At 43.6% G+C, this 138892-nt stretch overlaps 9 protein-coding genes and 2 non-coding genes across 14 annotated transcripts; 8 read left to right on the forward strand and 3 right to left on the reverse strand.

Moving 5' to 3' along the window:
* Window positions 1-27998: 27998 nt before the first annotated feature.
* TRIR (telomerase RNA component interacting RNase) lies at window positions 27999-31531 on the forward strand. The gene is made up of 3 exons (XM_001362238.4): window positions 27999-28423; window positions 29331-29408; window positions 29684-31531. Exons 1-3 carry the CDS (start codon window positions 28028-28030, stop codon window positions 29789-29791), a joined length of 582 nt encoding a protein of 193 aa, XP_001362275.1. The 5' UTR covers window positions 27999-28027; the 3' UTR covers window positions 29792-31531.
* An 807-nt stretch (window positions 31532-32338) lies between these two features.
* LOC100010121 (RING finger protein 11-like) lies at window positions 32339-35868 on the reverse strand. The gene is made up of 4 exons (XM_001362888.4): window positions 35489-35868; window positions 34275-34444; window positions 33472-33685; window positions 32339-32654 (listed from the first exon to the last, which is right to left on the reverse strand). Exons 1-3 carry the CDS (start codon window positions 35636-35638, stop codon window positions 33514-33516), a joined length of 492 nt encoding a protein of 163 aa, XP_001362925.1. The 5' UTR covers window positions 35639-35868; the 3' UTR covers window positions 32339-32654; window positions 33472-33513.
* A 2367-nt stretch (window positions 35869-38235) lies between these two features.
* Window positions 38236-51127, forward strand: TNPO2 (transportin 2). 3 transcript variants are annotated; one of them, XM_001362325.4, is made up of 25 exons: window positions 38236-38445; window positions 39020-39144; window positions 40281-40356; window positions 41047-41196; window positions 41361-41467; window positions 41700-41833; window positions 42080-42161; window positions 42336-42458; window positions 42552-42670; window positions 43474-43534; window positions 43756-43927; window positions 44145-44297; window positions 44431-44656; window positions 44936-45107; window positions 45195-45281; window positions 45517-45624; window positions 45708-45866; window positions 46384-46471; window positions 46739-46837; window positions 46952-47047; window positions 47479-47584; window positions 47776-47875; window positions 48033-48107; window positions 48197-48329; window positions 48490-51127. In XM_001362325.4, the coding sequence occupies exons 2-24, from the start codon at window positions 39046-39048 to the stop codon at window positions 48302-48304; spliced, it is 2700 nt and encodes an 899-aa protein (XP_001362362.1). In that variant the 5' UTR covers window positions 38236-38445; window positions 39020-39045; the 3' UTR covers window positions 48305-48329; window positions 48490-51127. The 3 variants fall into 3 exon arrangements, with proteins under 3 accessions (XP_001362362.1, XP_001362441.1, XP_056678672.1); XM_001362404.4 differs by having other exon boundaries at window positions 38248-38445; window positions 47509-47584; XM_056822694.1 differs by lacking the exons at window positions 38236-38445; window positions 39020-39144 and adding an exon at window positions 39225-39820.
* Window positions 43575-43645, forward strand: LOC130458666 (small nucleolar RNA SNORD41). Its single transcript, XR_008918072.1, has one exon. It is a non-coding gene; the product is annotated as a small nucleolar RNA SNORD41 (small nucleolar RNA).
* On the forward strand, window positions 44787-44856 carry LOC130458665 (small nucleolar RNA SNORD41). Its single transcript, XR_008918071.1, has one exon. It is a non-coding gene; the product is annotated as a small nucleolar RNA SNORD41 (small nucleolar RNA).
* A 133-nt stretch (window positions 51128-51260) lies between the features above and the next one.
* On the forward strand, window positions 51261-56017 carry FBXW9 (F-box and WD repeat domain containing 9). The gene is made up of 10 exons (XM_001363139.4): window positions 51261-52158; window positions 52388-52527; window positions 53629-53757; window positions 53866-53978; window positions 54094-54185; window positions 54464-54612; window positions 54794-54907; window positions 55258-55347; window positions 55429-55494; window positions 55582-56017. Exons 1-10 carry the CDS (start codon window positions 51750-51752, stop codon window positions 55654-55656), a joined length of 1377 nt encoding a protein of 458 aa, XP_001363176.1. The 5' UTR covers window positions 51261-51749; the 3' UTR covers window positions 55657-56017.
* A 295-nt stretch (window positions 56018-56312) lies between these two features.
* On the reverse strand, window positions 56313-57475 carry GNG14 (G protein subunit gamma 14). The gene is made up of 3 exons (XM_007488484.3): window positions 57425-57475; window positions 56838-56983; window positions 56313-56742 (listed from the first exon to the last, which is right to left on the reverse strand). The coding sequence occupies exons 2-3, from the start codon at window positions 56928-56930 to the stop codon at window positions 56617-56619; spliced, it is 219 nt and encodes a 72-aa protein (XP_007488546.1). The 5' UTR covers window positions 56931-56983; window positions 57425-57475; the 3' UTR covers window positions 56313-56616.
* Window positions 57476-60370: 2895 nt separating this feature from the next.
* On the forward strand, window positions 60371-63715 carry DHPS (deoxyhypusine synthase). 2 transcript variants are annotated; one of them, XM_001363224.5, is made up of 9 exons: window positions 60371-60802; window positions 61422-61586; window positions 61737-61858; window positions 61937-62033; window positions 62187-62273; window positions 62480-62585; window positions 62717-62820; window positions 63198-63323; window positions 63418-63715. In XM_001363224.5, exons 1-9 carry the CDS (start codon window positions 60572-60574, stop codon window positions 63511-63513), a joined length of 1134 nt encoding a protein of 377 aa, XP_001363261.1. In that variant the 5' UTR covers window positions 60371-60571; the 3' UTR covers window positions 63514-63715. The 2 variants fall into 2 exon arrangements, with proteins under 2 accessions (XP_001363261.1, XP_056678673.1); XM_056822695.1 differs by having other exon boundaries at window positions 60393-60802; window positions 63262-63323.
* On the reverse strand, window positions 63522-66156 carry WDR83 (WD repeat domain 83). Its single transcript, XM_001363306.4, has 9 exons — window positions 66023-66156; window positions 65795-65915; window positions 65450-65555; window positions 65033-65081; window positions 64814-64940; window positions 64651-64718; window positions 64470-64578; window positions 63984-64098; window positions 63522-63887 (listed from the first exon to the last, which is right to left on the reverse strand). The coding sequence occupies exons 1-9, from the start codon at window positions 66123-66125 to the stop codon at window positions 63735-63737; spliced, it is 951 nt and encodes a 316-aa protein (XP_001363343.1). The 5' UTR covers window positions 66126-66156; the 3' UTR covers window positions 63522-63734.
* A 69-nt stretch (window positions 66157-66225) lies between these two features.
* WDR83OS (WD repeat domain 83 opposite strand) lies at window positions 66226-67870 on the forward strand. Its single transcript, XM_001362575.4, has 4 exons — window positions 66226-66363; window positions 66791-66896; window positions 67063-67160; window positions 67333-67870. The coding sequence occupies exons 1-4, from the start codon at window positions 66314-66316 to the stop codon at window positions 67397-67399; spliced, it is 321 nt and encodes a 106-aa protein (XP_001362612.1). The 5' UTR covers window positions 66226-66313; the 3' UTR covers window positions 67400-67870.
* Window positions 67871-67964: 94 nt separating this feature from the next.
* Window positions 67965-89493, forward strand: MAN2B1 (mannosidase alpha class 2B member 1). Its single transcript, XM_007488486.3, has 24 exons — window positions 67965-68207; window positions 68687-68789; window positions 79472-79645; window positions 79836-80029; window positions 80167-80299; window positions 80458-80603; window positions 80952-81068; window positions 81176-81258; window positions 81348-81468; window positions 81722-81800; window positions 81937-82046; window positions 82129-82236; window positions 82395-82511; window positions 83274-83459; window positions 84165-84262; window positions 84374-84491; window positions 86514-86632; window positions 86721-86822; window positions 87804-87891; window positions 88238-88318; window positions 88401-88643; window positions 88743-88898; window positions 88980-89085; window positions 89239-89493. The coding sequence occupies exons 1-24, from the start codon at window positions 68106-68108 to the stop codon at window positions 89352-89354; spliced, it is 3000 nt and encodes a 999-aa protein (XP_007488548.1). The 5' UTR covers window positions 67965-68105; the 3' UTR covers window positions 89355-89493.
* Window positions 89494-138892: the final 49399 nt, after the last annotated feature.

Raw genomic sequence — 138892 nt, forward strand, 5'->3', positions numbered from 1 at the left:
TGCACTAGGGCGATCATTTAGAGTCTACATTTCCAGTCATATCCCCATCAACCCATGTGATTAAGCAGTTGTTTTTGTTGTTGTTGTTTTTTTCTGTGCTCCCACAGTTCTTCCTCTGGACGTGGATATTGTTCTTTCTCATAAGCCCCTCAGAATTGTCCTGGATCATTGCATTGCTACTAGTGGAGAAGTCTATTACATTCCATTGTGCCACAGTGTATCAGTCTCTGTATACAATGTTCTCCTAGTTCTGCTCCTTTCACTTTACATCAATTCCTGGAGGTTGTTCCAGTTCACATGGAATTCCTCCAGTTCATTATTCCTTTGAGCACAATAGTATCCCATCACTAACAGATACCACAATTTGTTCAGTCATTTCCCAATTGGAGGGCATCCCCTCATTTTCTAATTTTTTTGCCACCACAAAGAGTGAGGCGCTATATATATATATATATTTATATTTGAAAAGGGCTTTAAAAGCTAATTGGAGTTTATATATGATTCTAGAGGAAATAGGAGCTTCGAGGTTTATTGAGTAGGGGAATGATGATGTCAGATCTTCACTTAAGGAAAATCACTTAGTCGATAGTGGGATATTTGAGGTGGAGAGATACCTAAGGAAGAGAGACCAATTTAGAGACCACTGAAATAATCAAGTGAGAAGTGATGTGGACCTGAAGTAGGCTGGTAACTGGGTGTAAACAGAGAGAAGGGGATAGGTGCAAGAGATGTTGTGGAGCTAGAAATGGTGAATCTTAGCAACTAACTAAATATGTGGGGTGAAGGAGAGAGATGTTGAGGATGACTCACTGCACAGTGGCAGGGTTGTCAAAATTGGGTAACAGGAAGATGGTGATGTCTTACAAATAGGGAAATGAAGAAGAGTGGGTTTGGGGAGAAAGAATAAGTTCTCTTTTTGATGGGTTCAGTTTGAGATGCCTAAAGGACATTTGATTTGAAATGTTCAGTACACAGCTGAGAATCAGATTGTATATCTGGAGAAGATACCAGGGCTAGAGATACAGGCCTAGAAGTCATCTGTATAGAGATGATAATTAACCTCCTGGAAGCTGATGAGGTCACCAAGTGAAAGAATAAAGAAAGGAGGATCTAGGATAGCCTTGGCAAATACTCACAGGGAACATGCTATGGATAATTATCTAGTAAAGGAGACCAGGAGCTGGTAGTCAGCCAGGTAGGAGAACCAAGAAATAGCAGTGTCACAAAAGCTGAAAGATGAAGAGAGTATCAAGGAAAAAAGGATGGTCAACAGTGTCAAATGCAGCAGAAAGGTGGGAAAGGGTGAGGACTGAAAATAGACCATTAGACATGACAAAAAGAGATCTTTGGTAACTTAGAAGAGAGAGGTTTCAGTAAAGTGATGGGGTAGGAAGCCAGATTACAAAGGGTTAAATGGAAAGGGAGCCGAGAGCAAATGAAATCGGTGAACAAAGACAGTTTCTCGACACTCCCCCACCCACCACCAGGAGTCTGGCTGAGAAAGGGAGGTGAGGATAATATATCTTGACAGAATAATAAGATTTCTTGAAGGTTTTTTAAGAGTAGAAGAGAATTAGGCTTGTTTGAAGGCAGTAGGAGAGTTTGAATATTTTTTAAAATGGGGAGTGATGATTGAGGTTCAATCTTCTGGAACTGATGGGAAAGGATGGGATCAAGGACTTGGCCTTGGCAAGGAGAACTGCCACCTTGATGTCACAGACTAAGGGAAAGGAGGAGAGAATGAAGGATGATGTCAGGTAGTTGTGAAATGAGAAGGGGAGAAGAAAGAGCTTAGTCAGTGATTTTCTGAGTGAAGTATGAAACTTCTCATATCTAATCAGTTGGTAAATCTTGTTGATTTTGCTAGCAGTCACCCCCTTTTTTCTACTCACAGGGCCACCACCCTAGTTTGGACCCTAATTCTCTCTTTGCTGTGCCATTATAATAGCCTCCTAGAAGCTATGTATTTATCTCCCTGCCTTAAACCCCACCCCCTCCCATCTCTCCTCTAAATGGCTGCCATTTATCAAGTGGGGGGGCTGTCCATGCCATTCAATATCCAGTAAATTCAAGATGTTTCTTATTACTTGTTGGATCAAATATAAACTCCCCGGTTTGGAATGGAAAGCTGTTTACAACCCGGCTCCACATTATCTTTCTAGCCTTACTAATCATTAGTCCTTTCACACTTAGACCCTTTGTACTAGCTATCTCCCATATCTGGAAAGGGTTTGGTCTCCAAAGAAAAGAGCCAACTCATTGTCAAAAGTTAAGGGAAATAAGATGAAAATGGAAAACGAAAGGATTGTGAGATGAGTAGGGAATTTTGAGGAGAGAATTCATAGTGAATGGCTATAATTTTCTCAGCAAGATGCAAAATTCTTTCCCCAAAGGGAAAGAAGCTGGGAAAGTATGGGAAATTTATTGAGAAAAGCTTTGGAAAAGCTTTTTGTGCGGAGTGAGTCTGGGAATGCCACTCTCTGCATAAAGAAGTTCTCTTGACTCCTCCAGATGCTACTGTTCCCCCACCAAAAAAAAAAGACTTCAAACTGATTTTGCATTTGTTTATCTTACCTTTATATGAACATGTTTTGATATCTTACTGAGTACAGGCTTGAGGGCAAGGACCCTTTCCCTTTTATCTTTGTATCTCCATTATTTAGCCTGAACTCTTACATTTTGGTTCCCTATTGAGGGAGAATGAAGAATGTTGGATGACTCAGATTTTGAACCTGTGTAATTGGCAGAAAGCCTGTGCCTCAAAAGAAAAAAGATAATTGTAAAGAGTAGTTTTAGGGAGAAAGAAAATGAGTTTTGTACTTTTCAAGTTTGAGACATGTTAATTTGAATTAATGAAACAGTTTATAGAACACCAGAAACTGGAAGTGAGCTTCCCAGTTCATCTAGGAGGAAGACCACCTAGGGAGGAAAGAGATAATTTGGCTTGGCTTCTGGCAGGTTCCTTCACATACTTCTCACTGGAGGACGATTTCCCAGCTTGCAAAGGGTCTGTAGGACATTGGACTTCCTATCTTCCAGTCAGTGACCTAAATGGTATTCTCAGATCAGCTGGTGGTTTCATCATGGGGAGTCGAGGACTTCTTGAACCCCACCCACCCAAAGGAAACTAATTTCTAGCTCTACTAGAGACCAAGAAGCTCAAGGAAAACCAAAATGCCAGCATTGGACTTGGAGATACTCCAGGAGCAGCATAACAAAGAGAATTCAGGAAAGCTGTTCCAGTCCCCATTCCCCCCCAGGAGAGAAAGCTAGGAATTTACCTTTTAGTTCAATAAAACCTCCTTTATCTTCCTACCAACATTCGATTGGACAGATTCTATATGGAACAGCAGCAGCCATTCTGGACCCTTCCAGTTCTGCTCTAAATCCCACTGTCAAGGGTATGTAGAAGGTTTGCTTTCTGCTGTTCAACAAGGCAAGTATAAGAGGCTAATAAAATATATATTTTTTACAAGGTCAGTTAATAGTTTCAGTAAGGAACAACTTATGAAATAAATTTGTAAAAATCAATAGCATTTCTACTTAACAAAACAAAATTCAGGAGAAAATAATAGAAAGGAAACCTCATTCAAATAAGCACAAATTGGATTTTATATTTCAGAGTTTTTGGTTTTATAAGATTATTCATTTACAAAAATGAGCAATAAGGGAAAATATTTTGCATGATAATACATGGATAACCCAGATCAGTTGCCTGCCAGCACCAAGATGGGAAAGGGAAGGAAGGAAGGGAGGGAGATAAGTTCAATAATATAACTTGGGAAAACTTGTGTGGAAATGTATTACATGTAATTGGTAAATAAATAATAAAAAGAAATATAACTTAAATTAGCATTATAAATATTTTAACTCTGCATTTAAACAATGTATACTCAATTCAATAATCTCTCTCTTTTTTTCTTAAAACCCTTACTTTCTGCCTTAGAATCAATACTATGTATTGGTTCCAAAGCAGAAGAATGGTAAAGGCTAGGCAATGGGAGAGACAGAAGCCTCTGAGGCCATTTTAACCCTGGACCTCCTGTCTCTAGGCCTGGCTCTCAATCCACTGAACTACCCAGCTGCCCCCAGTAATATCTCTTGTGTTTGTAACTACTAAAAGCAAAATAATTTCAAAACACCAAGGTACTAAGTAGTAACATGTTAACTAAATTAAATTTATTGATCCCTAAAAATCCCAAACAAATAAGCACATAGTGAAGACAATATCTCAGAGTCAGACTACCAAAGCATACTGAATACCCATATAGATAAAATTATTAAATTATATGCTTAAATAAAGAATAATTTAAATAACAACAGAAATTCAGTGCTCCTGGATGGACCAAGCTTATATATAAGAAATGACAGTACTACTGAAATTAATGATTTTGATTTGATTAATGAAATTAAGTGCCATAATAATCAAACCTCAAAGGTACACTTTAAAGAGCAACTCAAAATAACAACAAAATTCATCTGGAGTAACAAAAGATCTAGAATATTGAGGGGGGAAAATTTAGAGGTAGGAGTGACAGAGGTAGGAGAATAGTACTTCCAGATCTCATATTATAAATCAATAATTATTAACTAAAAGTCTCTATGAAAATCCAATTCCATCGTCTCATTGTGGCATGGAAATGACCTTAGGTTCTCAGCAGAATACAAGCTCTAGCAGTGAATTTTGTTTTCTGGGGATTTGTATAACAAGGAAAGGCACATCATCAATAGCTAACCCCCCTCCCCTAAAATCTTTCTGGCCATGGCAACCCATATAACTGGGAAAAATAAAAAAATGGACCTCAATCCTGTTGAGTTCCTTTCTACTTCTGGGAAATGGGGCAGAAGGAACTAAGAATTACACTGTTTTTAGACCATTAGTAAACTTTAATTAGATTGCTGGCACTGTAAGATCCTATTCAGAGATCATTAAGTAGACATCGCTAGAGGAGCTTAATCATATCATCTTAACAGTACTGCTATAAATTAAACCTGAAGAAAATTGTAGCTAAATGGAAGATGGCTCATAGGTATTCCTTGGATAAGGCAAAGAAAGGAATGGGGAGAGTAGTTGCTGAGTACTAATTAGTAATAGAAATTACTAGAGTAGAAGAAAAACTACTTAAGACTCTCCAAATCAAACAACATATACTCTGATGCTTGTTGACTTTAATGCAAAGGTAGGGAGAAATACATGGCAAAGGATGGTTCAATAAAAAGTAATAAGAGAGACCAAGAATTTGTACGTCATATAGACTCTTCATGGCTATATCATTAACATTTTATTTCAAAAATAGAATTGGTAAGTGCTGGACATGGTAAACACCAAATAATATCACATAGAATAAAACTGAGTACTTTTTAACAGACAGGAAAAGATTTATGCACATGCAAGTAATCCCTGAGTCAGCCCTCTGTGACTCAAACCCTGACCAGAATTTATAATAACTAGAAAGAATAATAATGAGGAAAATGTATAGAGTACAACTTAAAAGTCTTATTGTTGATTTATTTTTTTTCCTTTTTAAAACCCTTACCTTCTGTCTTGGAGTCAATACTGTGTATTGGCTCCAAGGTAGAAGTGTGGTAAGGGCTAGGCAATGGGGGTCAAGTGACTTGCCCAGGGTTATACAGCTGGGAAGTGTCTGAGGCCAGATTTGAACCTAGGACCTCCCATCTCTAAGCCTGGCTCTCAATCCACTGAGCCACCCAGCTGCCCCCAATGTTGATTTATTTTAATGAGCTATTGAAAATAGAAAGTGGGAAATGGACAACAGAAATTATATTGATACTGTGAACTTTAGATTACTCCACCCTACTTAGTCTAACAAAATCAGGAATGTCTACACCCATACTTAAGGATTAAGTATCTAGGAGGATGGCCTATAATAGACATGTGCTAGCAAATGACAAATCAGAAACAGCTGACAGACCCCTGGGCTGTCCTAAGTCAAGCTTAAGCTACCATTGGTACAGGTGAGATGCAGGAAAGTGATGTAAAACCCTCTATATATTTCGCGTCACTTCCTTTCTCTGGTCTCTTTCCATGGAGAGGTGGCTTTGGCAGCAGCTTGCTGAGTGTTTTGGCATCTTGGTGTGGTGGAAGCTATTGTCTGGTTTGGTGGTGAGTTTTCCTTGATACTATACTGGGAGAAGCTGAGTAGCCTAGTTCAGGTGAGGCATCTTACTGAGCTCAATCAGAGTTTAGGCTGATTCTTTCTCCTTTACCTTCCAAACACTACCCTCTTAGAAAGCCATTAATCTTCAGAGACCTCTTGGCGGAGGACTTTGAACTTCCCCTGGCACAGGCCAGGTGGGTTAAATCCTACACCCTTTCCCTCTCCCTTCTCCTTAATTCCTTTCTTCTATATTAATTAAACCACCATAAATTTACTAACTGACTTGGGTATTTTATTTGGGATATTCCCTGGCAACCAAAATTAATTTAGATTAGGTCACAACCCTAAAAATTATCATTACAATACCAATTATAATTTCATGTAGAAGTTAAGTCAATGTAAGTTAATTGCTATAGCAAGGAGATAAAAATTGTCCAGTAAGTGCCTTACTCAGCAAACATATGAATTACCTGCCAAATGGAGAGAGAAGGCTGCCAAAGGCAAAACTAGTTTAGAACATAAGAAGGTACATAGGGGACAGCTGGGTGGCTCAGTAGATTGAGAACCAGGCCTAGAGATGGGAGGTCCTGGGTTCAAATCTGGCCTCAGATACTTCCTAGCTATGTGACCCTGGGCAAGTCACTTAACCCTCATTGTCTAGCCCTTAGATCTTTTCTGCCTTAAAACCAATATATAGTATTGATTCTAAGACAGAAGGTAAGGGTTTAAAAAAAAAAAGAAGGTACGCAGCTCTGTGGATTGAGAGATGGATTTGGAATCAGGAAGACCAAAATTCATATCCTGCCTAAGACAGTTACTAGCTATGCAACTCTAGGTTAATCATTCTTGAGTTTTCTCTTCTGCAAAAAAAGTGAACAAATGCCTTAAAGGGTTATTGCAAGGATCAAATGGGAGAATATATTTTACCTACTATCACATCTTACAAAGAAACATAATAGACAATTATAAGTAATATTGTATGACAAAGTTGAGAGAAGTAGTGGAGGGTAAAAATCTGTCTAAAGAAACCTTGGCAAAATATTCAACTAAGCATAGTCATCACAGGAACATTCAAGGATGAAGAAGAAAAAGGACCACAAATAAGAAAAACAGGAGAGATGAGCAAAAATGATTATAATAAACTTCTCTATCAAGGATATTGGAACCACTATACTCAGACGCTATTACAATCATATTCCTTGAGGCACTTTCAGAGGAAGGAGGAATGGCACCAAAGAGAGTAAAAATAGGCAAAGCAGCCAGCCTGGGTCAAGTATATATAAGAGAGCCATACTGGATGCAATACTATTGAGAGGGCACTGAGGGAACAATTTACAAGATATCTAAAAGAAGGAAGGAAGGAGACAAGCATTTATATTATATTAAGCAGTTACTTTGTGCTAGTGTTTGTGCTAAGAACCTTTTTTGGGGAAGAGGGGGACAATGCCAAGCACTTTTCAAATATTTTATCCTTCCAACTACCCTGTGAGCTCAATGCTATTATTATCCCCATTTTACAGATGAGGAAACTAAGGCAAGAGTTAGGGTCATACTGATAATAAGTGTCTGAAGCTGGATTTGAATTTGTCTTCATGAATTTAGGCCCGATGTTCTACTTGCTGTGCTTGCTATTTAGTGTGAAGATGGTAAGTGCTGGACATGGTAAACACTAAATAATATCACATAGAATAAACTGGGTACTGCCCATCTTTATTTTATTGCTTGGTTTTAAAGTCTTTCCCCTCCCAAAGGTCTGACATGTATACTATTCTGTGTTTACCCAATTTACCTATAGTTTCCTTCTTTATGTTTAAGTCATTCACCCATTTTGAATTTATCTTGGTGTAGGGTGTGAGGTGTTGATCAATTCCTAATCTCTCCCACACTGTCTTCCAGTTTTCCCAGCAGTTTTTATCGAATAGTGGATTTTTGTCCCAAAAGCTGGGATCTTTGGGTTTATCGTATAATGTCTTGCTGAGGTTGCTTTCCCCCAGTCTATTCCATTGATCCTCCTTTCTGTCTCTGAGCCAGTACCAAATTTGTTTTGATGACTGCTGCTTTGTAATATAGTTTGAGGTCTGTGACTGCAAGGCCCACCTCCTTTGTGTTTTTTTTTTCATTATTTCCCTGGATATCCTTGATCTTTTGTTATTCCAGATGAATTTTGTTATGTTTTTTTCTAAATCAGTAAAGAAATATTTTGGGAGTTCAACGGGTATGGCACTAAATAGATAAATAAGTTTGGGTAGGATGGTCATTTTTATTATATTGGCTCGTCCTATCCATGAGCAGTTAATGTTTTTCCAATTGCTCAAGTCTAGTTTTAGTTGTGTGGAGAGTGTTTTGTAGTTGTGTTCATATAGTTCCTGTGTTTGTCTCAGGAGATAGATTCCTAGGTATTTTATTTTGTCTAAGGTGATTTTGAATGGGATTTCTCCATCTAGTTTTTGCTGCTGAGCTGTGTTGGAGATATATAGAAAAGCTGATGACTTATATGGGTTTATTTTGTATCCTGCAACTTTGCTAAAGTTGTTCATTATTTCAATTAGCTTTTTGGTTGAATCTCTAGGATTCTTTAAGTAGACCATCATGTCATCTGCAAAGAGTGATAACTTGGTCTCCTCCTTGCCTATTTTGATGCCTTCAATTTCTTTTTCTTCTCTAATTGCTACTGCTAGTGTTTCTAGTACAATGTCAAATAGTAGAGGTGATAATGGGCATCCTTGTTTCACTCCTGATCTTATTGGGAATGCATCTAGTTTATCCCCATTGCAGATGATATTAGCTGATGGTTTTAGATATATACTGTTTATTATTTTTAGGAACAATCCTTCTATTCCTATGCTTTCTAGTGTTTTTAATAGGAATGGGTGTTGTATTTTATCAAAGGCTTTTTCTGTGTCTATTGAGATAATCATGTGATTCTTGTTGGTTTGCTTGTTGATGTGGTCAATTATGTGGATGGTTTTCCTAATATTGAACCAGCCCTGCATCCCTGGTATAAATCCTACTTGATCATGTTGGATGACCCTTCTGATCACTTGCTGGAGTCTTTTTGCTAGTATCCTATTTAAGATTTTTGCATCTATATTCATTAGGGAGATTGGTCTATAGTTTTCTTTCTCTGTTTTTGACCTGCCTGGTTTTGGAATCAGTACCATGTTTGTGTCATAAAAGGAGTTTGGTAGAACTCCCTCTTTGCTTATTATGTCAAATAGTTTGTATAGTATTGGGATTAACTGTTCTCTGAATGTTTGATAGAATTCACTGGTGAATCCATCGGGCCCTGGGGATTTTTTCTTAGGAAGTTTTTTGATGGCCTATTGGATTTCATTTTCTGATATGGGATTATTTAAGAATTCTATTTCTTCTTCTGTTAGTCTAGGCAGTTTGTATTTTTGTATATATTCATCCATATCACCTAAATTGGTGTATTTATTGCCATATAATTGGGCAAAGTAATTTTTAATGATTGCCTTAATTTCCTCTTCATTGGAGGTGATGTCCCCCTTTTCGTCTTTGATGCTGTTAATTTGCTTTTCTTCTTTCCTTTTTTTAATTAGATTGACCAGTACTTTGTCTATTTTGTTTGTTTTTTCAAAGTACCAGCTTCTTGTCTTATTTATTAAATCAATAGTTCTATCACTTTCGATTTTATTAATTTCTCCCTTAATTTTTAGGATTTCTAGTTTGGTTTTCTGCTAGGGGTTTTTAATTTGATCGCTTTTGAGTTTTTTTATTTGCATTTCCAATTGATTGATCTCTGCTCTCCCTAGTTTGTTAATATATGCACTCAGGGATATGAATTTACCTCTGATTACCGCTTTGGCTGCATCCCAAAAGGTTTGAAAGGATGTCTCACCATTGTCATTTTCTTTGGTGAAATTATTAATTGTTTCTATGATTTCTTCTCTAACTAAATGATTTTGGAGTATCATATTGTTTAATTTCCAATTAGTTTTTGATTTGGTTTTCCATGTACCATTACTGATCATTATTTTTATTTCCTTGTGATCTGAAAAGGCTGCATTTATTATTTCTGCTTTTCTGCATTTGTGTGCCATGTTTCTGTGACCTAATGTATGGTCAATCTTTGTGAATGTGCCATGTGGTGCTGAGAAGAAGGTGTATTCCTTTTTATCCCTATTTATTTTTCTCCATATGTCTATTAATTCTAATTTTTCTAAGATTTCATTCACTTCTTTTACCTCTTTCTTATGTATTTTTTATTTGATTTATCTAAATTTGATAATGGTTGGTTTAAGTCTCCCACTAATATGGTTTTACTGTCTATTTCTTCCTTCAATTCTCCTAGTTTCTCCATTAAAAATTTGGTGCTATATTATTTGGTGCATACATGTTGATTAGTGATATTTCCTCATTATCTAAAGTCCCTTTTAACAAAATATAATTACCTTCCCTATCCCTTTTGATCAGGTCTATTTTTGCTTTGGCTTTATCAGATATGATTGCAACTCCTGCCTTCTTTCTGTCAGTTGAGGCCCAGAAGGTCTTACTCCATCCTTTAATTCTGACCTTGTGGGTGTCTACCCGCCTCATGTGTGTTTCTTGAAGACAACATATGGTAGGGTTTTGGATTCTAATCCATTCTGCTATTCGTCTACATTTTATGGGTGAGTTTATCCCATTCACGTTCAAAGTTATGACTGTCACTGGTGGACTCCCTGGCATTTTGATATCCTTCCCTAATTCTAACCTTTCTTTTTCAGCTCTACCTTTTAGTCCAGTGATTTACTTTAAATCAGTCCCCCTTGTCCCCTCCCTTGATATCTTTCCCTTTCTAGTCCCTCCCTTTTTGTTCCCTCCCCCTCCCCCCTCTTCTTCCTTCCCTTTTTTGTGTTCCCTCCCCCCCTCCCCCCTTGGTTTTCCCTTCTCCCTTCCCTTGTTGAGTAAGATAGAATTCACGATCCCAATGGATCTGAATGTTCTTCCCTCTCAGAGTTGATTTCCCTGAGAGTAAGGTTTAAGTAAAAAAACTCTTCCTCTCCTTCTTATAGGAGTTTTCTTCCCCTCCCCTTCCCGTGTGAATCTTTGTGTGAGAAAGATTATTCTATTTGGTCTTTCTTTTCCCCCTATTTACACATTACATTTTCCCTACATGTTAGTATACATAGATTGATATAAATGTAGTCCTTATAGAAGAGAGTTTGGGTAAAAGAAAAAAATAACATTTTTCTCCTTTTCCCTTTCCTTCATATTTACCTTTTCAGGTATTCCATGCTCTTTGATTTTTGATATCAAACTTTCCACAGAGCTCTGGTCTTTTCTTGGAAATCTTCTATTTTGTTGAATGCCCATACTTTCCCTTGGAAGTATATAGTCAGTTTTGCTGGATAGCTGATTCTTGGTTGAAGACCCAGCTCTCTTGCCTTTCTGAAAATCATGTTCCATGCCTTATGATCATTCAGAGTGGAACTTGCAAGGTCTTGTGTGACCCTGATTGGCATTCCTTTATATCTAAATTGTCTTTTTTCTGGCTTCTTGTAGGATTTTTTCTTTTGTTTGAAAGCTTTGGAATTTGGCAATTACATTCCTGGGAGTTGTCTTTTGGGGATTTAGTGTAGAGGGTGTTCTGTGAGCTCTGTCAGTGGCTGTATTGCCCACTTGTTCTAGAATCTCTGGGCAATTTTCTTTGATTATATCTTGTATTACGATGTCGAGTTTGCTGTTAATTTAAGAATAATTGGATTTCCAGAAAAGCCAGAAATAATCTCTTCTTCCTCTGTTTTCCAAGTCTGTCACCTTGTCAGTGAGATATTTTATGTTCTCTTATAATTTCTTGATCTTTTGGCTTTGCTTTATTGCTTCTTGCTCTTTTACCTGCTCGTTGTCTTCGAGTTGCCTAATTCTGACCTTTAAAGCCTGGTTTTCCTTTTCAGTTTGGTCAAACTGGCTTTGTAGATGCTTGAATTTCTTTTGCATTATTTCCCACTTTTCCTCCCAGAAGGCTTCCATCTTTTTGATCCTTTCCGATTCAAATTCTTCATGGGTTTGTGGAGAGTTTCCATTTCCTTTGGAAGGTTTTGGAGCATTTGCTTGTGTTTCCTCTTCTATCTCCTCTGTATTTTGTATTTTTGCTCCATAAAATGTGTCCAAAGTCGCCCCCTTCTTCTTGTTTTTCTTGGAATTTTGGGGCTTTTGTGCTTCTGTGGAGTTTGCCATCTCTATCTGAGTGGGGAGGACTAGCTTTTCTTATCTCTGTCTGGTGTTCAGAGGTTTTATCCCTAGGCAGATTGTCCTTTCTATGCAGTTGTTGTTCTGTCTTCTGGGGAAGCCAGGAAGCCAGGTGTTTCCCTGTTACTGCCCTCCTCAGTTCCCTCCAGATGGTTCTCTGTTGCCTTACTTCCACGCTCTGAGCCTGGCTCGGCCCTTTCCTTGGGGTGTTTGTTTCTGTACCTTAGCTGGCCAGGAGAGCCAGCACTCTGAGGGGGGAGGGGCCTCGGCTTCCTGGACCTTGGAGGGCTCCTGATAAGATTAACTTTCTCTGGGTTGAACTGAGTATGCTTTGAGGCAGGGACCTTGAGACTTGGATGGAAGGATCCAGCCAGGGGGCTGCAGGCTCCCCCATCTCTTTCTGTTTCCCTGCTGTCTGGGTGCCCCCTGTGACTGGGTCAGGTTGTTTTCAGGATGTGGCCTTCAGAATAGCCAGCTCCTGAGGCCCTTTTGCCAGCCCTGAGGGTTACTGTTGTTTCAGAGGACCCTGCTCTCTGAGGGGGGAGGGGCCGTGGCTTCCTGGAGCTTTGAGGGCTCCTGATAGGATTAACCTTGGACTGAGTATGCCCTGAGGCAGGGATCTTTGGTGAGACTCAGATGAAAGGATCTGGTCAGGGGGTTACAGGCTCCCCCGTCTCTCTCTCTCTGTTTCCCTGCTGTCTGGGTACCCCCTTGACTGGGTCAGGTTGTTTTCAGGTAGCGGCCTTCAGGATAGAAGTCCCTGAGGCTCTGAGGTTCCCTCTGCTGCCTTGGACTCAGCGCTCTGGGTTGGGAGGATGGGTCCTGGGACCTTCCTTCTGCCTACCCCTTAGGTCCGAGTGATCTCGTGTTCTGGCTTTTGGGGGGGCTGTACCTTTTGATCCAGGTCCAGGTCCAGGAGGAGGATTCCCGGGGTCTATGCTGTTGTTTGTTTTGAATTTTGGTACCTTAAGTACCTATAGTTTGAGTTCAGTAGGGAAGGGTTTCTGGAGATCTGAACTTTAGCTTTCTCTAAGCCGCCATCTTGACCGGTAGATCTCTTTCTCCTTTTTTAAATAAACTACCCTAACATACCATTCTGACTTGAGATATATTAATTTGGGTGACCACACTCATATATTTAGTCCACCCTTTTTATTTTAACCCTTATCTTAGATGTCTCCTAAAGGAAGAGAAAGATATCAAAGACTTAACTGATGCAAAAAGAGTTGAACAAGAAGGCATCAACAATCCTCAATCTATACATATTTTCTCATCTATACAAAATCTCTTTGGAGGACATGTGTATATATAATATATCAATGATGTCCTCACTGAAGGTATTTATATGAAACAATCAGGCTTTCAAAGAAATAATATCCAATAATGGGTCACATCTTCATCTCACAACTGACTATATAAGCACATTACACATTGTTAATTATGAAAAAGCTTTCTTCTCAGTAGAAGAAATGCCATCTTATAGGCTCTTTCTTAAAGCTGTATGTATGCCATCCATATATCAGCATCATTTAAAGTTTTTTGGAAAATATAACAACAGGAATAACCTTGTTCAATGTTCCTTTGATTAAAAAAAAATAGGTGAAGAATAAAACAAGGAGATGAATGCTCACCAAAAGCATTTGTCAGGATGATGGAGTAGATCCAGTGCAATGACCAGATCAGGAAAGGATTGTGATATTCTAGATATTCTATTCATAGATGATATATTGGTTGCCTCAATTCCTGAGCCATTGTATAACTTCCTGGAAGAGATTTATAATCCCTTAAAGTAGTTTGGCCTGTTCATTCCCACAAGGAAGATCAAATGGATGAAGAATGTCTATTGTCTAGATTTCAACATGTATCTTAATGAACACACTATAGAGTTCATCTAACAATATATATATGTCAGATATATAATACAGATGGACAGTGAGCTGAGCTTAGAATAGAAAAGAAGGGGGAAAACAAGACTGTTTTCCAGAAATTATAGAGTGCTTTTACTGATCTCAAGCTGATAAACTGTGCTTCCTTCACCTAGTTACAAAGTCTAATGTTAACAGTAAAAGAAAAGAAAAAGGCTTGAAAATGAGCAAACAAAAAAGGAAACCCAACAAAGTTATTTTGGTGACAGAGAAAACCAAAACACAAACTCAAAAGAAGACAACACCCAAAGCCTCCAAGAAAAATATGAATTGCTCTCAAGCCCAGAAAGAATTAATGAAGGAGTTTAAAAAGGATTTTAAGACTCAAATAAGAGAGATAGAAGAAAAATTGGGGAAAGAAATGAGAGTGATGCAGGAAAATAATGAAAAAAGTGTCAAAAACTTGGTAAAGGAGGCACAAAAAATACTGAAGAAATTAATACCTTAAGAAACAGAATAGGACAACTGGTAAAAAAGAGTCACACAAATACCCACTGAATAGAGTAACTCCTTAAAAAACAGCATTGGCCAAATGAAAAAAAATATACAAAAATGTACTGAAGAGAAGAACATCTTAAAAGGTGGAAATGACCATATGGAAAAAGAGGCAAAAAATTTCACTAATCCTAACTCTAAATTCACTGATGAAAAGAACTCTTTACAAAGTAGAATTGGCCAAATGGAAAAAGAAATATGAGGAAAATCATGCCTTAAAAATGAGAATTGGGCAAATGAAAGCTAATTATTCCATGAGATGTTAAGAAAGTCAAAAGAATGAAAAAATAGAAGAAAATATGAAATATTTCATTGGAAAAACAACTGACCTGAAAAATAAATTGAGGAAAGATTATCTAAAAATTATTGTGAAACCATGATAAAAAAAAAAGAACTTAAACATTATCTTTCAAGAAATTATCAAGGAAAACTGTCCTGGTATTTTAGAACCAGAGGGTAAAATATATATTGAAAGAATCCACTAATCACCTCCTGAAAAAGATCACAAAATGATAACTCCAGTCATATTATAGCCAAATTCCAGAACTTTCAGGTCAAGGAGAAATATTGCAAGCTGCCAAAAAGAAGAAATTCAAATTTCATGGAGCTACAGTCAGAATAATTAATACAAGATTTAGCAGCTTTTATATCAAAGCTTCAGAGGGCCTGGAATAACATAATCCAGAGAGGAAAGAAGTTAGGACTTCAACCAAGAATCACTGACCCAGAAAAACCGAGCATAATCATTCAGGAGGGGAAATGAGTATTCAATGAAATAAAGGACTTTCAAACATTCCTGAAGAAAAGACCAGAGTTGAATAGAAAATTTTACTGAAAAAAAAAAAGACTCAAGAGAATCATAAAAAGATAAATAGTAAAGAGAAAGCAAAAGATATTCAATAAGGTTAAACTGTTTATATATCTACATGGAAACATGATTCATGTTATTCTTATTAGGGTAGTTAGAAGAAATATACATGGACAGAAGGCAAGGATGTGAGTTGAAAATGATGGGTTGATATCTAAAAAAAACTAAAATTAAAGCATGAGAAAAAGGAATGCATTGGAAAAAGGGAATGGAAAAAACAGAAAAGGGTAAATTATCTCATATAAAAGAGTCATGAAAGCTTTTACAGTGGAGGGGAAGTGGAGGGAAAGAAGGGGACATGGGGAGAAAAACACATGAACCTTAATCTCATCAGAATTGGCTCAATGAGGGGAAAATATACATGCCCGTTTATATATAGAAATCTATCTTACCAGGAAAGCCGGAAAAGGGGATGAGAAAGGGTTGGGACTGATAGAAAAGAGGGCAAATGTGGGGAGGTAGTAGTCAGAAACTAAACAAGGGGAAATAAGATGGAGAGTAATCATAATGGTATAAATATTTTTTTTACAAGTCTCCCTAATAAAGGTCTCATTACTCAAATACATAGAGAACTGAGTCAAATGTATAAAAATATAAGTCATTCCCCAATTGATAAATGGTCAAAGAATATAACAGACAGTTCTCAGAGAAAGTAATTAAATCTCTCTATAGTAAGACAAAAAATTTTTTCAAATCACTATTAATTAGAAAAATGCAAATTAAAACAACTATGCAGTTCCACCACACAACTATCAGATTGGTTACTATGACAGAAATGGAAAATGACAAACTTGGAGGGGATGTGGGAAAATTGAGACACTAATGCACTATTGAAAGAATTGTGAATTGATTCAATCATTCTGGAGAGCAATTTGGACACATGTCCAAATATGCCCCCAAAAAGCATATTGAACATATGAACAATATGGACATATACTGCTATAAAGCAGTACACACCCTTTGACCCAGAAATACTATTACTAGGTTTTTATCCCAAAGAGATAAAAAACAAAAAGAGGTAGAACCTATATGTACAAAATTATTTAAAACAGCTTATTTTTTCTTTTTTTTTTTGGTGAGGGCAAAGAATTGGATACCCATCGATTGAGGAATGGCCAAGTAAATTATAGTATATGATTGTAATAGAATACTCTTATGCTATAAGAAGTTATGAGCAGGAGGAGTTCAGAAAAACCTGAAAAAAACTGAGGCAGAGTGAAATAAGCAGAATGAGGAGAACATTGTACATAGTGACAAAAATATTGTACAATGAACAATTGTGAATAATTTAGCTATTCTCAGCAATACAACAATCTAAAAGAATCCCAGAGGACTCATGCTAAAAAATGCCATCTGTTTACAGAAAAAGAACTGATGAAGTCTGAATCCAGAACAAAGCAAACTTTTTTCACTTTCTTAATTTTTTTTTTTCAGTTTTCCTTCCACAGAAAAAACCAATATGGAAAAATATTTTACATGGTTGCATGTGTAAAATTTATATGAGATTGCTTACCATCTAGGATTGGTGGGGAGGGAAGGAGAGACAGAATACAAGACACAGAATTCTTTTTAAAATGCTGAAAATTGTTTTTACATGCAAGTGAGGAAAAAGTAAACTAAATTTTAAAAAATTTGAAAAACAAGTCATTAAAACTGGCTAGACAAGGGGGAATCAGAAATGGTTGAACTCAATCACTCAGTATTCACTAAATACCCAAACATAAATTACATAGGAAAAGATTCCTTATTTGATAAAAATTTCTGGAAAAATATTAACACAGTCTGACAAAAATTAGGTCTATATAAATATCTTAAGCCATATATGAATATTGTGAATTTCAAATTTCCTCCATTTTGCTTGGTCTAGCACCCAGGAATGTGTACACCCACACTAAGCCAAGCTTGAGCCATCATTGGCACATGTGAGGTTCAGAACAGCCTCTGGCATTCTGATGACTAACTGTGGAGAGAGCTAGAAGGCAGTTCTAGCCTGGAGCTAGAGCTTGGAGGAGCTCTGCAGGCAGCTTCTCTTCAGATCAATCATATGAATAATAAGGACTGACTCCCTTCTCTGCCTTAGCTCTCCAAGGCCTTAGACTCCCACCTTGGCTCAGCCTGAGCCAGAGCAGTTTTTTTAGTTAACCTCCTTTTCCTTCTCTCCCTCTTTCTCTCTCCCTCCAATAATTTCTTCCTCCTGTTGCAATTAAATCACCATAAAACTCCATTCTGACTTGAGTGTTTCATTTTAGGATTTTATAAGTAATATCCTTGGCGACCTATAATTACTATACTCAGTTTCAAACCCTAAATTTGAGCATAACAATATAAATAAATTAATTAATTAATACTTTCCCATGGTTACATGATTCATGTTCTTTCTCTCCCCTCTTCCCTCTCCACCCTTAGCTGATGAGCAATTCCACTGGGTTATTCATGTATCATTGTTCAAAACCTATTTCCGTATTATTACTATTTGCAATAGAATGATCATTTAAAGTAAAAATCCCCAATCATATCTCCATTGAACCACATGATTAATCACATATTTTTCTTCTGCATTTCTACTCCCAAAGTTCTTCCTCTGGATATGGATAGCTTTCTTTCTCATAAGTTCCTCAGTGTTATCCTGGATCATTGTATTGTTGCTAGTAAAGAAGTCCATTATATTTGATTGTGCCACAGTGTATCAGTTTCTGTGTATAATGTTCTCCTGGTTCTGCTCCTTTCACTCTGCGTCAATTTTTGGAAGTCTTTCCAGTTCACATGGAATTCCTCCAGTTCATTATTCCTTTCAGCATAATAGTATTCCATCACCATCAGATGCCATAATTTGTTCAGCCATTCCCCAATTGATGAATATAAATTTCAAATGAATATATATCTTGAATACTAAGATTTTATCATTAAAAATTACAAATGAAGCAGATTGTATACTACTCACAGCTATGAGCAGGTAAATCCTTAAACAAAGGAAGGATAAGAGATAATTACAAAAAATAAAATAATTTCTATTACATGAAGCTAAAAAGCTTTTGCATAGAGGAAATTAATACAAACAGGATAAGGAAACTGGGGCTGGGGGTGGAACCAAAACCTTGGATCAAACATCTCTGATAAAGTTATGTTATCCAAAATATATAGACAACTAGCAAATACATAAGATCAAAAGCTATTTCCCAGTAGACAAATAGTGGTAAGATAAAAGCAAACAATTCTCAAAAGAATTGGAAATTATTAATATCTATATGAAAGAATGGTCTAACACTTAAAATAAAGGAAATGCAAAACAACCCTGAGCTTTCATATTACATCCAGAAAATTGATAAAGATGAAACAAAATGGGAAGAGTTGATGTGGGAAGGATTGTGAGGAAAATGGGCATCTTTTAATGTAATAAAAGCTGTGAATTAATTCAACCAATCCATATAATAATATAATAATTATATACTAATATATATATACCAATCCGTATAATAATAACTTTGAATTATGAATGAGAGTTGCTATAACATCTTTACCCTTTGACCCAGAGATTCCACAGCTAGAATTAAACTTCAAAGAGGTCAGTGATAACAAGAAAAGCCCTATAAGCACCAAAGTATAGCAGTACTTTTTTTGTGATTGTCAAAGAATTTAAAACAAAATAGATGCCCATCATCTGGGGAATCGCTTAAAACGACTGTAGTGCATTAATATAAAGGAATATTACTAGATTGTAAGAAAGGATGAATACAATGAATACAGAGAAGTACATTATATGAACTGATGCAAAGTGAAATAAACAGAACCAGGAAAACTATGCATGTACTCAAGCATGCCAATAATGTAAATGGAAGGCTAGAAATAACAAAAAAAAATTGAAACTGAAAGCTTCCACATGAAAATGACCAAACTTAGCTTCACATAAGAAATGTAAAACTATACTTTCTCCTGCTTCTTTGTAGAAGAAGGAGATCATGGGTGTGGAATACTAAATAAAATATCTATTTAAAAATATTTTATTAATTTTGCTAAACTCTTCCCTCTTCTGCCTTGAAACTAATAGTTAGTGTTGATTCTAAGGCAGAAGATAAAGGTTGAGAGAGAGAGAGAGAGAGAGAGAGAGAGAGAGAGAGAGAGAAGGAAAAGAGAAGAGGACCCAAAACAGACTTAGGGACTAAAACCTGCATAATAAGAGCCAGGAAGGGAGATTGAAAATCAATGGTCATACAATTAGAAGGAGACCCAAGAGAACAATGTCTTGAATGTCTGGAGCAATGTCTAGCAGTGTCTAGAGAGGTGAGAATATTTAGGATAAGGAGGTGGTCAACAACATCCAATGCTGTTAAGGGATCAAAAAGGGTGAGCATTCAGAAAAGGCCATCAGATTTTTTTAGTAAATTAAGCATCTGTTACATAGGTGGCTCTTTGTGAAATACTGGGGAATCTACAAAAAGGGCAAAGACAGTTCCTGCTTTCAAGGAACTCAGGCCAATGGAGGAGACAACGGGCAAATAACTATAACTTGGAGATAAACAGCAGTAGAGACAGAGAATTAAGGGGCACCCAGAAAGCCTTTTTGTAGATTCAGCTGAGATTTGAAGAAAGCCAGGGAAGCCTGGAAGAAGAGGAGAGAAGGAATTCCAGGAATGGGGGACAGCCAGCGAGAATGCCTGGAGAAGCATTGGTTTGCAAAGTCCATAGAGGGGAGCAAGGAGTAAGAAAATTGAAATGACAGGAAGGGGCCAGATTGAAAAGGACTCTGAATGCCAAACAGAGGATTTTATATTTTATTCTAGAGGTATGAGGAATCTGCTGAAGTTGATTGAATAAGGGATGACTGATTTGGTCAGGTATTAAAACTTAAACAGACTTAAAACAGAGAGACCAACCAGCAGGCTATTGTGATAGTCCAGGAAGGAGGTGATTAAGTATTGCAATAAGTAAGCTATGTCAGAGGAGAGAAGGAGCCTAGAGGAGAGATGCTGCAAATGTAAAACTGATAGGACTTGGCAACTGATTGAATATAGTGAGATGGGAGAGAGGAGTCAGGGGTGACAACTTTGGTTGTGAGTCTGGATGACTGGGAAGAGTGTGATACCTTCAACGGTAATAGGGAAGTTTGGAAGGGGGTAGGGTTTCTTTTTAATTGAAAATTTTAATTAAATTAATCAATTATTATATTTTCCCATGATTACATGATTCATGTTCTTTCCCTCCCATCCTCTCCCCCCATCCCAGCTGATATGCAATTCCACTGGGTTTTACATGTGTCATTGATCAAGACCCATTTCCATATTATTGACATTTGCACTAGGATGATCATTTAGAGTCTACATCCCCATTCACATCCCCATTGACCCATGTAATCAAGAAGTTGTTTTTCTTCTGTGTTTCTACTCCCACAGTTCTTCCTCTGGATGTGGATAAAGTGGGGGTTAGGGTTTTGGTGGGAAAATAATGAGTTTGGTTTTGAACATGCTGAGTTTAAAATGTCAATTGGACCCATAGTTTGAAATGTAGGCTAGACAGTTGATAATGCAAGTCTAGAGATTAGGAGGGAGGTTGCCTGGATGAGTAGATCTGAAGATCTGTATAGGGATGATGGGAGCTGATAAGATCACCAAATGAAATAATACAGAGGAAGAACAGAAGGGAGACCAGAACAGAGCCCTATGGGATAGTTATCATCGGCAGGTAGGAACTGGATAAAGATCCAGCAAAGGAGGCAGAGAAAGGAATGGTCAGATAAGAGGAGGAGAACTGGTAGAGAGGAATATCATGGAAACATGGAGAGAGATGAGATTTGGCAATAGTGTAAAAAAATCATCAGTAACTTTGGGAAGAGCAGTTTCCATTCGATGAGATCAGGAAAATTGCAAAAGGTTGAGAAGCCAATGTGTTAAGACAACATGGAAGCAACTAGTGCAAATAGTTTTTTGTTTTTTTTTAAAGGCATTTTACTGAGAAAGGGAAGAGATTATCCTATAATACCAGATAACTTAAAGAGATAGGAGTGACTAGTGAAGATTTTTAAATGTAACTATGGTCCCTAAGCCCATTTGCTTCCCTCCTCTTTGTCTTTAGGGTGTTCATTTTATATGAAACATTTTGAATTCAGTTCTAATCACTCTCAACTACCAGTTAAGAAAATTCTTAACACTTTAGTGCAGGTTGGACTTTCTGTCTAACAATACATTCATATCTGTCTCTAGTTAACCCCTGGCTTCTTAACAGCTGAGGCAAAATTCAGATTAGTGGAAAAAGAACAGCAGATTATATTCCATTGACTGGATAGATAGACATCAGAGTTAACCTAGGTCTTCCTCTCCAAGATGCCTGGAAAGTCAATGACATTTCTGGACCTCTCTCTTCTCTGCCACAGATTACTTTCCAACTCTGCCCCAACAGCTTTCTCAGGCTGGAGACATTTCTATCCTCCTATTCTGATGGGTGAGAGAGTCCTTAGAACCTCCCTTTGTAAAAGTACTCATGCCGGGGAAGCTGGATGGCTCAGTGGATTGAGAGTCAGGTCCAGAGATGGGAGGTCCTGGGTTCAAATATGATCTCAGACACTTCCTAGCTATATGACCCTGGGCAAGTCACTTGACCCCCATTGCCTATAAAAGGAAAAAAAAAGTACTCATGCCTATATGAACTATGCTCTCTTTTAGTTCCTGAATCTTGAACTACTTTTCCACTTGGCACTTAGCACTCCCTCCTTTTTCAATTCCTTTTTATGTTTTATATCCATTAGAATATCAGCTCCTTGAGGGCAGGGGCCATCTTTCTTTTAGCTTACACTGGTATTCCCAATGTTTGTCACAGTGCTTGGTACCAGTAAGTGCTTCATAAATGTTTTGACTTCTCTAATCTCATTCTCCCTTTGCTCCCCCTAAGACGTGCTGGAAATGTTGTGTTTGTTCCAGCCTCTCAAATCCGGAACTTCACAATCTCTCTCCAGCTCAGAGATAGCTTTTTCCTTTTATAGAAATTATTTCTGACTGATCCAGTCTCTGACAGAATGGCCTTGTTTGATTGAAGAAGGTTTACAAACTGTTCATTGCTCAATCTTGAGTATTTGATTCAATCAAAAATTGTTCTTACCTAGCCAATTCCACCACATGTAAGGATGGAGGAGACTTGGATTTGTTTGGCAGCAGCAGGAAACTCAAGCTTGACATTTAAAGCCCTTCACAAAATAGCTCTAGCCAATCTCTAAAGATTTATTTCCCATTACTTAAAAACAAACAAATCCTCATATTCCATCTTAAAATCCATACTGTGTATTAGTTCCAAGGCAGAAGAACAGTAAGGGCTAGGAAATGGGGCTTAAGGGACTTGCCCAGGGTCACACAGCTGGGAAGGGTCTGAAGCTAGATTCAAAGCCAGGATATCCCATCCCCAAGGCTGGCACTCTTTCCACTGAGCTATCTAGCTAGGTCCCATTATTTTTCCACATACACTCTAGGCCCAAGTTGACCATTCTTTTCCTGTCTTTGTTCTGTAGCACAAACTATATGTACCAATTCCTGGAATGCTCTTCTCCCTCCTCACTCTGCCTTTTAAAACCCTGAGGTTCCTATAAGCCCCAGCTCTGGAGCCACCTTCTACAAGAAACTTTTATTGCCATTGTTCTTGTCACTTTACTTTTCTCTCTGACAAGGAAACTGTGTCGATCCTTTTGTTGGTTATTTCTTTTCCTTCTCAAAACATCTTATATATGTACTTACTTATGCATTTTCCTAGTAGAAGGCTAGCTCCTGGAAGATGCACTGGTTAAACTTTGTCTTTGTATCCTCAGCACCTGGCCAGCCTTAGCACAGAACCTTGTCTCAAAGAAGGCACTTAATGCTTTCCTTTTCCTTAGTGAATGAACCAAGGTTGCCAGTAGTTGCAATCATAGCTTCTTGAGGAAGCCCATTACACCTTCAAATAGATATAATTGTTTTAATGTGCCTCAGACACTAGTTGTGTGACCCTGGAAAAGTCACTTAAACATGTTGGCTTCAGTTCCCCTTCTGTCAAATGAGCTGGAGAAGGAAATGGCAAACCACTCCAGTATCTTTGCCAAGAAAACCCTAAATGGGGTCACAAAGAGTCAGATGAGATTGAATGACTGAGGTGGGCAACTGGGTGGCTCAATGGATTGAGAGGCAGACCTAGAGACAGGAGGTTCTGGGTTCAAATTTGATCTCAGATACTTCCTAGCTGTGTGACCCTAGGCAAGTCACTTTACTCCCATTGCCTAACCCTTACCACTCTTCTGCCTTGGAACCAGTACACAATATTGATTACAAGACAGAAGGTAAGGGTTAAAAAAAAAAGATTGAATGACTAAACAGAAAACAAAAAATTGTTTTAAAATATACAGTTTATATATGTGTGTATATATCTCCTTTTTACTTAGAAGTAAAATTCTAGCACTGGTCATATCTCGCCTTTTCATTAGTCTTTGTCTGGAGGATAGCTCTTCCTATAAAGTATTAGCTTCATAAGGTCAGGAAACTTTTTCTTTTAGATTTGGAATCCCTAGGAATCTGACATAATAATGCCTGCATATAGTTAGGGTCTGATCAACCCTTGCTGAGAGGTTGGTCTCCCTACCTCTACTCTCTTCTCTTGAAACTCTGTCCTCAAAACAGATACTAAATTAATTTTAAGGTTCAGATCTGTCCATGTCAGTGTCCTGTCCAAAAATTTTCAGTGGCTTCTGATTGTGGTTAGTATAAAAGACAAAATTCTCAGAGGCTATTCACTCCACATTGCAGGCAATTTGGACAATAAACTATTCCCCTTTGCCTGGAATTAAATCCTTATCTCCACCTTTCAAAAAACTTAGTTTCCTTCACAGTTTGGCCACCTCCTCCAAGAAGCCTCCTCAGACATCCTTAATATTAGTATTTGATTTTTTCTACCATTACCCTGTATTTACTTGTCTATGTACACACCCTCCCACCCAGTAGAATGTAAGACCTTTGAGGACAAAGCTGGTCTAGTGTTTGCTTTTTTATCCCTGGCAGCTAGCACACTTGTCTTCCACAATACATATGCTTAATAAATATTTGCTGAATTGAAAGCTGCTGCTTTTTGAGTTTCAACCCATTGAATTCCTTAAACCTATGACTTTAGACTCTTAAGTCCCCATGTCCCTTCCACTGCCCTTCAGATCACCTAGTCAGAAGCCAAAGAGACTGCTGAGCTGAGGATCAGCTGCCTGGGACCCCCAACTCCCATTCTTCAGTTTTGGAGGTAGCCCTCATTACTCAAGTAGTGGGCTTGGTTCTTAGGTTTGGTCAATATGTCTGTGGGTGCTTTATAGACCCCCAAGAGCTATGTGAGTACACACTATAGTTTCTGCATGGATCTAGGACTTGAGATCATGAAGAGGTTCCCCTATTTTTCCCGACATTTCCAGACTGGTCCCAGGATAATATTCCCTTTCATTTAGCTATACTCCAGCACAACTGGATTCTTTGCTAAGCCTTATATAAACAATTCACACTTCTATCCTTTGGCCACTGTATTCTCTATCTCAGATGTCCCTCCCCACCCCCATGTTGGGTTTTTGAGATCTAGTCATGTTTCAAATCTAAATTCAGGTGACATTTCCAGGATCCTTTTCTGATTGCATCAGAACTAATTTTTCTTCTTTGATCTCAAAAGTGTTCAAATGAAAAACTTCACAGAAGCTTTGAAGTTCCACTACACATCAGCAATCATGGTCTGTCTCATGTTTCGAGATTCTATTTATCATTACTGTATTATTTTAGGTTTATTGTATGTTCAGATTTCTGGGCCTTTGGCTTCACTCACCTCCTTAAGACTGACTCCCACTAGACCAAAACATTTCTCCTTAACGACTATATTGCTTAATATAGTTTGTCTTTCCTTATTAAAATATAAATCCTGTGACACCAGGGATTGTTGCTTTTTTATGTTTATCTCCCTAATACTTAGCAGAGTGTGGGGTACAAAGCTGGGTTAAAATTCCTTGTGTGCCAAGCACTACACTAAGTGCTTCGAATACAAAGAAAGGCAAAAAAAAGTTCCTGCCTTCAAAGAACTTGAAGTCTAATGGGGGAGATAACACACAAACAATAGTGTACAAAAGATATAAGCAGAATAAGTTATAGATGATTTCAAAGGGAAGGAACTAAGGTTTGGAAGTTTGGAAAGGTTTCTTTCTAGAAGGTGGGTCTTTTACTGAAACTTAAAGTTAGCTCTGAAAGCCAAGATAAGGAGAGAGTTCAGTATGGGGGACAGCCAATAAAAACTCTGAATCAGGAGTCTGGGTGTATTATATGAAGAATGATTGCAGAGACCATGGAAGAGAGTAAGGCATAAGAAGACTGGAAAGGTAAGAGAATGAGTTAGGTTATGAAAGGCTTCAAAAGCCAAATAGTGAGTTTTATATCTGATCCAAAAAGTAATATGGAGCCACAAGAGTTTCTTAAATAGGAGGGTGACATTTTTTGGACCTGAGATTTGGGAAGTTCAATTTGATAGCTGAATGGAGGATAAACTGGAGTGGGAAGAGATTTGAGGCAGACCAGCAGGTTATTGCAATGATCTAGTCATGAGGGGTTAAGGATCTGTACCAGGCTAGTGATGGTGCCAGAGGAGAGAAAAGTACATATAAGAGTTATCAGAATGGTAGAAAAAGTAGGATTTGGCAATTGATTGGCTATGGGGGAAGAGAGTGAGGAGTTGAGAATGGCACCTAGGCTGTGAGTCTGGATGACTGGGAAGATGACAACAATAATAGCAAGTTAGGAAGAGGAAGACTTCAGGGGTGAGGGAATGATGAGCTGTTTGCAGGAGGCATCCAGGAGAAGTTGTCTAGGCATCTGAGACTTGAAGTTAATTATCAACATTGAGAAGCTAATCAATTCTATGTCAGCCGATGAGATTGCCAAATGAAATAGAAGAAATGTAAGCACTTAATAAGTATGCAATAAATGCCTTTAATTGATTCATTTGTTTCCTCTGCTAGAGAAATCTTACTGAGGTCTGATACTTTATTTTTCTTCTCCCATAGTTGTTGTTGGTTGTCTATCGAACCAAGGATGACCATTGTCTTTGTGCGTTTTTGTGCACAAAGACACCTGTGCATGAAGATTTAAGTGGAAAAGTCGATGCACAGAGACAGTCCCCACTCTCTTGGCGTTGGAAGCCTGGGTCCATTGGCATGAAAAGTCATTACACCTGGAGACTTCCTCAGATGCATTGGATGGCCGTGTTGTCTTTTGTGCTCCATCATGCCCTAAGTACTCCACAGTGCTTTGCTGTGTCGCCATCTCAGCTGTTGAACCTTCTTGTTGGTTTCTTCCGCCTGTTCAGCTGAAGCAGTCTTCACATGCTGGGTGAGCAAAGCCCTAGTTCACTAGGGGTTGACCAGATGGCTACCCTCACAAGGTTTAGCCGGCCTCAAAGCGGTTGCCTGGGGTGTGGCCGCTATCGCATGCTAGCAGCTACTAGGAGCCACAAGTGAGAGCTGGGTGTCAGGTGAGGGTCAGTGGCTGGAGAGCTGTCCTAGAAGGGCACGACAAGCCCTCCATACCAGAGATACTACCCCTCCCTGAACACCCCATACACCCCCCCTTTTTTTTTTTAACCCTCACCTTCCCTCTTGGAGTCAATACTGGGTATTGGCTCCAAGGCAGAAGAGTGGTAAGGGCTAGGCAATGGAGGTCAAGTGACTTGCCCAGGGTCACACAGCTAGGAAGTGTCTGAGGCCAGATTTGAACCTAGGACCTCCCGTCTCTAGGCCTGGTTCTCAATCCACTGAGCTACCCAGCTGCCCCCTGTAGGTATTGAGGAAATGCTTATTGGGTATGTATCCATTTATACTAACTAGCCACTTGAGGAAGAAACAAGCCAGATGGAGGAAATTAATTGCCCAAGAATCCACATTTATATAGTGCTCTACAGTTAATCGACGTGCTGTCCCCAAGAGTTGCACGTTTTTATTATGCCCATTTCGTACTTGGAGAAACTCAAGATCCGGAGAGGTTAAATGTGCCTAGGGTCACCATTCCGATAGAATGCCAGGGGCAGCCTTGCTGCCAGGGCCTCAGCATTCTCCTGGGGCTGCCTCAGGTCATACAGGTAGATGAGGATGGGCTTATTTGGGGCTGGAAGAAACTTCGGAAACCGACTCTCGGAATGAGGAAACATTTAAGCACTACAACTTACAGACGGGGAAACTGTGGCTAGAATAACGAGCAGAGGAGTGGCTTGGGCCAGAATACTCTTTCTTCCTTCCTCCTTTCTTCCTCCCTCCCCCCTACAAGAGAAGACTCGGAGGTGGGAGGCTTGGGAGGGGCGATAGAAAGAAAGGGTGCTGCTTCCCAGAATCCTTTGCCCGGAAGCCGCGGGGAGGGAGGGCTTTGCGCGGGGCCGGGAACCTTCCCAGTTTCCTTTGCGCGGCACCTGGTCACAAAATGGCGGCCCGAGGGAGACGGGCGGAGCCTGCGGGCCGGGAGCCGTCGGGCCCCGCGGGCGGCGGCGCCGGCGGGGGCGGCGGGAGCCGGTGGCCCGGGCCAGGCGGCGCTGGGGCCGAGTCCGGGGCGGGCTCGGGAACCGGGGAGGAGGAGGAGGACGCGACAGCGGCATCGGGCCCGGCCTCGGGGGGCGTGAACCTGTTCGCCAACGACGGCAGCTTCCTGGAGCTGTTCAAGCGGAAGATGGAGGAGGAGGAGGAGCGGCGGCGGCAGCGGCAGCAGCAGCAGAGTCCAGATGAGCCGCCGCCGCCCCCGGGGGCCGCCGCCGCCCCTACACCCGCCGGCGGCGGCGAGCCGAAGAAGAGGAGCGGGCCCGGCCCTGCGGCGCTCAGCTTCGTAAGGAGCCGCCGCCCGCGGGAGGGCGGGACGGGCCGCGCCGCGCCGCGCCGAGACAGACAGACAGACAGAGAGAGGCCTCTTCCCGGGGGCGGGGGAGGGCGGGCCTGGCGCCGCCGCCTTGCCGAGGGCCCCGTAGCACGGGCCTTCCCTCGGACTCCGCACGCCCGGTCATCCCGGGGCCGCCGTGCGGGCCAGGCTGGCTGTGGGCGGGTGGGTGAGGGCGTCGCTGAAAGGGCCCTCCCCTCCCCGCCTTTTAAACCCCGGAGCTGCCGGGTCCGGGCCCCGATTTTTGTCGTCATACTCCCAGAAATTCGACCTTTGCTACCCCTCCTTGTTCTGGATGGAGTGGAGTCGGGAGGGGCGGGGGCGAGCTGCGGTTTGGAAAGCTGTTGGAAGAGTGTCGGGGGCCGGGAAGGAGGGGAGACAGCGTAAGAAAAATGTTCGTGAACCGGCCAGACTGATACCAGCCGAGACATCAGAGGCTGGAGCTGGGGCCTTCAGGGTCTTTCCAAGCCTCACCATTGAGATAATCCAATGGTGTAGGCAGTTGGCTGTCTAATCTCTGTGCTTAGCTCTTTTGCGGGGCTCTTTTGTGGGGGAGGAGGGTCTGGCTGGGGTCAGGGGATGGTGTTAGTTGGAGCCAGGGTTATCACCAGGCTCACTGCCCTGCCCGGGCTGACTGAGCAGGTTCGGGCTGCATCGTCCTGAGAAGTCCCTTGTGCTCCTCTCTGATTGCTGCGTAGGTTGGCCAGGCTGGGCACGGCTTGGTACTACACGACAGGCATGAGGAGCTAAGATGATCTAAGGCCAGGACTCCCTGTCCCGTTGTATAGTGGGCTACATGGCCGCCAGGGCAGCCCCCAGGGCTCCTATAATGGTTGCAGTCTTCTATCCCTTCACCCAGGTGGGCAAGCGGAGAGGCGGGAACAAGCTAGCCCTCAAGACAGGAATAGTAGCCAAGAAGCAGAAGACCGAGGATGAGGTGAGTGCCAGCAGCATGTACAGTTTTGGGGTCTAGGGATGACTTTTCTGTCAGGGAGAATAGGTCTGGCTGGTCCAAGTCACAACAAAAAGTCCCAGACTTTAGAGTTCAAAGGACTTTTCCCTTTCTGACTGAACCTGGCTCCTTACACCAAATCTAGCAGGCCAAGGTCTAAGACCTAGGGGAAGAACTGGGCCTTGGGTGTTCTGAAGCCCCTTGCTTCTGGGCCTCATGGCTTGTGTGCCTGTTTCCCCCCCTTTGTCCCTGCTCCCCAGGTTATGACAAGTAAAGGAGATGCTTGGGCCAAGTACATGGCGGAAGTGAAAAAATACAAGGCACATCAGTGCAGTGATGATGACAAAACCCGGCCCCTGGTGAAATAACTCTTTCCGCCAAGGACTTTCTGCATTGTACATACTTATTTAACGCAGCAAAAGAACAATAGCATTTTCACCAAGGACTCAAAAACAGAAGACAAACTTGTAGCTTTCTGGCGCCAGCGGATGATTCTTCAAGATTTTTTATACCTTGAGCACTTGACTTCTGAGACTTATTAGTACGTGGTTTACTGTTTCTCTCGATCTTCTTTTCCTTCCCACCACTCTCCCCTCCGATCCTTCATCCCTCCCTCTCTATCTTCCCCATCACTTCTGGGAAGTAAAGAACTCAACTAAATAGCTGGAGGATTTTTGTTTCTTTTCTTTTCTTTCTTTTTTTTTTAATTAAAAAGGCAGGCTAGGAATTGAGAATGACCTCACCCTGAGTTATATACAGGGCCTGTGTTGGTGCAGCCATCTTTTCTAGGGGCCCCTCTGGTTTGGTAGACTCCTACTTGGTACCTTTTGGAAAACCATCTCAGCCCCCTGGATCTTAAGGGCTTGTGGGAAAAAAACCCTCCTTTCTGGAGCTAAAGCTAGTGGGTTTTGCTGGGGCTCTTAGCAGCCTGGCTCCTGTTTTATCTCACCCTGTTATATACTTGGGCTGTGGTGGTTTGGGTGGGACTGGCAGGTGGCACTGGACATTGGAGTTCAGTGGAGTTTGATGTGTTCATTATTTTTTCTCTAGATTGACTTCTTTCCTCTGCCCAAGTCCCCTGTGAAATTTATTCCATGCCCCTAGCCATTTTCCCCACATCATCTACTTTTCCCTCTCCCCAGATGTCCTTAACTCCCCTCTCTAAGACCCTTTTGAATCACTATGACCCTCAAAGGGAGTAACATCATCAGACTTCTGTTATAACTGATTGGCCTTACATGAGGCCAGCATCTGTGCCAATTCCCTTACCTTCAGGCCGAGCAAGACTTCTAAAACTTGATTTTTAAAAAACAACTTGGTGTTCACATGCCCAAAATCCAAATGCCCATGTCTCCCTTAGTCCCTCCCTACCCCTAAACACCTACTCCAAAACCTAAACTTCTGGCTTGCCCCATTGCATCCCTTCCATAAGTGTGATGTTTTTTTGAGTATGTGTTTTCCTCTGAAGGCGCTTATCTAAGGCCATGCTTCAGGGACACCTCAAATTTAACTTTGATTTTTGCCTTTATTATAATTGTCCCCTTCAGCCTGTATTTAGGTGCCTGGGGAGGTGTGGTGGGGCAAATGTTTCCTGTGTGTTGTGTTGGGAAAACGTTGAAGGGACAATTCCTTTGACCCAGTGTGTGTCTCTTGCCCCTTGGCTAGGGAAAGTGAACCTGACTGGGGAGTGAAGACTGTCCCTTGCCTCTGAATGATGTTTTCTGTCTGATCCCAGTTTGATGTCCTAGGTAGCCTTGGGGGCAAGTTTCCCTCCTAAAGGCTGGTTGGGGCTTTTGCTCCTTGTGCTTTCCCTTTTCTTCCTAAAAGGCCTCCCCCCCCCCCGCCCCCCCCCCCAGTAGCATGGATGGTGCTTGTCCCTGGACAGTGAGGTAATGCTTCAGGATGCAGGGGGGTGGTACCAGTGTAGTTCCTGCTGTCCTGTGGTGCTGCTCTTGTCTGAACTTGGAGCAGCCACCAGTCATTTTTCCTCCTTCTGGCTCCCTTTCTCCACCCCCACACATGTCCCTTTGTGTGGCCCCTTTCCCCTTTCCCAAGGAATTAATGTTAAAAAATGCTGACTTTAAATGAAAATAAAAAAAGTGATCTAAGAGCTGCCTGTATGTGTTCCTTCTGGAGGCAGCTTCTATCCCCTGCCTGCTAGCTTTGTTTTTCTAAGCTGGAGTCCCAGGCCTGAGGATCATAGGCTCAAGAGCTGGAACCTTATAGCCCACCAAGTCCACTCCTTTTCATTTTATAAATGAGGAAATTAAGGTTAAGTGACTTGCTGTAGGTCACACTTTGAGAAAAAGGGACAAGAGAGTCTAGTTTTGAATTTCACCTCTTAATTGCCATACCCTAGGGAGAATGAAATCTGCTGATGCCTTTGACCTCCAACAGCTATTTTCTGGGAATGGCCCAGGCCAAGTAAGAATCAGTACCCTAAGTAGATTTATTCACTTCATTGGCAGTGGCTATGAGTCTCCAGGCTGTTTGAGCTGTCTCTCTGACCTCAACAGGTACATGCTTGGATAAGATAGGATCTGAGTTCCGTACAAGAAGAAACTTCAACACCCTTCAAGAGTCTACTCTGTACAGAAAAATATGCCCTACACTTGTTCAGAAGTGGGGAGAGTAATTCTACCCACCATCAGAGGAGCTGAGCCAAGCTGTATTCTGATCAGGTTTCTCTGTAGGACCTGCATGTTTGTGACAAGTAATACCAGCTCCTCTAAAGAACCCACAAGGACTTGGGTTCTCCCTCCCAGGAATCCGGAGGCCTGAAGCTCAGTCCTGTTGGCTTTAACAAGCTTATAGGTCTTTTATTTAATTGAGTTTAACCTTGTTTGTGTCTGCAGAACTGAATGCCCTTAGTTTTCTACAGCTCTGATTCTCATTCAAACAGTACATAGGGTCCATTTTATGTGCAACACATTTTATTGCTTGTCTTCCACATGATCAGGGCCCTGTTCATTTCTTCTACTGGAACTAGCCCAGAGATAATCATTTATAAGGCTCCTTTCTAGTCACCCTCCCTCTAGAGTGGGGGTGGCCTGGGGACACCACAATGACCAGGAGCAAAAGCCCCTGCCAGCAGAAAGGAGGCCTGTGCCCTCGGATGGGTGGGGGTGGGGTCTTGGCTATGTTGAAGGCAGTAGTTCCTCCTCAGGTGAGCCATATGTGTGAAACCATGCCATGCTGCTTCCCTCTCTGCATCCCTGATCCACAGTTTGGCTTAAAACAAAACAAAACGACCCAAATCTAAGAACCTCACCAAAGCAGGTCATGCATGATTCATTGTCCTTAGCTCTAAACCAAGGCCATAAGGTAAGCAAGATTCAATTTGCCCAAGGAATAGGGGTAGGAGAGATGATTACCCCAATTCATTTGTCCAACTCCCAGGATTATGAAAGAACAGAATAGGTATTGTGACTGATCAAAGTTGGCCCAACTGAGGGGAAGGGTTGGAATTCTGACTCAAACTGGCTTGGGGTAGGTTACAGGTTCAAGAAGGGAGACAGTTTCCTTCTCATATCCAGAAGATAAAAGGGAGATTAAGAACATTAGATTTGTTTGCAAAATCAGCCTGCCTTTCAGTTCCCACCAGCAGAGTCCCACACAGAGAGGGGACTAATGTAATTTGTTCTTCCTGCATCCTCATCACTCTAGTCCTCACTGGACTTTAGCCACCATGGATATTTGACTCCTAGAATTAGGATTTGAAATACTGTACCCCTAGAAGTTTCAGGTACTAGGCTCTGGGGTTCAGCAGTACGGGGTTGAGAAAGATTAGTTTTCAGGATCATCTTTAAAAACTTAGTGGTAAAAATAGTCTAGAGATGGGTTTTGGGGGGAGGAAATGAGTACCTTGATTTGAAAAGAGCTAAACTTGAGTTAGGGACACTGAAAGGTTGGCTTAATGTATCTGAGGCCAGGACAGCCATAGACCAGCAGCCTCTTGGATGGGGACCTACCTAGATCAGTATTCAGTTCCCCAAATGTAAAAAATTTCTAGCTCCAGCAGCTATTGCTGCTTTCCCCCAGGGCTCACCTGAGTAGGCCCAGGGGACATGTTGGCTGCCAGGTTCCAAATTCAGCTTGTCTCATAGGAGGAAAGCAGGGCTGCATCCACTGGCTCCATGCAAGAGGGACATGTGAGAGAGCGCATGAGCCAGTCATCAATGCAGTGGACGTGGTAGGTGTGCAGGCATGGCAAGAAGCGTATGGCATCCCCATACACAAAGTCCAACATGCAGATCACACACCTGCAGGGGCCAGGGATGGATGAGAATATGTATCACCAGTTCTCACCCTTTTTTCCACCCTCCCGACCCTTCCCCCCCACCACTCCCAGGCCACTCCAGCCCAGTATCTCCTCTCTAATAGCCACAGAGGTTTCCCCTCCAGCACCCAGCCTTGAACTACATTGTTGATTGAGGAGATACTAGGGCCTGCCTTCAAGGATGTCAGCTGGGAGAGACAAGGACTGGCAAACCTTGGACTTGCTCTTGGGGATCTGTCTGGAGAAAACAAAAGTAGAAGACTTTGGCCCTGCCCTTGAGTTCATGGTTTGAGAGAGACCTTGCCCTTCTGAAGCTGGCAGATTTTGGTGGGTGGGGCAGGGAGTGGTCAGTGAGCCCCTAAATGAAGCAACTTGTGCTGAACTCAAGGATCTTGTCAGGGGGTATGTCTCAGGAGCCTGGGTATTTTCCCAGACCTACTTTCTAAAAAGACAAAAAAGCAGCTTCAGCTACTGAAAGGTCACAGATTCCTGTTTCCAGGACTAGCCTGCAGATCTACAGCAACATCCCCTTCTGGAGCCTGTGGCATCCTCATCTTGTTCCCCACCCTTACTCTTTCATTTTCTTTTCGGACCCCTCAGAGCCAGGGTCAAAGATACCCTTGGGCAGGTGCTGGATGAAGCCAATTCTCTGGGCGATGCGGATCTGCTCCTCCTCTGTGAGCTGTGTGGCCAGCCGACTCTGGCCAGGAGATGGGTGGTACACTGGGATTGGCTCCCGTCCCTGGGGGGAGGGGGGGAATGGGGACAGGATATACATGGCAAATTGTCTCTGGGAAACATCTTTCAACCTGCCTCTGTCTAGCTCCCATTGGCCTGAAGGAATCTAGTTCTAGGCCTGCCTTAATAGGATCTATACTACAGTTCCCTGAGGATACTCATAAAATCAAGTGCTCCACTCAAATGGAACTGAGCCCATATCCCTCCGCATCCATGTTGATATCTCAATTCAGCATTGTCTTGCCTGATTAGAATAAGTTCCCCCATCTTTGTGTATGATCATAAGATCTAGAGCTGAAGAGGCCTGAGAGATCCTTTATTTTCCAAAGAAGGAAACAGAAGGGACAGGAATTGTCCAAGTTCACAGGGTAGTAACTGCCCCAGCCAGAATTCAAAGAGGTCTCCTCACTGAATCCTGTGCTATTTCCATTGTCTAATGATTTTATTCAGTAGGAAGGCCTCTGTATTTCTTTTGTTTTGGGATTTCTAGTCAGTCCTTTGCTCCCCAGCTTGGCAAATTTCCCTTTTGCTCTACTCCTGTCTTCACTCCTTAGGGTGAAAAGAGTAGATTCCAAAAGTTTCCTGTCTTCTGTACAACCTGACTCTCGAAGTTGTTGAAGTGGAACGCTGGGGTCTTCCTGTCCTCAGTTCCTCCTGACTTTCTGGAGGCTATGGGTGGTAGGGATGCCCAGGGATTGCCCTGCCCAGCCCTACCTCTCTGGAGGTGGTAAGTGAGATGACTTAAATCCCATCTGCCTAATCTTGCCTTCTCTCTCTAGGGAGCTGGGTGTTTTCGGTGGGCAGTGAGTTAAGTACTGGCAGATGGCTATTACCCTATTCAAGACTCTGCCTTGCCCCTCTAGGGGTGGTCGAAGTCACTAGGGGTTCCCCTGTCCCGAGCTGAGCCCTGCTCTGCCCCTCTGGGGTGCGCTGATGGTGGCATATGCCTGGTGTCTCCCTATGCCCAGCCCTGCTCCTGGGGGGAGGAGGGGGTGGTGGATGCCCCCTTCCTCAGCTCCCAGCCTGGTCTGTCCGGCGCGGTGCTCACCCTGTAGGGCGGCGGGGGAGGCAGCAGGTCCCCGGAGAGGCTGTTCCCGTCCCCGGAATCGTTGAGCAGAGACAGATCGTCGGCGGCTCCGGCCCCCGCCTCGTCTCCAGCCCCGGTCCCGGATCGCTGCGACGACAGGCAGTTCCCCATGCCCGGCCCGGCCCGCTCAGCGGCGGCCGAGGCCCTTTCTTCCGGGGACCCAGGCCCTGGCGTTCGTTCCAGCTCCAGGGACCCCAGGCCGACCGGGCCCCGCCATCCTCCCTCCACAGCCGGGGCTCCCGGCCCAGCTTGGACTCTGCTGTTTACAGCCCCGGCCGGAAGTGCCCCAGCTCGAGGCGCAGAGCATCGTGGGAGTTGTAGTTAAGGGTGCGCTCGGGGAAGGGGCGAGAAACTGAGCAAGGAGCAGGGCTTGACATACGCATGTGCACGCGCAAGCGAGATGCTTCCTCTCGCTTCCACGCGGGCAGCTGGAGTGGGGCGGGAACCACGTGTTCTTGCTTTTGGCCTCGGCTGAGTGCCTAAAGCTCTGTAGACCCGGGGCTCCAGGGGTAAAGGGCTATAAACTGTTTGGACAGCACCTAGCCTTCTACTGTAATTATTCATGTCCTTTTCTTATCTCCCTTAGGTGTCTTCTCCCGGCTGGGGGGAGGGGACCAGGTGTCCTAGTTTTGAGAAATATTTGTGGAAAGAATGAAGGCAAAGTCCTTGAGCCCAGAGTAGGATAAAAGAGAGAAAGAAACCTTTCTTCTCTTCCTCCTTATCTTGGCAGTCCTTTCATTACAGCAAGCTGGGGCCTTGATTCTTTGTTCCACCCTAAATTGCCTTTCAGGATCCTTCTGGGAACTCCGGAGGATTCTAGGAAGTGCAAAACCTCCCTTGGACCTAGGCTGCAAAGACTGGTAACCCCAGGGAGTTCCTAAGAGCATGATTTAGAGCCTACTTTATTTTATATACATATATCCGCACACATTTTTTAAATCCTTACCTTCCGTTTTGGAATCAATACTATGTATTGGTTCCAAGGCAGAAGAATAGTAAAGGCTAGGCAATGGGGGTAAAGTGATTTGCCCAGGGTCACACAGCTGGGAAGTGTCAAGTCAAATTTGAACCCAGGACCTCCCATCTCTGGGCCTGACTCAATCCACTGAGCTACCTCGCTACCCCCTACTTTATTATATTTTAAAAAACCCTTATCATCTATGTTAGGATCAATTATGAGACAGAAGAGTGGCAAGAGCTAGGCAATTTGGTGTTAAGGGACTAGGAAGTGTCTGAGTCTAGATTTGAAACCAGGTCCTTCTGACTCTCAGTCTACTACTGTGCTACCTACCCCCCCCCCCCCCCCTTTTATTTTAGAGAGTAGGAAACTGAAACAAGGGAGAAGATTTTTATCTAAAATAACACACCAAACTAAAGATCAGATTTCAGGTCCTTCCACCTCAAATTGTTCTTTACTCTCTGCTCTCTTTAAACAATCAGGTAATGGTCACAATCCTAATTAGTACTGTTCATAGTTCCTTCTTATGCAGCTAACAATGGAAATTCCAGCAGAGGTCTCTTTAAGAAAAGTGAATTGCTTCTCCTTTTAATTCTTCTCTACAATTACACACACACATTCTTTTCCTAGCCCAGGAGCCTAAATCCAAGATCCTCAGAGCCAGGATTTCCCATTATAGAAGTGTCACAGATAGTCCCATTTGCACTAATCTCTTCTCCACTCTGGCTGTCCCCTTCATTGAGATTGTTACAATAGCCAGTTCCTTCTCCCTCAGGCCTTTGTGTAAATTGTCTCCATCTTACCTCCCATTCTCTCCTATTTTCCTAAACATTAGAATGATTAAGATATTCGATGGATGGAAGCTACTGAAAAAAAAAAGCAAAAACAATAAATTAAACTCTTCAGATCTCTACCCCCAGGGTGATGATTCAGAACTCACAGAACAAACAAAATGACAATTACCTTCTTACATACCTGCTGGGCCTTGGGTTTTAGGAAGCAGGCAGCAGAAAGTCTGAGGAAGAACTGAGTGAGGGAAAAAAGACCAGAAACAGGGAAGCTTGGGGAGGGTAAGCGGCAGGAATGGGCAAGACTGTTAGTGTGTGTATGAATCCTAGAATCATGGAACCCGTGAACTAAAAGAGATCTTCAATCACTTCATTTTATCAAGAAGTCAAATCAGGGAATTTGGAAGGCTAGTCTGGAACAGGAGGTAGTATGTATTAGAGTGCTCCTGGAACAATTAATTGCATTTATGGGTTAATATAGACTGAGAGCTGGAAGAAAAACTTTACCGGTGATTCCCCTCTCATTTTTCACATAATGAATCTGAGACCCAGACAGGTTAGTTTGTTCAAAGTCATACAGCCCATAGTGGCAGAGCTGGACCTCAGGAAGGGTAAGAGGAAATGCAGCAGGGAAAAGAGGATGGCCCTGGATACGAAACGAGGCCTTCCAGAGCTTGAGGATGGGGATACATGACTCCTAGATACACAGGATCCGGGGGTCACTCACTTCAGCATTCGTGCAGGGAGGGAGAGGGAGGAAGACTGGAGGACTAAAAGGCTAGAGAGACCCAAGAAGTATCATTCTCCCTTATCACGTGACGGAGTCCCGCTTCGGGTTCCGCTTCAGCGCAGTCGCTGATCACGTGACACCCTCGAGACTATGCTCCGCCCCCTCTTCTTTTCCCACCACCGCTCGGCGCCTTTCGCCTTCCTCCCTCCTCTCGAGTCCCTGGGCCCGCCCAGAGTTTTGATTGGCTGAGAGGAGACAGTTTGAACGGTGGACGGAAGCCGCTGCGGCTCAGGCCAAGTCGCGTTCTTTTTTTTTTTTTATTCGCTTCCTCGCTCCTCCCCGTGTGTGTCTCGGGAGAAGCCGCAGAGCGAGGAGTCGCCGCCGCCGCCGTCGCCGCTGCCGCCGCCGTCGTCTCCGCTGCCCTGGTCATCGTCGGGTCCCGGTGAGTGGTTCGGCCTGAGCCTATGGCCCCCGGCCCAGCCGGCTGCCAGCCGTGGCTTGTGGTAAGGGAGCAGGCGCTCCGGGGCCGAAGCTGGGCCTCGGGGAGCGGCCTGGCCTGTTAGTGGGCTCGGGCCCGGAGCCGGGGAGAGTGGGGCAAGCAGCGAGGAGGTGGTACTGCGCGACGGCGGCGGCCCGGCTGGATGGGGGTGCGGAGGGCTGAGGCCTCAAACCAGCGTGCACCCTCCTCTTGGCACCTCCCCTCCCCCCTCCCGCCTAATCGTCTTTCCCCTGGCTGGGCCCAGGTGGGGCCTCTTCCTTTCTCCCTGGGGCCAGCGCTTCGGGGACCTCTAGCAGAAAGCGGGGTGTGGGGGAGTAATCAGCTCTGGCTCTTGTTGTAGTTGCTGCTGCGCCCCTCCCCCTCTTCCTTTGGCCTCCCCACGTGGCCCCAGGGACTTTTCTGCCTCCTCATCTCCGCCCTCCCTTGTGGGGGGCCAGCACTGGTGTCCACTTATGTGACCAGGAACTGCAGGGGAGGATCTAATCTGCCTCCTTTTCTTCTCCTTGCCGCCTTTTAGACCAACCCCCCCCCCCCCTTCCCACCATGGACTGGCAGCCAGATGAACAGGGCCTTCAGCAGGTCCTCCAGCTCCTCAAGGATTCCCAGTCCCCCAACACGGCCACTCAGCGAGTTGTCCAAGACGTATCCTTCGGCTGCTTGATAGCTTCTGGCAAAGACAGAGGGGAGGGAAGGGGTTTAGGGGTTGTATGTCCAAAGCCTTCTTTCCTCTAAGGAATTGTGGGTTGAAGAGTAGTCTCCGCCCTGTAACATTTCTGCATGTTTTTTGTATCCAATTGTATGGGTATATTACACACTTTCCCTTAATTCATCCTTAAATGATAGAGTACCTACAGTTTATTACTATGTCTAGTTAGCACTCTGTCATGGAAGGGGTTGGGTGAGAGAAGAACTCTAATAGGAAACCGCTAGAATTTAAGCCACAGGTTCTGGTTCAATTCCTGACCCCTCTACTTATTTTCTCCATGGCTGAGCCACTCACTTCCCATCGGTTTCTGGCCTTACTTTTTTCTTCTATAAAATCAAGAGGTTGCACTCAGATGACTAAGGACCTTTCCAACTCAAGCTCTTCTGATCTTGTTGGAGGGAGAAACCATAAGATCATAGCTTTACAGTTGGAAAGAAACAGTGGTCATCATATTTAATTTCTTCCTTTTACAGATGAGGAAACTGAGGCCCAGAAAAGTTAAATGACTTGGATAAGGTCATAGGTTTTTGCCTGCTCTACTTCCTCCTTTTACAGATAAGGAAACTGAAGTCCAGAAAAAATGACTTGGATAAGGTCACAGATTTTTGCCTGGTGTGTGATTTGAACCTAAGTCTTTCTGACTCCCAAGTTTAATCTGTTATCTACTATACCACCCTATATCTAAAAAGAGCTCTAGAGATGCTAGGGATTGAAATCTGGAAATTATATGTTCAAATTTGAAGCATATGCTCTACCACTTTGCTAAATCCTCTCCAGGTATTCACATATAACTAATGTAAAGGAAGAAGGACAAAGAATGGAACCTGGGCCTGCTAGGAAATATTCCATCTTCCAATTGGTCAGGAGACTAGTGAAACTTTTCTGGGCATTGTGCTTATAATAAGATGATAACCACTGAGTATGAATGGGAGATAAGATGGAAGGAGGAGATAATAGGAAGTAGTTAGTGTCCCCAAGGGGTCCAATTTCTTCTTTGCATTTCTAACTCCTCACTAGTGTTGTCTAGAAGGGTCAGTATTGAACTGACTTAGTCCTTAATATTGTCCTACAGAAACTAAAGCAACTAAACCAATTTCCTGACTTTAATAACTACCTGATCTTTGTCCTGACACGATTGAAGTCAGAAGGTAAGTCTGATGGGCCCCAGGTACTTTTCCTTTGCCCTCTTCCCTCTGTCCTAAGAGATCAGAGGTACAACAGCCTGATCTTGAATTAAAAAGTCCAAATTAGCAAACATTTATCTGGCTTCTATTCTGTGTAAGTCATTTCAATGAGGATAAAATTATGAAAAATAAATAATACCTGTATTTGAGGAATATAAGTGTCAGAGAAACATACATAAGTATGCTGTAGAATGTAATCAATAGACAATGGAATCTAGGGAATTTGGGGAGGCAAGGTTGAGGAAACAAGGAGTCAGGGCAGGCTTCATGAGAAGATTTTCCATAAGGATTTCAGCAGATAGAGGTGAGCAAGCAATGCATTTGATCCATGAGGGGCAGCCTACATGAAGGTGCAAGAGATCAAGACAGCATTGTTCTATTTATACTCCAATTTGACTGGACTGCAGAATGTTTGGTTGTGTGAGAGCCAGGAGTATGAAATGTGCCTGGAAAGGCAGGTTGGATCCCTTTTTCCTTTCCCACTTCAGCAAGCTGACATAGGTCATTCTTGGGTAGATCAGGCCAGTTTGACCTTTCTGCTTCTTCAAAGAATGAATCCTTCCATTTCCCAGGGCCTGGGCTATAATTCTGGCTGACTGGAATTGAGCCCCTAGTAATTTCTACGCCAGTATTTTCCTCAATTCCTTTCCCCAGATGAACCAACACGATCCCTCAGTGGCCTCATTCTGAAGAACAATGTGAAGGCACATTACCAGAGCTTTCCCCCACCAGTGGCTGACTTTATCAAGCAAGAATGTCTCAATAACATTGGTGATGCCTCTTCGCTCATCCGAGCCACTATTGGTAAGGTTGGGGGTGGAGGTGGAAAGGCAGGATGGGTTGAAGATGCTGTCTCAGTAAGACTTTCTTTGTCTCCATTTCTGACCCTGTATGTTGTACCCCAAAGTGAGCCCCTAGAAGCCCATTCCTAGCTTCATGGATTCTCTCTTTTCTCTTCTTCCCACTAGGCATCCTCATCACCACTATTGCCTCCAAGGGAGAGCTCCAGATGTGGCCAGAATTGCTGCCTCAGTTGTGTAACCTCCTCAATTCTGAAGATTACAACACATGTGAGGTAGAAGGCTTTGTAGCCACTTTAGAAATACAATTAGAATGTACCACTCTAGAAAAATAGTTAGAATATACCTCCCTCCTCAGTAGGGAGAGCTACTGGGATGACAGGCCCATTTAGACTATGTTCAAGAATGGACACTGGCTATTTCAGGTTCCTGTGCCTTCTTTGTGTGGTGAGGATTATCTTCTCTTCTGCTCTCAACTGATCAGTGTCCTTCTTCTGTACCATGTAGGGGGCTTTTGGAGCCTTACAGAAGATCTGTGAAGACTCATCTGAGCTTTTGGACAGTGATGCGCTTAATCGACCCCTGAACATTATGATTCCTAAGTTCTTGCAGTTTTTCAAGCACTGTAGTCCCAAGATCCGGTATGTGGGTTTATACCTGAGACTGATCCCTTAAGTCTAGGAAATCCAGGGCTGGGAGAGAAGGAGGGCCCGGAGGAATTGTATGCTTATCTTCCCTGTCTTAGAACACTTAGGGCTAGGCAGAGGTCCCTTGCTAAAACAAAGGTTCTTCACTGGTATAAAGAGACTGGATTGCTAGAAGTTCCCTCTTGCCTTCTACCATTACTTAAGCTGTTCTTGGCCACCTTTCTTGATTTGCTTCTCCAGGTCCCATGCCATTGCTTGTGTAAATCAGTTCATTATGGATCGAGCTCAGGCACTGATGGACAACATTGACACCTTTATTGAGGTAGGCATTTTATACTTAGTGCCTCATAGGCTTACAGTTGATTGGGTGATGGAAGGGGAGGGGAAGGAACTAGGTAGAAAGAGGAACTCTGACCCCAGCTGGGGCCTGGCCCTTTTTGCCCTCTTTGGGTTCAGATTGACTTTATGGGCTGGGGTGGGGTGCGGTCACATCTAGCACCTGTTTGCCCTGGCGGTGGATGAGGACCCAGAAGTTCGGAAGAACGTGTGCCGGGCCCTGGTCATGCTGCTAGAAGTACGGATCGATCGGCTCATTCCTCACATGCATAGCATCATTCAGGTGTGCAAGAGTCTGGGGGGAGGGGGTTGGCCTTCATAAGATAGCAAAATGCATAGCATGCTGACACTCTTTTCTTTCTCTCCTCTTCTATAGTATATGCTGCAAAGAACTCAGGACCATGATGAAAATGTGGCCTTGGAGGCCTGTGAGTTCTGGCTGACACTAGCTGAACAACCCATCTGCAAGGAAGTTTTGTCATCCCACTTGGTGCAGTGAGTTCTGATTGTCGACCTGAGGCCCATTTCTTCTTGACCTCACCCCTCACCTAATTGGGTCCTGCTCTCCTGGCCCCTCTCCTGGCTCCTTCTCTAGGAACAGACTGAGTGACTTAACTGTGATTATATAACTGACTCCATGGCAGAACTAAGACTAGAATTGGAATCTATCTCCTGGCTCCTTATCCAATATTCTTACTGTTGGAATATTTGTAAACAGTTTAAAAAAAACTTTCTGTTTTAGAATCAATAAGTACTGGTTCCAAGGCAGAAGAACAATAAGGCCTGGGCAAGGGAGGTTAAGTGACTTGCTCAAGACTACATAGCTAGGAAGTGCCTGAGGTCAAATTTGAACCCAGGACCTTCCAGTCTCCAGTCTTGGCTCTCAAACCATTGAGCCACCAAGTGCCTCAAAACCAGCCTTTAAAACTTAAAACCTCCCACAAATGCACACTTAAATAGTGTAGAATTAAAATGTGTAGTTCTTGTTTCATGCTAATACTTTAACATTCTGAAGTATATTAAAAATGCATTTGTGTTTTAGGGGAGGAATATAAAAACTTTTTAGCTTGAGAAATCTTAAAATCCTAAGAAAAAAGTTATCTTTTATATAAATTCTGGGAAAAGATTGATGTTCTTGACTCTATAGTTATTTCTGAGCTGGAATGGAGACAGCTCCCTTAATTTGACATTCAAGCTACAGGGAGCTGCTACTTGAGCCCTCCCAGTCACTCAGCTCCCTTCTCTCCTCCAAATTGGCCTTAAGCTACCTAAGGCTTATATAGTCTTCCCTTCCCCAGGTTGATTCCAATCTTGGTGAATGGGATGAAGTATTCGGAGATTGACATCATCCTGCTCAAGGTAGAGGTCTCAGAGATGAACTGGCGGTGTCCTTAGCTCTTGGGAAATGATGCATCCTTCTCAGCCTGAGTGCTCTCTGAAGGTTTCTTGTATTCATACTGTCTGATCCCAGGAGGAGGCCTTGCTGGGGATGAGGGTTGGGGGTTCAAGAAGCAAGGGGGTGACTGGCAAGAGATATTGATCTACCCAGCAACACGACTCCTGCTGGGTCTTCTCTTCAGGGTGATGTGGAGGAGGATGAGGCTGTTCCAGACAGTGAGCAAGACATTAAGCCAAGGTTCCACAAGTCTCGAACAGTGACGCTGCCTCATGAGGAGGAGAGACCAGAGGACCCTGAGGATCCTGAGGAAGATGATGATGATGATGATGACACCCTGTCAGACTGGAACTTGAGTGTGTTGGGGCTGGTGTGAGAGGTGGGGAAGGGTAATGATAAATGCCCAAGGATATTCTCCTTACACTTGGAACATGATGCAGTTATCATCCCTGAGCCTATGGTGATGGCTATTGTATTCATACTGTCTGATCTCCTGGGGCCCTGGAGGAAATTAGGGCTTTTCTCTGCCCAGAGCCTGTTGCAGGTAGTGACTGATCCCCTCCATGATTGCAGGGAAATGCTCAGCTGCAGCACTGGATGTCTTGGCCAATGTGTTTCGGGAGGAGCTGCTTCCTCACCTGCTACCTCTGCTCAAGGGGCTGCTTTTCCACCCTGAGTGGGTCATCAAGGAATCTGGGATCTTGGTCCTCGGAGCCATTGCTGAGGGTGAGAGTTGAAGGGGAGTCAGCATTCATGAGGGGGTGTGATGGGTAGGAAATTCCTGGTATATAGAAAGTATATATGCCCAGCCATCTACCCACCAGTGCTTGCTTAGGGTGTCTCCTCCACATTCTTCCAGGCTGTATGCAGGGCATGGTTCCATACCTGCCTGAGCTCATCCCCCACCTGATCCAGTGCTTGTCAGATAAGAAAGCTTTGGTGCGATCCATTGCCTGTTGGACATTGAGTCGCTATGCCCACTGGGTAGTTAGCCAACCGCCAGACATGCACTTGAAGCCCTTGATGACTGAATTGCTGAAGCGAATCCTGGATGGCAACAAGCGTGTGCAGGAGGCAGCCTGTAGGTAATGCCATCCTGAATCCCTTTCCTGGCCTATGGTACCCAACTTGGCACCTAGACACTAAGCACCGAGCAAGGGTGGTGGTCTTTACAGCTTGATGGAAACAGCCTTTGAAATTGGGTTATTGTCTTCCTTGGATGTGATGGACAACTTACTGTTTGATGTCAAACTGATCTTTGTAGTATTCATACTGTCTGATCCTGGGTATGTCCAGGCCTTATCTTTAGGGCATTGTGGTTACCTGGACTTACCTTTACCATGGTCCTTAAACCCTTTCCACAGTGCTTTTGCTACCCTGGAGGAAGAGGCATGCACAGAACTGGTCCCTTATCTGAGCTTCATCCTGGATACTCTTGTTTTTGCCTTTGGCAAGTACCAACACAAGAACCTCTTGATCCTGTATGATGCCATTGGAACGCTCGCTGACTCTGTGGGCCACCACCTTAATCAGCCAGTGAGTGTTGAGTGCCTGGGTACTCTAGCCTTCTTTTTCCTCCCTCTTCTCCCCTTTATTATTCATTTACTTTTTCATCTTCATTAGGAATATATCCAAAAGCTGATGCCCCCCCTCATCCAGAAGTGGAATGAATTGAAAGATGAAGATAAGGACCTCTTCCCATTATTGGAAGTGAGTGGGGGGAGGGGAGTGCGTGCGTGCGTGCGTGATTATTGCCCTGTTCCAATCTATGATGAAGAATGGTTTAAGTTCATTTTGTCCATTCCTTGCTTCCAAAGCCAGACCTCTTAGTGTCTCCAAAGGTTCTGTGCTCCTGACCTGTAGCATAGGGAATCATGCCTGGGTCGGCATGATGGCCAGGGTTGGGTAACTTTTCTCCTAACCACTCCTTTTCATTCCCACACAGTGCTTGTCATCTGTGGCTACAGCTCTCCAGAGTGGTTTCTTGCCCTACTGTGAGCCTGTCTATCAGCGCTGTGTCACACTTGTCCAGAAGACACTGGCTCAGGCTATGGTATGTGTCAAGCCTCTTGGGGTCCTCTTGGCCATTCTTTTCCACTTTGGAGCTCTCATTACTCTTATCTCTCTACCTCACAGATGTACAACCAACACCCAGACCAATATGAGGCTCCAGACAAGGACTTCATGATTGTCGCCCTAGATCTCCTCAGTGGGCTAGCTGAAGGCCTGGGAGGCCAAGTGGAACAACTGGTTGCTCGAAGCAACATAATGACTCTGCTCTTCCAATGTATGCAAGTGAGTTGTCCAGTCTAATCCAGTCCAGGTCATCCTGGTCCCTTCCTACACCCCACCCCCCAATCCCATCATTTGTTCCTGTAGCAAATATTTAGTGATGTTTTTATTGTGACATCTTGAGCCAGAAGCTGAGGAGGTATGAATAAGGATAAGATAAAGTCCCTCCCTGAGTTTATAGTTTTATTGAAGAAATAAGTTGCCATAGAACCATAGGCCAAATGTAATAGCTATTAGAGTGTTATAAATAGGAAGTTTTGTTGGGAGTTCAGAGGAAGGAGAGATGACTTCCAACGGGTGATATCAGAGGGATACTTTGTGGCAGATTTGAGCTGGACCTTGAGGGTGGTTAGGATTTCCATAAGAAAGCATGGATGAGAGGGGGAATATTGGAGGAAAAGGCAGTGGTAAAGTCATGGGGGTCAAATTCAGGGAACAGTAAAGATAGCCATTTGGCTGGAGTGGAGGTTGTGCCCACCTCCTTGGACACTGACCCTTGGCTGTTTCCCCCTTTCCCCAGGACACCATGCCAGAAGTCCGTCAGAGCTCCTTTGCTCTCCTGGGAGACCTTACCAAAGCTTGCTTCATGCATGTCAAGCCCTGCATCGGTATTTGCTAAGGATCTGCTGCCCCTCACCTTATAGTCCATATTCCCAGCTCTGCCACTGCCCTGGAAGGTGTTGGAGATAAACCATTGGGTGGGGTGCTATTGGTCTTGATTGTAGACATATTGTCTGGTCTGAAGAATACCTGGGGCAGGGAGATTTTCAGGTTTTAGTCCTCAAAGTTGAGGGGCCAGGAGCTCCTGCCTTATTCTCCCCTTCCCTGTACTTCTTTTTCCGTAGCAGTATCTCACCCCTAACCTCTCCCCTCAGCTGAATTCATGCCTATTTTGGGCACTAACCTGAATCCTGAGTTCATCTCCGTCTGCAACAATGCCACCTGGGCTATTGGGGAGATCTGCATGCAAATGGGTGAGTGCCTAGGGTCCCACAAAATGCTTGGTAGAACTAGGAGGCTAAGATTGGGTAGGAAGTCACTAACTTCTTAAGTGGCCCTAATCTTCCTCCTCCTACATTGTCCCCCAGGGGCTGAGATGCAGCCCTATGTGCAGATGGTCCTTAACAATCTGGTGGAAATCATCAACCGTCCCAACACCCCCAAGACCCTATTGGAGAATACAGGTGGGAGCCCAGGCCCAACCTGGGCAATCTCTTCCCCTACCACCAATCTGGGAAGCCACAGTTTTCCCCCCAGTTGGGGGTCCCCCTATCCTTAATCTTGGGGCCCTCTATATCCTTTTATCACTGTGCTAAATTAGCTGGGGCAAGGCCCCCCAGTCCTCTTCTCCCCATGGTCTGGGAAAGAGAGAAATCCACAGGAAATAGCCCAAATCTCTGGGCCACCGGCCCAGTCCAGCCTCCTTCCCCAAAACGGGGTCAAGGGACTGAGCCCCCATTGGGGCCTGAAGCCTGGCTCAATTGAACTGGGCATCTTTTGTCTCCCCTGCTGGCTCCTCTAGAATGAGTCTGCAGGGGCTGGGGCCAGGGCGGGGGTCAGTGCCCCCACCCAGAGGCCCTGCCACGTACAGTCCCGGGGCCACTCGGGGTTTCAGGTCGCCTGACGAGTCCCTCTGCCATTCCAGCCATCACCATCGGCCGCCTGGGCTACGTGTGCCCACAGGAGGTGGCGCCCATGCTCCAGCAATTCATCAGGCCCTGGTGGGTGTGTGTGCTGCCTATGGCCTTGCTCTCCCTGCTTTCCCCCCTCCTGTCTCAAACTGCATGTCAACGTTCCATTCTACTGCTTTCTCTTCCTTCCTGGGTTCATCCTGGTGGTTTGTCCTCTTGACTTTGCTTTCTCTTCTCTGAGCTGCCTGCCCATGCCCACTCTCTTGTTGTGCCTGTTGCAGGTGCACATCTCTCAGGAACATCCGAGACAACGAGGAGAAGGATTCAGCCTTCCGGGGCATCTGTATGATGATAGGGGTAAACCCAGGAGGGGTTGTTCAGGTAATAGGGATTGGGGCAGGGAGGGGTTTCTCCTTTTTTTTCTTGAGGAAGGAGTTTGTCTCCTAGGGACATTGGGAGCATGGGAGTATCAGTGGGTGCTAGGTTTTGTGACAGGCAGCACTTCACAGCTGGAATGGATGGGGGTCTTTATTCTCAGGATTTTATTTTCTTCTGTGATGCTGTGGCCTCTTGGGTAAGCCCTAAGGATGACCTTCGGGACATGTTTTATAAGGTGAGTCCTGGGGCTTGGGATAGGACTTCCTCCCATTTTGCCTCTACTTAGGGGCACCTCTTCTATGTCCCTTCTTTTCCCTTCACCAGATACTCCATGGCTTCAAAGACCAAGTGGGGGAAGAGAATTGGCAGCAGTTTTCAGAGCAGTTCCCACCTCTGCTCAAGGAGAGATTAGCTGCCTTCTATGGAGTCTAGGTGAAACTGGGAGACCACGCACTAGGTAAAGACCCAGGCCTCCAGGAATAGCCAGTTCCTCCATCTCCATCCTGGAGAATGGTGGAAGAGAGGTGAAGCTGCTATTGGGAGCAGCCTGAGGCTCTGGACACTGGGGACTGGGGCCCTGTTGCTGATGCTCCTTCCTCCTCTCCCTTTGTCTCCAGGTTCCTGACGGCGTTGGGAGGGGTTGCTGGGAGCTCATCAGCATCCAGGTGTTGCAGTGCCCTGTCAGTGGGGGGTTAGGGAGGAGTACGTGGGACACAAAACTAAACGACTTCCCGTCTTCCTGCCATTGCGGGGGTGGGGGGTGGGGGGCCTCCACGCTCATTCTACAAACCAGGGGCTTTCATCTCTGGCAGAAGCCTGAGCAGTGCCAGCCACACGGGGGGCGGTGGGTGGGGGGAGGACTCGCTGCAACAGGATCTTGTTTTGGAGGAGGAGGAGGAGGAAGAATGGGAAACAAACGGGGAAAGGGAATTGTTCTAGTGATCCGAGAGACACTGACACAGATGGTCTCTCGTGCGCACAGAGTAGGGTTAAAAAACGTTTAAAAACGAAAGGAAAAATAGAACAAGCAGCCACTATTCTGGTACTGCCCATCAGTCTGGCGGGGTGGGGGGTGTCGCTGTGGGGGGATTATGGTGCATCCAGATTGGTGGGAGGGGGGCTTTGCCTGGTTCTCCCACCTTTTTCCCTGACTGCATGGTGACATTTAGAGTAGCGAATCCTGTGAGTTAGGCCATAATGACTTAAATGTAACCTTCATCTAGAGTTTAAGATGCTTCTGTAATAGGTGCTGTGCATTGGTCTGAAGAATGCCATGACAGAGGGTCCCAGCTGGCAAGAGCCCAGTGCCTTGGGGCCATGGGTTGGGGAGGGAGAAAAAGAAGGTACAGGTCCTCCTCTGGGCTGTCTAGCCCAATGATTCATCCAGGAGGGCAGCCATTTCCTGGGCCCTAGGCCCTGCTACACTGGTCAGCACTGTAGAGACGCATGCTTTTAAAGCTACTGCTCAGCGAATTCTTCTCTCACCGGTTGTATACCTGTATCCTGCTGCTGCTATTGCGTTTACTTCACCTTTCCCTTTCAAACCCAGTGGAGGGAGGGGGGACAGAAGGGGAGCAGGTAGCAGCTGGGAGATGTGGCGTGTTTGGAGCATAAGGTGAGCCCCTTCAACTTGGGTCCACTGTCTCCCAGCCTTCATCTTGAGACTACCTAGCAATCTTCCCACTGGGAGGAAGACTGTTTGCTTCTCTACCACTGTTGGTTCCCCATATGTGGATGAGCCCTAAGATATCAGAGCATACACTGAATGAATACAACTTAGTATCTCTTCTTTCTCTCTCCTAGAAATGTTGATAGGACAGTCTTAGAGGTTCTTTCCTGTTTCCTTTTCTGTCCTGTTCAGGCCTCAGGGCCATCCTTTTCTTGTCTCATTTTATTTAACATTTTTGGTACTGGGACAATGGCTGGAACCAGCTTTGACCATAGCCAGGAAAAGCTTTCTTCTGGGTGGTTTACTTGCTGGGAATTGTCAGCCAAGTGGTAGCAGTGGGAAGTCAGAGCCCAGGTGAATCAGAGTGAGAGGGGAAAGTGAAACAGATGGCCCATAGAATTTCTACTTACTCATTCCCTCAGTCCTTAATAAGAGCCCAGAGGGGAGAAGTGAGTGAGAAGTGGTTAGTTGAGGCAGACTTTGCTTTGCGGAAACTAGGATAGGGACTTCTATAAATGCTGTCCAACCTGGACCTAAGGAATCGAGGTCTGGTGATTTTTTTTTTTCTGGGCCTGGGAACTGTCAGTATCCTGGTGGAACCCAAGGTAAATGTAGGCAAAAGAGGAGGGGATTACAATGAGGAGGGATCAGTGCTGTAGTCCCTGGAGAGGTGTCACCAATGGGCTTTGATGGAAGCAAACTCAACTGGGAAGCAGTCCAGTGGCTTTCTGCTCCCTCTTGTCTTCTCTGTAATTGGATTTTGGTGTCTTTTGTCAGCCCTTCTCTAGGGGCCCGAGATCTCCCTTTTCTTAGGTGAAGCCCTGGGACTTCTGCCTGCCTTCCACCTCAGGATGGGGAACCCTGTAGCTTTTAAGTCAGGGCCTGTCTTTCCCTTCCATTTCTCTTCCATCCCTCATTCACCATTTCAAGCGTGGTGTCACGCACATTCCTCAGCTCAGCTTTTTAATTTAATTTTTTAAAATCGCGTAAAAACTCGAGCAGGTCTCTGGGAGCCGTTTACAAATGTTTTTGTTTTTTATTTTGTTAAATTTTATTTTTTTAATTCTGTTTTTTTGTTTTTATTTTATTTTTTTATTTTTATTTTTTTTTTGGAGAGCCTTTTCCCCTGGGGTGCTTGAGGTATATAGTCTTGTAGCATCCAGGCTAGGCGTTTTTTTCACTCAGGATGAACGAGGTCCATGCTTAGGCTCTGAGGGACCCAGAGAAGGGGGATGGGGGAGCAAGGTGTTTTTTTTTTCCCTTCCAGATTATTTAATTTTTTAGTTTAGTTTTTTTTTTCCACAATGAAGTTAAAGCTCCATGATCCAACTGCCTCTGCCTCTGTTTGAGTTAGTTTCTGATTTCGGGAGTTTGCTTGGCCTGGGTGACGGTGCTGACTCTAGTTTTTAGCCTCCTGTCTGTTGAATCCTCGATTTGTACATTTGTAAATGTGCTGTAATGTTTCCTATGGTAAAACTGCTGTGGATTAGTGTTGAAGCAACTGCTTGCACCTTTGCTCCAATGAGATTTTTCTCATTTTATGTATAATTTTTTTGTTGACTAAAAACCAGTTTCTTGTGACTCAAGTTTTTTGGCTTCTGCCTTTGTGTCTGCCCGGGGATCGGAAGGGTGGGACCTCCTGCTAGGGGTGGGGGCGGGGTCAGAAGGCCGGGGCTACCTGCCGAGAAGAATGAATGATCGCGGACTGGTGGCTCCGGCGGGATTCAGGAGTACCAGAGTCCGTCAGCACAGAGGGCGCCTCCCGTTTTGTGGTCTTGCCTTCCTCTACGTCATCAGCCGGCACCGGAAGTAACTCCTGGTGCCTTGGAGACGGAATGCAACAGGGGTGGTGGCGGCGGTCTGGGTGACAGGTGGAAGGTGGGGAGGCTCCGAGAGAGACCCTTAAGCCAGTCCTCAGTCTTCACTCCCATCCCCCGACCCCTCTCGACCCAGGCCCAGGACTCCCATAGTGCAGCGCGGCGAGGTGGGAAGAGCGCTGGATTGGAATGAGAGTACTGCCTCTGCCGTTTACTGCTCGTGTGACATTGGGCGAATCACTTCACTGATTTGAGGCTCCGTGTCTTCCTCCGTAAAGTGAGGGGATTGGATTGAGGGGCCTACGGAGGCCCTTCCAGCCCTCATCCTGTGATCGTATGCTCTCAGGGTGCTGTCCCCCTCACCTCCGCCCCCCAAGGGTGTCCCGCTGGCATGGAGCCGCCCCCCGACGACTCCCAGGACTGGGATGAGGATTCAGACCCCGAGATGGACCCCGACGCCCAAGCCCAGGAGTACATCGACCGAGTTTTGGGCTCGCCCGGCCCAGCTCTGGCCCGCGCGGTCCTGGCCCCGCCGCCAGTGGTCAGCCCCCGGCCACCCCCTGCCGAGCTGTGGCGGGAGTCCAGGCTTTCCCCCGGCGGGGAGACCGGCCCGGCCGCGTCCGGGCTGCTGGGCCTGCCGCTGGAGCTGATTCTGGAGATCTGTTCCTACCTCGAGGCAAGGCTAGTGCTGGAGGTCTTGCCCTTGGTGTGCCGGTCCCTCCGGGACATCGTCCAGGACCAGGTCATGTGGAAGATTCGCGTGCAGAAGCTCCTGGGTGGGGCCTACCCTGTGGTGGAAGGTGCGAGGGCTGGGGGAGGGACCCGAGCCTTTGCCGATCGCGCGACTTTACTGGGTGTGGGGCCCGGATTCCTTCGGGGGCGCCAAGTTGTTACCCTGATCCACTGGTCTGGAAGGAGAGGGCTGTAAAATTAGGTAGTGAGGCTGTGGTGAGGTGGGAGCCTACAGGCTTTCTGGATGGGGTGGGGTTCAGACCTCACTACCCCGCCTCCTCCCCTCCCCCCCGACAGAGGAGGACTTTGACTGGCCAGCTGCCTGCATCGAATTAGAGGAGCACTTGGCCGGTTGGGCAGATGATGGGCGTCGAGCCGAATACTTCTGCTTGTCTGATGGCCACTTTGCCTCCATTGACTCCGTGCTCCTGCTGCAGGTGAGGACAAGGCAAGTCTCTGGGCTGGGGAGGCTGGACGGAATCTAGATTTGAACTGTAGGATTTTGAGCTGCAAGAGACCTTATCAAAGGTAACATGAAGATTTCTGACTCTAGGATTACAAAGCCAACCTCTGAGGGATAGAGAGTGCAAGGAGTAGACTTGATAGATGAGAAAACTGAAGTCAAAAGTTAATGACTTTTGTGAGCTGTGAGCGCCATTACTGAACCTCTCCCAGAGACATTTCCAAATGAAGTTATCACCTTTTTCCAAACCTCCCATCCTTTTTCTTACCTGGCCATTTCTGTTAAGGGCAGGGCCATCTTGAATTCTTCTCCTTCCTTTATCCAGTTAGCAGCCAAGTCTAATTAATTCTTCTACGTCCTCTCAGATCCAAGTAACAGGTCCTTGTCATTTGTTACCCCAACATTTACAACTAGTCTCCTCCTCTTCATTGTCCCCCTTATATCTGGCTACTGCACAGCTAACAAATGCATCACCCTCCTGCTTGAAAAGCCTCAATAGGAGAACATACTCATAATTTAAAGAGCATTTAGAGCTCTTCGAAAAACCTGGCTGCAGCCTTTGCTGTGTAAACTCCTCCTTGTCTGTGAATTGTGCCTCTCCCCTCTATCTTTGCACAGCTCTTCTTATTGCCTGCCCAGTATGCTCTCATTCCTCACTTCTGCATCTTGGATTCCTGAACTCACTTCAAGTCACAGCTCAAGTGCCTTTTCCTAAAAGATGCCTTGACCTTATTTTAACTTTCTGTATGAATGTTGGTGACTGTACCCAGGGAGCTGTTTATTCCTGATTACCAGAGCCAGAATTTGAACATCAGTCTTAGGCATGGTGGAAAGAACTTGAGGTTTTGGAATTGAAGAACTTGATTTGAATCTCAGCTCTTTGTGATCTTGGGTATATAGATTACATTTTCTGGCCTTCAGTTTCCTCAAGCTGTACTGTTGGATGGGGTTAGGTTGGATGATCTCAGAGGTCACATCTAGTTCTTAAGTTCTGTCCTCTTGTTACTAAATTCATGGTTCTTTTGGCCTTCATACTCATACTTCATACTTCATACAGAAACCCTGTGTCTTTCAGGGTGGAGCACTCTGTGTCTCAGGCTCCCGGGACAGAAATGTCAACCTATGGGATTTAAGACAGCTTGGAGTAGAGCCAGGCAAGGTTCTGGTCAAGGCCTTGGGTACCCAGAGGAGTGGGACCCACAAGGTGAGCAATTGGGAGCCAGGCTATGGGGTGATCTTTCTGCTGGGCTTATTCCTGTACTACCCCCCCCCCCAATATTATTCTATGTTCCGACTCCTACCAATTCTCCAGGGCTGGGTCTGGTCCTTGGCTGCCCAGGATAACCGTGTATGCTCGGGCTCCTGGGATAGCACAGTGAAGCTCTGGGACATGGAGGCTGATGGGCAGCAGTTTGGGGAGATCAGGTATGCGGTGAGGGCGAGGGAGGGAGTGCTAAGGTTCAAGCCTTATGGGGATGGAAAAGTGTAAGGCCCAGTGGGCCCACCTTTCCTTCCCCCAGCCCCATTCCTGTCTCCCTAGGGGCAAGGCTGCAGTACTCTGTCTCTCCTACCGTCCAGACATCCTGGTCACTGGCACCTATGATAAGAAAGTGACTGTTTACGACCCCCGAGGTGGGCCCACAGAATCCTGGGCAGAGATAGGGAAAGCAGGGTCCCCTGGGGAGTGTAGGAGAGGGTTTTGTCTGCCAGGCAGAGAAGACTCTTCCAGGGATGTATAGTTGAGAGCAGGTGCTCCTCGTGCTAACTGGGGGTGGCTGATGGTATAGTCACAGCCTGAGATCAAGTCTCAGAAGGCAGCCTTCCCAAGAATCCACCTGGCCTGGACCTGGAGCCCTTGGGAGGGGAGGAAGTGATCAGCTATTCTAATGCTTAACTTACCCCTGGCATAGCGGGCCAGGCCTTGGTGAAGAGCCGAAGGCTGCATTCTAGTGCTGTGCTGGCCTTGCTGGCTGATGACCAGTACATCATCTCAGGAAGTGAGGACCGAACACTGGTGGTGTTTGAGCGTCGGACCAACAGCGTCCTGCAGCGGCTGCAGGTGCTGGGACCCATTGGGGCTTGGGGAGAAGAGTGGGGTCCGGATTTGATGCTGCCCCTGTCCTGGCCCCATCCTGAATGGGGGTGAGGGGTGGCACTTGGCCTCTGACCTAGCTTTGGGGTGGAGTAGCAGATAGGGCCTGATTTTTCCTCTCCTGAGCCTTCCTCTTCCATCCCACCAGCTGGAGTCCTACCTTCTGTGCATGTCCTATCGGCAACCGCAGCTCTGGGCTGGGGACAACCAGGGCCTGCTCTATGTATTTGAGAACCATGGAGGCCAGTTCAAGCATATTAGGGTGCGCTACTTCCCAGTTCTACTCACCTTGGCTCAACCTCCTCCCTTGTCCATTTCTCTTCTGACATCAGGGGTAGGAGGGTGAACCATGGCAAATAATCTCACAAGTTTTCAGTGACTTCCTCTGTTAAATGACAGGTTTGGACTAGGTGATCGATAAGCCCTTTTGGGGGGGGTATGGGGTGTTTTCCATTCTAGGAGTTGGGAAAGGGGGTGGTGCAGAGGAGCCCTGGGAATATGATCTTAGCTAGGATCAGGGTTAAGAGGGTGTGGGGAGAGCAGGGCCTGGTGTTGGGTGATAGAAACCCTGCATGCCATGTTTCATCCCTTGTATCATATTCTTCCTTGTAGTCCTTCGATGTGGGACATAGGTCACAAATCACTGGCATTGAACATTCCTTGGGGTCACTTTACACCACGTCCACAGACAAGACCATTCGGGTAAGCAGAGGCTGGCCAGGGTTCCCAAAGTGAGCTACAAATCTTTGCCTCCAGACTCTGAGCCTGGTCTTTCCTCCCCAGGTACATGTGCCCACTGACCCACCACGGACCATCTGTACCCGAAGCCATCACAATGTTCTTAATGGGGTAAGGCCTCCTTTTCCAAGCTCAGCTTTACTCTGTTTTCTCCCCCCTTCACTCCAATAAGGTGTGTGCCTGATTTCCCTCTGCCAGGTCTGTGCTGATGGGAATGTGGTAGTAGCTGCATCTGGGGGCCTGTCTCTGGAGGTGTGGAGACTGAAGCCCTGAAGAGGGGGTCTGGCCAAGGCATCTTGGAACCTATGCTGCTGCTCATGCTTCTCCCTCCATGGCCCCAAACCCTGTTGTTGAGGCCCATCCCAACTCTCCGGGTCTTGGACCTGGCTCTGTGGTGCTACCAGAAGCCCTAGCCATTTTCTCTAGGGGCTGGGACTCTTATCACTCCCACTGTGCAAGCCCATAGCTCCTAATGGGGGATAAACCCCATCCTCCAGGACAGGAGAAGTATTGAGGGGTCCCTCTGGTATCGTCTGGACCCGATCCCCCCCCCCCTGTTATTTATTATTGGAATACCCCTTCCCCCAATGTTGAGAGCAAAGAAGCTCAGGAATAAACCTGTTGGATGATCCCACCCTGCTTCGATCTGAGCCTTCTGGGGCCTCTTCATGGGTGCCTTTTGTGCCTTTGTGTGGATGGAGATTGGGTGTCTGTGTGTGACTCTGCACTTGGAAGGTGGGGGGTGGAGGGTGGGCAGTTTACAGTTTGTGACCATGCGGCTTATTGAGTGGCAGCATCATACCTGTGACATGAGAAGCATGTTTGTCAGAGATTGAGAGAGAGCCCATGTGAAGGGGTGGCCACGAGATGCATGCAAGTGGTACTTGGTTCTCCTTCCCAGACATAGGAACTCACACTCAGACCTGGAGTTAAGGATCTCATCTTTAATAAAGCCTGAACCACAGATTTTCCTGGGGCTTTTACACCCCATGTGGGATTGAAGGGAAAGGAAAGGAGGTCACGTAGAAAGGGGTATCGCAGGATGGGAATGGCTCAGGACTCAGGGATTTTGGGGAGTGGGGGATATCTCAGGCCACAGGGACCTGATGGTCAGGGCATCTTAGGATAGAGAGATAAGGAATCTCTTGATAGGAATTGAGTTGATTCAGGAATTTGAGGGAAAGGATCTCACAATGGAGATATCTCAAGGTACAAGGGTTCCTAGAGAGGGGATCACAGAATGGTGCAAGGCTTCTTCTCCTTGAAGGGGTTGACAGCAGCTGGGATGCCCATGAGGAATGGGTCACTTTTGGCATGTTCCACACAGTACTGCAAGAGCTCCCCTGCTGCCTTGGATACCTAAGGTCAGATCAAAGGTCTCCCTTGTCACCAAGGACCTAGGCCCCTTCCCATCCCCATCCCCAACCCATCCCCTCCCAGGCTTGAGCCCTCACCTGGACACGGTCAATGCCAGCTTCCATCCGCAGCTGCTCCACTGCCCGGCGGGCCTGCCCTATGTCACTGCCACTTGACATCTTGCTGGACATCTGCTGAATGGCTGAGAGGGGCTTGGAATTGCCCAAATGGAAAGCTCTATGTCCTTGCAGGGAGAGAGGTCAGCTGTCAGCCCTAGTCCCTACCCGAGTCACTCTGGGGGCTGGAAGATTTGTTCTGCCACTTACAGTGTGACTGCAGTCTTGGACAAGTTACATCCCCTACCTCAGTTTGCTCATCTGAGAAATGAGATGATCAAACTATATGATCTCCACAGCCTTTCCTAGCTTTAAATACTATGGTTCCCAAGCCAGCTTCCTTCATTTCTCCTTCCCAACCTGAATCTCCCCGGCTGCCCCAGGCCCAAGAATGCATCATTTGATCATTCCCCTGGAAGTCAAGGAAGGCTGCATGTGGAGTCAGGATTCAGAGGCAAAGCTCAGCTCTTCTGGTCTTCCCCATCTCCAGGCCTTGGGGGTTTTGTAAAATAAAGGTATTGGACTAAATAGTTTTTTCAGCTTTCTACTTTAAATCCTATAATCCTCACCTCTCCACGGAGAGTTCCTCTCTGTGTCGGGCTGGATCTGGTTAGTGCCCAGGAAGCAATGCAGCCTTCCCTATCCACTCATAATAGCCCAGTCCCCTGGACTCCCAGGGTGCAGGCTTCCCTTTCTTCCCTCCCACTAGTGCCTTTGAAGCCAGGACACCTGGGGACTGAAATGTCACTGCCAGGAAACAGCAGCAGCTGCAGTGGCTGTGAAGTGGGCAAAGGAAGAGCATCACGATAACCCGCTTGTCGGGCAGGAGCCCCGAAAGGGAAGCCTAGTGTTGCTGGGGCTCCAACATACAAGCTTGATGTCTCAGGTCCTGCCTGCTTTCATGGACTGTAGGAGGTCATGGCCAGAGGGAACAGAAATCACCTATAGCAGTAGGCTCCAAAGTAGAGGGCTGTGGCATTACCTCAAATGGCACATGACCACAGGGATCGGGAAGATGAATCTTTCCTTCGCTTCCATAACCCATCATGGCCTTGTTTATGTCCGACCCTCTCATATCAAAAGAAAAGTTATCCTAACCTTATAATAATTCTCAGTTTTATGTACAACCCTTGCCTTTGATGGTTAACAAATCCTCTATTTGGCCTTTGTTAAATTCGAAATAATAAGAATGCCCTTCCACCATCTCCAACCCCCTTAGACCAGCAAGGCTCAATGTTTCCCCACTTCGCTGCATCCCACCACTGACCTCTTATGGCCTCCACAGGTTCTGACCCAGGGAACATATGGCAGGCATGGGTAGAGGCCAATGCTGTGCCACCAAGGTCTTCTTATGATCAGGTCCTGCTTCCCAAGAGGAAGAACCATCTTTTCCCCTCCTTCCCATTTTCTTGTCAGGGAGTCACAAAGGGCAAGGATAGGTTGTGCTTTATAATATGACTTTTATTATTATTATATATAATAATAAATATATTTATTATTTATTGTTTGATTTTTAATTAATTATTTAATATTTATTATTATAAATGAATAAATATAATAATAACATATAATATAAAAATATTATAATATCTTTTCCTTTTAAATCTGCTGTTCTTCTGAACTTCCCTATTCCTAGTGAGGACGCTACCTTCCTTCTAGGCACATTCAGAGCCACCACACAGAACTCAATCCCTGCCTCACCCCCATACCAGTCAATTCGGTCTTCTTTCTACCTCTCACAACTATCCCTTTCTCTCCACTCTTGATGGGGCCTTGGAGCCTCTCATCTAGACTTTGACCAGCAGTCTAATTGGCTTCCCCACCTCATATCCATCCTCCACATGGCTGGCAAAATGATTTTCTTAGGACACAGGCCAGAACATATCTTTCCCTCTTCAGTAAACTCCAATGACTCCCTATTGACTATATGATCAAAGTTTGTCATCTTCTAAAAATTTACATTTTTTATAAAGTTTTATCAAACATATTCTAGTAGTAGGGTGATAAGGACTGTGGTTTTCATTCTTTTGGGGGACTCCTAGGTGAAGAAAATTTCTTCCACCAATGCAGGTTAACATCTTGGCAATTTGCAGTTTAGTTGCCTAAAGCAAGAGCACTTTGAGATCTTCACCTAGTTGCCATTTGTCAGGACTTGAACCCATTTCTCTTTCCACTATATCATTATTTTGTTGTTGTTCAGTCAGGTCCAACTCTTTATAACTCCATTTGGGATTTCCTTGGCAAAGATATTAGAGTGGTTTGCCATTCTCTTTTCTAGCTTGTTTTACAGATAAAGAAACTGAGGTAAACGGGGTTAAATGACTTGCCCAAGGTCACACAGCTTGAAGTGTCTGAGGCTAGATTTTAATACAGGTCTTTCTGACTCCAGTCCTGGTGTTTTATCCATTGAACCACCTAGCTGCCTTTATACTATTATACATTTCCATAATTTATAAATAAGTGTATATAGAGAACTTACAAATAAATGTATTCATGTTGGGGTTATAGGCTCAAACATTTTTAAATGACAAGATGCGATATATAAAAAAGTTTGGAGGCCATCGATCTAGTCTATATGCCCAGACATTGTTGATTGGTGAAGTGCATGATATAACAAAGCTTTGAAGACCATTGCTCTTGTTGCAGTGGGAAAAGATCTGAGTTAGAGGACAGTAGTACAGTTTCTGGAAGCTAGTTAGATATTATGTGATTAGGAAAAGTTCCTCAAACTCTCTGAGCCCCAATTCCTTCCTGCATATTAAGCCTGCTTTTATTTTGTAGCTCTACTGCTACACATAGAGTGTATTACCTTATGCCTTGCTGTCTCTAGCTGCGGGCAGTCAGGTGGCTCAGTGGATAGTTGCCCCAGGCTCAGTTTCAGAAAGACTTGAATTCAAATCCTGCCTTAGACAAGTGCTAGCTGTGTGACCCTGGGCAAGTCATTTAACTGCCTCGGTCTCTTCATCTGTAAAATGAGCTGGAGAAGGAAATGGCAAACCTCTAGGGGTCTTTGTCAAGAAAACCCAAATGGTATTATGAAGAGTTGGAAGACTGAACCGCAACTATCTTTAGCTTCTCTGCTAGAATGAGCTGCATAAAGGCAGTTATGCTTTCCTGACTAAACTTTCCATCTTTCCCCGTTCCAAGTTAAGAGCACTGCACACAGCAGCCTCCAGCTCTGCTGATAGGCTGATCTGTGAAATGTGCAGAGAAGGTTGGAAGAGTCACTGTCAGCTGGACTTGCAGCTCTGAGTTTGTGATTTTGCAGGGCTAACCGGGACTCCGAGGGAGGTAGGGGCTTGCCCCAGTTTATTTGCCCCCGGAGCCGCGGGGAGGCCTTGGCCCTGCCCAAGGCGGGACCCTGTGCATCCCCTAAACATGGTGCCGAGGACTAAAGCATCCTCCAGACTTGGGGGGTGGGTGGGGAAGAGGAACTGAAACCACAGCAGGGAGTCCCAAGGCTCTAAGCAGGAGACCGACAGGGGGCGAACGAGGGCCGGCGAAGCTCTCGAGGCTCGGCGGCACCCGTAGAAGGGGTGTGGCAGAAGAAAATGTGACCCGCGCCGTTTCCGGTCCTTTACCGTCTCGGTTCCCTGGACTTACTTCCTCCGCTAGCTGGGGAAGGGATGCGGGCGCTGGGATCACGCTGAGCCCCCGGTGAGCCGAGGTCGGACCGGGCGGCCTGACCCTGACTTCGGACCTCCCCTACAGGGCGCATGGAGGGCTTCCAGGAAGAGGAGCGCGAGGAGGGGCCCGGGTCGCGACCGCCCCCGGGAGCTGTGGCCGCCGTCCTAAGGCACAGCTCGGCGCTGCCCGCGGGGACCGTCCAGGTCCGGGGCTATGACTTCAACCGCGGCCTGGACTATGGCGCTCTCCTGCGCGCCTTCGGCACCACGGGTTTTCAAGCCACCAGCTTCGGCCGCGCAGTACAGCAGGTCAACGCCATGGTGAGGGAGCGGGACTAGGCAGGGGAGGGAGAGCGAAGGCTTGAGGAGGGTGGGGGTGGGCTGCAGAGTGAGGTTGAGGTCGGGGACGGAGGAGAGGCCATGGGGAAGAGGCGGGGCTGTGTAAACAAGTGTTCTTGTATTCTAGAAAGAAAGAGGGACCAGGCAGGGCAGGGTGATACCAAGAGCATTGAGAGAGTAGATGAGCAAAGAAGAGAGCATCTAGCTATAAAGGAAGATTCTAGAAAGGGAGGCTCAGTAGTGGGCAAGACAACTACATAAGTTGATGTCTCTGGGTTTAAGATGAGGGCCCAGGAAGAAGACCCAATCCTGGGGTACAAGGGCATTTCAGATTTAGGACCAGTCATTTCCAGAGTACAGCCCTTTGGGCAATGGGACTCCGAGGGAACCGTTAAAGTGTGAGAGAAACTGTTGGCAGCAAAGGGGCTGGGATCTTTGCTGTGCTCAGTGGTGTATTAAGGGGCTGAAAACGGGACACAGTGTTACCCTCATGTGACATCTGCACCGTACAAAATATAAGGTACCAAGTGAGCCATGCTTCCTAGCAGATCCAAGTTTTAGGTGTGGGGAGATGATATAGTCACTTCACCTTCTCCTCTAGATTGAAAAGAAGCTAGAGCCTCTTGGGGAGGAGGAGGAGAACCACATGGACCTGAATCCAAGCCGTAGGCCAATGAGTGGCTGCACTATCTTCTTGGGCTACACATCAAATCTAATCAGCTCTGGTGTCCGAGAGACCATACGTTACCTGGTACAGCACAACATGGTGAGGGAGAGCGCTTTGGAAACCCCTAGGAGCTGAGTGAGAGCTCCTTTGACTAGGAGATGCTGTGGTGCCATGGGTAGGGAGGTCTGGAGGTAGTCGAGAATGGCAGGAGTAATTTCTGCTGTGATTTCCCTGGGCTCTGCCCTGCAGGTGGATGTTCTGGTGACAACTGCTGGTGGTATAGAGGAGGATCTGATCAAATGCCTGGCACCTACATATCTGGGAGAATTTAGCCTGAAGGGGAAGGACCTGAGACAAAATGGCATCAACAGGTATCAGGGAGGGAGGAGAGGTAGTCACTTTGGAGGCTTCTCGACTTAAGAGCCCTGACATGACCTCTGACCCTTCAGGATTGGAAACTTACTTGTCCCCAATGATAATTACTGCAAGTTTGAGGACTGGTTGATGCCGATTTTGGATCAGATGGTTCTGGAGCAAAATACAGAGGTGACCACTGTTTTGGGGAGGGATGGATGATGTGGGTCAGGGTTCATTTGGGAGGGCATTCACCAAGGGAGTAAGTAGGACTTCCAAAGATTAGGAGAGAAGATTTTCCTTGAAGTCAGTAGTCCCAAGGGCCTATTTTTTTTTTTTTGGTAGGGAGTGAAATGGACTCCATCGAAGATGATTGCCCGACTGGGCAAAGAAATCAACAACCCTGAGTCTGTGTATTACTGGGCACAGAAGGTACAACCTATATGAGAAGGGTATGGGGATGTCAAGATTTCTGTCCATATCTCCCTGAGGCCCCATGATCTTTGTACCTAAAGCCCTCTCCCAATTCTTTGTTCTTTTCCTTTGATCCAGTGATTAGGGAGGAAGGGTATGGACGAGGGAAGGAATCTTGTAGTCCCATGCTGTTGTGACCTCTGATTCTTGATCCCACTCTCTAGAACAACATTCCAGTGCTAAGTCCAGCTCTTACAGATGGCTCTCTTGGAGATATGATATTCTTCCACTCATATAAGAACCCAGGGCTGGTACTGGACATTGTGGAGGGTGAGCTTCCCCTGAATTCTCTAGTGCCCAACAGTGGACGAGGGCGGTATTCATGAAGGGGGAACCTGGTGTAGAGGGTGGTGTAATTGGGAATCTAGTAGCCACCAGTAAAGCTTGATCCCTTTGCTCAGATTTACGACTCATCAATGCTCAGGCCATCTTTGCCAAGCGAACAGGCATGATTATTCTTGGAGGCGGCCTTGTGAAACACCATATTGCCAATGCTAACCTCATGGTAAGGCACTCTGCAGGGTCCACATGTAAGTCTCTCTGCTAGTGAAAAAAGTGCCTTTCTTTTTAAACTATGCTCTTTCTGTCTGGAATGCTCTTGGCCATCACTGTTTTCAAGTCCCTTTGTTATTGTGCATGTCTATGAGTACTGTATAATGGGAAGAGTCTAAGACTTGGGAGAGAGGAGAGACCTGGGTTGATTCAACTTTTGACGCTTGCTTTATGACCATGGACAAGGGCCTTACCCTTTCAGACCATGTTCAGCTGTAAAATGTGGATCTGTGGTCCCTACTTGGCCATGCTGCTTTGAGGATTAAGAGAAATGATATTCCTAAAGCACTAATGTGATTTGTTGCCCTTCATTCCAACATTTCCCAACAGAGGAATGGAGCTGATTATGCTGTCTATATCAATACGGCTCAGGAATTTGATGGCTCAGACTCAGGTGCAAGGCCAGATGAAGCTGTGTCCTGGGGCAAAATCAGAATGGATGCGAGGCCAGTCAAGGTTTGTCTAGTGTCAGGCTGGGAAGTTGGGGAAGGGGTGTAGCTTTGGACCTCTAGGTATTTAGTTCTCTCTCTCTTCTAATTTCCTTTCCCAGGTCTATGCTGATGCTTCTCTTGTTTTCCCTCTGCTTGTGGCAGAGACTTTTGCCCAGAAAATTGGGGCCTTCACCACTGAGAAAAAAATTGACTGAGCAGCTGGTTCCAATAGGGACCTGGAAGCTGGGGGTCCTGACCCCTCCTATTTATTGTCTCTAAATTAATTTCCAGGCATCCCCAACATTCATGGTGCCCTGGCCAAGATCAGCAAATACCCAGGCCTGGGATAAAGGTCCCTTTATGTGTCAGGTAATGGTACAGATCCCTAAGGTTAATAAACTTCATGCGTCCCATCCATGTATGTCTGTGCTGCCTTTCAAGCTGGCAACTCATCCTCTGCTATGAATGACTCTTCTCGCCAGCACTGGACATTGCCTTCTGAGGCAGTCAGGAGGCAGGGCTCTGTAGGGTGGAAGGCCAGGGACTGAACCACACCTCTGCCCACTGGCAAGGTCAAAGCCAGAGTGCCCTAGAATAGGAAAGAAAGACTGTAGTACTGTAGTTAGGAAGAGAGAAAAGGAAGGGTGCTGGTTGCCACTGAGTACTGGAAGATAGGGGCATTCACCTCCACCAGATCCCAGAAGTAGACATTTCCATCCTCTGAGGCGCTGATCACATGAGTATCTCGCTCACTTAGGCAGCAGTCCAACTTGTATTCCTGATTCTTGTGTCCTGTGTACCTGAGGTAGGGAGATGTCAGGCTGACTTCTGAATAGCTCCAGGTTCCCCACCTACACACTTAATGTGCAAAATGTGGATTCAAGGCTTTCCTGTTTTCTCTGCCTGGCTTTGTTAGAAGTCCCCTTCCATTCATTCAAGACCCAACCAAGATGTGACCTTCAACCATGAAGCTTTCCTAGACTCCCTTGGGAAATTAATTTCTGATTGGCGCCCCTCATTATCTCATGTTTTATAATTGTACACCTGTCATCCCCCTTTGTCATAGCTTTCTTTGTGTGACTATTTTCTGGTGGCTGGAGAGGTTTGTACAAGGAATTTAATATAAGTGGGTGAACTGATGACAGGCCACCCACTTTGTTGTCTCACTCACTCTCCAAGTAGCTCCCCCGTATCCTTGTCCAGGAGTCGAAGGGAAGAGTCAAGGCTGGAGATGAGAGTACACTGGCCATCTTTGCTGAAGCACACACAAGTGATGGGACCTATAAAAGGGTCAAGGAGAGGATTAATGCTCCTAGCTGGGCCTTCCCAAGCCCCTTGGGACCTATACTTACTTCCCACATAGTCTGCATACAGCTCTCCCATTCGAAGGTCATAGCGCCGAGAGCGTCCATCCACAGAACTGGGGAGAGACAGAAGGGGAGGGGTTTGGATATGTCAGGGTTTCACATGCCCTCTGCAAAGACACTGATTCCCTACATTTCCTCTGGTACTCACCCTGCTAGGATCTCATGATCTGACAGCTTCACGCTGGATATGCCATCCTTGGCTTCATCTAGGATTTGGACTGGGTCAGGTCGTCGTGAGCGGCAGTCCCAGCATCGGACGCTTGAATCAATAGAGCCTGGAACCAGAACCCAGTTCCTAGTGAAATGCAAGCAGGGGCAAGACATGGGCATCTGAAGCTTTCTCCTACCCTCAGAACTCTCAACTTACCAGACACAATCACTGTGGCTTCCTCATTGAACTGCACACAGTTTACCTTCTGTAAAGCCAGCATAAAATGGGGATAATGATTAGTCAATATGGGTTACTGTATGAGGCCATAAAACTCAGGCAAAACTAAGTAAGTAGTAGTTTCAGATTGTGGAAAGGATCAAAGTAATGATTTGGTTAGGTAGAGTTTTGGGGACAAATGGCTCCTGAACTAGACTTTGAAGGCCAGGAAAACATTACGTTGTAGGTTGTAGTGGAAGCCAGGGAGTGTGGGTAAAGCATGCCTGTCAGGGCCTTGCACCAAATGAAGGATAGTTAAGGGAGATTACATCCAAAAGACTGGGTGCTGGGTTCAGAGGAAGGCAGGGAAGGGGCAGCCTTAGATTCTGCTCCAGTCATTTTGAATCCTGTTCTTACCCCGGCATGCCCCCGGAATTTGCGGAGAATCTGGCCTGATGCTACATCCCAAAACAGAACAGCTCGGTCACTTCCCCCAGAGCACAGTCGGCTGTTGTCAAATGAGCTGGGAGGAAATGAAGGATCAGTGGGGTACAGGAGGTAGCTTTAGGAAGGTATGGGGTGTTGGGTCAGAGGTTAGGGAGAAGGCTCTGGGTGGGGAGGTAATTTACAGTCTGTGGGTACAGATAAAGCAGAAAACATTTGAGGGGGGAAAAAAGGTTCAATAGCCACGGGAACATCTGGGGAAGAAGTAGGGGGTTAATGGTGGCAATAGGGGACTCTTGGGAGGACGCAGGGCCTCACCCGGCAGCGTCTAGCACCTCTGCCCCGTGGCCACTGTACGTCCGAAGCAATGTCCCCCGGAGGGGGCTCCACAGGGAGAGCGACTTGTCACTGCCGCAGGTCAGGCAGTACCGACCATCCACTGCAGGGAAGAAGGCAAAGAGGGTGGTCTCCTCCGTCCTCCAGCCCCACGCCTTTTCTCCCACTCTCCTTTCCCTATTTCTCTTCCCGGTTAGGGTGGGCACAAACCGTTAAACCGCACGGCCCTCACGGCTCCCTGGCGACAGGGCAGGCTCCGCACCGACTTTCGGGGCAGCTCCGGCTTCGTGGGTCTCGGCTCTGGGAACGCCATGCTGGGAACAGTAACCGGAACGAAAGCGTCTGCATCTGTAGTGTTACACCCTAGAGGTTCCCCCTCGCTTTGGTGTTGTATCCGGCCGGAAGTGCCGGCAGCGAGAGCGGAAAGGGCGGGGTCAGAGCCAGTGTTTCGCGTGCCTCCTCTAACCCTCTCCTCACACCCCGCCCCTTCCCGGCCAGGCCATGTCCGTGAACAACATGTCGGACCCCCGGCGTCCCAACAAGGTGCTCAGGTGAGGACCCAGCCCTGACTCCCGTCCCCCGAAGATCCGGGATTTCCTGACTGCGAAGCCCATTCCATGACTACAGCCGGCGCTTAGAGATCCTTAGGAGGGAGAGCTATTTCCCTAGACTCCCCACTCTGCTTAGAGATCTTTACCTGGGGAAGCCGGCTTTTTGACTCCCCACCCTGCGCTTACAGATCGGAGTTAAGAAATCTGGTTATGTTTCTCTCCTGCTTTTGGAGATCACCGGAGGAAACGTTTCTCTTGGCTCGACTTCCTACTCTTACAGACCCCAGGCTTGAAAACCCTATTTAACTCCCCGTGCTTAGAAAGCTAGGGAGTTAAAGCAATTGCTTAGCGATCTTGGGAAAGTAACGCAGAGGGGCCTCAAGATGGGCTGGGAAAGTATTTTTCTGTGATCCCTTCCTTTGCCCAGGTACAAGCCACCTGCCACAGAGAACAACCCAGCCCTTGAGGATCCGACTCCAGACTACATGAACTTGCTGGGAATGATTTTCAGCATGTGTGGCCTCATGCTCAAGGTGCAGTCCAGGGAGGGGGGGGAGGATATATGAGGTTGGACAGGATGCCTCTTGTGGGCACCCTGAGTGAAAAGACATGCCCCTGGGATGAGGCTTCCGGCCAAGGGTTCTTGGACTAAGAAGGAGAGGACTCCACCCCAGCCTGATCTGCCTTTCTTTTCCCCAGTTGAAATGGTGTGCCTGGATTGCTGTCTATTGTTCCTTCATCAGCTTTGCTAACTCTCGAAGCTCTGAAGACACCAAGCAGATGATGAGTAGCTTCATGTGAGTCCTGGTGATTGGGCATAGCTCTGGTGGGAGCCCCAGTGAGGTGAGGGAGTGGCTGTGTCCTTGCTCCTCTTTCCTCCCTTTCGCCCCACCTAATCTAGGGTTCGAAGAGCCCAGTTCTTCCTGGGTCCTTTGTAGTCCTAGCTTCACCCTCTTTCACTCCAAACAGGCTCTCTATTTCTGCTGTGGTCATGTCCTATCTCCAGAACCCCCAGCCTATGACACCTCCGTGGTAAAGGCACCAATCTCAGTTCTTCAGCTTGAACTTCAGGACCCTAGGGCTTTTACTGTTGGTTTCTGGGCCAGAAAAAAAAAAGACGGAAATTGGTTCATTCCCCATTCTTGTGATCACTTCCCAGCCTCTGCTCCAAATCTGGGGCCTCAGCCCGTGAGTCCACCCCAGAAGGTCCTTACTCCGACCTTACCTCCACTGAAAGATGGCTTATTCTTGGGCCTGGCCCTGTCGGTATCCCGCAGCCCCGAATTCCTTTCCAGCCTCCCTGCCCCAGGCACCCTGGGCTGAGAAGGATCCTTCGTCTGCTGAGTCCCAGTGCCCACCCTCGTCCAAGGCCAAGGTCCATCCTAGGAGGCTGGGTCTTGGGACTGACGCCCCCGCCCTCGGGCAGCCCGGGATGGGGCTGCCGGCGCGGGACAGGCAGCTTGTAACTACTTGTAACAACCAATACAAATATATGTGTAAGAAAGTTTCTTTGGGTCTGCTCATTCTCCGCCTCTTTTCTCGGGTCTCGCCCCTCTCGCTCCCTGATTGGTTGGGCGGGCGAATGACCCGCCCCCCACGTCGCGGGCCATTGGCCAGACTCGAGTTCCGGGTCCGGCCCAGAAGGTGGCGGTGTTAAAGGGCGGCTGTCCTGCTGAGCGGGTTGAGGTTGTGTTGCCTGGGTCTAGGTTGCTGAGGTTGGGGCTACCTCGGGGAGGCGAGCAATGGCCGCGGGCTTCTGGGCTCGGCTCCTGCTGCGGCTGTGGTTCCTGGCGGTAGCGTTTCTGTGCGCCGGGGCAGAGGACGGCCGCTTCGATTACTACGAGGTGAGAGGCCCGACTGCCTGCGGCAGCAGGAGCTGGCTGCCGCTGGGGAGACCACAGCGGAGCTTGGCCTCAGCAACCAAGCCTGGCCAGCTAGGGGAGAAAAGGGGAAGTGACCCAGGGTGGGGGAAGGAGGAGGCAGCTGCACCCTAGCTCCACTTCTTGTTTCCTGGGCAAGACATTTTTGACTCTCCCTGGGGGATTCTTGGCAGGAAAGGGGCTCATTAGGGTGCAGTCCTTCGAAGGGTTGTTGAAGTTTTTTTCAGAGGGAAGGACCGGTGAGTGGTGAGGTAATGTCCTATGTGGGGGTTCAAGGAAGTTGGGCCCTGGACCACGTACTCATCACCCCCACCCCCAAGGCTTTTCATGCCTTCTCCCTATCCTGTGGTTTGGGGCCCTACTGGTAGAAGTGGGGCTGGGCAGGAGCTATGGCATTTATGGTGATTAACAGCCCTATGGTGGGGGTCTTTGCCCACTGCCAGTTGTGCCCGGCCACCCAGCCCTCTATGCTCAATGTGCACCTCCTGCCCCATACTCACGACGATGTCGGCTGGCTCAAGACTGTGGATCAGTATTTCTATGGAGGTAAGGGGAAATGACTGAGAGGGACTAAACCAGGGGTTCAGTCTTCCAGGCTCTGGGTCACTGGGTCACATCATCCTCTGTCTTGGGACTGAGACAGAATAGGAGCAAGTGGCCAAAGGCTCTTCTGCCCTCAGGGCTGACTAATGATCTGAGGTGGGAACCTCTCTACCAGACTCCTTTGGAATATCTGCCCTCAGCTTCTTTCTTGTACTTCCCTCCTCTTCCTTCATGATCTTATCTGCTCCTATAGCTTCAGATTTCATCTCTAAGTAAATCAGAAAATCACAGAATCCGAGATAGGAAGAATCTCAGAAACCATTTAGGCTAACCCATACTTAAGAGAAAATCCCTTCTACAATGCACATCTGAGAAATGGTCATCCAACCTGTCAGAAAAATATCCAAAGAGGGAAAGCCTTCCTTCTTGTGAGGCTTCCCATTCTACTTTTAAATAACTCCATTTGGAAGCTTTTTCTGACACTAAGCCCAAGGTTGTCTCTTTGCAATTTCTACCCATTGCTTCTGTAACCTTGTGGGAAAAAAGCAGACTTAATAATGCAGTAACAGATCCACAAAATTTTTATATTTGCTAAGCATTTTATATAATTACCTCATGACATGACTAGATAGAGTCAACACAAAGTCTTTATTTTTAGTTCCAACCACTTTTCTGAGATCTAGTTACATATCCCTATCTACTTATGGAATATTCTGTCTACCTAAAATTGGACATACCTGACATTAAAATTCATTGTTTCCCTACTTAAAACCTGCCTTTCTTCTTGTTTTTTTGTTGATGTCGTCTTAGGGTTCAAAAAGCACTTGCCTCACGATCTTGTGGGCTAGCCATCAAATTCCCACTTGTCCCCTGTTAATGTAGGATTTGGGGTAAGGGAAACATAAGAGGAAAACATAAATCTGCTTTATTGTTTGGGAAGGGAAAGGAATAAGGGTTTAGGGATATACTTATTCTTATTTTAAAACTAACTAAACTATATTAATTATGTTACTAAACTAAAATCTTAACCTGCCAAATACCCCAATCCTCACAGCAGGAGTCCAAAGTCAAATAGAGCCAGGATCTTTTGTTGTTAGATGTTCAAGTAAGTCCTGATGTCCAAGAAAGACTGATCTGCCAGCAGCCAGATACAGGAAAACTCCTTCCTCAGTTTGATCACAGGGAAAATCCTCTTCAAGCCTTCATCTCAACTTCTTCAGGAGACAAGAAATCAGTTGGACAGAATGGAATCTTCACCTAGATCCCTCAGGCTCAGGCTCCCATGTGACCCTTGGTCACATGCCACTGTCAATCCTTCCTAAGTTTGCATTTCTCAGTTTTTTGCAACAGTTTTGCAAATTGCAAACCTTTTCATCCTTTATCATATTCCCCCCTTTTGCACGAACCAAAAAATCGTGTTGGAAACACTTTTTGAATTTGTGCACAATCTAAAAATACTTACCAGTTACCTAAACTAAGAAATCTACCCAAAATAACAAACAACCTACCCTCCACTATCTTACTCTTAACACTAACCTATTCTAAGGAATTGTAACCAGGAAAAAGGAAAACAAATAATGAACAAATACAAAAATCAAACAGAAACAAAATCAAAACAGCAAATAACATAAAAAAAAGATGAACATAACTTCCATGCAAATATCAAACTTAAAATACTCTTATCAGCTAAAACAGAAAACTGTACTACTATTGCAAAACATCAACAGTAAACTTAGAGAAAAAAAAATTGAAAATCACAATAAACACATTGCATAAGTTTTACAATGAAAATCAAACCAAATATTAAACTCACTTATGCGAATATACGTAACAATAGATATTAGTGAACTATGTACATAATTTATATATAGTACATACATATAAAATATACATGTATACTATATATATGCACATATATACCCTTATATACAATTTGTATTTACACATAGTTTATGTATAAACATATGCTACAATACAATGAATGTATAATCCTATTATATACCCTATTTATATATTTATAATTTTGTTTGATGTGTTGTGTAATGTGTGATGCAGTGTAAATCAGTATCTAATTTGCTAATCTTACTTAATATTACCCAGCTAATCCCTATCTTCAAAATACTAACTAAATTTCTATACCTAAACTAAATGTATGTAACTATATTTTGTTAGTAAATAACATATCTATAGCTAATCAAACATTGTTTCACTCATTTAAGTAGTGATTCAATGTAACCTAACCATGTTTATATTTTGTGTTTGTGTTTTATGTTGTTACTTTTGTTATGTCATGTTGTTTTGCTATTTAAATGTAAGTGTTACTATTATGTAAGAGTTATGTTACTGTTGTATGCAACATACTTACCCCTACTTTGGATCTTTCTTTTCTCACCTCCTCCTTGAATAATCTTTTGCAATTCCATAGTAGTAAATATATTTGTGTTTGTATGTGAATAAATGCTATGTTATCATTTACTATAATATATTACCCAAAGTATAATTCATTAATCCTTTTATCCTATAATATAATAATCCTATAATAATAATAATGAAATCCAAATTTCATAATGTCTTTTAAATTTATAAGTTCTCAATCTTTTATCAATGTGCATTAATTCCTGAATTCTTCTCTTCATCTGCATTGTCCTCTTCTATCCTCTTCCACAGGAATGGTCCTCTCCTTACTGATCTTTTTGACTGCAGACTTACTTTGATGATTCCATATTTCTGCAATCTCTTCATTTTCTTCTTCAATGATTTATACATTTTCATTATTTATACCATGTGCTAATTTTATATGTGAACAATGACACCAGGAATCTCTACCCAAAACTTCTACTGAAGGTGGAGAAACCAACACAATAGTGTAAGGACCTAACCAACTTTCCTGTGTTGCTTATGTTTTAGCAAAATTTTCTACATATATCATATCTCCTGGTTTATAATTATGAAGAGAATAATCCAAAGGACAAATTTGAATTAATACTCCCATATCATGTAATTCTTTTAGTCTTTGCTGTAAAGCACTTAAGTAAGAAGCAAGTTGACAATCTCCTCCTAAGAGAGATGTATAGACTGTCTTATAAGTTTTTGCTTCTAGTGGAGCATGTCCAAAGAGCATTTCATAGGATGATATATGTAAATCTGCTCTTGGCCTCATATGTAAGTAAAATAAAGCTATGGGAAGAATCTCTGGCCATTTGAGATGAGTTTCAGCACAGATCTTCCCCACCGTAATCTTTATTTCCTTATTCACATGCTCCACTTGCCCTGAACTTTGGGGATGATAAGGCACATGATATTTTGGTGTTATTCCTAGATTTTCATAGACTTCAAGATGTCTTGAGTGAAATGGGATCCTTTATTGGAGTCTATTGTTAATGGTACTCCAAATCTAGGTATAATTTCCTTAATCAATACGTTCACCCCAAAGCTAACTGTATTTGTATTTGATGGAAAAGCTTCAGGCCATTTGGTTAATCTATCAACAATTACCAAACAAAACTTCCAGCTTTTGGCATGCTGATGTAATCAATCTGTAGACTCTCAAATGGACAGTATGCTAAAGGTCTAGCACCTAAACCTTTCTGACTGAATGATCCTTGATTGAATTTTTGGCAAACAGCTTGAGCAGATCTTATTTGCTACAGTAGTTATTCCAGGAGCAACCCATTGCCTTTTTACGGTGTCAATTACAGCTTGAGTACCAAAATGACCTTTTGTGTGAATGACTTGACACAAATAGGTATACAGGTCTTTTGGTAACAGTGGCTTTCCTATATCTGTTAACCATATACAATGTTCTTTTCTTGCTCCAAACTTCTCTTTCCATTTTTGTATTTCTGAGTCTACATAAGCTTTTTCTAGATCATCAGATTTTATAGTTGATAAGTTCATAATATACACTGGGGCATTTCTGGCTGCAAATTTTTCAATTATGTCAGCTCTATGATTTCCTTTAGCAACTGAATCTCTTTCATTAGTATGACTTCTACAATGGATTACTGCTAGCTGTTTAGGCTTCTTGATAGCATCTAACAACTTAGTTATTATTTCTGCATGAGCAATTGGTTTTCCCAATGCAGTAATAAAACCTCATTGTTTCCAAATCTTTCCTGTAGCATGACAAACAGAAAAAGCATAATGAAAGTCTGTGTAAATGTTTGCACTTTTACCAGCTGCCAGAAGAAATGCTTGCTTTAAAGAGATCAACTCTGCAATTTGAGCCACTAAGGTTACTAAGTAATGATCCATACCACAGTGTCTCAAATTCTGTGACAACTGTAGCACCTGTACATCTAATTCCATTACACAAATATGAAGATCCATCTGTGAATAAAACCAAATCTGGATTTTCAATCAGAGTATCTTTTAAATCCATCCTTGGCATATCTAGTAGATGTACTACTTCTAAACATTCATGTAATGGTTCACCATTCTTTGGCAAATCAGGAAGAAGTGTAGCTGGGTTTAATACACTACACATTTTCAACGTGATCTTTTCACTACCTGGAAGTATAATTTCATACTTAGATATTCATTGGTCTGAATATGCTTGCATACAAAATTTCCTCATTAGTGCTTCTATTTGATGTGAATAAAATACTGCCAATGGACATCCCAAAACTAAGTGATGACTTCTGAACTAACACAGCTGCAGCAGCTACACCCCTTAAACAAGGAGCTGTACCTGCAGCAATTGGATCTAGATGACAACTATAGTATCCAATTGGACAATAACTTGGTCCTAAAGTCTGTGTTAGTACACCAGATGCAATACCTTTGGTCTCATTCACAAATAATTGTAAAGGTTTACTGTAGCCTGGGATTCCAAGAGCTGGTGCAGATAAAATAGCTTCCTTAAGCTTCCTTAAGGCTTACAGATGTTCAGGTTTGAGTATCAGAGGTTCTGGTTCTTGTATTCCTGGTTAGATCTGTTAAACATTTAGTAATTTCACTATATGCAGGTATCCATTGTCTACAAAAACCAGTTGTCCTAAGAACAGCTCTGAGTTGCTTCTTGGTCTTAGGTGCACTCAGTTTCTGGATATCAGCTATTCTTTTCTTAGTGATGCTTCTGGAACTCTCTGACAACACAAAATCAAGATATTTAACAGGAGGCAAAACCCACTGAAGTTTTGCTTTAGAGATTTTATGTCCATGTTTATATAATTCAATCAAAAGAATCTTGCTATCTCTTAAACACACTTTAGCAGATGGAGATGCTAGGAGGATATCATCTACAAAATGTACTATTTTACTTTCCTTGAATGATATTGTTTCAAGGTCTCTGTTCAAAATTTGAGAGAATTGGCTTGGTCTATCACAGAAACTTTGTGGAAGATGAATGAAAATCCACGGGGCACTGTTCCATGTGAAAGCAAAGATCTTTTGAGAATCCTCGTAAATTGGTATCGAGAAAAACACTGAACAAATCTACCATGGTGAAATATTTCACTTGACTTGGAATGGATGAGATTATAGCAGCTGGACTTAGTACTATAGGATGAGTCTTTTTTACATGATCATTCACAGCTCTCAAATCCAGTATGAATCTATAGAGAACTCTGCCACCTTGATCAAACTTTTGTTTCTCTATTGGTAGTATGGGAATATTGTAATTCAAAAAACATGGTATTATGATCCCTTGTTGAATTAGGGACTCAATAATCAATCTTATTCCGTCTATAGCTTCTTTACTCAAAGGATATTGAGGAATACAAGGACTGGTCCTTTCTTGGTTCTCACTATTACTGGATTAGCTGATTTTAATAGGCCTACATCTGTGGAAGACTTTGCCCATAAATCCTCTGGTATATCCTCAGGAATAGGATAGATGGAATTCAACTCATTCTCTGCACTGACTGAATCTAAGAACAGCAATGGAAAGGCTTTCAGAGATTCTTCTGGGAGTTGTAATGATAATATCCCCAGTGTAAGTACATTGAATCATTGCTTGTAATTTACAAAGCAAGTCCCTCCCAAGAAGGTTCATTGGACATCCTGACATACATAGAAATGTGTGCTCCATGCTTAATGGACCTAGGGTAATCATTTTAGGTTGTAATTTTGCTACTCTTTCTGGTTTTCCAGTAGCTCCAATCACTTCCATAGTACTAATAGCTCTACAATCTTTAGGAAGACTTCACAAAACTGATTTACTGGCTCCAGTATCTACCAAAAGATCATATTTCTGATCCCCTATAGTTACAGAAATATAGAGCTCAGTACTATTTGGAGGTTGGAAGGTTTCAAGAATTGGTGCAAGCACAGTAACATCAGTACAAAGCTCAATCATTTCCTGTCCATCCAAGTCTACATCTGTTTGAATTACATGACTTTCTCAGGATTTTGCATCATTAGCTTTTATATTACTCTCATTGGTCCTTAAATTCTCCATCTTAGTATCATTGTTCCTATTTACAATTTTATTTAGTTTATATTCTTCATTAATTTCTCTTATACATTCATTAGGATTTCCTATTAAATTTATAGTACAATGATCATTCTCTGTATAATTATTTACACCAATTATATCCTCCTTTGGTTCAAATAATTCATTTGTATCAACATGTATTTTATTTTCATTACTCCAAATTTCATTTATCCTGAACTCATTTTCAATAATGTCACACTCATTTCTTGATTCATTCTCTTGTGTTCCAATGGGAAACCTTCATAAGGCACTAGCATTCTTACCCTGGTCACCCTTTACAACCTAGCTGTATTTAGGCCTAGCTCCAGCATTTACCCAAGACTGCATAGTATTTAAATCAGGCACTTGTTGTCCCTGCCAATAGGTATTTTGATATTGATTAGTATACCTATTTTGATTATTGGTATTATTAGTATTCCATCTGTTATTATAATTGTTACTACTCCAGTTATTGTTTCTATTATACCCATTATTTGTCTTCTAACCTGATTCCTAAATCTGCAGTACCTGTACAGGTGTCCAATATGGAAACAATGCCTAGGGCCTGATCTTCTCTCATTTGGTTTATAATTATTATATCTTGGCTGTACAGATCTCAATGCAGCCACAGTTTTTATTTCTTTAATTTCACTGTCTCTAGCCTTCATTTCAGCTTCCTTCAATTTCCATTTTAAGTCCTCAATAATGGTATCTTTCTCATCATTCTTATCCTCCAAGTCAGTAGTCAAATATATGGCTTTTCTCCATAAATCATTGAGGTCTAACTCTTCCCAGTCAGGGTAATTTGTTTTAAAAAATTGTCTGATCTTTGGGACAGCATTTTTTAAAATTTATTTTTGTTTTTATTTTTATTTTTTTAAATATTATTTTATTTGGTCATTTCCAAACATTATTCATTGGAGACAAAGATCATTTTCTTTTCCTCTCCCCCCCTCCCATCACCTCTCCCATAGCCGACACACGATTCCACTGGGTATCACATGTGTTCTTGATTTGAACCCATTTCCGTGTTGTTGGTATTTGCATTAGAGTGTTCATTTAGAGTCTCCTCAGTCATATCCCCTCCACCCCTGTAGTCAAGCAGTTGCTTTTCCTCAGTGTTTTTACTCCCACAGTTTGTCCTCTGCTTATGGATAGTGTTTTTTCTCCTAGATCCCTGCAGATTGTTCAGGGACATTGCATTGACATTAATGGAGAATTCTATTATGTTTGATTGTACCACAGTATATCAGTCTCTGTGTACAATGTTTTCCTGGTTCTTCTCCTTTACCTCTGCATCACTTCCTGGAGGTTGTTCCAGTCTCCATGGAATTCCTCCACTTTATTATTCCTTTTAGCACAATAGTATTCCATCACCAACATATACCACAGTTTGTTCAGCCATTCCCCAATCAAAGGGCATCCCCTCATTTCCCCATTTTTGGCCACCACAAAGAGCGCAGCTATGAATATTCTTATACAAGTCTTTTTCCTTATCTCTTTGGGGTACAAACCCAGCAGTGCTATGGCTAGATCAAAGGGCAGACAGTCTTTTATTGCCCTTTGGGCATAGTTCCAAATTGTCCTCCAGAATGGTTGGATCAATTCACAACTCCACCAGCAATGAATTAATGTCCCTACTTTGCCACATCCCCTCCAGCATTCATTACTTTCCTTTGCTGTCATGTTAGCCAATCTTCTAGGTATGAGGTGATACCTCAGAGTTGTTTTGATTTGCATCTCTCTGATTATAAGAGATTTAGAACACGTTTTCATGTACTTGTTAATAGTTTTGATTTCTTTATCTGAAAACTGCCTATTCATGTGGGACAGCATTTTTGACAAAAACCCTCTTAATATGTGCAATTGAGTTTTCTTCCAGTGGATCTATCCCTAATAAAGTTTCAGCTGCCTAGGTTATCATTTCTAGGAAAACCACAGGAGTTTCAGAGACCTTCTGTTTGATAGCTTCAAATTTTGACCATGAATTGGGCCTTTTGGTATATCTCCCCATTACCTCCATGATTGCATCTCTTGCCTCTACTAGTGTATCTATCATAAACCCCTTCATCAGATGTATCTAACTTTAAGTCCTCTGGCCAAGATTGCAATAAAGGATCTGTTCTTGTCTCCTGTATAAATTTGGTTCTTTCCTTCTTGTCAAGACCTCTTTCATCAGTAGGGCAAAATCATTAAAGTCAGGATCATACAAATCAGTTGCCCTACACATTCCTTTAATTACCTTATTAAGTTCATCATTGAAAAGTGGGGTCCTCCTCTTGATGGACTCAAGGTCTTCTGGGGGAAATCTCTTATGCATCTTTACTTTATGCACTTCATTTTGTTTTACCACTGGCATATCTCTAAGTGGGCATAAAGAAATTATTCCTGCTGCTTCCTCTTTTTCTAGCCTATTTAAGTGTTTCCCATTAGTGTTTAATCTATTGTTTCTTGTGCAAAGCCTTGATTCATATTCATGTTTATAAAGTGCTCGAGTGTATCAAATTGAGTTGTCATTTGTATAACCATCATCTTTATGTCATTCCTTCTGAACCTGGTCATAAGATCTTTTAGACGCTTAACACAAAGGCACATAGAGGCACCAGACTTATAAACAATATAGCCACAGATTACAGCCAGGGGTATATATGCCATAATGTCACAGAGCTTTAAATCCATTACTGGTTTCAAACAATCCATCATAAAAACAGAATGACAGTAACTAGGGAATGCTATAAATATAAAATATGGAATATACAGTAAATAATGAAAGAACATGTCTATTGACATGCCAGCATATGCCAAAACAAACAAAAATAGATTTCAAAAACTCAAAACAGTTTCTTCCTCAAGATGGCTACTCCAAGATGGCTGCTGGGGTCTGTGGTGCAGCTTCAGTAACCCCTTCAGCAAGCCAACCCTTAGAATTCTATGTAAGCTTCTATCTAGCTAAATACACAATAGAATATTGCCTTATACTTTAAAAAAAAGAAAAGAAAACTATCATACAATAAACAGACTCTGCAACCTAGCTGGCTCAGCCAAACTGTTAAAGTAGGATTTGGGGTAAGGGAAACACAAGAGGAAAACATATAAATAAATCTGCTTTATTGTTTGGGAAGGGAAAGGAATAAGGGTTTAGGGATATACTTATTCTTATTTTAAAACTAACTAAACTATATTAACTATGTTACTAAACTAAAATCTTAACCTGCCAAATACCCCAATCCTCACAGCAGGAGTCCAAAGTCAAATAGAGCCAGGATCTTTTGTTGTTAGATGTTCAAGTAAGTCCTGATGTCCAAGAAAGACTGATCTGCCAGCAGCCAGATACAGGAAAACTCCTTCCTCAGTTTGATCACAGGGAAAATCCTCTTCAAGCCTTCATCTCAACTTCTTCAGGAGACAAGAAATCAGTTGGACAGAATGGAATCTTCACCTAGATCCCTCAGGCTCAGGCTCCCATGTGACCCTTGGTCACATGCTACTGTCAATCCTTCCTAAGTTTGCATTTCTCAGTTTTTTTCAACAATTTTGCAAATTGCAAACCTTTTCATCCTTTATCACACCCCACATCTAGCATTCTTTTCATTGAACCATAATATTACCTTAGCAATCACTGAACCTCAGTTAACTTTGTCTCCTCTCCCTCTCCCAACATCACATTTGTTGGCAAGTTCTGAAGCTTGTACCTTCATCATATCTCTTTCATCTGTCCCCTCTCTATGCACAGGGTCATCACCCTGGGTCAATTCTCATTCCTTCTTACTTGGATTATTGTCTAATCTAACCAGTTTCCCTGGTTTTCAGTTTGTTCTCTCTGATCCATCATTCTTATCCTGGTCAAATTAATTTTCCTAACGCATTTCTTTGATCATATCTCTCTCCTGATGAAAAAACTTCAGTGGTTATTTCAATGAAAGCCCAATACATGTTGACTCCCAGCCCTGTCTCACATTGCTCCATTTTTGTACACTATTCTAGCTGAAGTAGACAATTTTTTTACTCCCCTTTCTTATCTCGTTTCCATTCTGAGTCTTGGCTCACTCCATCTCTACTGCCTTGAATGATCTATTCTCCCCTACCCACATTTTTTCTATCAAGCCTTCCTTCCATGATATCCACCCTACCCTGGTTAAAAGTAGTCTTTCTTCCAAATTGTCTGTTCATCTGATTTCAGTTCTATAACCACTGTACCAGATATAGGTCTCTGCCCACAGTAGCTCTTTAAGAATATTTTAATAAATGAAATTGCATTAAATGTCCACAGCTCGAAATGACATCCAGCATGCTGGTGTGCAGTACATCTTGGACTCAGTGGTATCAGCTCTGCTGGCTAATAAGTCTCGTCGCTTCATCTATGTTGAGATTGTTTTCTTCTCCTATTGGTGGAACAAACAGACAGCCCAGAGGCAGCAGGAAGTCCGACAGCTGGTCTGCCAGGGTGAGGAGTGGGTGCTATTCAGGAGGGTCTGTGTCTTTCATAGAAAACCATCATGACCCAGAGTAGCCTGGCAACTTGGTTCCTACTCTAGGTTCTCTGCTGCCAGGCCTTTCAGGGCAAGGGACAGGAAATGGGGCCTCAGGCCTTCTTCTTTGGAATAACTCTCCTGACCATATTCTCTACTTCATAGGGAGGTTCCAGTTTGCCAATGGTGGCTGGGTCATGAATGATGAGGCCACTACATACTATGCAGCCAGCATTGACCAGATGACTTTGGGGCTGAATTTCCTGAAAGATACCTTTGGGGACTGTGGCCGCCCTCGAGTTGCCTGGCATATCGACCCCTTTGGCCACTCACGGGAGCAGGCTTCCCTCTTTGCCCAGGTCTGCCTCAATCAATGTTTACTGATTCTTCGTCTTGCTATCCCTTCCTGCTTGCTGACTCTTCTCTCCCTTCCCCAGAGGCTAGTGTTGGAAAGAACCTCTTAGTTCCTGACCTCTTTTTGATTCTCTCCTCATAGATGGGCTTTGATGGCTATTTCTTTGGCCGTCTGGATTATCAAGACAAGAAAAGGCGGGAGATTCAGAGGGAGATGGAGCAAGTCTGGAGAGCGAGTGTCAACTTACAGCCTCCTCATGCTGACCTTTTCACTAGTGAGAGACTTTTTTCCATCTTGTCCTTAAAAACTGTTAGGCATTCACAGGGCCTGAGAAGAGCTGGAGGTGGAAGAAGAACTGAGAATAAGGGGCTGAGGGTAGGATAGGACCTTGAGTTGGGGGACCCTTGACCTGAACTTGACCTTGGTCCCTAGGTGTCCTACCCAATGGCTACAATCCACCCCCGGATCTCTGCTGGGACATGCTCTGCTCTGACTACCCACTGGTGGATGATCCAGACAGCCCAGAGTATAACGTAAAAGGGCTGATCAACTACTTCCTGAATATCTCTGCTATCCAGGTCAGACCTGTCCCTGGTTATGAATCAGAGTCCTTACAAGTTGACAACCCCAAACAGCTAGGGATTAGTCCACATGGCTTTTGCCTTTTATACCCAAGTTCTAAGTTTTATCCATCTCTAGGTCCCCCTTCTAAGGCCTATGGATTCAGATTCTTTTCCTTTACTGCTTCAGGGAAAGCTGAACAGTACCAAGAACTGAGCCCATGCAGAAATCTTGGGTGGGGTGTTCCATTTTAGGCAGCAGCCCTGGCTCAAACCTAGGGGTTGGGGTGGAGGTTGTGGCTTGGCCCTGTCTCCCTAGGAGCAGGAGCAGTAGCTGAGAATCCTGACCTGTCCTCCATTGTGCAGGCCCAACATTACCGAACCAACCACATTGTGATGACCATGGGCAGTGATTTCCATTATGAAAATGCCAATATGTGGTTCAAGAACCTGGATAAGCTGATCCAGCTGGTCAACGCTCAGGTACATCCATGTCAGTGGAAAAGGGAATGAATATCTTTGGGAGGTGAGGAGGGCAGCTGGGTGGAATGGGAGGCTGAGTCAGTGATCCTCCTGTCCTTGCCTCACAGCAAAGCAATGGAAGTTCCATCAACGTCCTCTACTCTACACCAGCTTGTTACCTATGGGAGCTAAACAAGGCCAACCTTACCTGGTACTGGGAGGGGAGGAGATGGGGGAAAGGCAGGGATCCCTAGAGATCCTGGGACAGACACTGACTTGGACTCTACCATCATGCCACAGGTCAGTGAAGCAGGATGACTTCTTCCCTTATGCAGATGGTCCTCATCAGTTCTGGACTGGCTACTTCACCAGCCGCCCTGCCCTTAAGCGTTATGAGCGCCTGAGCCATAAATTTCTGCAGGTGGAGGCCTACTAGAGAGAGGGGAGGGTCCTGTGAGAGGAAGAGGAGAATGAAGGTCTTCTGGGGAGGGGCCTTTGGGAAAGGGATGAGTATTTCTAGAAGCATGATGGGATGAGTTCATTGGGGATATGATGAATGGATTAGGGGATCATTTTAAGAAAGTGGACAGGAATAAAGAAAGGTGATTGGGGAAGTTTTTTTCCTTTTCCCAGATCTTCCAACTCCCATCAATTTATATCCCCTCCTCTCTTAGGTTTGTAACCAGTTAGAGGTACTGGCTGGGCCTGCAGCCTCAGTAGGATCCTATGGACAAGGGAGCAGTGCTAGGCTCAGTAAGTGATGGGATTCCTGAAAGGGGAAGCTGCTTCCTAAAACATGTTGGAAGAGCATCATCTTCCTCTCTCACCCCCAATTTTTTAGACCCCTGCCCCATATGAACCACACTTGTGCCCCTTGTGGTTCCCCCAGGACAAGCCATGGCTGTGGCCCAACACCATGATGCTGTCAGTGGTACATCAAAGCAGCATGTGGCCAATGACTATGCCCGGCAGCTGGCAGCAGGCTGGGAGGAATGCCAGGTATGGGGGTGATCTAAGATTGGACCAGTGGGGGACTGGAGAGAGGGTTTCTGTGATGGACAGACGGTCTTACCTCTCACAGGTCCTGGTAAGCAATGCTTTGGCAAGCCTCGGGAGTTCTAAGAAGGATTTTGTGTTCTGTAATCAGCTGAATATCAGTGTATGCCCACTGAGTCAGACAGCCAACCATGTGAGTGGAACTGGGCTGGGCCAGGAAGGAGAAGGGGAGGAGAATGAGATGAACTGTCTCTGTGAGAGCAGGGAGGCTGGGGTGGCTGGGCACAGGTGAACACTGGAGGCAAGGATGGGGTATGTGGTACAGACACCAGAACCCTGTTTGATCTCCAGTTCCAGGCCATTCTGTATAATCCCTTGGCATGGACCATCACCTGGACTGTGCGACTGCCTGTTGGTGCTTGGGCCTACAATGTGAGAGATCCTAGTGGACAGTCAGTGCCCAGTGAGGTATATTCCCTCATACTTTCTTTGACCCTTCCCCAATCACTACTCACTTAAAAAAAAAAAAAAGCAAATCCTTTTGCCTCAACTTTCCCTCTAGCTTCTTCTAGAATGTCTCTTAATCTCACTCACTGACATTATTGTACCCTCTGCCCTTTGAGTCCAGATATATTATTTTCCCCTAGAATGCACAGCTAGTGTCTGTGTCAGCTCTTTTTAAAAGACTATTTGCCCAGCACACTTGAGTATAAGGGAGACAAAGAAGCTGCCTCCTTGTACCTCTATTTCTCTTTCCTAAATATTGGCTTTTATAAATAAAAGTTAATCTTGGAGACTTTATACTAAATTTATAAGTATTTATTAGTAAAGAGAAAAAGAGAAATAAGATTTTCAGCCTATATAATTAAAAGTTCCCAGGGCAGAGGCTGCAAGTCATATTTTCTGGATTTGGATGGCCTGCTCTGATGCTTGCCAGATATTGCTTACTTAGATAAGCACTGGTTTGCCAGCAAAAGGGTGCCTTTCACAAGACCAAAAAATGGCAGAGAGGAAGACCCAATCTACTTCACACACTGGCTTTTTAAACTCAGTCTAAACCCTTCCCTTTAAATTTTCTAATTGTCCCCTTGACTACTGCAGGTCAGGAATCTCGCCTGCCATGCTGGCAAATTAAGACATATGATTCTGTGACCCCTATTAGGCAAGGCTTCCTAGATCTGGTGGTCCCCTATATATTTAATTCACAAGTGACCCTATTTCCCTCCCCAGGTTATTGATATACCAGCTAAAGGATCAGAGAATTCCCATCCTGAGCTGATTTTCCCAGCCTCAGCCCCTCCTCTTGGCTTCAGCATCTATTCAGTGACTCGTCTTTCCGTCAGAACACCCCAATTCAGGGATTGTTGTTCACCTCCTATGGCCCAGAGTTCTGGCCCTTTGGTCATCCAGAATGAGGTAAGCTGTGGAAAGTGGGAAATAAGAATGGGAGATACTTTCTAAGACAGATCAGAGCTAGGGGGAAGGAGAGAAACTTTGGTCCTCAGGAGATACATCCTCATCTCAGAATCCCAGAATTAGAGAGTTGAAAGGAACTTCAGTGACTGTCCAGTCCAACTCATGCCTGAGGTGCCTTCTGAAAGGTCCTCCAGCCCCCAGTTTGGATGATTCTGTTCAATTCTGGATGCCACAATTTCAGGACACTGGTAGACTGGAGAATGTTCAGAGAAAGGCAAGCAGGATGGTGAAAGACCTTTAGGAAGAGTAGCTCTGTTGACTAGACTTGTTTAATCTAGAGAAGAGAAAGACTTCAGTATAAAGTATTTAAAAGGCTATCTTGTGGAAAAGGGATTAGATATTTTTGGTGGAGGGTGGAACAAGAAACCTTGGATAGAAGCAACAAAGAAGCAGAATTAGACAACTTGTCCACATAAAACTCCTAACAACACTGTCTGCTAAGAGTAAACTAGGCTGCCTCTGGAGGGGAGTGGGGTCCTATTCCTCCTCCTCCTCCTCCTTAGAGGTTGGGTATGTGATTATAGAGATATCTTTCAAGTAGGGCTTGGGTTAGAGGTCCTTTCCATCCTTCCTAATCTGGATTTATGCGACTCCATTCCACTCCACCCTTTCTAAGCTTTCTCACATGTCTTTCTGTCTGTTCAGCACCTCCGGGCTATATTTGATCCAAACACTGGATTACTTCAGGAGATTGAAAACCTTGACCTGGGATTGAGGTTGCCAGTCAGTCAGTCCTTCTATTGGTAAGTGGAATGGCGAGAAGGGGATCCAGGGGCTTTTGATGAGATAACTTGGGATGCAAGGTGATGAAAGAAAGTCCAACTGTTTCTCCCTTTGTGACTTCTCTCTCCCAGGTATAATGCCAGTACTGGGGACATTACGCATCCACAGGCATCTGGTGCCTACATCTTCAGGCCAGACAAAACAAAACCATTTCCTCTGAGGCACTGGGTCAATACCCGCCTAGTGAAGGTATAAAGGAGGGTATAGCTTCTTTGCCCTGCAATATCATATTCCAAACCCTCTATTCCTTTAATGTGGAAGCTGCTAAATCTTGTTGTTCATCCTGACTGTGGTTTCGTAGATCATAGTCAAGAAGTAGGCTGGAAAATTTCACTATAATAACCAGTGAAAGATTTGATTTAAAAAATATATATATTTGGGGGGATGGGGAATGTATTGTGGTGAGGATTAGGGAAACTGAGACAGGCTTCCTAGAGGAGGTGGCATCCAGGGAGCGGATGCTTCCAAGAGCTATAGGTGAGAAGGGCCTGTGCCCATTAGGTGAGCTGACCAACCATGCAAAAATATGGAGGTGGGAAATGGCATGTTCAGTATGTAGGGGAGTAAGTAGAATGAGCAGGAGTAAGCAGATTGACCAGTTAGACCACAACTCTGAGCTTCAGAAGGGGAGTGATGTGGAATCAGCCTCCTGATTATATCAAACTCTGCATATGATCTGACCAGAGCCCACCACAGCCAAACTGTTGCCTCTTGATTCCTGGCAGTGAGTCCTGGCAACCAGCTTCTTTGGCTGCTGTAAGAATACACACCTTGGGATCTTGCAGACCACTGAAGCCTTCAGATCTTTTTCAGATGAACTCTTTTCTTACAGTGGAAGCTGGCTTTTTAAATTAAGTATAAATCTTTATATTGATATTTAGTCAATCTCATTTTATTAGATTTATCTCTAAACTTTAGATTTGTCAAAGTTGTGTTTTTTTTAAAAGATCCTGAATCTGTCTTTGCTGTTAGCTATTACTCCAAATTTGTGTCATTTCTAATTTCATAAGAATTATATAGGTCTTTTTTTTTAAACCCACCAACTCTTTTAGAATTTATAGTGTGTATAGGTTCCAAGGCAGAAAAGCAGTAAATATCTAAGGCCAAATTTGAACTCAGGTCTTCCTGTCTCTAGGTCCGGCTCTCAATCCGCTCAGTCACCTTGCTGCCCCCATATTATCTATATCTTTAAGTCATTGATAAATATGTTAAACAGCAAAGGGGTCAGATTAGATCCCAAGGCCACTCCATTAGAAACTTCTATTCTTACTGACATTGAACCATTAATAATGATGCTTTATGACTGGCCACTCAACTGGTTCTGAATCTGACTATAATGTTTCTTAGCTCTCATTTCCCCATCTCATAGTTTATGTGAGCCTGGTGACTTAATTTGGTAAGGCTTTTCTTTTTTTTTTCTCTTCTGACTTAGAATCAATATTAAGAATTGGTTCGAAGGCAGAAGAGCAGTAAGGGTTAGGTAATGAGGGGTAAGTGACTTATCCAGGATCACAAAGCTTGGAAGTATCTGAGACGAGGTTTGAACCCTGTCTTGATTCTCAAACCACTGAGTTACCTAGCTCCCTCTCCTTAAGGTTTTTTTATTTTTATTTTATTTGGTCAATTTCAAACATTATTCCTTGGTTACAAGAATCACATTCTTTCCCTCCCTTCCCTCCCTGCATCCCTCCCATAGCTGACTCACAATTCCTCTGGGTATCACATGGTCCTTGATCAGAACCCATTTCCATGCTGTTGATGTTTGCACTAGGATGATCATTTAGGGTCTATATCCCCAATCATATCCCCTCGACCCATGTATCCTTAAGGTTTTTTAAGGTGCTAGCATTATCTCCTTATACATTTGAGATTTCATTACCCAATTAAGTTGGGGGTTTTGGGTCCTTTTCTGTCTAAAGGTGATTCTCCTTGGCAGAGAAAACAAGCAGGATAAAAGTTATTGAGTTAATTCCTTGTGTATCCACATTAGTCTCTTTTCCTCCTTGGATGAATTCTTTCTCTTCGGGCTTTGAGAATTTCATTCTTTGCAGCCACCCATTCTTCATGGGATGGATGCCTCTTAGAGGATTTTAGGTGGGGGCAGGCTGGTGGGAGGTGGAGCCTTTGGTAGGCATCAACAGGTGGAGAGGTGTTCAGAGCAGGCTGAGTGAGCCCTTTCTGCCCTGATTGTGCCCTTCTTCACCCCCCTAGAATGCCCTGGTGCAGGAGGTGCATCAGAATTTCTCTGCCTGGTGCTCCCAGGTGGTGCGGCTGTACCCTGGACAGCGGCACTTGGAGCTGGAGTGGACAGTGGGGCCTGTGCCCATTAGGTGAGTGGAAGGAGAAAGGTGGGGACGAAAGTGAGGAAGGGAGTGGTGGTGGGCCTGCCTCTGATCCCCATCCTCCTCCCTCTAACAGGGATGGATTTGGGAAAGAGATCATCAGCCGCTTTGACTCCCAGTTGAAGACCAATGGACGTTTCTACACTGACAGCAATGGCCGGGAGATCCTGGAGAGGAGGTAGGGCCCTTTCTAGCCCTTCCCTCACACATCTCCCTGTCCGGCCCTGCTCGGGGCTAAGGGTCCAGTACACGGGCGACAGGTTGTTGTCTGGGGTCAGAGAAGTCGGTCACCGTGTGACGGGTCACTTAAACTGGCTGGGACCCATTTGGGTCATCTGTTCTGAGGCTCCTGCAATGGTCCGTCCATGCTCCTGCACACACTTGTTTCAGCTTCTCTCTCCAGCTTTATTCTGCATTATACCCCTTTACACACCACTGCCTTTTAGCTAAGCCCACCACAGGGTGCACCGTCTTCTACCGCTGCTGGGCCTTTGTACCCCCTGGACCTAGCACAAGATCGAGTTTGAATGCTTGGCATTTCAAGCCCACGTGACATTGGGCCCAACCTGCCTTCCTTTTTTTCTTCCTTTCTGTTTTTTTAAACTGTTTTTTTCATCTTAGAATCAATGCCACATATTGGTTCTGAGGCAGAGCAGCAGGAAGGGCTAGGCAATGGGGGTTACGTGACTTGCCCAGGGTCACCCAGCTAGGCAGTGTCTGGGATCAGATGTGAGCCCCGGGGACCTCCTGGCTCTGGGCCTGACTCTCCGTCCACTGACCCATCCGGCTGGCCTCCCCCCACTCATCCCCCCTCTGCGAATATGCACCGGCTGCCCTCCCTCCTCACCACTGCCTTTAGGAATCTGTGTCCTGAGCTCCAGGCGGCTCTTAAATGCAGCTTTTCACACATTCGCCCTCTCCAGCGGCATTACCTTGTATTTACTCTGTACGTACTTGAAGCCTGTCTAGATAGTCTCCCCAGAAGGAATGGGGGGTTGGCTTCTGCCTCTGTATCCCCAGTATGTGGCCCACGCCGGCGCTCAGAGGCCTTCCACGGAGGCTTCTCTGACGGATGGTTCTTGTGGTCTGGAGCCCTGGCCACAGGAAGCACGGCCTGGAGCGCTTGATAAATAACCCGGGCTCGTCCCACCCTCCACAGGCGGGATTATCGGCCCACCTGGGACTTGAACCAGACCGAGCCCGTCGCTGGAAACTACTACCCGGTCAGCAGCCGCATCTACATCACGGTAAGCCGCGCCGCCGGGGTGAATGGCGGTCCCGCTGGCCCAGCTGCCCGCGGGCAGACCTCCTTTGAGGTCAGAAGGAAAGCTGCTAACTCGGGCCTCCTCTGCGGGGTGACCTGTGTTTGGCTCTCGCGTGCTCACTGGTCACGGCACAGTCCTCCTCCGAGGGCTGCCTGTCGGTGGTGGCGCCGGGCCCCGAGAAAGGCGTACTAAATGCTCATCAAGTGGCCAGCTGTGGGCCTGGGGGTTCCCTGCCCCTGGGACCTGGAAGCAGGCTGCGGCCCAGGCTGGAGACAGCTCGGAGCAGCGGCCCTCCCGGAAGGCCTCCTCACTCCCCCCTCTCCCCCAGGACGGGCAGGTCCAGCTGACGGTGCTGACAGACCGGTCCCAAGGGGGCAGCAGCCTGAGGGATGGGTCCCTGGAGCTGATGGTGAGTTGGGGGAAGAGGAGGGAGGGCCGGGGCGGGGGGCAGGTGTTGGCCCCCCCAAGGCCGATGCCCAGTGTTCCCACAGGTTCACAGGCGCCTGCTCATGGATGATAACCGCGGTGTGGGGGAGGCGCTGCTGGAGCCTGGGGACGGGCCCGGCACCGGGCTGGTGGTGAGGGGCAGACACCTGGTGCTCCTGGACACTGTGGAGACAGCAGCGGCTGGGCATCGCCTCCAGGCTCAGAGGGAAGCTCTGGCCCCCCAGCTGGTGCTGGCCTCTCCGGGGCAGGACGTCCCCTACAGCCCAGGGAGCCCCGCGCGCACACAGGTGAGAGCGTGTCCGAGCCCCGGGAGGGGGGCTTCACGGGGGGGGGGCGCTCTGCTCCATGCACCCACCCGTCGTCCCTCCCTTGTCCCTTTGCGCCAGTTCTCCGGACTTCGCAGAGAGCTGCCCCCGCCTGTGCACCTGCTGACCCTGGCCCTCTGGGGCCCCAGCACCGTCCTGCTGCGCCTGGAGCACATCTTTGAGCGCGAGGAGGGCAGAGCCTTCAACCTGTCCCAGCCCGTGACCGTAGACCTGCAGGTCAGTAGAGGGGAGGGTGCAAGAGAAGGGCAGGGAAGGGGGGAGGACCCCCCTCAGCCCATCCTCTCTTTGCTCTCTCAGGATCTCTTCTCAGCCTTCACCATCAACCGCCTGGAGGAGACCACTCTGGCCGCTGACCAGACACTCTCCAAGGCCAGCCGACTCCAGTGGAGGACCAGCATGGGAGGTACTGGGGGCAGAAAAGCCGCCTGGGGCCCCTCTCCTTGGGGAGCCCCAGCAGGGTGGCCAGCCCGGGGCTCAGTGGGGAGGACTTTGTGCCAAAGGAGGCCCCCTGGAGCTGGGGCTGAGGCGTGGCTTCCCTGCGGTCTCCCTTTCCCAGGCCCTACTTCCCCCCATCCGGCCCCCTCCCTGGACCCCTCGGCAGTCACTCTGCAGCCCATGGAAATCCGCACCTTCCTGGCCTCTGTCACCTGGAGCGAGGCGTGGCACAGATGAGGAAGCTCTGAGCCCTGGGCTGGCCTTCTTGGCTGGATCAAGGAGAGCTGGGTCATTGTTCCTTGAGCTGGGCTCTCAAGGTACTCTAGCAAAGGAGGGTTTGGGTTCCCTGAAGACATTAAAGTTTCGGTCTTCCTAACTGGCTGTTTTCAGTATTGAATGAAGGGTTGGTGGGGAGGCTGGTGTGCTTGTGTCAGTCTGTCTAAGCAAATGACACGGAGGAGGAGGAGGAGGAGGAGGACGAGGAGGAGGAGGAGGAGGAGGAGGAGGACGAGGAGGAGGAGGAGGAGGAGGAGGAGGACGAGGAGGAGGGCTTAACTGTATGGGAAATAAGCCTCCCAGTAAACCCCTTAGCAGAGACATCTAGAGGAGAGGCCCTCCACACACTGCCCTCTCCGACCTGCTCCTTCCTCCTTGTGACCATGGGCAAAAGCACGGCCCGGACCAGAGAGGGAAGGGAAATCTGTCCTGCTTCTTTCATTCCATCTGTCCAGGTCTTAGCCTACATCTCCCCCAAACCCCCAACACAACCACCATATGATAGGTTGGAACGAGAACCCAGGAGCCCAAGCTGGCAAAGGTTGGGGTTGGCTCCATGTGCACAGGCAGATGTCCAGCCCCAGTCCTGGTCTACGAGAGGACTTTAATTATTTCTTAGCAAGCAAAGGGACTGATCAGCAGGAGAGCTGAGGTCAGCTTTAGAGAATCAGTGTGGCTTGAGTGATGGTCAGGTTTCCTGAAAGTGACCAAGTGAAGCCTCTTAGGGAAGCTCATCTCCTCAGGCTTCCTTTCAGAAACAACAATAAAGGAGGCATCTGGGTAGCTCAGTGGATTGAGAGCCAGGCCTAGATATGGGAGGTCCTGGGTTCAAATCTGCCTCAGATACTTCCCAGCTGTGTGACCCTGGGCAAATCACTTGACTCCCATTGCCTAGCCCTTACCACTCTTCTGCCTTGGAGCCAATACACAGTATTGACTCCAAGATAGAAGGTAAGGGTTTAAAAAAAGAAGAAAGAAAGAACAATAAAAACATTAAAAAGAAGGTGCTCAGTGGATTGAGAGCCAGGCCCATAGATAGAAGGTCCTGGGTTCAAATCTAGCCTCAGACACTAGTTGTATGACCCTGGCCAAGTCACTTAATTCCCATTCCTAGCTGCTTACTCTCTTCTACCTTGGAACCATTATATATGGTATTGATTCAAAGATGGAAGGTAAGGGTCTTTTAAAAAAAGGGGGGGGGCCTGCTATAAATATTCAGAAGAAAATTAAATTGATGTATCAACCTCAGGATCCTTGTCCTTACCTCACGCCAAGGGCCTCAAAGACAGAAAAGTCCCAGGAAATAGTGATGTTCATGTTAGCAAAGAACTGGAAGTGAAGGGGCTTGTTCAAGTGGGGACTGGGGAAACCCAAAGGGGGGTTTTAATGTAATGGAATATTCATCTGCTATATGAAATGACAGCTGGGAATTCAGACAAACATGGGGAGATTCATAAGAACTGCAGAGTGGAGCCAGCTGGCACCATGCCCACAACAATGCAAGCAGTACTGATTACTGTCATGTTAACGCCCTAGCCAGGTCCTACAGCAGAGGCCTGGCTCCCTCCTCCTCTCCGGTGGGAGGAGAACCTCAAACTCTGGATGTGTGTGGCCTGTGCTGTCCGGGGAAGCGGATGGATGCCTTAGCTTTCCTGAGGGGGAGATGGAAGGTTTTGATTCCCTCCATCTTTACACTGCATTCACCCATCCAAGCTATTCTTTTCTACCACTTAATGACAAAATGAAAAAGAGGCTTAAAAAAGAAATGCTTCCTGACTCTGGGGAGAAAAAGGAATCTATTTGGGAACAAATATGATGGAAAGGTACAAGGCAAAGCTTTTTAGAAAAAAAAAACAACCAATGAAGAAACTTGACACAGTTTGTAGTGGAGAAGAGGTTAGAGCATGAAAGTGGCACAAAATCCACAGAGTGTGAGAAGCTACACAAGCAATTCCTCAGTATTCAGTAACATGACTAATGGGTCAAATCAAAAGGATCCAAAAAAGAAAAAAATTATCAAAAGAGAAATTAATGAAGGGCAACTGGGTGGCTCAGTGGATTGAGAGCCAGGCCTAGAGATGGGAGATCCTGAGTTCAAATTTGACCTCAGACCCTAGCTGTGTGCTTTTCTGTCTTGGAACCAAAACTCATTATTGATTCTGAGACTAAAGCTAAGAGTTTAAAACCAAAAAAAAGTAATGAGAGGAACTAAAGGTAGAAATTCTTGTTACCAAAGAGGCTTAGGATAAGAGGGTAATGAAACTCAGCATTTGAGAAATGAGTAGTGATAAGATACATGTTGCGGGGCAACTAGCTGGTTTAATGGATAGAGCACTAGACCTGGAGACAAAAAGTCCTGGGTTCAAATTCAGCCTCAGACACTTCCCAGCTGTATGACCCTGGACAAGTCACTTAACCCTAATTGCCTAGCCTTTTCTGCTCTTCTGTCTTGGAAATGACATTTATATTTGGAGATAATGTAAGGGTTTAAAAAAAGATACATGATATGTTTTGTATATATGTAATACATACATGTATGTTATAAATGTTAGCTATTAGAAATAAATAGAAATGATAAAATGCAGGAAGAAACAGAATGGTGGGAAGACAAAGCTAAATTGGGGGGGAAAGCCTGGAAAATAGCCCAATCCCCCTCCTGAGCCCCTGTACCCAGGGGATATCCTGGTACACTTGCTCAGTGGTCTTCATGACACCCATTACCCTTCTCTAAGCCATTCTCTTCACCTATGTCCAGTTACCCTTAAAAAAAAATTTTTTTTTTAGATCCTTACCTTCCATCTTGGAATCAATACTGTGTATTGGTTCCAAGGCAGAAGAGTGGTAAGGGCTAGGCAATGAGGGTTAAGTGGCTTGCCCAGGGTCACATAGGTGGGAAGTGTCTGAGGCCAGAATTGAAACTAGGACCTCCTGACTCTCAATCCACTGAGCTACCCAGCTGCCCCCTTGTTTTTTTTTTAATTTTAAAATGATTTTTATATTATAATAATTTCGAATATTTTTCCATAGTTACAAGAATCATGTTCTTTCCTTCCCCTCCTTTCCTCCTCCCCCTGTAGCTGACACACAATTCCATTGGATTTTACATGTGTCGTTGATCAAGACCCAATTCCATATTATTGATATTTGCACCAAGGTATTCATTTAGAGTCATACATCCCCAATCATGTCCCCATCAACCAATGTGTTCAGGCAGTTGTCTTTCTTCTGTGTTTCTGCTCCCACAGTTCTTTCTCTGGTTGTGGATAGTGTCCTTCCTCATGAGTCCCTTAGAATTATCCTGGATCATTGCATTTGATTGTACCACAATGTATCAGTCTCTGTGTACAACTGTGAAGATTAAATTTAACTCTCCCCTGATTGTGAAAATTAAATTAACTTCCCTGTCCATTTTTTAGATTTAATTACCAAAAGTGTAAAAACTCCATTCACACTTGAGTCGGGGAGGTCTGTGACCCACATGTGCAATAGTGGGTGATGAATCAGAATTAAACTGATTGCCCCTGGGCAGTTCTAAAGCAAAGCTTCAACTGTGATTGGTAGATGTAAAATTGGGGGAAGGCACAGGAAGTGACTCAAAAGAAAGTGTCTTTAAAAGGGAGTGACCACTCCCCAAGTTCAGAGTTCTACTTGGAGTTGAACTTCCTGTGAGATAGAGTTCTTCATTCTTTGGAGTTGAGACTAGAGAAGAATCTGCTGACTGGACCTGAGACCATGTTCCTGGTGAGACTGTAAAGCTCTTCCTTTGGACTCACACGTTATTAGTGAAAAGGCTGACTCCTTTCCTGGATTTTCTGAAAACAAAACAAAACACACACACACACACACACACACACACACACACACATGTAAAACAAAAAACTAGCCTCAGGAGAGACATACCTCTTGAGAGACACTTTCCCAGGTCCTCAGCTTTGCCAAGGCCAGCTAAGGACTAACTCCCCCTGCCTGGATTGAGGGAGGGTCCAGGAGCAAATTACTTAGTGCATAGGCTAAATATCTTACCTAACCTCTCTCTGATTTTCTTACTTCACTCTTTCTAGATTTTGTAAATAAATTGTAAATAAATCTCTTTGGAATAAATTAAATTCCTGGTGACCTTATTTTAAATATAATCCAGTCCAATCTTTTTATATAATTAACCCCTTCTTCCCTTTATACAATGTGCTCCTGGTTTTGCTCCTTTTGCTCTGCATCATTTCCTGGAGGTCGTTCCAGTTCACATGGAATTCCTCCAGTTCATCATTCCTTTGAGCACAATAGTATTCCATCACCAACTGATACCACAATTTGTTCAGCCATTCCCCAATTGATGGGCATCCCCTCATTTTCCAATTTTTTACCACCACAAAGAGGGTGGCTATGAATATTTTTGTACAAGTCTTTTTCCTTATTATCTCTTTGGGGTACAAACCCAGCAGTGCTATGGCTGGATCAAAGGGCAGGCAGTCTTTTAGTTCCCTTTGGGCATAGTTCCAAATTGCCTTCCAAATGGTTGGATCAATTCACAACTCCACTAGCAGTGCATTAATGTCCCAATTTTGCCATGTCCCCTCCAACATTTATTACTTTCCTTTGCTGTCATGTTAGCCAATCTGCTAGGTGTTGTGTTGATTTGCATTTCTCTGATTATAAGAGATTTAGAACACTTTTTCATGTGCTTATTAATAGTTTTGATTTCTTTATCTAAAAATTGTCTATTCATGTCCCTTGCCCATTTATCAATTGGGGAATGGCTTGATTTTTTTTTGTACAATTGATTTAGCTCCTTATAAATTTGAGTAATTAAACCTTTGTCAGAGGTTTTTGTTATAAAAAAATTTCCCCCAATTTGTTGCTCCCCTTCTAATTTTGGTTGCATTGGTTTTGTTTGTACAAAGCCTTTTTAATTTAATGTTACCAAAATTATTTATTTTAAATTTTGTAATTTTTTCTAACTCTTGCTTGGTCTTAAAATCTTTTCTTTCCTAAAGATCTGACAAGTATACTACCAGTTACCCTTTCTAAGGCACTTCTTTGATCAGGTTTGTGCTTCCTCTATTGCTTGGAAAGTCAAGCTTATGCTCCCAATCTTGCCCTCCCTCTTCACTACCTCCCCCAGTCCCCCTGGTATCTGGCTGTCCAGAAATATCTTTTTTGTTTGTTTGTTTAAACCCTTACCTTCTGTCTTAGAATCGGCATCAACTATCAGGTCTTACCATACAAGTGCAATAAGGTCTAGCCAATGAGGGTTAAGTGACTTGCTGGGGGTCACACAGATGGGAAGTGTCATATTTGAACCCAGGACCTCCTCATCTCCACACCTGGCTTTCTAGCCACTGGGGGGGGGGGTTAGAGAATTATAAGATTTACCATGGGAAGGGACCTTGGAAGTTAATCCAGAAGGTGCCCCTGCCAAGTATTATCTTCACCCTACTGAGTCTTCAGGTTAGCTAAGTGGTGCAACAGATAGAGTACTGGAGTCAGGAAGATCTATGTTCAAATCTGACCTCAGAGGCTGACCTGCTAGCTGTGTGACCATGGACAAGTCTCACTGGCCTCAGTTTCCTCATCTGTAAAATGAGCTGGAGAAGAAAATGGAAAACTACTCCAGTATCTGCCCAAAAAACCCCAAATGGGGGTCATGAAGAGTCAGACAAAGCCTGAATAACCACAACTTATTCTTCAACTTGTGATATGGGAGAAGCAGTGTTAGAGCTGGAGTCAGAGGAGCTGGTTTCAAATTATAGCTCCTGCACCTACAGTTTACGTGCCCTTGAGGGAAAAGTCACTCACCCTGTCTGTGCCCAATGGTAAGATAAAGGAGGCAGAAACTCTAACGTCCTTCCTGTTCTAAACCGACAACCTGGTGGTAAGAACAAATGACGAGATACTTCGAACTGCAGCCAGATTTAAGCAAGTACAAACTAGTAGGAAGAGGGAGGAGGACATAACCAAATTTGCTTTGAAAACTTAATGGCAAGAACTAAATGTAAAATATAAGATGGTATCTGAGGGTTCTTGGGGTCATATTCCATATACTAACCTACAAAGGGCATAGTGGAGAGAACCTTGGAAACAGGAAGGCTAATTTAGCAACTGAGGGAGATCCAGAAAGGATTATTAGAGGAGGTAGGGTTTAAGTTGAGTTTGGAAGGAAGCCAGGAGAACTAAATGGAAGAGATGAGGAGAAAAGGCATTCTTGGCCTGGGGGCACAGCTAATGCAAAGGCATGGAGAAGAGAGATGAGAGATGGAGTGTTATATTCAAGGAAGGGCACAGGGGGGTATTCAGGGAGGACTAGCGCCTCTGGTGTGAGAGCCTTTTCAGGGCTGCACATCCTCCTTTGGTGTCCACTTGTCACCCAGCTCTCATCTGTGGCTCCAAGAAACTGTAGCATGTGCAGCAGTCACAACCTGGAAAAACCATCTCAGCAGACTGGGCTAAAGCAGGTTGTGGGTAATCCACAGACCCCCAAGCCTGTTGGTGAGTTAGAGGGATGTCTTACCCCAAATATATGAATCCTTCCCTGGTCAGAATGGGCAGATGAGAAGATCAGAAATCTTTCTGTCTTGGCTTTCTATATACTTAAAAACAATTAAAAAATACTTTTTGGTTCTAAGGCAGAAGAGCAGTAAGGGCCAGGCAATAGGAGTTAAGTGACTTTTCCAGGGTCACCCAGCTAGAAAGTGTCTGAGATCAGATTTGAGCCCAGGACTTCCCAGCTCCAGGCCTGAGTCTCAATCTACTGAGCTACTACTTGCCCCTAGGAGCTTGTATTACTGCTTCACTGATGGCGTCTCTCCCACCAGAATGTTAGTTCTTTTAATAATATTTCTGGCACAAGACAGCCAGAAATAATCTTGACTAATAGCATCAATCTAGTATTCAAGCCATTTTTAGTATAGTCTACTCCATGCCTTCCAACATAACTCTGCTCTAACAATTTGGGATGACTTTTATGGGAATCTTGAAAAAGGAAAAGATCTGAATGTATTAAAAGGCATTTCGGGGTTAAAGTCCCCAAATAGCCACTAGCCACTTCTTCCTGGATCCCTCCCTCGAAGGAATGCAAAGAATTACTTCTTTGAGATCAGATCATCATCTTAACGCAGAAAAGGACATTGTCCAGAGTGGTTCCAAGCAGCTACTCTGGGCAGAGACAAAAATCTTAACTGGATAAGAGTGAAGTGTGGTTATCACCCTTAAGAAATTCTTTCTCTCTTGGCTTTTTATATACTTAAAGACAATTTTTAAATAAAAAAAAATTTACAATTAAAAAAAATGTAAACCCCTACCTTCCGTCTTGGAATCAATACTATGTATTGGTTCTAAGGCAGAAGAGCAGTAAGGGCTAGACAATGGGGGTCAAGTGACTTGCCCAGGGCCACACAGCTGGGGAGTGTTTGAGTTTAGATTTGAATCCAGGATCTGCCTTTCAATCCACTTAGCCCCTGGGAACCATAAAATTTTCAGGACATATTGTTGGACTAAAGCCCCCAACCACCTTGTGGGTTAATAATTTTAGAAAGTCCTCATTGCAAAGACATGGCAAAACAGATGGTCTCATCTTCTATGGTGACAACTATTTGCTGCCATTGGAGAAGAGACCCTGAAGTTTTGCCTAAAAGATCTGCTTCCCAATTGTAAAAGTATTTGGGATCTTCTCCTTGTCTCCTGCCCTTTAACAAGGACTTTTTCCCTTATTCTGATAAGTCCTGCCAGTTGCAACCTAAATACACCTGTTTCTCAACCTTGGCTGATCCCCCTATTTCTCTCTATCGCCTTCTATGAAATGCTTTACTTTTCTGCCTTACGTTGCTGTAGAAAGCTGCTGACTGACTGTGAGTCTAGGCATGTCTGAAAAGATATTAAAAACCAAATCTGCGGCCCCACAATCTGAACTGGCTCTCCTTGAGAATAGATTCCTTGGCATTCTTAACTTTGGTCTTCCTCATTAGCATGGTGGTGGGTACCCCTGCCTATCACAGCGGGCTTCCATTCTAGGAGCACAGTGGGTAGAGTTCCAAGCCTGACAGGAAGATCTGAGTTCAAATGTGGCCTCAGACACTTACTGACTGTATAACTCTAGGCAAGTCACTTAACTCTGTTTGCCTCAGTTTCATTACCTGTAAAATGAGCTGGAGAAGGAAATGGAAAACCATGTCTTGAGTTTGAACAGAGTAGATAACAGTTGGAAAATTTCTAGTATCTCTGCCAAGAAAAACCCATAAAAAGGGTCATGAAGAGCCAGATAATTCTCCTTAGTTTCAGTTTGTCCTCCAGTCATCAGACCTCCCCTCCCCTCCGGCCAGGGAGATTCTCCTCCCCAGAAGTAGAGATAACAAATAGCAATTTTTAAAGACAGAAAAAAGGCAGAAAATCAGCATGACTAATGAATTCAGCAAAAAGTCTGAAAATATGTGCAATGTTCAGCACTTGTGGACCTCTTATCTCCATAAAAGAATGCTGTGAGAATGTCTTCCTTTAAATCATGTTCATTCCTTTAAATTTCGCAATATTCACATTTGAGTTTGTGTGTGTGTGATTGTCCTTTCCATTTCCATTGTTGTTGCCATTTGTGTATATTGTTCATTCTGTATCATGTTCTTGTGGCTCTTTCCATATTTCTCTGAGTTCATCACATTCATCCTTTCTTACAGTCCAGGAGCAGTCTTTTTTCATTTAATTTTCTTTATTTTATTCCCGTAACAAATCTAAATTTTCTGAGGTTACGTGTTCCCTCCCCTGTCCCAGAGCGGACAAGCAATTCCACTGGGGTTTACCTGAATTATTACTCAAAACCCATTTCCATGTTATTCATTTTTAAAATAGAGTACTTATATAAAAGCAAACCCTAAATCATATTCCCAAATAAATAAGTAGCCCAGTAGTATTCGATTTCATTCATGTACCACCATTTGTTTAGCCCTTCCGCAAGCGATAGATGTCTGCTTTGTTTCCAATTTGCTATCACAAAAAGAGTTGCCATAAATATTTTGGCGTATGTGAGGACTTTCTTCTTATCAATGGCTCTTGAGTGATAAGCTTTAGCAATGGAGTCTCTGGTCAAAGGATAATGACATTTTAGTCAGTTTATTTACATAATTCTAAAATGTTTTACAAAATGGTTGTCGAATTTCACAGCTTCATCTGTAGTACACCAGTATGCCTATCCTCTCACAACTCTTCCAATAGTGACTAGTCCCATTTATTGATAATTTTTTTCAATTTGTGGAACATGGGGTAAAGCCTTAGGTTGTTTTGAATTGCCTTGTGATTGGAGAATTTTTTCATGTGATTGTTCATAGCATACAATTCTGTTGAGAATTGTTCATATCCTTTGACTTCATCAATTGGGGAATGGCTTTTGAACATGCATGTATGTACATACACTATATGTGTTACCTGTTATGTATATATAACATATATGTGTGGTAACTATTACATATATGTGTACATGTGTATCAAACTGTTTATATATCTTCAATACCAAATCCTTATTAAAAATTTTGATAAACAGATTTTCCCCTGATTCAGCCACTTTCCTTCTTAGCCTAGGTCTGTGATGGCTAACCTATGGTATGCATGCCAAAAAGAGCCCTCTCTGTGGGCACACCTACAGTAATTTTTTTTTTTTACTATGAAGTCAGAGGGACTGGGGTGGTGCTGTTCCCCTCACCCTCTCCATGCACCTGAGGACATTCCTCACTTCCTCTGCCCCTCTGTCTAGTAGCCCAGTGGGAGTGATTCCTCCCTCCGCTATCTGGGGTAAGGAGGGAAAGGAAGGATCAAGGTTGTGGAGGGGGGCAGCACTCAGTCTCTTGGAGAGGCAGGCATAGCACTCTGTCTGGGACATCTCTAAAAGTTTCACTGTCACTGTCCTAGGTGTATTAATTTTGTCTTTCTATAGAAAGCAATTTGAAATTATACAAATAAAATGAGTAAAATGTCCATAGTCTTTGAATCAAAAGCTCCATTACCAGGTTTATAATAGTCAGTGATATTTATAGCAACTTTTTTTGTGATAACAAAGGATTGGAAACAAAATAGATGTCTATCAAATGGGGAATGAATAAACAAATTGTAGCACATGAATGTAATGAAATACTAGTGACATAAAAATGATATGTGTGATGAATATAGAGAAGCATGCAAAAATACATATGAACTGATGCAGAATGAAGTAAGCACACACACAAAAACAATATACACAGTAACTATAACAATGTAAATGAGAACTACATACCCCCCCCCCAATCAAAAGTAAATATTACAAAACTATAAAGACTAATTAGGACTCAAATAGAGATCACAAGATGCTCCCAACTCACCCCTTTGTGGAGGTAGGAGGTCTGAAGGTGTTAAATATTGCACATGTTTTCAGACTTTTTCAATGTATCAATTAGTTGTGTTAACAACTTTTCCTCTCTAAAAAAAATACTTCTCATATGGGATGACTCTTTGGGAGAGGAAATGAGGAAGGATATCTGAGATACGGTGATGAAAGAAAGACAAAACTAATAAAATTTTATTTTAAAAATGTTTTTATCTCATACAGATAGAAGCTTTTTTAGTTTCCCATAATCAAAGTTATCTCTTTTATCTTTGGTAATTGCCTCTATCTCTTGTTTGGTTAAGGATACATCTCCTGCTCATAGTAGTGAGATGTTTCTGCTTTAATTTTTTATAGTATATTATTAAATATTAAGCTCACAAATCTATTTAGAATGCATTGTGGAATCTAATGTAAGGTATTGGTCCAAGTCTAATTTCTATTAGACTGCTTTCCAGTTTTCCCAGCATTTTTTTTTTTAATAAGAAGGGAGTACTTTCCTAAATAATTTATCTACTTTATCGAACCCTGGATTATTGAGTTCCATTGTTTTATAGTCTCCATTTTCTAGTCTGTTCCATTGGTCTACTCTATTTTTTAGCCAATACTAGGTGTTTCTGATGATTGCTGCTTTATAATATAGTTTGAAGTCTGTAAGTGCTATTTCCCCTTCATCTTTGCTTTTCACTATTTCCTTAGATCTTTTGGCTTTTTTAAAATGGCCTTTGACATTATTTTATCAAGTCCTATAAGGTATCTCTTCGATAATGAGATATCCTTAGACTTAGGCAGGTCTCTTGCTTTTCTTTGTATCAACTGTGTGTAGAGGGAGTTTCATCCCCTCCTCATCCTGGAGTGCTGGTCTGGTTCATCCCATTTTGGGTGCTGGCGCTGGGTCCATGAAGGTGAATAAAAAGGTGTGGGTGTGACCCGATGGGGCAGTAGAGCACCATGGCCAGTCAGCCAGGCTTGTGGTCAGTTAGGTTAGATTAGACATAAATCTCTACCTATTTGCTTTTTCTATTTCAAGTGATAATTAATAAACTCTAGGTAAATAAGTACCTGGAGATATTAACTTTAATCTAACAACTGTATTTGGCACCATGACTGGAACATGATAGATTAGGCATGCTCATTGCTCAACTCCCCAGTATTCAGGTCTTCTACTTCCTTGTCATATCTTAGTTCTTTGGCATGCTGGCAAGACAATAGAGATCTGAACTAGGACTGTGGCTGTCTCAGTGGAAAGAAGAGATATAGAAGAGAGATGCTGAGAAGATAAAAATGACAAGATTTGGTAAGAGATTGGATATGTGGGCTGAGAGTAAGGAGTCAAGGATGGCATTGAATGTGGGAGCCTGAGTGACTAGGAGGAGATGGGGTCCTTGAGAGTAGCAGAGAAATTGAGGAGAGAAAAGGATTTGGGAGAGGAAATATGGAGTTCTGTTTTGGACATGTTGATATGAGGTATTTACTTGGCCACAAGTTTGAGGTGTTCAAAGGGTAGGGGGCAGCTAGATAGTTAAATGTATTGAGAGCCAGACCTAGAGGTCTGGGTTCAAATCTTGGGTTCAAATCTGGCCTCAGACCCTTCCTAACTATGTGACCTTGGGTAAGCCACTTAACCCCCATTGCCTAGACTTGTGTTGATAAAACCATGGCACGAATGCCAGGACAGCATGGAGGGGGCTATTCCAATGCCCTAGCACCAGAGTATATTTTTTGCATGCCCTGCCCTTCTGTCCATCCACTCAGTGCAAGTACTTCCTCCCTCCGATGTCTGGGGTAATGCAAAGGGGTGGCTCATAGGCAGCTTGAAGTTTCAGTTCAGGCACGAGATTCCAAAAATATTCGCCAACACTTGCCTAGCCCTTACTGTTCCTCTGCCTTGGAACCAATATATAGTATTGATTCTAAGATGGAAGTTAAGGGTTGTTTTTTCTTTTTTAAGCAGAATGTTGCTTTTTAAAAAACTAATTACTTGTAATAAATGTCCACACAAGTTTTCCCAAATTATATGATTGAGCTTCTCTCCCTCCCTCCCTTCCCTTTCCCCTCCCAGCACTATCAAGTGATTCGAGCTGGGATACACATGTATTATCATGTAAAGCATATTTCTATATTATTCTTTTTTGAAAGTGAGTCATCTTATAAAACCAAAGGCAATTGGTTTTACAGGATTGTAGCTCAGGAGAGAGGGCTAGACACATAGGTCTGAGAATCTATCTGCACAAATTATAAGTGAAGCCACAGGAACCAATGAGATCATCTGGAGAGGTAGTAGAGGGCACAAAAAAGGAGATCCTGCAAAAGGAGACCGAGAAGGACCAGTGACACAGGTTGGAGAAGAACCAAGAGACCAGTGTCATGAGAACCAAGAGAGGAGAGAATATTCAGGAAGAGGTGATGATCGAGCATCGGAGATTGCAGAGAGATCTGCCAAGGATGAGGGCTGAGAAAAGACCATTAGATTCAGCAATTCAGAAATCACTGGCAGCTTTGGAGAGAGCAATTTCCATTGAAAAATGAAGTCAGAAGCCAGATCAAAGAAGGTTTAAAAGACTGAGAGATGTAGAAGAGAAATGTAGGCAATATTCACAATGGATTTAGCCAATGAAGAGAGAAGGTATTAAGAGGCCAATGTTAAGGAAGAAAGACCCCTGTCTTTCCCAAGTCCTTCAGAGTACCAGAGAACACTAAAGGGGAGATAGAAAAATAAACCTGGCCCTAAGACAGGGGGATGTCTCCCTCATCCTTTTTTTCTTTATCCTTTTCTTCTATCCTAGAATCAATACAGTGTATTGATTCCAAAGAGTAATTAAGGGATAGACTAGGGGGGCTAAGTGACTTGCCCAGGGTCATACAGCTAGGAAGTATGTGAGGTTAGATTTGAACCCTCTGGTTCTGGTTCCTGCATAGGGCATGTGAGACTATCAAAAGGCACAAAAGAATGCTGAGTTCAAGGAACAACAAATAGTCTCTTTGGCAAGAACACCAGAGCTTATGGAGGCAACTGATGTGAAATGTTTGGAAAGGTAGATTGGAACCAGACTGTGAAGGGCTTTATATTTTATCACAGAGGCAATAGGGAGCCCCTGAAATCCAGCCAGACCTATTCTTGAGGAAGATCATTTCGGTAGTTATGTGAAGATGGATTGCAAAAGTGGGGAGAGTGGTAACCAGAAGCAATAAGACCAATTAGAAGTCTGTTGGAGCAGTCCCCGACAGAAGTGGTAAAGGCTTGGCAGGGCTCATATGAGTAGAAGGAAGGGGAAGGATGTGAGGGGGCAGAATTGATGAGCTTGGGCAATAACAGACTCAATGTGAGGGGCAAGGGGCAGGGAAGGGTGGAAGGTGATACCAAGGTTATAAATCTAGGTGGACTGGAGAGACAATGGTGCCCTCAATAGAAATAAGGAAGTTTGGAGGAGAAACGAGGTTAGGAGCAAGAATAATGAGTTCCATTTTGGAAACATTGAGTTTGTGATGACCATCTAGGCTATCTAGGTGGGGAAGTATCGTGGCCACTAAGTGATATGAGATTTAAGCTTGGAAATGAGATTGAATGTATAAAATTGGCCATCTTTTGCTTAGTGATGATAAGGGAACACATGGGAAGCGATGAAATCACCAATAAATGGCATACAAAAAAGAGCACAAAACAGAGATGAACTACACGGACTGAAGCTATATGGTGATATAGCCAAGGAGATGGAGGACTCGTTTATTAGATAGATAGAAAACCAGGAAGAGAAGGTTTCCACAAAGAAATCATGGTCTTCAATGTCGAAAAGAGAGGTCACAAAGGAGAAATAATGAGAAGAGGTCACTGGGTTTTGCAGCTAGGAGACCTTAAAGAGAGCTTTTTCAGTTGAGTGGGGCCAAAAGCCAAATTGCAAGAGACTCAGTGCCAGCTAAGTATCCTGTTTGGGAACAAAAAGAACATTGAGAAATCAAAATGACGAAGCAGTTCTTGGTAGAAAGGGCCAGCCTTAAGGCAGCAGTTGGCTCCAAAAAAACCCAAAACAAAACAGCAGGAGTATAGGAGATCTCTGGATGGCCATCTAGCTTGAGGGCAGACAGCAAAGAATTTTTCAAATTTACCTTCGACCTTCTAAGCCTGTTACATGCCTGGAATCATAAATACTTTGTAACTGTGATAACTAGTTGTGATAGCCGTGTACTCCCCAGAGAACTGGATTAAAAAAAAATTATAGTATTATTTTAATCATTAAATGATTAATAACACAGTAACAATACTATATGCCAGGCTGGTATTGAGAGCCTTACAATAATTATTTCACTTGATTCTCACAACAGCCCTGGAAACAGAGCCTCCTATTTGTGGACAAACAGGTGCTAGTATCTCCCCAATTTTATAGTTTAGGAAACTGAGGCAAACAAAGGTTAAGTGATTTTCCCAACTTAGTAAGGAACTAAGGCTAGATTTGAACTCAAGTCTTCCTGACTCCAGTGCTCTCTCCCCTAAGCCAAAGGTCTTATAGGTGTCATCCTTTGATCAGATCTCTCTACTCTTCCCTTTGTCCCTCAAGGACTAGGGACCTGGGTCATAGTCCCTACCTAAGAGTAAAACTTTGGAGGAAATTTGTAGTAAGTAGAGGTTCTTCACCTTTTCTCTGCTCAGGACCCCTTTGGTGGTCTGGCAAAGTCTGTAGACCCATTTGGCAAACCCAAGACACAAGTGCTGAAGCCTGCTAGAGGGGGCTGCTCCCTTCCCCATATGCCTGAGGGCATTTTCCTCATAACCCACCCCTCTGCCCAGCAGCCCAGTGGGAGCGCTTCCTTCCTCCCCTGTCTGGGGTTAGTTGTGGGGCTCACATGCATCGTGATGGTTGTAGTTTGGGCACTGGGTCTCTAAAAGATTCGCCATCACTGCTATAGCCCTCCTCTCAGAATTGTTTTTTTTAAAAGCCAAGAATAAAATACAAAGGAAATAAATTCTACTGAAGTGTGATTGATCATACTATATATTAAAATAAATTCATGGATTCCAGATTAAGAGCTCTCGACATAAAACTTAAGAGTAGTTGTGTCTGCAGCACTCCCACACAGGTGCTTGGAATATAGGGTATTGGGAATGGGGCACACTTTATTTCTTCCACTACATAACCTGATGTAACACTAGGTGTCACTCTTTCATTCTGTAAAGTTTGGAGGGCAGGATGGGAAGTTATTTTTTTTAAAACAACTAAAAAAATTTCCTCTTACTTCCATTCCTCTTCCCAACTAGAATATGATAGAAGCCACTTTTCAAATTCTGCCTCCTCCTTTTTCAGTCTGATTCTGCTGCTAGTGGTATAGACACTCAGGTCATAATCCCAATGATAAAAGGCTTTTTAGGGTCTTGAGAGTGACTAGTCCTAAACCTGCGTTTAAATTCCTGCTTTAGGGAGTGACAGCAAAAAGCATTGGAGAAATAGCTCATAATATATGCCTTCTGTTGAAGAAAGATTGTCTAAATAGGAAGCATGGATGAATTCTGAGTCTGGATTGGAGAATACTTTATTTTATTCTTCTTGGTTTTATGTGTATTTTCTTTAGTAAGATAGAAAATATGGAAATATGTTTTATATGACTTCATATATATAATTGATATCCTATTGCCTTCTCAAGTATGGAAGAGGGGTAGGAAGACCCGGGAGAGAATTTGGAATTCAAAAAATTTAAAAAGGAATATGAGGGGCAGCTAGGTGACTCAGTGGCTAGAGAACCAGATCTAGAGATAGATGGAAGGTACTAGGTTCAAATGTGACCTCAGGCTCTTCCTAGCTGTGTGATCCTGGGCAATTGCCTGGTTCAGCAATGGTGAACCTTTTAGAGATCAAGTGCTGTGCCCCAACCCCTAGAGACTGAGTGCCTTGCCCAGTGCTCCCCCCACCACCTTACCCCAGATAGCAGCAGGAGGAAGTGTTCCCCCTGGGCTACTGGGCAGAGGGGTGGATGAAGTGAAAAATATCCTTAGGTGTGGTGGAGAGGGAGAGGGGAGCAGCTCTGCCTGAGTCCTTCTGCCTCTCTAGTAACAAACTCTGGCAGGTGATAGCACCTGTGCCCACAGAGAGAGCTGTGTGCCCTCTCTGGCATGTGTTCCATAGATTTGCCACCATGGGCCTAGTTCTTAGAATTGGCACTAAGTATCAATTCTAAGACAGAAGGTAAGGAAAAAAAGGAATGATAAAAAAAAATTATATGTAAGTGGGAGATATTTAATGAAATAAATAAAAATGTATTCTTATTGTTTTAAGAGGAAACAAGGATTGAGATTCCCAGCTCAGAGCCAGGAAGAAAAACCTTGTGAGTGCCCCATCTATGTGATTAAAACTACCAGAGCCTCTCTGGACTCTGCCCCCATGAGCAAAGAGACACAGGGAAATGCACATGTCTGGTCCATCACAGACCAGGGTGTTTATGGGCGTTATGTTATGAGAAGTAAAACTAGGTCAGTAAAAACTCAATTTTTAGAGACAATGAGAAAGTTCATAATTAGGGCTCACCAGCTCTGCCTAGCCCAAGTATTTCTTCCACATTCCCTATAACCCATCTGCTTTTGTTTTTTTAAACCCTTACCCTCTACCTTAGAATCAATACTACATATCAATTCTAAGACAAAAGAAGGTTAAGGGCTTAAGTGACTTGCCCATGGTCACTCAGCTAGAAAGTATCTCACTATCCACTTAGCCACCTAATTGCCCTTTACCCATTTGCTTTAACAGGGGCTATAGCTGCTATGTGAGGGAGCTTCTGCTATAAAAAAGTTTTATCCCTTGTCCCTAGTCTTTTGCCCTTTACTTTTTCTTCCTGTGGGTCTGGGAGGGGAAACTCAGTTCTGTTCCAAAATTACTCTCAGCCTCTTTTTAGCTATCTTGGAGGTTGTTGCTGCCACTGGTGGTGAGGTGAAGGAGAAAGGGAACAAGTATTTCCTAAGCACCTACTAACTGCCAGGGACTGTGTTAAGAACTTTGCAAACATCATCACACCCGATTGTCATAATAACCGGGGGAGCTGGGTGCTGTTATTATCCCCATTTGGTGGTTGAGGGAACAGAGGCAAACAACAGAGGTTAAGGGACTTGTCCAGAGTCACACAATATTTATCTGAGGTTGGATCTGAACTGAAGGCTTCCTGACTCCAAGGCACAAGACTGTACTATTCCCACTCCCATTCTCTTTTTTCTTTCTCTCTTTTCTTTTCTGTGTGCTCTTCAAGTCCCACCTTCCCTCCATGCCACCCCCCTCAAACCATTCATTATTCCTTTGTCCTAGGAAATAAACAAGAACTCAAAAATTCTTGCATTTGAGTCCAAGGCATTCCTCTGTTACACTGTAATATGTATAATATGCAAAAGACTCCCTGGAAGGGCAGCTGGGTGGCTAAGTGGATAGAAAGCCAGGCCTAGAGATGGAATATTCTAGGTCCAAATATGACCTCAGACACTTTCTAGCTGTGTGACCCTGGGCACGTTACTTAACCCCTATTGCCTAGCCCTTACCTCTCTCCTGCCTTGGAACTGATACTTAGTATGGATTCTAAGAGAGAAGGTAAAGGTTTAAAAAAAATATTCCCAGGGGGGCAGCTGGGTGGCTCAGTAGATAAAGAGCCAGACAGAGATAGAAGGTCCTAGGTACAAATCTGGCCTCAGATACTTCCTAGCTGTGTGACCCTGGGCAAGTCACTTAACTCCCGTTGCCTAGCATTTACTGCTCTTCTGCCTTGGAATAATAGACAATACTGATTCTAAGGCAGAAAGTGAGGGTTAGAAAAAATACTCCCTGGACTGACCTAAACAAAGGTAGAAATATAAAGCTCTCAAATCATTCATTAGACTTGAAGAGAAATACATTTTTTAAGGCCTGCTGAGAAAATACCTGCCATTTCCCTTGGACCTACACGTTCTGAGCCAGGGTTGGCAATGCTCAGATCTTTTGGTCCCTAAAGACATGGCTTTAGTCCTTCAGCTATAAGGCAGTCCTTAGTGGAGGATCTTCTTAGAGGCCCAGAGATGAGTGCTGATTTTCCTCTCTGGGAAGCAAGGAGTTAAGTCAATCCTGTCCCTTTTGGAGGTTGTGCCCAATTTCCCAACTCAGGGATTCTCCAACAGAGGATTACCCATGAGGTCATCCCTAAGGATAGAAAAATCCATTCTTAGTATTTCTCAGGGGAAAAGTAACAGCAAGGCAAAAGAGAAATTGGGGAATCAGACATTGTAGATATCCTTTTTCATTATTGCCTGAGCAATCACAGACCACTAGCCAGGTGCTTCTCCTATAAGGTGCCATTTTCTATTTCTAGGATGGAGAGAAAGAAATAATCTCCCATCCCTCCCCCATTCTTTTTTTGTTTCCATTTGTGATTCACATTAGTCTAGTCAACTTTCATCTTTACTAAAAATACCTATCAGTTAAAAAATAAAAACAACCTTACCTTTTGTTTTATTAATTCTTTTTTAAAATTCAAAGATATTTTATTTTCCCAATTACACGTAACATTAATTTTCAACATATGCTTTCCAAACTTAAAAGATCCAGACATCTCCTTCCCTCCCTTCCCTCCCTCCACTCCGAGATGGCAAGCAATTTAGTCTGGTTTAGCATCAATTCTAAGGTGGATCAGTAAGAACTAGGCAATTAGGGTTAAGTGACTTGCCCAGGGTCACACAGCTAGGAAGTATCTGAGGACAGAGTTGAACCCAGTTTCTCCAGACTCCAGACTTGGTTGTCAATCTATTATGCTACCTAGTTTCCCTAGTGCAAATACTTTGTGAAAAAAACTATTTACCGTTTCAATTTTTGTTAGAGAAACGTTTACATCATTACAACAGTTCTTAGAATCCTCTTGCTATAGTGAGTATTGGAAATCTAAGGAAGAGAAATGTACTGAAAAGAAAAGTGAAAAAAGGGGGGGGGGGTGAGTCATATCAGAATTCACTTTTAGAGACGATAAGGAAAAATGCAATTCCTCTGGCAGGAATCCATCCTCATCACCCTGACTCAATCGCCGATCATCTTGGAAGCAGACCTACTGGGTCACAACTGGAGTTCTCAGGAAAGGGCTAGCACACAAGTCTACTTCCTGAAGGGAGCCCTTCAGACATCCCTTTGGTTAGGGGACTGATGAAACTGATCACCTTGACCGTCTCTTCCTTCCTACAATGAGGGCTAGCCGTGAGCAAATTGCTTATTTTAATGAAATAATGCGCAGTTCATAGTTTAAGACAGTAGATCTGAAACTGTAAGGTACCTGGCAGGGACTGAGGTAGGGATGGGATTAGATAGGAAGGGAAGGAGTTATTGGAAGGGGCCAAAGGAAAACTAGATGCACTTGTTTCATACGACAATGATGACGAGCTCTCATCTTTTCATATATTTAGAGCTTAAAGGGATCTTAAGAGTCCAGCCCCACATCCTTTACAGATGAGGAAACAGGCCCAGAGAGATTACAGAATTGCTCAAATTCATTCAGTCTCTGCATTATGTAAATAGCTCTCATCAGCTCTTATCAATTTACTCAATGTAGCAAGCAAATTAGCTACTAATCTCTGTAGATGAAATTAACAGAATATAAACTTCTGGGGGGGGGGGGAGGCAGTTAGATGGCACAGTGAAAGAGCCAGGGCTGGAGTTGGGAGGAATTGGGTTGAAATCTGGTCTTAGACATGTCCAAGCTGTCCAGTCCTTAATGCTCCTTTGTCTTAGAATTGATACTATGACAGAAGGTAAGGGTTTCTAAGAAAAAGGAAGGATGGAAGGGAGGGAGGGAGGAAGGAAGGAAGGAAAGAAGGAAAGAAAGAAGGAAGGAAGGAAAGAAGGAAGGAAGGAAGGAAGGAAGGAAGGAAGGAAGGAAGGAAGGAAGGAAGGAAGGAAGGAAGGAAGGAAGGAAGGAAGGAAGGAAGGAAGGAAGGAAGGAAGGAAAGAAGGAAGGAAGGAAGGAAGGAAGGAAGGAAGGAAGGAAGGAAGGAAGGAAGGAAGGAAGGAGGGAGGGAGGGAGGGAAGGAGGGAAGGAAGGAAGGAAGGAAGGAAGGAAGGAAGGAAGGAAGGAAGGAAGGAAGGAAGGAAGGAAGGAAGGAAGGAAGGAAGGAAGGAAGGAAGGAAGGAAGGAAGGAAGGAAGGAAGGAAGGAAGGAAGGGAGATGAAAACTGAATACACAGAGATGGGAAGCCATCAACACTGAAGTGATAATCAGATCCATGGGGGAGGTAAGATCACCTTGAGGGTGGGTATAAGAAGAGAAGTAGGCCCAGGACAGAGACTTGGAATACAGACATAAACAACCTTTATTTAACCCAACAAAACGTGCAAATGACTCATAGCATTGGACCATCACAGGATCCTTGAGAATGGAAGCCACAATCCATTGATGCCACATCCCCATCCTGTGGCTAGTCAGTTCTCACCTTCTTCCTCTCCTAATCTTTATGATTCAGAGTCACTGGCTGCTTAGGAGAAAATGGACTTCCTCTGTGACTATTTTCTGCTCTCTCTCTCTCTCTCTCTCTCTCTCTCTCTCTCTCTCTCTCTCTCTCTCTCTCTCTCTCTCTCTCTCTCTCTCTCTCTCTTTCTCTCTTTCTCTCCCCCATCTCAGCTCTCTTCCTCTCCTGAGTCCCAATCTGGCTCTGCCCTCTCCTTCCACTAAATCCTCAGAAATAGTCATTCTTTTGCAGACAACCTTTCCTTTACCTTAGATAGTATCCTTTTACACTCCTTCCATCTTCTTGCAATGATGACAACCTGGCTTCCCCAAAACACTTTGCATCCCTGACCAAACAGAGAAGTAGATTAATCTTTGATCCTCAATGTCACTTCCAAACCCTCTTGTTTCTGCTGCCAGTCAACAATCTCTCTACACAGATTCAGAATCTAAGAGTTGGTGAGGTAGCCTCACCCATTCCTCATTATAATCTATCTGTAGGCAGTTGGGCGGTACAGTGAATAGGGAGCATTGGGTCTGGAAATCCCAAGTTCAAATCTAGTCTCATCTATAAAATGGGGATAATAATAGCACCTACCTAGGGTTGTGATGAATATCAAATGATAGCACTCCTGTAAAAATGCTAGATATCTTTTTTTTTTAACCCTTGCCTTCTTTCTTAGAATCAATACTGTGTATTGGTTCCAAGGCAGAAGAGTGATAAGGGCTAGGCAGTGGGGGTTAAATGACTTGCCCAGGGTCACACAGCTAGGAAATGTCTGGGGCCAAATTTGAATCCAGGACCTCCCATTTCTGGGCCTGGCTCTCAATTCACTGAGCTACCCAGCTGCCCCCAATATCATTATTTTTAATTAGTTATATATGGCATATGCATGGACAGCTAGTAGGTGCAATGCATAGAATACCAGACTTGGTGTCAAAAAGATTCATCTTTGTGAGTTCAAATCTAGCCCCAGATGCTTTCTAGTTGTGTGAATCTGCGCTAAGTGTGATAAAAATTATCTGAGGATCCATCAGTTAGGTAGGGCTGCCAGTTACTGGATCAGTGATGCAGAGATAGTTATCTACAAACTTTATTTGCATGTGGAGCTCCGACTTCTCTGGATGACTAGGTGGTTCAGTGGATCCAACACCAGACCTGGAAAGTCAGAGAGCCCAGAATATTATCTTTGGCAACCTCATATAGAATGGGAATATGTAAGTAGACGTAGGAAAAGCAAGAGAGGAAGCTAAGGGTGTACATGTCAGAGGAGAGAAGAGGAGGACCCCTGCCAGCTGGTCAAAACAGGATCTGTGACTTGATTTCCCAACCTCAATTGTTCTATATAAACTCCGTGTGACGGAGGCCATGTCCTCTTCTTGTCACAGTGGTAGCAAGAATTCTGAGCCAGAATTTCTTTCTCATCTCGGTCTTTCTCTTATCACAGCAGTGAGAAGCCAGAACCCGAAATTCTTTTGCCACAAAAGAGAACCAGGAAAGAATAATGTCATCAAAACCCAAGTCAACCACCTTGATCCAGGAGGAGGTGATGGTTAAGGATTAGAATGGGGGGGGGGTGGGGAGACAAAGAGACAGAGAGGGAAGAGAGAGGGGGGGGGGAGGGAGAGAGAGAAGAGACAGACAGACAGAGACAGACAGACAGACAGGCAGAGAGAGAGAGGCAGAGAGAGAGACAGAGAGAGAGATTGAGAACTGGGGGCAGCTAAGTGGTGCAGTAAATCTGGGTGCAGGCTTGGAGTGAGAAGGACCTGGGTTCAAATGTGAACTCAGATATTTCCTTGTAGAGTGACTCTGGGCAAGTCACTTAACTTCTAGTCCTTATAACTCTGCCTTAGAATCCAGTCAGTGTCAGAAGATAAGGGTCCAAAAAAAAGGTGTCATTGGTAACTTTGAAGAGGGTCATGTCAGCTAAATGCTGTGGTTGGAAGCCAAACTGCAAAGGGTTTTAGAAAGCAACTGAGAGGAGAGGAAGTTGAGGTATCTAGAACAGACAGCTTTTTTCCAGGAATTTAGCCCACAGAGGAGCGAGGGCTCTAAGGCTAGAGATAGCTGTGATGGTTAGATCAAAGAAAGTCTTTTTTTTTTTTTTAAGGATGGGGGAGACGTAGGCTCCTTTGAAGAAGCAAGACAAGAGCTGGCAAATAGAGACACTAAAAATTAGAGGAGAGGGGAAGGCAGTGGGAGCAGCGTTCAGTTTCCACTTTTGTCCTTGATGTCCATTCACATTGTTGGAGTTGTTAGAGGCAGATACATTGTCATCCTGGTTCTGTTCTCTTCACTTGGCATCAGTTTCCTTATAATGACGCATTAGTTGAAATGACGCTAAAATGAACCACAAAAAAAGAAAGGTAGGAAAGTTGGCTTGTATTATCTATTTTGCCATTGTACCCAAAGGTTTCTGGGTCTTCCTGCCTGCTCCACAGCTGAACCCCCCTAACATGTATCATTTCCTCCTATTAGAATATGAGTTCCTGGAGAGGAGAGACCATCTGTCTTTTCTCATTTTATCTCTAGAATTTAGCACAGTGATTTGGCATAAGATAAATGCTGAATAAATGCTATTCTGTTGATTAGTTGAGTCTTTCATTCATATTCCCCTGCTTATCTAAATTCTTCTTCTTCTTCTTCTTCTTCATCATTTTCATCTTCATCATTTTCATTTCATTTCATCTTCATTTCATCATCATCATTTTTTACAATGCAATAGTACTCCATTATGTTAAACAAACAAACACCTTATCTTCTATCTTAAAATCACTACTAAATATCAGTTCCAGGGCAGAAGAGTAGTAAGGGCTAGGCAACTGGAATTAAATGACTTTCCTAGGCTCATACAGCTAAGAACTATCTGAGGTCAGATTTGAATTCACAACCTCCCAACTCTGGGCCTGGAGCTCTATCCACTGTGTTTCCTAGCTGCCCCTTCCCCTAAATGTTCATCATTTATTACAATGCAACAATCCTCTGTTACTATTAATATGCTCCAATTTGTTTGGCTATTCTCTAATTGACAGACATCCACTTTGTCACTAATTCTTTGCTATTGCAAAAAAAATATATATATAATAATACCAGGATGACACAAAGCCTAAGCATTTCAAGGCCAAGCACGGATCCTTAGAGCTCTCCACTGAAGGCCTTCTGCCAAACTGACATTGAACCACTGACATTGAATCCAATTATTCAACCAGTTTCAAGTGCATTTAATTTCAAAATTACACAGTCTACATCTTTCCATCTTTTCCACCAGAAGAATATGAGATGCTTCATCAAATGCTTTGCTAAAAATCTAGGTAAATTACATCTCTAGCATTCCCCTCATGGACTAGTTTAATAGCCTTTTAAAAAAGGGAAATAAGGTTAGTCTTGCATGACCTGTTCTGGGTGAAACCCTGCTGGCTCTTTGTAGTCACTGCTTCCTTTTCTGTTTTCATTCAGTTGTTTCAGCTGTGCCAGACTCTTCATGACCCCACTTGGGTTTTGTTTTTTGGGGGTTTTTTTTGGCAAAGATATTGGAGTGGTTTGCCATTTCCTATTCCAGCTCATTTTACATATGAGGAAACTGAGGCAAACAGGGTTAAGTGACTTACCTAGAGTCACACAGCTGGGAAGTGTCTGAGGCCAGATTTGAACTCAGGATGCAAGAGGAGTCTTCCTGACTCCACATCTAGCACTCAATCTGATGGGCCACCTAGCTTGCTCTCTAGGTTTCTAATCATCTCTTTAATGATCCAGAGTTTTCCCAGAAGTGGAAATCAAGTTTGCAGAATCTGTTCTTTCCCTTTTTTGGAAATCGGGACATTTGCCCTCCTCTGTTTATTCAATCCTGTGACATTGCTCTCATTTTCTATCATGTTTCAGTGACAACAGCACAGCAGTCATATCTCCTGGAGAGAATAAGCATTTATTAAGTGCCTACTATGTGCAAGGGCCTAGATTAAGTACTTCACAAATATTTTCTCGTTTTGGTACCTACGAATGTTATTTGTCTGGCCAGATGAATTGTATTCATCAAAGGCAACAAGTGCTCTCCTTCTGTCTCTTTACTTGGTCTGAATTTCACTTTCCAGTTATCCACTTTTGTCCTATTGAATCCATTCCAAAAATCATTCCCTTCAGCAGAGAAAATAGAAGAAAAATCAAGCAGCTCTGCCTTCTCTCTCTTGTGCTCACCAGTCCAAAGAGTGCTCAGATCTCTTCCTTGATCCTATTCTAACCTGGAGCTCCCCACCCAACCCCTGCCCCAAATCCCAAATGACTTTTCTACCTCTACCCCAGAGACCTTTTCATGAAAGCAAGCCTCCATTCCAGCAGCCTCCTGCACTGACTTCAGATTTAACTTTCATTTGAAGAAGTACCTTATGCCACTCACAGTCACTTTTTTTTTAAGTCTTGTGTTCTGTCTTAGAATTGTCATTAGGTATCAGTAAGGGCTGAGCAGTTGGGTTTAAGTGACTTGCCCAAGGTCACACAGCTAGAAAGTGACTGAGGCCATATTTGAACCAAAGACTTCTCATCTCCAAGCCTGGTTTTCCATCCACTGGGCCACCCAGCTGCCTGCTAAGATCACATCTGATCTTGCTCAGCCTCCTCACTCTGGAGTCTACTTTTGCACAGGGTCCTTTCCCCTCCTCCCAGCTTCCAGTTCCCTTTTACTTGTCTTTCCCCCATGAGAATGAAAGCTCCTTGTGGGCATGGACTGTCTGATATCTGGCACTCAAGTAAATGCTTAATTAATGCTTTATCCCCTCTAATCTTGGGCAGCCAGGTGGCACAGTGGATAGAACGAAGGGGCTGGAGTTGAGATAGATCCCAGTTCAAATCCAGTTTCAGACACATACTAGCCATATGACCTTGGGCAAGTCCCTGTTTGCCAGAACACAACGAGCTGGAAAAGGAAATGGCAAACCACTTCCGTATCTCTGCCAAGAAAACCCCAAGTGGGGTTGCCAAGAATTAGACAGAACTGAAAAATGACTAAACAAAAAACCAGTCAAATCTAATCTTCATTGTGTCTTTAATTTTTTTGAGACTTTAAGTGATGCTTTATCCAATCTAATGAATATATCTTAACAAAAATTTGTTTTTCTCCCCTTAGCTTGACTAAGCAGTCTCTCCATGCATTTAGAATTCTAGCATTCCTGACACTATTTTTAGGGCACTTAAATACATCCTGTTACCTGGCCTGGCTTCCTGTCTAAGCTGGTTAATGAGTTCCCTTTGCTTCCACTTCAGTTTCTTCAGACAATTCTGATTTTTCCTCCTCGATGGACTTGTTTTCTTTGGGTCTTCACAATGTCAATTTGGGTGATTTTTCCCATTTCTCATAGGCTAATGTCAAGAATTTTGGTCCTGGGATCCTCCCTCCTCTTCTTCTGGACCGTTTGAAACCTTCTTTCCCCCCAAACTATGGTTTGGTGTTAGACTATGCCCAGATTTCCTCTCTCTATCACGGTCTCTGGGAGGCAGTGACTGCTTTCCCCCTCTCCCCCTCCCTTCTTCCGCCACCACCAGAGTTCCCATCCATCATTTCCACCTCAGCAACCAGTTCCTTCCTGTTAATGAGGATGAGATTGAACAAAGAATTTCCCCTCATTAGTTTCTCTTTTTTTCTTTCCAAAAACAAAACAGACATTTATTGTGCATAAAGTTGGAGGGAGGGGGATTACCTGGATTCAGAAAGAGTTGCATTCAAATTCAGCCTCAGATACTTACTAGTTGTATGAATTTGGGTAAAACACTTAACCTCTGCTTGCCTTCTTTTCCTTATCTGTAAAATGGGTATAATAATAGCACTTCTCTCCCAGGGTTGTTGTGAGGATCAAATGAGATAATATTTGTAAAGCACTTAGCACAATGTCCTTAGCACCTAGTAGGTGCTATATTAATTATATTGGGCTTTATTATATATTTTAATATTATATTTTTTATATTATACATATAAAATATATATTAATGCTTTTTTATAAATATTACCTCATTTTGTTCTCAAAACATCCCTGAGAAGAGGTGCTGCTGCTATTATCCCCATTTTATAGATGGGAAATTGAGGCAGAGAGAAGTTAAGGGATGACTTGCCTAATGGTCACAGAACTAATGTCAGAGCCTTGATCTGATTCTGGTCTTCCTGACTCTTGGCTCAGTGCTCTGTGTTCTATGGCATCACCTAGTGGCCCCAGTATATAATCAATTCAACATGTAACATCAAAAATTCTCCTGCTTGTGTGGTCTTCCTTGTTTTTCTTTTGTTCTTTCTCTTCATTTAAAAGAAATTTGGGGGGCAAGTGGGTGGTTCAATGGATTGAGAGCTAGGCCTAGAGAGAGGAGGTTCTGGGTTCTAATCTGATCTCAGATACTTCCTAGCTGTGTGACCCTGGGCAAGTCACTTAACCCCCATTGCCTGGCCCTTACCACACAGTATGGATTCCAAGATAAAAGGTAAGAGTTTAAAAAAAAAAAGAAAGAAAGAAAAGCAAAGAAATTTATCTCATATCCCCCCTGTTTTTCTAGGTCTATTCCTCCCTCCCACCACCACCACCACCTTCCTACTGGAAAAAAATTAGAAAAAGAAAAACAAAGTCCTTGTCCTGAGTATGCATGGCCTCTTGTTATTATAAAATTGAATCGGATCCATATATTCCAGATATATCTCTGATATGGGTATTTCCCTCTTTTTAATGATAGAATCATCATCAAAGCAAATGATGAGAGAAAAGGTGCATCTTTCACTGAAGAGGGTGGTCAGGAATGCAGAGTGTTGTGGGAGAAACAGGCTGTCATCACTGCAAGAAGATGGAAAGAGTTTAAGAGGAAGAGATTTGAGGTGATGGGAAGTTTGTAAGAGAATGGGGATTTCTAAGGATGTTGTAGATTGAGGCTCAGCAAAGGAAGAGCTGAGGTGGATGGGAGAGAGAGAGAGAACAGAAAATAGTAGCAGGGGAAGTGGGTTTTCTACTAGGCAGCCAGTGACTCTGAATCATAGGGGTTAGGAGAGGAAGGAGGTTAGGGATATGGTACTAGTTGACTGTGGCTCTCATTCTGAGAATGGGTCCTGTGACGGTAGAGTCTATGAGTTATTTGCATAAGTAGTTGGGTTATTTAATAAAGACTGTTTTATATGGATGTTCATTAACCTCCTAACCATGGATGTCCCTTAGGACTCTGTCCTGGGTTTACTTCTTTTCTCTTCCTACCGTCAATCCCTAGGTGAGCTCCTCTCCTCCAGTGGGTCTGATCATCATCACCTCAATGCTGATGGTGTCAGATCTTGGTATTCAGTCCTTGTCTCTCTCCTGACCTGCCCATTTTAACAACTGCCTGCTGGATAGCTCAGCTTGGTTGTTCCCATAAGAATCTTTAACTCAACATGCTAAAAATAGAACTCAATAAAAAAAAAGAAAAGAACTCATTACCTTCTCCTCCTCCCAGCTTGCCCTTCCTCCTCCTCCAAAATTTTCCTATTTTTGTTGAAGGTACTTAAGTTCACAACCTCTGGGTTAACCTAGCTCTTCCTTCTCCCTCACTGGCCATATCATCCATGGACATCTTGTCAATTCTCCTTCTGCAACATCTCTGATAATCTAGCTCCTCCTCTCCATTCACATAGTTCTATACTTCACTCCTCTTCTCTTGGACCACTGTATACAAAAGCCTCCTGATTGGTATCTCTAATTCCAATCTTTCCCTTCTCTACTCCATTCTACACAAAGCATTCAGATTCCATCAGCTCTTTCTCTGGAGGCAGATAGCATTTTTCATCACAAGTCTTTGCAACTGTCTTGGTTCTTTGCATTGCTGAGAATAGCTAAGCCATTCACAGTTGATAATTCTACAATATTGCTATTACTGTGTATACAGTGTTCTCCTGGTCCTGCTCACTTCATTTCAGGCCTATCCCTTCTTCCTCTCCCCCTCTTTTCTCTTTCCTCTCCCTTCATTTGCCTCAATTCATGTAAGTCTTCCCAGGTTTTTCTGAAATTATCCTGTCTGTTTTTTTAAATTTAATTTTATTTATTAAATTAGAATATTTTTCCATGGTTACATGATTCATGTTCTTTTCCTACCCATCTCTGTTGTAGGTAAAAGTTAAATGTGTGTGAGTTTGCAGACTGACAGCAAAAGGGCAGAGTTCTGGAATTCTGGGCATAGCAGCTGCTGTGAGGAGAGAGACAGTTAAGCCTAGGGCTGTGGCTTTTTCCCTCTGGGAGGACCCCAGGAGAATTAGCTTTTCCCTGTGGCTTTGACTGCTTGTTCATCACATCTTATTGTTGTTTGGATTATCCTGTACCTGTTGACCTTTTGACACCTGAACTGAGACAATTGACAGCTGATTTTGAGACCATCGTTGGACCCTGTCAGACTTGCACACAGACCTTTTACCTTTAGATTATCCAAGGAGGGTTTAGCATTAGCCTAGTTAAATATAGTAAATTTTGGGGTATATAATGAGTGTAAGAATAGAGGAGGGAACCACTCAGAAGCAATCTCTCTGTGGAGAGATTTTTAGATCTGGAGAGGTATAGCTATTTGTAATAGAATAGAGTAAGGTATATCTAAATCCCTTCTAACCTATCCTTATTGTATTAAACACCTGTAATTTATAACCTAGGGTCTGTGGGTATGTGTGTGTGTGTGTGATCCCAGGTTCTGGCTCTGCCTGCACTGGGCTTGAAGAGCCTTCCCAAACCAGGTTACTATCCTAAATTACCATCCAAACTCATCCCCTGAAACCCAACAGTTATATCACCTCCCACCCCCTTTCCTTAGCCAACGAGCAATTCCACTGAGTTTTACATGTGTCACGTTCATCATTTCTTATAGCACAATAGTATTCCATTATCATCAGATGTCACGACTTGTTCAACTATTCCCTAGCTGACGGACAAACCCACAATTTCTAATTGTTTGCCACCACGAAAAGAGCTGCTGTAAATATTTTTGCACATAGAAGGCCTTTTCCTTTTTTCATTCTTTCTCAAATCTCTTTGGGATACAAATCTAGTAGTGGTATTACTATGAACCTTCTCTTTTTGAAAAATTCTCTATTTCTGTCAAGGGCATCATCACCCTTCCAGTGGCTCAGGTTTATAATCTTGACATTATCCTCAATTCTTTACTCTCCCTCTCCCCTCATATACAATTAGTTGCCAGACCTTGCCTCTTTTATCTACCTGCCCAAACTCTTTGGCATCTGACACCCTCTCTTCACTCACATAGGTACCAGCTTGGTTTAGACCCTGATCATCCCATCCCTCAGCTAAATTTTTGCAATAGTCTTCAAATGAGCCTCTTGCCTCTCTCTCACTCCCCACTCCAGTTCAGCCTCCACATTGCTGCAAATCATTTTCCTTATGCCCCGATCTGATCATGTCACTCCCCTACTCAGTAAATTCCATTGCCTTCCTATTATCCCTAAAGTCAAATTCTTGTCTAGCTTTTAAGGCTCTATCCAGGCTGGCCTCAGTCTATCTCTGCAGTCGGACTGGACCTTGCGCCTCTTCCTGAACTCTACAATCCAGACATTGTCTTTCTCTTTGTTCTTCATTCATACAGGACACTTCATCTATCTGGTGCACTTACCTTGGTATTCCCCCATGTCTGTAAGACACCTCAAACTTTACCTCCTATTCATAGAGTCTCTTTTTTCCCTTAAAAGATCCAGTTCAGGCCCCATTTTCTGCATGTAGCCTTTCCTGATCCCTTCCCCCAATCTACTGCCTTCCCTTCCAAACAACTTGTATGTATTTAATTATGATGTGTGTGTATCTGCCTATCTATTTTTTTAGACAACACAAATTTAATGTCAACGTGTTTGAATTTGAGACGAGAGATTAAACAACACTTGATTTCAATATTAAAAAACCAAAGCATTTATTCCAACTACCATACACCAAATTTCACAAACTTAAATGAGATAACTAGAGCAACTCAGTAAGTTAACGGTGAAATTCTTATGATAACTCCTATAACAAGTATTTACTAACAAATACTTATCATGATTTTCAAGGACCATAATAGTAAATTGTTTTTTATTTACTACTAAATAAAATTTAATCTTTAAAAAAAAAAAACGATCATTACCTTCCGTTTTAGAATCAATACTGTATTGACTCCAAGGCAGAAGAGTGGTAAGGGCTAGGCAATGGAGGTGAAGTGACTTGCCCAAGGTAACACAGCTGGGAAGTGTCTGAGGCCCAATTTGAACCAAGGACCTCCATCTCTAGGCCTGGCTCTGAATCCACTGAGCTGCCCAGCTGCCCCCTAAAATTAACTTCTTAATCTTTTTTTCTTCATCATTCTCTGGCCATGTAATAGTTAGATGCTTCTGATTAAATAACTGTTTTCATCTCTAATGCCATTGGTGATCCTATAGATAGATCAATACACACACACATGCATAGATGAGGTGGATAAAGTGTTCAAGGAGGATTACCATCTCTGGTGGGAGGGCTTGCTGAGCCCTTTTCTTTTCTTTCTTTTTTTTTTAACCCTTACCTTCTGTATTGGTTCCAAGGCAGAAGAGTGTTAAAAGGCTGGGCAATGGGGTTAAGTGGCTTGCCCAGGGTCACACAACTAGTTAGTATCTGAGGTCAGATTTGAACCCAGGACCTCCCATCTCTAGGCCTGACATTCAATCCACTGAGCCACCCAGCTGCCTCCCTGAGCCCTTTTCAAGACTCGCCTTTGGTGTCTACCTGCCATCTAACTCTCATCTGTGGCTCCAAGAAGCTTTGGCATGCCCAGTGGTCACAGTTCATAAACCACCTCAGAAGATGGGCAAAACCAGGTTGAGGGTAACAGATGGGCCACAGATCCATCAGTAAGTTGGGGGAGCATTCAAAGACTTCCCCGGGCAAAATAGGCAGATGAGAACAATTTATTCTATTGGTCACAAAGGTGGCTGAAGCAGATGCTGTGGAGTGCTTAGATAGAGCTTGGTCAGACATGGAAGATGCCAAGGCCATCCACTGCACCCCAGGCCATCACCAGTTGTCTTGACTTTTGTCTTGCCACTGGACTTGGGTGACTCTGGAAGAGAGCGAGAGGCTGAGGACTTAGTGCAATTCTGCCTCACTTAAATCCAATTCATGCACAAGTCAAGACATCACCCCGTGATGTCATTGGTCCTCTTCAAAAACAAAGGGAAGACAACAATATATACATATGCGTGTACTTATTCATGTTACATTGAAGCTATACACATTTCTATGGACTTATTTTCTTCTTATTGGAATGTCAGCTTGTTGTGAGTGGGGATGCGAGGTGCCTGGCACTCAGGTGGCATTGGTGAATAGTTGTTCATTGTTAATAGCTGCTAAGGACTGTTTGACAAGCTACAGTCGATCAATGGTTCCTAATGAGGTGTAAAAGGTATAAGGGGAGTACCTACAGCTAAGAAGTTCTTGGCTTATGAAAGAGATGTCATCAGGGCCAGGAGCAAGGCCTCAATCTGGTTATGAAGGCAAATTAATTCTTGTCAATGGAATCTCATCCCTTTAAACAGCCAAGAAAAGGATTCAGGAAGGTCTCGGTAGGCTCCTCCTACACCTAACTTCTACCTACAAAATAATTTAAAAGTACTATATATATATTGAAGCATATTTTCTCTCCTTTCCTTTTTTTCTTTTGGAGATGGCTAATGAGGGATTTTTTTTTGCTTGACTATACATGTTTTGTTTTTCATGCCCTCCCAATGCTCACCCATTTGCAGGGGGTAGGAGGGAAGGGCAGGGGGACATTTTTGAAATGAAAATAAAATAAAATAGAATTTTCAAAATTAATTTTAAAAAGTATTATGGAATTGATAATAGCCTTTTGTCCTCCTGTCTTTCTTCAATCAATGGGTACTAAGAGCACGACTACACTTATGGGAGGCTGTGAAATTTTTTTAACATTAAAAAAGGGTTCTTATAAGCAAAAATGTTAGAAAATACTGGTATAAAATACAAGTGTAAGATATTTTTCAGTCATCTATTAATTTTGGAAAAATATTAACCTTGGTACCCTGGTGGCTCAGGATGGGACTCTAGATTCAAACAAAATAGACTTGATCCTTGGCAGTCTAACCCCAGAGAGGTCTAGCTCCCAATCTGACTCCTCCCCAACTTCTACACCAAGTAAACTCCAAGAAAATTACAAAAACAAAACTCAGGTATAGCTTTTATATGGCATTTCCTCTAGTGAACATCTCACAAAGGTATCTAATGAAAAATATAGTTTTGGGGATATGGGACAACGTTTGTATTTTTCCCAGTGTGGAAAATGTACAAGATTCAATAAGGTATGGACATCTGTGAGAAAAATAAAACACTCACTTAGCCCATGACATTCATTATTCCCTGGAAGGGAAATAATTTCTGGAGGTCTGCTGAATAGATATTTCTGATTCACCTCAGAACTAAACTATCTGTGCCTCTTACAGCACACACACACACACACACACACACACGTATCATGGAGAGCACACACACACACATACACATATATATCTATCATAGAGAGTTGTCAAGGTCCAGTTCTTATGGTCCTTCTTCACCTGGCTTTAGTCCTTTGGCTGAAAGGTAAATATGTTAGCAGTTGTCTTCTTTAAGGAGCCATCTGTTAAGGAAATCCCTCTCTGACCAGCTCAGAAACTCTCAAGCTCAGGATTCTTCATGAGGTAACCTAAAAACTGGAAACACCCATTTCTCAAGCCAAGAGTCAATTACCTTGGGCCAAAAAAAGGAAATAGGAAGGTAAAAGAAGGCAGCTATGATGATGGGGGCCTTGCAGTCCCTGACCTAAAACTATATTACAAAGCAGCAGTCATCAAAACAATTTGGTACTGGCTAAGAAACAGAAAGGAAGATCAGTGGAATAGACTGGGGGAAAGCGACCTCAGCAAGACAGTATACGATAAACCCAAAGATCCCAGCTTTTGGGACAAAAATCCACTATTCGATAAAAACTGCTGGGAAAATTGGAAGACAGTGTGGGAGAGACTAGGAATAGATCAACACCTCACATCCTACACCAAGATAAATTCAAAATGGGTGAGTGACTTGAACATAAAAAAGGAAACCATAAGTAAATTGGGTAAACACAGAATAGTATACATGTCAGACCTTTGGGAGGGGAAAGGCTTTAAAACCAAGCAAGATATAGAAAGAATCACAAAATGTAAAATAAATAATTTTGACTACATCAAACTAAAAAGCTTTTGTACAAACAAAACCAATATAACTAAAATCAGAAGGGAAACAACAAACTGGGAAAAAATCTTCATAGAAACCTCTGACAAAGGTTTAATTACTCATATTTATAATGAGCTAAATCAATTGTACAAAAAATCAAGCCATTCTCCAATTGATAAATGGGCAAGGGACATGGATAGGCAGTTCTCAGATAAAGAAATCAAAACTATTAACAAGCACATGAAGAAGTGTTCTAAATCTCTTATAATCAGAGAGATGCAAATCAAAACAACTCTGAGGTATCACCTCACACCTAGCAGATTGGCTAACATAACAGCAAAGGAAAGTAATGAATGCTGGAGGGGGTGTGGCAAAATAGGGACATTAATTCATTGCTGGTGGAGCTGTGAACTGATCCAACCATTCTGGAGGGCAATTTGGAACTATGCCCAAAGGGCGACAAGGGAATATCTACCCTTTGATCCAGCCATAGCACTGCTGGGTCTGTACCCCAAAGAGATAATGGACACAAAGACTTGTACAAAAATATTCATAGCTGCGCTCTTTGTGGTGGCCCAAAACTGGAAAATGAGGGGATGCCCATCAATTGGGGAATGGCTGAACAAACTGTGGTATATGTTGGTGATGGAGTACTATTGTGCTAAAAGGAATAATAAAGTGGAGAAGTTCCATGGAGACTGGAACAACCTCCAGGAAGTGATGCAGAGCGAGAGGAGCAGAACCAGGAGAACATTGTACACAGAGACTAATACACTGTGGTATAATCGAACGTAATGGACTTCTCCATTAGTGGCGATGTAATGTCCCTGAACAACTTACAGGGATCCAGGAGAAAAAAACACCATTCATAAGCAAAGGATAAACTATGGGAGTGGAAACACCGAGAAAAAGCAACTGCCTGAATACAGAGGTTGAGGGGACATGACAGAGGATAGACTCTAAATGAACACTCTAATGCAAATACTATCAACAAAGCAATGGGTTCAAATCAAGAAAACATCTAATGCCCAGTGGACTTACGCGTCGGCTATGGGGGGCGGGGGGGGGGGGGAGGAAAAGAAAATGATCTATGTCTTTAACGAATAATGCTTGGAAATGATCAAATAAAATATATTAAAAAAAAAAAAAGAAGGCAGCTATGAATGAGAGATCACCTGGGAAAACACAAGACCTGTAGGACCTGCGCTTCTGCTATTAGTCACCATTGCTATAGTATTGGGATTAGTTGTTCTTTAAATGTTTGATAGAATTCACTTGTGAATCCATCTGGCCCTGGGGATTTTTTCTTAGGAAGTTCCTTGATGGCTTGTTCAATTTCTTTTTCTGAGATGGGATTATTTAAGTATTCTATTTCCTCTTGTATTAATCTAGGTAATTTATATTTTTTAAATATTCATCCATTTCACCTAGATTGTCATATTTATTCCCATATAATTGGACAAAATAGTTCTCAATAATTACCTTAATTTCCTCTTCATTAGAGGTGAGATCACCCTTTTCATCTTTGATACTGTTAATTTGATTCTCTTCCTTCTTTTTTTATTAGATTAAACAGTGCTTTATTTGTTTTTTTACTTTATTTTATTTTATTATATTTTGTTTTTTTTCAGAGTAACACCTTCAAGTCTTATTTATTAGTTCAATAGTTCTCTTACTTTCAATTTTATTAATTTCTCCTTTAATTTTTAGGATTTCCAATTTCATTTTTATCTGGGGATTTTTAATCTGTTCTTTTTAAAAAAAAATTTAAGTTGCAAGCCCAATTAAATGATCTCCTCCCACTATATTTGTTGATATAGACACTCAGAGATATAAATTTACCCCCTATGTACTGCTTTGGCTGTATCTCATAGATTTTGATATGTTATCTCCTCATTGCCATTCTCTTTAATGAAGTCCATATTTGTTTCTATGATTTGTTTTTTGATCCACCAGTTTTGAAGAATTAGATTCACCATTGCTCTTGGCAGAGGGTGAAAGGAGGGAAAAGAAATTTCTTCCTCCATACACCCTATATACTCATCTAAACCTAAAGGAAGAAAATAGAAAAGAAACCAGAATTCAGAGTTGTTTCCATCTCTCTCTCTCTCTCTCTCTCTCTCTCTCTCTCTCTCTCTCTCTCTCTCTCTCTCTCTCTCTCTCCCTCCCTCCCTCTCTCTGTCTCTCTCTGTCTCTCTCTGTCTCTCTGTCTCTCTCTTTCTCTCTCTCTCAACCTTCTGTCTTAGAATCAATACTAAGTATAGGTTCTAAGGCAGAAGAAGGCAAAACTTGCCCAGGATCACACAGCTAGGAAGGAAGCAATTTTTGAACCCAAGACCTCCCATCTCCAGGCCTGGTTTTCTGTCCATTAAGCGATCTAGCTGCTCCTCATAACTTACTCCTGTAGACCACAATAGGGAGAGAAATGTAGCACATATAGAACCCCCACTTCACACTGGCAAGTTGTTTGCCCAGAATTAGGCTATTATTTCTCTCCTTCAGCTTCAAGAGATAGTCCTGAGAAGCTGGGGGGAGTGGGGTTTACTTGTGTGATAGTTCATAAGCACCCACAAATGTGATTCTCCCCCATGTTATCAGTTCAATATCAATTAGTCAGACAAACTTAATTAACTTCTAATATTTAGTGAGGTAATATATAGTCAGGACAGTTGTTTCCAAACTTCCTTTCCAGTGGTCTGAAATATGCAATTTCATGAATTCATGCAGAATCCAAGGAAAAGTGGATTTAAGCTCACAGAGCATTTGTGGTAAATAGCTATCTCATAGCCAGACATTCTTTTCCTGGAGTCCTCACAATGAGACCCTTAGGTATATGTAGCTTATATTTTCTGCCAACCTTCATGCAGAGCCCCGAATCTACTTTTCCTTGTTTCCTCCAGCCTATCCTTGGCGTCTAATGAAGATACTCTCATCCAGGGATATGGCAGGAAGTCAGTGAATCTCCAGTCCTTTAAAGAGGAAGTTCTCTTCTGGACAAAGGAAATGATTGAGTCTAAGAAGAAGGTTGGGTCCAGAGTCCTTCACCTCCTCCCTCCAGCAAATCCTTCCAAGAAGCCTGGCCAGATGCTGTCTTAAGTTATTAGACTTAAAATTATCCTCTAGATTTTGACCTGGTCTGCTATTTTCTAGAAGACCCATAGAGCATGGCCAAGCTGCTAGTCAATCAGTCTGTTAAACCTGTTGAGATGCCTTCAATGATAAATTATTCACATTTCTGAATGATTGATTCAGTGAGCTCTGTCCTCACATGACAAAGGTATTGAACATTGGCTTTATTAAGTGGGGAATAGGAAATTGTCTAGACTGGCTCCTAGACTTAGATCTCTAGAAGATTTTCCATTCATGGTACATTTCCCTTGACCTTCAGTCACCAATCATCTTCAAGGAAAGGGACAAGAAGAATTTATTCTTTCCTCTCAGCCCTGGGCGTAAGGTTCATGTCTAGTTCTATTGAAGGATCCTCCCTCTAATAAAAGTCTAGCTCTACACTTTCATTAAACTGATTGAGGGACTTTTCAAATTGATCAGGGGTTTTTTCTTCACCCCTGCTACCCTGTGAAATGAAGTTTGTATTGTTTTTTCTCTGACAAAACAAGAACAATAGAAGATAAAATCACAAATATTTGCTTTCATGTAAATAGATAAAACTCCCCATAAATAATAAAAAGGTTTTCAGAATGGCTGGGGAAAAAAAAACAATTTGAAGAGGTAGCTAGGTGACTCAGTGGATTCAAAGACAGACCTAGAGATGGGAGATCCTGGGTTCAAATTTGCCCTCAGACACTTCCTAGCTGTGTGACCCTGGGCAAGTCACTTAACCTCCATTGACTAGTCTTTACTGCTCTTTGGCCTTACAACCAATACATAGTATTGATTCCAGGATGGAAGGTAAGGGTTTAAAAAAAGAAAAATACAACTTGATATATAAACACAAAAGACATGCATAGACATGAAAATTCAGGGAACAGATAATTTAAGAAAATCCTGAGTGGCATGTAACAAAGTCAAATTCAAACGAGAAAGAATTAAACTTGAAACTAAGAAATTATTTCAAGTAAAGGTACCATTGACAATGAAAGCAATAGCATTCATGCAGCAAATATCATAAATGTTAAATTTATAAAGTAGATGCTAGTTGGTTTACAAAAGAATTAGATAGCTATTGGATTTCCTGTGGGAGTGTTTCACATTCTACTAATGGAGTGTGAGAAATCAAAGCAAACAAAAAGATGAACAAATGAAAAAACATTTAGTAAGCAATTACTATAGGCCAGCCCTGGGCCAAGCACTGGAATGCAAACCCCCCAAAACTAGTTTAATCAATATTCAATTAGGGAAAGACAACACATATAGGGAAGCGAAGGCCAGAGAAGGGTATTTTGGTCACAGAAGTCACAGGGAGGGTGAGTGGAATCATAGATTATTTGACACGTTCTTTCCAGCTAAGCTGCGGTTTGTTCATTTGATTACTGTGGCCAGACCTAGGATGGAAAGGCTGAGGTAAAGGCGTTGGGCTGAGTTGGTTGGAAATGGGAGCAGAAGGCCATGTTCCCAGGGTGATAGAGGAAGTACTTGGTAGGAGATGGAGTCCAAAGAAGAAAGAAATGGCAAACCATTTTGCCAAGAAAATCCCACAGCCAATATTAGCATGCTATGGTCCATGGAGTCACAAAGCTTGGCTAAACGAGACAAAATTTACCTTGAATTTTTGAAATGGAATTGAATTGAAGATGACCGGTCAGTGAAGGCCACGGGAAAGGTACTGTGGATGGAAAAACTGCTTCAAGGCTAGGGGCCAGCCTAGACAATTTTTTAATTGAAAACCTGAAAAAGTTGTGTTTGATACATAGAACAATGACTACCCTAGCTCTCATTGACCAAAGGCCAGATGTGCTACATTTCATCCCGGGCCGGGTTCTCTGCCTCTTTCCATGGAGATTTAGAGTTATCTACTTTTTTTCTGTTGGAAGGAGCTAGGTGGCACAGTAAATAGAGTGATGAACATGGAGTTAGGAAGACCTGAGTTCAAATTCTGACTCAGATACTTCCATGCTACGTAAGCCTGGACAAATCACTTAACCTGTTTGCCTCAATCCACTGAAGAAAGAAATGGCAAACCATTTTGCCAAGAAAATCCCATAGACAATATTAGCATGCTATGGTCCATGGAGTCACAAAGATTCAGATGTGACTGAATGTCAACAATTCTCTTCCATGGGTTCAAGCCTCTGTTGATTCTATTTCCTCAAAAGGGGTCCCCTGCCCCTTAGTTCCACTTAACCACTTAATAATAAGAATAGTTTAAAAAAAATAACCCTTACCCTCTGTCTTAGACTGGGTATCAGTTCCAAGGCAGAAGAGTAGTAAGGGCTGGATAATTGGGGTTAAATAATTTACCTACGTCACACAGCTAAGAAGTGTCTGAGGTGGAATTTGAATCCAGGACTCACTGTCTGGAGGGTGGGCTATCTATCCTTTGAGCCACCTGGCTTCCCTAGTCAAATTAGTTTTTAAGGAATATTTGTTTCAAAGGTATAACAACAACAATTCTACAAATATTCCCCCTCCTACATCCCCTCAGTCTCTGAAGAGGGGAGGAGGATTAGGTTCACAGCTTAGCTCAGCTCCTATCTAGCCTTGTCTCACCAGTTTCCAAATCCAAAGCCTTTCTTGAGCTCGAGTGTCAGGCACCCTGGCACCCTCGTACCCTGGTGCCAGGGCTTCTCTCAGAAGTAGGCAGCAATATCCAGCCTGGAATTCTGTCTCCAAGGCTACTGTGGATCAAGCTGCAGATCCATAGGACCCCACTGCCTGGGTCTAGAATTGAAAAGGACAAACAAAACGGGTCCAAACCTCAAGCCCAGTTCTCAGGGTCAGTGACCTTGAAGAGAAAAGGAGGAACTTGGCCCTTCCTCCCATACCCTAGTCAATGCACAATGTACCTAAGTGTCAAGGCTATTCTGCCCCTGCAGCCAGTGGAAGAGGCTGCTCCCACACACAGGGTAGGGAATATGAAATGTCTTGTTCAAGCATCCTGGGCACCATAAGAAACAATGAGCAGATTAATTTTTTTTTTAACTTGGGAAGAACTACATGAGATAATGAACAGGGAAATGAGTGGAGCCAAGAGAACGTTATATACAGCTACAGTTTTAATATTTGTAGAGTGACTTTGGAATGTTTACCTCCAGAGAAAGAATGGAGAAGTGGAAACACAAGAGACATAATCTACGTACATAGAACTGTTTGCTAGATGTAGATGGTGAGACTCAAGGGGGAAAAAAAAACAGCAAATGCACTCCCCATTCCCTCCAAATATACATGGGACATTTAAAAAAAATGAGTCACGTAGGCCTTGGAAAAGTTATTTGTAAATTGAGAAAGACTAAGAATTAGCATGAAATAGTGGACAGACTGGGTTCAAGTCCTGTTTCAAATACTGTCTGACCTGAAATAGCTTAAACTCAGAGTCTCATTTTCCTCATCTGTTAGATAAGAATAATAAATTTTGCTATGACTACAAATTAGTGGAAAGTGAATGTTGCAAAACAGAAAATAATGAACATGGCTCCAAAGAAGAAATCTGAGAGGGGCAGCTGACTGACTCAGTGGTTAGAGTCAGGTCCAGAGATAGGAGGTCCTGGGTTCAAATTTAACCTCAGAGACTTCCTAGCTGTATGACCCTAGGAAAGTCACTTAATCCCCATTGCTTAGCCTTTACCACTCTTTTGTCTTGGAACCAATATGTAGTATTGAATCTAAGATGGAAGGGAAGAAGGAGAAATGTGAAAAGACAGCCTACTCCTTTGCATAGGTGGGAGGTCCATTGCATATAGTCTCAAAAATTTTTTAATTTTTTAAATTTATCAATCTGTTTTGCTTGTTTTTTTCCTCCCTTCTTTCCTTTGTTCCTTTCTTCCTTCCCTGTCCCTGTCCCTCTCTTTCTCTTCTATCTCACTTTCACTCTCAAATATATTCTTTGTGAACCATCTGACAGCAGATTTAAGAGGAAAGAGCTGTGAGAACTGAGGACTAGCTGTGGCCCTAGGAGACTGAGCCAGGTATGAGGACCATCTCTGCAGGAAGAAGGGGCTCATCATTGCAAGATGATTTGAAAAGACTCCTCTATTAAAACAAACAAACAAACAAAAAAACAAACAACCACCAGTCCATGTGCATCAGACAGGAATGGAATGCCTGTTAGCAAAGAGAAAAAAAGACAAATTACAAGAAAACAAGCTTATAGCTGATTTTTTTCTTCTCCTTCCTCCTCCTTCTTCTCATCTTTTTCCTCCTCCTCCTCCTCCTTTTTCTTCCTTGGAACTGATACTTAGTTTTTATTCTAAGATAGAATAAATAGAATAAAAAAAGAATTGATACTAAGACAGAAGGTATAAGGTTTTTTTTGCTTGTTTGTTTTTTTTAAAAACCCTTACTTTCCGTCTTGGAATCAATACTGTGTATTGGTTCCAAGGCAGAAGAATGGTAAGAGCTAGGCAATGGGGGTCAAGTGACTTGCCCAGGGTCACACAGCTAGGAAGTGTCTGAGTCCAGATTTGAATCCAGGACCTCCCATCTCTAGGCCTGGTTCTCAATCCACTGAACTACCCAGCTGCCCCCAGGTATAAGGGTTTTAAAAAACAAAGATATGAAACATCCTTGTTGCTAAAAACAAAATAGATAACATGCCACTCTCAGAAAAATAATTTTCATAGGTCACATAAGTTTCCACATAAAATAATACAGGATTCATAAGTGAATTCCTCTTAAAATATTAATAGAACAAATAATTCCCACTAGTATTTAGACTTTTCAAAGACAAGTCTAATGAGGCAGGTACTCTTCTCATCCTCAAACTTGGCAAAGACAAACCAGAAAAAAATGATAGATCAGTAACTTTGATGAGGTTTCTTTTGTTGGATTTATGATCTCATTAATATTCTAATTCCCTCCAGTGATGTAGATTGCCACCTTTCCATATCTCCTTATACTAGCAATGGCAAACTTTAAAAAAATTTACTTATTTAGAATATTTTTCCATGGTTACATGATTCATGTTCTTTTCCTCCCCTTTTCCCTCCCCTTCCAGCTGATGAGCAATTCCAATGGTTTATACGTGTATTATTGTTCAAAACCTATTTCCATATCATTAATATTTACAATAGAATGATTCTACATCCCCAATCATATCCCATTGACTCATGTAATCAAGCAGTTGTTTTTCTTCAGTGTTTTTACTCCCACAGTTTTTCCTCTGCTTGTGGATAGTGTTCTTTCTCATAGATCCCTCTGAGTTGTTCAGGATCACTGCATTGCTGCTAATGGAGAAGTCCATTACATTCAATTGTACCACAATGTATCAGTCTCTGTGTACAATGTTCTCCTGGTTCTGCTCCTTTCGCTCTGCATCACTTCCTGGAGGTTGTTCCAGTTCACATGGAATTCCTCCACTTTATTATTCCTTTGAGCACAATAGTATTCCATCATCAACATATACCACAATTTGTTCAGCCATTCCCCAATTGAAGGGCAGCCCCTCATTTTCCAATCTTTTGCCACCACAAAGAGTGCGGCTATGAATATTTTTGTACATGTCTTTTTCCTTATGATCTCTTTGGGGTACAAACCCAGCACTGCTATGGCTAGGTCAAAGGGCAGGCAGTCTTTTAAAGCCCTTTGGGCATAGTTCCAAATTGGATGGCAAACTTTTTAGAGACCAAGTGTCTAAACTGCAACCCTCACTGCATGTCAGCTGCCCCCCCCCCTTTGCCCCAGACGGAGGAGGAAGAAAGTGCTCCCATGTCCTCAGGCATGTGTGGAGCAGCCCCCTCCAGCACATGTGCCATAAGTTTGCCAACATGGCCTTATACTATATGACTTTTGTAAGTCATTCTTATAAATCTTGTTCAGATGATCACCAACCATCCTGGGAGCTTTCTTTTGAATCTCTTTGCACTGTGGGTACCAAAGGAACACATAGACTGTCCATCAGTGATCCCTGCAAAAGGTTCTACCCCTTATTATGACTAGTAGGAGATTCAAGGAGCCAGTAGTACAAGCTCTGGTGGGTTCTAACAAACTGGAGAGTTATGAAGTATTTGGTAAGTTATATGAACTAATGCAAAGTGAAATAAATAGAAGTAGGAAAACTATATACATGAGGACTTCAATGATGCAAATGGAAAAATCTTCCCCACAAAATTGAAACTGACTCTTGTAAACTTATAAAGACCAAGCTCAGCTTCAAAGAAGAGATAGGAGATTATGCCTCCCCTCCACTTTTCAGAGGAAGTGGGAGTATTGTGGGTATAGAACTCTAAATAGAATGTCAGACTTGGTCAATATGCTTGTTAATTTCGTTGAAGTTTGGGCACACAAACTTGAAAATGCTCACCAATGCCATTATAAGAGATGGCTTTATAAGAGGGAACGGGGAGGTACAATTTGAAACACAAAAAAAAGCCTTCAAAGTCTGTCCCAGAAACAAAGTATCATATGCCTGTTCTTAGCAGACGATTCTACTTGTATAAAACTAGTAGTTTACTTGATGGATTTTTGGTTATCACAAACCATTATGAATGAATATAAATTTAAAATATTAAATAAAATATTATCAGATTACTAATATTTCCTCTGCCACCAAATAATTCATTACAACTAAGCAGAATTTATAGCAGACTCAGTATTAGGAAAATAACTGGTACACTAAATCATATCAATAAAGAGAAACCAAAAATCATATAACCATATCAATAGATGCAGAAAAGATTCTCAATAAAATATAGTACCCATTTATGTAAAGAAGAGTAAAAAGCATAATAGATTTTCCTTAATATGATAAAAAAAATTAACTAGAGTGATAATTTGCCATTATGTGTAATGTAGAAACAATGCCATTTGCACTAAAAATGAGTAAACCATTCTCATCGCTGCTATTCAGCATGGTTTTAGACATGCAAGTGGAACAGGTACTATGGGTTGCTATGTGTACTTTGTTGTATTGCCTGAGCTATACTCACCCAAACTGGCTTGTTCCTCTGCTTTTTCCAATCTTGAATTATTTTCATTCTTTCTATTTGTACTCTTAGCACAGTGCCTGGCACATAGTAGGTACTCAATAAATGTTTGTTGATTACTGATTGATATATTGAATTTAGAAGGAAAACATCAGTCAATAAATGAGCTAGAGGGTGTTATATGTATACATAAAGCACATGTAACATATACACATACATGTGTATAACATACACATTTGTGTGTATGGATAGACACATAGATTTAGATATTGTTTTTTGGCCACCAGGGGGCTCTTTGACTACATGTATAATCTCTTCTTCCCAGGGCTTTGTGGTCTTGTGGGTAGCCCTGCTAGACCCAAGTTCTATACAGATCTAAAGGCCTTACCTAGAACATGCCTTAGAATTAGCAAAGCAGACAGTTCTCTCATCATTGCTTTGAGCTTTCATTCCTGTTTTTCTTGTGTGTGTGTGTGTGTATGTAGAATTCTTTCCTTTTCATGAATGTTTGACCATCTCATTCATTGATAATATATTAAGCACTTGGTGAAGCTTAAAGGGCTAAATAAATGCTAGCTCTTATTATTTAGGCTCATAGAATTCTAGATTTAAAGCTGAGATGGGCCTTAGAATCCATCTAGTCCAGCCTTCCCATTTTATGGATGACTGACCTGCCCACATAGCTAATGCATGTAATGGTCATTACGTTTAGGTGCTTACTGTGTTCCAGGAACTGTGCTAAGCCTGAAAGGGAAAGAATGTAGCCCCTGCAAGCCCAAATTCGAATTCTGATGGGAGAGACAATGTATAAATAACTGTTATAAATGTGATACCCAGAACAAATAAAATGTATCACAAACATGTTATGTATTCATAATTATTATGCAAAATGACACATAATTTAGAATTATAATGTATCAAATTATATGCAATATATAGATAAGACATACATGATGTAAATAGAATTGATTGAAATCCAGTAAGTGGACTATTGGTCTGTAGCATAACAAAAACAAAATTACAAAGAAGCTTTTGAATAATAAGTTCTGCTTCTGCTTTGCCCATTAGGCTTCCCTTGGCTCACACCTCTTCCTTACAGGAAGCTGGGAGGAAGGAATGAGGAAAGGGATGATGGGCTTTGGACACTAAGGTGAGCTGGGCCAGCTCCCAGAGAAAACTGAGGGGAATAACCTGCAGCCAGGTCTCCCTGTAGCTGGGGACGAGGGGATGAACAGAGAGGGAAAAGGAGAGTTTCACATGAGCCGCCCATCTCATTCAGTCTTAGCCTGGTCTACTCTCCGCCATAGTTCTTGGTCCTCTCTGCTCAAGGTCCCTCATTCATCTGCCTCAGTTCTCAAAGATCTGCTCCTACTTCTTCCTCTCTGTGCATCTCAAGGTGCAAAGCTAGCTAGACTAGAGAGGGTGTTATAGCCCCCAGGTTGCCTCAAACCCAGGGTTGCCAAAGTCTCTCCTTTCCTGGCTGCATGAAAAGCAATCAATCAAAAATCATTGATTATGCACTTACTACATATCATGTGTGGTGCAGCTAGGTACTGCAATGGGGCATCGAGGTTGGAAACTGATAGAGCACCGAGCTTGGAGTCAGGAATACTCATCTTCCTGGATTCAAATCCAGCCTCAGACTAGCTGGGTGAGGGTGACCCTAGGCAAGTCACTTAACCATGTTTGCCTTAGTTTTCTCATCTGTTAAATGAAGTGGAGAAGAAAATAGAAAATCACTCCAGTATCTTTGCCAAAAAAATAAATAAACAAACCCAAATGGAATCATGAAGATTTGGACACAACTGAAAAATGACTGAACAATAATAACAAATGTGTCACCCATTGTCCTAGCATTGAGGATAAAAAGACAACAGTAGAGCAATCCTTCCCCGTAAGGATTATATCTTCTTATATGGAAAGACAGGTTTGGAATCCTAGCTTAGGCATACTCTGTTCTTCTCTGCTCACTGGGACATGGAATGATGGGTCTTTTCCCAATTGAAACCCATAAAAACAGACCCTGGGGTCAGGGCTGAACTCACAAGCCCGCGTACAAAATCTCTTTCTGCCTCCCAACTTTTTGGCTGACCTTAAACTCACAACTGGTGGGGAGAAAGGAGAAGTAGTTATTCAACCTTCCCCCAATAGCAAAAGCAGTACTGTGTTATGTCAGTGCATCATGGTCTCAATATAAGGACTCCCTGTCAGTGCGGCATTTAATCTTCATTCCCTGTGGCTCTTGTCGAGTGCCTAGCACCTAGTAGACACTTAATGAATGCTTGTTGAAAAAAGGACAGAGGGTACAGCTGGGTGGCTCAGTGGATTGAGAGCCAGGCCTAGAGTCAGGAAGACCCAAGTTCAAATTTGGCCTCAGACACTTCCTAGCTATGTGACCCTGGGCAAGTAGACCCAACTGCCTCATCCTTATTGCCCCTCTGCCTTGGAATGGATAGCATCAATTCTAAGACAGAAAGTAAGATTTTTAAAAAATGCTTATTGATGATCAATTATTCATATTGTCCTGAAAATCCTCCACAGGATGTCCATCTCCCATATCCTTGTTGTTGCCCAGGCTGTCCCCCATGCCCGGAATGCATTACCTCATTCTTTCCACCTCTTGGAATCCTCAGCTCTTTTCAAAGCCAAGCTTGTGCGCCAATTCTTACTTTAGAACTATTCCAATTCCCCATTTGCTAATAAGACCTCCTCTTCAGCCTCGTAATTATTTCTTAAAGAATTTGTATTTTCTTTTCTGTGTATGTATTGTTTCCCCTCAATAGAATGCAAGCTCCTTGAGGGTAGAAACTGTTGTTTGTTGGTTTGTAGCATCCCCTTGCCCTAGTCCAGTGCCTGCAGGCAGCAGATACTTAATAAATATTCAATTGATTACAGTGATGGGAAAGTAGGCAGTCAAGTCAAAAGTTACTGATATTTTTTCAGCCACCTTTTTTGGTTGTTATATTGAGGTATATTATTTCCCCCCAAGTGTTTGATACTCTCCCATCCTTCAGATAATTTGGAAATCTGTTCCTCAGCACTTTTAATACTGTGTCATCTCTACCATGGATTTTCTCTTTGTCTATTTGATCTAGTGCAACATCTTTTCCTATCTTTATTTTCTATAGTAGAGATTTCTGTGGATCTTTATTCCAACTCCTATTCAAACAGGCAAATTTGGATGCTAGAACAAAACTACTGCACTTTCTTCCTCGGGGTTCTATTACCATTGGTTCAAGACCCCATTTCTCTCCCAATATCATCATCAGTGATTAGGGCCCTAATGCCACCTAATTAGTACCAGTTAATAGCTCCCTAGTATTATTTAACCAGTTAATATTGCCATTAATATAATCAATAAACAATGTCAATTACCTTTTATAAGGAGTGGCTAGATGGTGCAGTGAGTAGTGCACTGGGCCTGGAGTCAAGAAGACATCTTCACGAGTTCAAATCTGTCTTCAGACATTTATTAGCTGTGTGACCCTGGACAAATCACATAACCTTGTTTGTCTCAGTTCCTCGTCTGTAAAATGAGCTGGAGAAGGAAACAGCAAACCATTCCAATATCTCTGCTAAGAAAACCCCAAATATATCATGAAGAATCAGATGTGAAAATGACTGAATGATGATGACAACTTTTACAACAGGATAATTATCCTCAGGGCAAAACCCATGAAATAGTCAAAAGGTGGGGGGGACCTGTCCCATGGTTTTGTCCCTTTACCAAACTCATGGTCATTGTGGATGCCGCTACCTATGCTATGAACTTGAGGGCCTTCACTGTCTTCTTTATCGTCCTCTATATATTCCCTAGTTTATCTACGCTAAACTCTCGGTGGGATAGCAGGGTGTTTACCCCAAACATGTGAAGACTTCCCCAGAGGAATGGGCAGACGAAAACAATTTGTTCCAATGGCCACAAAGCTGGCAGAGGCAGGCACGATGGAGCTTTTAAAGCTTGTTCAGTCATGGAAGATGCCAAGGTCAGCCACTTCATCCTCAGTCATCTTGATTTTTGTCTTGCCACTGGACTTTGGTGACTTTGGAAGAGAGAGTGAGGCTGACAACTTTGTGCAATTCTACATCACTTAAATCCAATTCATGTACAAGTCAAAGTATCATCTGCTGATGTTGATTCTCTTCAAAAAGGAAGGAAGAACAACAAAAGCTTATCTGTATCCTTTCTAAAAGGTGACAAAAATACCTATTACTTCCTAGTCCTGGATACCATGCCTCTCTTAGTCACATTACAATCTCATTCCCTCCACCCTGCCCCACCCCAAACCCAGTTCAGAAAGGATTGATACTGGGCTCTTAGACTTGAGAAGGATGATCAGAGACCATCTAGTCCAGTGCATATGTGGATAAGAACTCCTTCTACAATACCATATTGTTTCTGCTTGGAGAACCTCCAAAGAGGGGGTACCAACCTGTTACCTCTTGAGACAGCCCATTCCACTTTTGGACAGCTTTATTTATTGGGATTTTTTCCCTTATATTGAGCCAAAATTTGCCTCTCTGCAGCTGCTACCCATTGTGCTTTATAAATCTAAAGACACTAAATAAATGCCACCATGATTGGGGTAAGGAGAAGGATTTGGCTTGTGGCTGATGAGTTCCAGACATAATCTACAAAGTAGAAATCTGAGTATTTTAAAATTTGAGACATCTGTTCCTTCTTTTAAGGCAGGAGATGAGTCCAGATATTCATGAGGCACTCCAAGCAGCGATTATAGTAGTTCTGGGAAAGACGGTAGTCACTGGTGATTCTTTCCTAGAATCTTTTGAGTTTAGCAAGGCTGCTAATACGTAGTGCTGTTTTTCTTGGTGCCCTATGAGTTATCAAAATCATTTCCAAGTTCCCCAGGAACTCCTAAATTCTGTCTTCTGGAGAATAGCAAGAGGAATCCAAACCCCTTTCCAAATGAGAGCCTTTTAAATACCAGTCAAAGAGCTCAGGCTCTTTTAGGCAGACACGAATACATGTTCGGACTCTGTTAACTTACTGCCTCTGAGAACTTAGAGCAGTTATTGGAGCTCCTAGGGCCCCACAGAGAATTCCATCCTTCTGAATATTCTATAAATTCAAGAGACTTACAGCTCTAAAGCCTATAAAAATACATAAAGATAGCTATTATGTCCTGTCTTCTCTTCTCCAGGCTAAACATGCCCTGTTCCTTCAACAGACTCTGTGGAGATGAACTTAAAAGTACATTAGTGTGATAGGATCAATACTGACCAGGGCTCTCCCCTCCCCTTTGCAACATGAGTTAGGCTGGTTTTTCCCTAAAAGGCAATAAAGTTGGGGCTGGATTGGTCCAGGGGGTGGGGCAAGGCTTAAGCTGAGCCTCCCTGAAAGCAGCCTCAGTCTGTTCATGTGGCTTTCTGGTCAACAGAGGACATAAAGAGGCCCACCCATGTGAAGCCAAGGGCCTTCAGACTTGCTGGATATCCCAAGACCATTCAAGTCGCCACAGTCTGCCCTGATGACCAGAAGGGCTTACGAGGGG

Source organism: Monodelphis domestica, chromosome 3 (genome assembly GCF_027887165.1).
Source record: "Monodelphis domestica isolate mMonDom1 chromosome 3, mMonDom1.pri, whole genome shotgun sequence".
Classification (NCBI taxonomy): domain Eukaryota; kingdom Metazoa; phylum Chordata; class Mammalia; order Didelphimorphia; family Didelphidae; genus Monodelphis; species Monodelphis domestica.

Bases quoted from the DNA above. Each gene is read 5' to 3' on its own strand.
- TRIR (XM_001362238.4), top strand. From the start codon at position 28,028: ATGGCGGCCCGAGGGAGACGGGCGGAGCCTGCGGGCCGGGAGCCGTCG. The intron at 28,424-29,330 runs GTAAGGAGCCGC...CCCTTCACCCAG, and splicing joins GCCCTGCGGCGCTCAGCTTC to GTGGGCAAGCGGAGAGGCGG. The intron at 29,409-29,683 runs GTGAGTGCCAGC...CCTGCTCCCCAG, and splicing joins AGCAGAAGACCGAGGATGAG to GTTATGACAAGTAAAGGAGA.
- LOC100010121 (XM_001362888.4), bottom strand. From the start codon at position 35,638: ATGGGGAACTGCCTGTCGTCGCAGCGATCCGGGACCGGGGCTGGAGAC. The intron at 34,445-35,488 runs GTGAGCACCGCG...CCCTCCCCCCAG, and splicing joins CTCCCCCGCCGCCCTACAGG to GGACGGGAGCCAATCCCAGT. The intron at 33,686-34,274 runs GTAAGGGTGGGG...TGGCCCCTGCAG, and splicing joins TCCGAAAAGAAAATGAAAGA to GTGTGTGATCTGCATGTTGG.
- TNPO2 (XM_001362325.4), top strand. From the start codon at position 39,046: ATGGACTGGCAGCCAGATGAACAGGGCCTTCAGCAGGTCCTCCAGCTC. The intron at 46,472-46,738 runs GTATTTGCTAAG...CTCTCCCCTCAG, and splicing joins GCATGTCAAGCCCTGCATCG to CTGAATTCATGCCTATTTTG. The intron at 47,585-47,775 runs GTGGGTGTGTGT...TGCCTGTTGCAG, and splicing joins CAGCAATTCATCAGGCCCTG to GTGCACATCTCTCAGGAACA.
- FBXW9 (XM_001363139.4), top strand. From the start codon at position 51,750: ATGGAGCCGCCCCCCGACGACTCCCAGGACTGGGATGAGGATTCAGAC. The intron at 52,528-53,628 runs GTGAGGACAAGG...TGTGTCTTTCAG, and splicing joins ACTCCGTGCTCCTGCTGCAG to GGTGGAGCACTCTGTGTCTC. The intron at 54,908-55,257 runs GTGCGCTACTTC...TCTTCCTTGTAG, and splicing joins GCCAGTTCAAGCATATTAGG to TCCTTCGATGTGGGACATAG.
- GNG14 (XM_007488484.3), bottom strand. From the start codon at position 56,930: ATGTCCAGCAAGATGTCAAGTGGCAGTGACATAGGGCAGGCCCGCCGG. The intron at 56,743-56,837 runs GTGAGGGCTCAA...ATCTGACCTTAG, and splicing joins CTGGCATTGACCGTGTCCAG to GTATCCAAGGCAGCAGGGGA.
- DHPS (XM_001363224.5), top strand. From the start codon at position 60,572: ATGGAGGGCTTCCAGGAAGAGGAGCGCGAGGAGGGGCCCGGGTCGCGA. The intron at 61,859-61,936 runs GTATCAGGGAGG...CTGACCCTTCAG, and splicing joins AGACAAAATGGCATCAACAG to GATTGGAAACTTACTTGTCC. The intron at 63,324-63,417 runs GTTTGTCTAGTG...TTCCTTTCCCAG, and splicing joins TGGATGCGAGGCCAGTCAAG to GTCTATGCTGATGCTTCTCT.
- WDR83 (XM_001363306.4), bottom strand. From the start codon at position 66,125: ATGGCGTTCCCAGAGCCGAGACCCACGAAGCCGGAGCTGCCCCGAAAG. The intron at 65,916-66,022 runs GTTTGTGCCCAC...TCTTCCCTGCAG, and splicing joins GAGGGCCGTGCGGTTTAACG to TGGATGGTCGGTACTGCCTG. The intron at 63,888-63,983 runs GTGAATGCCCCT...TTCCTATTCTAG, and splicing joins ACTTCTGGGATCTGGTGGAG to GGCACTCTGGCTTTGACCTT.
- WDR83OS (XM_001362575.4), top strand. From the start codon at position 66,314: ATGTCCGTGAACAACATGTCGGACCCCCGGCGTCCCAACAAGGTGCTC. The intron at 66,364-66,790 runs GTGAGGACCCAG...TCCTTTGCCCAG, and splicing joins CGTCCCAACAAGGTGCTCAG to GTACAAGCCACCTGCCACAG. The intron at 66,897-67,062 runs GTGCAGTCCAGG...TCTTTTCCCCAG, and splicing joins TGTGTGGCCTCATGCTCAAG to TTGAAATGGTGTGCCTGGAT.
- MAN2B1 (XM_007488486.3), top strand. From the start codon at position 68,106: ATGGCCGCGGGCTTCTGGGCTCGGCTCCTGCTGCGGCTGTGGTTCCTG. The intron at 80,030-80,166 runs GTCTGCCTCAAT...CTCTCCTCATAG, and splicing joins AGGCTTCCCTCTTTGCCCAG to ATGGGCTTTGATGGCTATTT. The intron at 83,460-84,164 runs GTAAGCTGTGGA...CTGTCTGTTCAG, and splicing joins CTTTGGTCATCCAGAATGAG to CACCTCCGGGCTATATTTGA.